Source organism: Carettochelys insculpta, chromosome 6, assembly GCF_033958435.1.
Source record: "Carettochelys insculpta isolate YL-2023 chromosome 6, ASM3395843v1, whole genome shotgun sequence".
Taxonomy (NCBI): domain Eukaryota; kingdom Metazoa; phylum Chordata; order Testudines; family Carettochelyidae; genus Carettochelys; species Carettochelys insculpta.
In genome coordinates this window covers 18575530-18719708 of record NC_134142.1, presented here as the reverse complement: position 1 = coordinate 18719708, position 144179 = coordinate 18575530, and the positions used below count along the sequence as shown (strand labels likewise).

The 144179-nt window shown below is 46.0% G+C and overlaps 2 protein-coding genes across 10 annotated transcripts; one reads left to right on the top strand and one right to left on the bottom strand.

The window, feature by feature from the left end:
- The first annotated feature begins 82846 nt into the window (after nucleotides 1-82846).
- Nucleotides 82847-98982, top strand: CLBA1 (clathrin binding box of aftiphilin containing 1). The gene is made up of 6 exons (XM_074996378.1): nucleotides 82847-82964; nucleotides 84677-85392; nucleotides 88305-88453; nucleotides 90509-90638; nucleotides 92173-92286; nucleotides 96718-98982. Exons 2-6 carry the CDS (start codon nucleotides 84913-84915, stop codon nucleotides 96883-96885), a joined length of 1041 nt encoding a protein of 346 aa, XP_074852479.1. The 5' UTR covers nucleotides 82847-82964; nucleotides 84677-84912; the 3' UTR covers nucleotides 96886-98982.
- Nucleotides 85431-142521, bottom strand: LOC142014202 (SERTA domain-containing protein 2-like). Of its 9 annotated transcripts, XR_012645883.1 has the most exons (5): nucleotides 142387-142520; nucleotides 110020-110140; nucleotides 95099-95201; nucleotides 89822-89956; nucleotides 85431-86106 (listed from the first exon to the last, which is right to left on the bottom strand). XR_012645883.1 is itself a non-coding variant. In XM_074996383.1 (4 exons), the coding sequence occupies exon 4, from the start codon at nucleotides 117799-117801 to the stop codon at nucleotides 116953-116955; it is 849 nt and encodes a 282-aa protein (XP_074852484.1). In that variant the 5' UTR covers nucleotides 117802-117805; nucleotides 125869-125898; nucleotides 135776-135907; nucleotides 142387-142507; the 3' UTR covers nucleotides 114073-116952. The 9 variants fall into 9 exon arrangements, 6 of the variants coding, with proteins under 6 accessions (XP_074852484.1, XP_074852481.1, XP_074852485.1 ...); XR_012645884.1 differs by lacking the exon at nucleotides 89822-89956; XR_012645882.1 differs by lacking the exon at nucleotides 85431-86106 and having other exon boundaries at nucleotides 88475-89956.
- Between the last annotated feature and the right edge of the window lie 1658 nt (nucleotides 142522-144179).

Here is a 144179-nt window from a genome sequence, read left to right as displayed (position 1 = left end):
GAATATTGTGTCCAGTTGTGGGCCCCCCAGTATAAAAAGGATGTGGATTTGCTGGAGCAGGTTCAGCGAAGGGCAACAAAAATGATTAAGGGTCTGGAGCAAAAGACCTATGAGGATAGGCTGAGGGATTTGGGCTTGTTTAGTTTCCAGAAGAGAAGACATAGAGGTGATTTAATAGCAGCCTTCAACTTCCTGAAGGGGAGCTCTAAAAAGGAGGGTGAGAAACTGCTCTCAGTGATGTCAGATGGCAGAACAAGGAGTAATGGTCTGAAGTTGAAGAGGGAGAGGCGTAGGTTAGATATTAGGAAAAACTACTTCACCAGGCGGGTGGTGAAGCATTGGAATGCGTTGCCTATAGAGGTGGTGGATTCTCCATCCCTTGAGGTTTTTAAGTCCCGGCTGGACAAGCCTGGCTGGGATGACTTAGTGGGGGTTGATCCTGCTTGAAGCAGGGGTTGGACTAGATGACCTCCTGAGGTCCCTTCCAGCCCTGTGATACTGTGATCTCAAAAGCCTTACTGAACATAGCCATGTACTGGCAGGCCATTCCAAGCTCGGAGCCTCATAACCTGAATACTATAAATATGAACCAAAATACAGTGAGGTGACTCACATGGATTTTCCAGTTGCCTCTGATGTGTATTCCCTATATTTGCAGAGCCAGCTGATCAGCGAATCTGAACATCAGACACGTGGCATCCAACAAATTGGTTACTGTTAGTGCAGAAGGGAAATAAAAATTCATTTGTTTAATTATTATTATTTTAATTAATTAATTAACTTTCACTGTGCAATGACCAGTACTAGATCAGGTCATTGCATGGTGCAATGCATTGTGCAAACACAGAACCATGGCAATCCCTGTTGACAATCATTCACAAAATTGGCTTTTGAGCTTAGCATGATAAACATATTTAGTTTAAGATAACAGCGGTTGCAGAACACACACACATACACACACAGAGGAAGGCAGCTCACTCATTCCAACGGTATGTTTCAGTCGCAAAGCTGAAATATTTGCTTGATGACAGTTCTCATTTATTTTTGCCTCCCGGTTTATATGTGCAGCATGAAAAGGTTGAGCTAGAACAGCATAATATAGCCAGTCAAACATCGCAGACATGAACACCAGCACTATGGACTTACGTAGGAGCAACGGAAGGGGTGAGGATATGCTTCCACTCATTTTGCACTCCTGATTATTCTTTTTCGTTTCCATTTAACTCGCTTCCTCATTTTTGTGCAGCTCCTCTCTCCGTCCAATACAGAACGCAAACGAGCCAAGGACGTCCGTGATTCTAAGACCAGGAGGAAGACATACCTGTCCTTTGTCAATATTTAAGTATTTCCAAATAAATGCAGCAAGAGCTCTGATGTTCTAATCCAGGGCCAAACTTCTTCAAAGCTTGCGGAGGGGTGCGCTGATTGTAACTGAACTTTCACAATGCGTGATGTGCTCACAGCATCAAGCTGGACAACAAGCTGATGAGGAGGGGGAACCTTTTTAGAGATGGGGAAGATGGAGAGGTGAAGTGATCTGCCCAAGGCCACGTGGTATTTTAGTGATAGAACTGAATGTTACGAAGCTACAGGATTGGTGCTAGTCCCAGCTTTGGAACAGTCTCTTGGAGGATCCTGTGCAGTGTCCAGAGGAGTCTCTCTCCCTCCAGGGTCACCACCTCCTTAGACTGAACCTTTGGACTCTCTCCACTCCTGCTTCATGACATGAGCTCTCTTCAGCAAGTCCCCCCGTGTTAGACTTCTGTTAGTGACTTGTGCACTCGTCCAGGACTAATGCACCTCACCAAGCATTTGCAGTGACACTCCCGCAGTGTTGTCAAAACAGTTGGGATTATTAGTCAGCTGAAATGTACCCTAGGAAGCCCTTAGGTTAGCATGAAGTACAGAAGGGTAAAGCATAGCACCAACCAGTAGGGAACCCCATTGTTCGAGCTCTGTGTGTCTCTCCCTGGCTGCCTGCATTGGTCAGTGTCGCCATGCCTCAGTGGCTCACAGCTGAGAATACCTGATTCAGGACAAATGGTTGATTAATGGCGCAGACTCGGACCACAGGGACAGCTAATCTTCCTTAGGATAAACCAGACCAGTAACAAATGTAAGATTCAGTATCACCACATTGGCTATCAAGGAATAAGAAAAGCAGTCTGCTTAGGTATCCCCATCCTTGTTGCAACACCCAGACACTCAACTGAATGATGGTCAGTTATTTAAAACCTGTTTCATCAGCACTCTGTCATTCCTACCTCTAGTCCTTCTTAAAGCTGCAGGGAACTCAGGAAACCCAGTGGCAGGAAGCTGACCATTGCAGCAATTGCATACTGCACAGCTGTCTCCAGCATGCTAGCAGCCAACCCAGGAGCACCATGGCAGAGTCACAGGCCCCCCCACCAAGACCTGCCTGGGCCTTCACAGAACCCTCCCTTGGGCTCAAAGAAGCAGCCCCCCTGCTCGGTCCAGCCCAGAGATCCAGGCACCACAACAGCAAAATCTATGGCCCTGGTGGAATGGGGTCGCCCTCGCCAAACCCTTGAGCAAGTGAGGACTAAAGTAAAAGAGCTGTGGAAGGGATAAGTCTGGGCCTGGGTCACCGGGGGTAAGTCGGGGGGGCAGAACCACCATCCTGCCCCTACTACTGGGAGCTCTACTGGATCCTGGGGTGCAGACACCTCACCTCCTGGCCCATGCCTCGAGTTAGGGCTCAAGGGCCTTCCATTGGTGCAGAAGCCCATGGAAGAGGAGGAGCAGCCAGCAGAGGTCTAACCCCTGCAGGAGCTGTACTCTGTGGTGAGCAGCCTCATCATCTCCCTGGACCCCGTACCTAGCAGCAAGGCCATCTTCTGGGCCTCCTATGAGCTCAGTGAGGGTCCCTCTGGTGAATGCCCTGTGTGCCACATACCTCAGGGCGTGGGAGGTGGGCACGGGAGGTGGGCACAGATGGGGGCGGGCTGCAAGTGTCACTGGGCTGGCTCAGGCATGAACTTGTGCTGCGATCCCAGCATGTGGAACCACGTGTAGCAGTAGTGTGTGCCACTTGGACCTAGCAGGCACCCCCAGGGCATGGGAGGCATCCTGCTGCCAGGCTCATGGAAGGCCAGATGAGTGTCAGGCCCCAGGGGGATTGCCTCTCCCAGACCCTGCCCCAGCTCGAAGCAGGATAGCCGCAAGGGTGCTGGCCTGTCCCCAGACACGCTGAGGAGTGAGGCACATGGCACAAAGGCATGCCCATAGGCACGAGGCAGCACCCACTGCTGCACACAGTGCTGTGAACTACAGCTGTGTGAGTGCATCCTGGGGAGAGTTAGGCTGCTCCCAGCTCACCCGCAACCCATGAGGGGACCCTTCTGTGGCCAGACACCCCCTTTGGCCACTAGCCCATTGAGCAATGGGTGGGAGACACAGCAGTCAGCATGGAGGCACCATGGAGTTCCTGTGTAGCAAGGCCCACTGTGCAGGCCACACATGGCTTTGCTCCTGGGGAGGGTTACTGGTGTCCTTGGGAGAAGCTCTACCTCAGATCCTCCCAGATAGGCAGCCACTCCCAATGGGCTTGGTGGATGGTGGCTATACTCAGTTGCTCGTTGGCATGCCCCTTGCAACTGGTGACCACTCCCCTCCCCAGGAGGAAGGCCTCACCTTTCCCACCGTGATTTGTGCAGGACACAGCAAGCCCCCACAACCTGGTAGATGTGGCACTCCCCAACATCAAGGTGGGTCAGCAGGCACCTGAACCATGTCTTGAGGCAGCCAAAGGTGCACTTGGCCTGCCTCCTGGCATGGTTCAGGCACTCACTGAATTTTTCCCTGCTGGGGTCCAGCTGACTGGTACATGGCTTTATCAGCCACAGCATGAGAGATAGGCTGCATCTCGCCCCCACCCCCCAAGCAGACTGGCACCTGCATGTGTCCAACTGCCAGCTCACGGTGGGGGACAAAGGTGCCCACCTCCAGCTTCCAGCATGGGCTGGAACTCACCTTGCCTGCCCACCTGACATAAAGGTCCAAGAACTGTCCACAGTGGTCAACCAGAGCCTGCAGCACCATGGAGATGTAGCCCTTCCGGTTGATGTACTTGGTCACACGATGCTTCAGTATGCAGGTTGAGATGTGGGTCCCATCGATAACTCCAAGGCATTTCAGGAACTTCAGGGCAGCAAATCTAGCCACAGCCTGGCCGGGGTCCTCCAAGCTGTGTCTACACGTGCACGCTACTTCGAAGTAGCGGCACTAACTTTGACATAGCGCCCGTCGCGGCTACACGCTTCGGGCGCTATTTCGAAGTTAACTTCGACGTTAGGCGGCGAGACGTCGAAGTCGCTAACCTCATGAGGGGATCGGAATAGCGCCCTACTTCGACGTTCAACGTCGAAGTAGGGACTGTGTAGACGATCCGCGTCCCGCAACGTCGAAATTGCCGGGTCCTCCATGGCGGCCATCAGCTGGGGGGTTGAGAGATGCTCTCTCTCCAGCCCCTGCGGGGCTCTATGGTCACCGTGGGCAGCAGCCCTTAGCCCAGGGTTTCTGGCTGCTGCTGCGGCAGCTGGGGATCCATGCTGCATGCACAGGGTCTGCAACCAGTTGTTGGCTCTGTGTATCTTGTGTTGTTTAGTGCAACTGTGTCTGGGAGGGGCCCTTTAAGGGAGCGGCTTGCTGTTGAGTCCGCCCTGTGACCCTGTCTGCAGCTGTGCCTGGCACCCTTATTTCGATGTGTGCTACTTTGGCGTGTAGACGTACCCTCGCAGCGCCTATTTCGATGTGGTGCCACGCAACGTCGAAGTTGAACATCGACGTTGCCAGCCCTGGAGGACGTGTAGACGTTATTCATCGAAATAGCCTATTTCGATGTTGCTACATCGAAATAAGCTATTTCGATGTTGGCTTCACGTGTAGACGTAGCCCCAGAGAGATAACCCTCACTGTAGGATCTAGTTGATGGTCGTCACAACCGGCAGAGGAAAGTGAAAAAGCAAACATGACAGGAACCAAAGGAGGGATTAGCTGGGCCTTTGGGGGTGCCTGTACCCCTCCCATATGTTCCCCCTGAGTTTTCTGGGAGCCCACCATGCAGCCACCCTCACCTGCAGCAGGGTGGTGTGAAGGAAGGACAGCACAATCCCTCACGGATGGAGCTTTCCCCCATCCCTCTCCACCCTTCACATTCCTATCCCCACTGCCTGTGGGTCCTCCTTTAGTGAGATGCCCCCATTTCCCAGACCACTGCCTGAGGGTGTGTTACCTCTAGGAGAAGGGACTTAAGATGGACTTCCCCCACCAAACTGGTTGCCCACTGTTAGCTGGCCAGGTTGGTGAGCTTCCATAGGGCGATTGCAGACTGCTTCTCCACCGGGACGGTGGGCTGTATCTGGGTGTCATGTCTCCAGAGGGTGGGGGTGAACTAGGCATAGACCTCCAAGAAAGTGGCTTTCCACATATGGAAGTTTTGGAGCTGCTACTGGTCATCCCACTGCTCCAGGACCAGCCGGTCCCCCCAGTCTGAAGTGGTGTGGTGCCTCCAGAGCCACCTGTACACTGGGGGAAGAAGGGTTGTAGGTGTGCAAGTCTTGCAGCCAGGTGCTGGCCCCAAAGGTGCTCTTGGGGTCGCTCTTGGTGAGGAACAAGAGGGCAGCAGACAGAAAGTTCAGCCCCAGCTACAGCATGTCCACATGGGGCCATCGCAAGCCCAAGGGCAGCTCTAGCAACATGGCACCCAGGGGTGGCTGTGTCTCCCCCAAAGACAGGACACGCACAGCAGGCACTTGGAAAGCTCTGCTTTCCTCGCAGGGGTAGGTGAGCCCACAGCAGGGCCAGAGAACTGCTGTCCGAAGGGGTCCCTTTAAGCACCTGTCTCCACAGGGCTCTGGCAATGGCTCCCAGGAAGAACCAGTGACCGGAACCCCTGGCTGATGTGATTCCAGGTGGCAGTTTTGTCAGGAGAGCAGATTGCTCTTTCGATGTGCCTTGCTGTCTGGAGATACTGTGTCAACAGAAGTTTTGTTTCAAGGTATCTTCTCACACAAACTTCTGCCACCAAAACCCTGCAATCTAGATATTGCCTGAGTGCAAAGCTGTTGAGATCTAGGGCTGTGGCTCAGACCCAGATCTAAGAGACATCACTAGCTGGAAGGACTCAATACCAACAACCACAATCAGCAGTTCAAAAGACGCTGGTTGCTCATTTCAGCTGGCTTAACAGGTGCATAAAATTTCAGACAGGCTCAGCACAGACAATGCTGAGCTCTTGAAAATGGGGCCATAAGCATTAATGGGCTGAGCCCTTTTAATAGTGTGGACCTTTTTAAAGTGTCAAATGGGTACCTGAGGTCTAATGAAAATCTGGCCTAATTTATCTGATTTACTGAGGTAGCACGTACCAAAAACTTCTTCTGAGGTCAGTTGGATCTGTGTATGCTTGGGCCATAACTGTCCCACTTGTTAAACAGTGTAGGAAGGAACAGAAGCGCAGTCACTGTGGAGATTTTTGAGTCAACGCTATGTGTACCTACTATGAAACTAATTTGGGCCAGAGTCCCTAAGTCATTAGTTCAATGAGGTTACCCTAAACGATCTACAAAATCTGCATGAGATGGGACACTGAGGTACATGCCTGCTACATTATTTGCAGTGAATGACCACCTAAAGCTAGTATAATGGATGCCGATCACATCCCTTTGCTAGGAGACCTAAAAGCAATACATATGGGTTTTAGGAAACCAGCCATCTTGTGCGCGTTACTGGACATTACAGCAGGATGATGGCAATTCCTGTTGACTTGCTGGTAGGGCCTTTTCAGACAGGCCTGTTTTTGCACATCTGTGAGAAATGGCTGTCCCTTTATGAGGAACCCAATGGAAAGTCAGCATTTCCCCTTCCCCTTTGAGCCAATAAACATTCTCACTGCAGCAGCAATGGTGGGCACATGTATTTGTCTGAGGTAATGGCAAAGGAGAACTAGTCTTGGAAATACTATTGCACACATACAGCTGCCCTTATGGGATACGTGGGAGTGTCATTTGTATTTGCCAGCCAGGTTCAGGAAGATTGTGGCCGGACACTATCCAATATCCACAGGTTCAAAATCTAAGCTACTATTTTCCAGTCCATTACCAGCTTTTCTACACTTCTGTGCAACCAGGGGATTGTTTTACCTGTAAATAAAGACACCATAATACTTTTTTTGTAATACATGTGCCCTCTGCTTGTGTGGCCATACCCTCTGGAACTATCATGTCAGGATCATACCTGTTAACCTCAGATAGGTGGTCAAAACCAAAGAATCCCTGGTTTACCAGTTTGATTTTACACATTTCAGGATATATACATCATGGAAAAACCAACAGGTAACAAAAGAACAGAGAAAGTAATCTCTGTGTGGCAAGGCTCCTATGGTAACTGAAAATAAGAATACACCAGAAAAATCAACGCTTCCTCATGATACTGTAAGCTGGAGAACTAAAAGGCTTAGAGGGATAGAATTCTCTGCTGCATGTAGGGGAAAATCCATACTGGGCCAAGTTTACAGAAATTATAGCATTACTCACTCAGAGTTCCACCCTGTTTGTATCGTTGATTTAGTGAGAATTTGTCTAAATTCTGATTATGTAAATGATAGTAGATTGTTCCCATGATTCTGTTCCCAAAAGGACATAGGACGTGTGCAAGTAATGCTTTGGAGTGAGTGGTTCACCCTGATCTTACAGGAGTGGACTTTGGTTGGAGAAGATTCAAGGGGCAGGTAGACAACTCTACCCGAAAGACAAGGAGCTCCATTTCAGGGACTTTGTCCAGGGACCATCTTTTGAGTTCATTACCAGGAGATTCTTCTTAACCTGGTGTGAAGCAATTCTAGAGTGGACCAGGCTGTATGAGCAGAGGTAGCAGAGCGCTGACATTGCAGTGCCTGAATGGACCTGTAGCAGATGTCATAGAACTGAACCATGTCGTGGCAAGCTGCTGCTCCCTATCTATCACTGCATCTAGGTGGATCTGTGAGGTGTTTAGTAGGGTGAGGGTCATTTGTGACTAAGAGTTCTGGCCACCTATAAGCCAGAGAGTTGATATATGTGATGTTCAAGGTTCCACACACTCATGATACACTGGCTCACTTTTGGTCATTTGCTTAAATGTAACTAGGTGTAAGGTTATTATGGTTCCTTTAGTTGCTTTTTCCCTTTCCCTCAAATAAAGGTACATGCAGTCCCATGTTCCCATAGACACTGAGTGACTGAATGGGGAAGACTGACCTGCAGAGAAGACCAGGGAGGTCATATGTCAATTTTGTAGAACCAGGAGTCCAGTGGTGGGTGGGGGCTCAAGCCATAGTTATACTCTATTTATTTCAGAAAGGAATATGAACGCTGCTAGACTCCAGCTTTGTTTCTGCCACTGAAACACCTTATAAAAGGGTTACAAGATCATGTGAATGTGAAACTACAATACAAGATCAACCTCTGTACTCGGATTCGTGAACGTTTGGATCCCGATCAAAGTCTCTCAGTGTCTACCTGCATATATACTGGAGATGTTTCATTTCCCTTTCACCTCTAGGTCACCCTGAAGTGTTTCTTTCCTCTGTAGTATACAGGGTCAGGTAACTTACCATTCATACTGATTCCTCTATCAGGCAGTGAGCTGCACTCTGCTAGTGGAAGGCTGACACTGTTGAGATGACCGACATCTTCAGGTGGAGTGGTGGTGACAAGTGAACACTGAGAAATGACCCCAACAAGCTACAGATCAGATTTGTTTTACTTTGGTGTACATTTGCTCAGCTCTTTATTGAATGGTGATAATTATTTGTACTTACTAGGTAGACTCCCTAGCTCCAAATCCATTTAGCCTTGGAGTCATCATTTCCCCTGCAAGGTGGGGCTCCTCCATTCTGATTTATAGTTTTGTCCCTGCACGCTGTGTTCCCTCTGTATTGTGTCCATGGAGCACCATATGCTGTAGCACAATGGCAAGGTGAGATCACATCAGAGAAGGGCAGATCAGTTATGAGCAGGTGTGAAACTATTGCACAGTAAACACAAAGCTTAACAGCAATACCAAACTCCGATTTAAAACACAACTACCAGCACAGAGCTGGCACTCAGCAATATAATTTCTGGACTTGTTATAAATGACCTCTCTCCATGGGTTGTGATTTTAGCTGGCTTAGTTTTCACTGTGTCCCAAGACCTGGATTGAGGACTGTGTTTGAATGTTATCTTTCCCGTGACATGGCATTTTTACCCATGTTATAGAGAGAAAGGATCACAGTGTTCCTCTTATCCATGTCACTTTCAGACTACTGCAAGATTCACAGAGCTAAATTCCTCCCAAATATAATCTCATTGCAGTCACTGGAATTACACTGGGAATGGGTTTAATTTAAACACAGCGGAATAAATTGCCAAGGGAGGTTGTGGAATCTCCATGGCTGGAGATATTTAAGAACAGGTTAGACAGATGTCTATCAGGGATGGTTTAGACAGTACTTGGTCCTGCCAGTGGGGACAGGCCTGGACTCAATGGCCTCTTGAGGTCCCTTCCAGTCCTAGTATTCTATGATTCTATGATTAAAGGTGGAGGTGATCTGACAGATGACTCTACTCTATCCCCAAAGGGCCTATGCCACTTTGGTCTTTACAGTATATTTTCCAGTGCTTTAGCTGTTCTAGATTTTATTTTTTTTAAGTGAAGGGGCTTCTCTTTCTACAAATTAATGCCTCTCCCGTTGACAAGTTTGTCCTGCGTCACTTTGCATTTTCTTTTCTTGTTTCCACCCCTTTCTCACAGTTACATTTTCAGAACCGAAATGATTCCTCTCCCCTCTTAGGCTATGTCTGTGTGAGCAAGTTATTTCAAAATAACATGAACACTGTCTCCATGACACATGCGCTATTCCGCAATAAATTCAGAATAGCGGGTGTGTTATTTCAATACTGGTAAACCTCAAGGTTTTAGGATTAACACTAATTTCAAAATAGATGTGTTGAAATAAGTGCCATTTAGACAGGGGCAAAGGGCTGTTTTGGAATAAATAGCCTCCAGCCCCTCGCCAGCATGGCTGACTGACCACTCTGGTCTGGACCAGGAAGACTCCATGGTCTCCCCCTCAGTCAGGGGCTCTTGAAGGGTACAGAGCACTTCCAGGCTGGCTGTGAGCTGTAGCAGCCTGCAGGCCTCCACAAGCACATGCTGCTGGCTACACACACCCATTGTCATGAGTCAGGGCGAGGGTGCAGAGCTGCCCTCTGTAGTTCCCCAGGAGGACACCCCAGCCTCCCAGGGGCCAACATCAGGCCAGAAGAGACCAAGCACAATTTTCCTGACTAGGTAACATTAGTCCTGTTGCATTCACCAGGTAGAAGCTGCTTAGAGAGCTGTTCTGAACTGCATATGTACAACTGCATATGTTAAAACAATTAACAGGTTAAACAGCAATGCTTAAGCAGTTAACTATTGACTTAGGTTCCACCAAGCAGCCATGCCACAACCCTGGGGTCCCACCACTGGTTCTGCCACAGTTGCAGCCACAGAGTTCCTCTGCTGGCCCCAAGGCAGCTGTGAGGTCCCACCATCCAGCCCACCAGCCCTGCTGCAGCTGGGTCTGCTCCAGCCCAGTGCAGCTGGCCACCCACAGAGTTACCTGGCAAGGGTCAGTAACCGTTTAACATCTCTAATATGCACCAACCCTATCTGGTATAACTCCCACTTGGAAATAAAAGTAACTTCGTCTGTTGGAGGTGTCGTTCATTTCAGTCATACCGTCGCTCTCACAGCTTCAAGCAATACTGCAAGAATGGAAGCCCAAACCCGCAAAGATATTTAGGCACTTGACAACCTTAGCAGATCTGACTGAGGACTAAGCAAAGACTGTAGACCTCCCCCCAACCTTTATTATTGCTGGTAAGTCTGCCAACAAAGTCACCGAGCCAGCTTCTGCTCCCTGTTACATCGATGCATGTCCAGAGTGTCTCCATTGTTTTTGCTACCTTTTTTTACTGGCATACCTTCCTGCAGAATTTGGCTATGATAGAACAGGCAGAACAAAACCGTCATTAGAGATAGTAATTCTGCATCACCCTGCCACTGGGAAGCGACTGGCAAATGCTAACATGCTCAGTCAATAGCATGGTACACTCGCTGTTCGCTGCTGTAAATGATTGGGCAGGGTACAAGGCAACAGAGAAACTGCCTCGTATGAGTTATCTGCAGTAAGTGTAAAAGGTAGTGGAACACTGGATTAAGGCTTCTCCCAGCCTTCAGAGACAGTGTTTCAGACAGTTACACACATAGGTAAAAGCCCTCCAGTTTGATTGCAGCTCCTCCGAACAGCTGACAAAAAACTGCACAGAGCAAAATACATTCAGATTCCTGGACGTCTACACCCTGGTGCATGAGCCTCAAAACAAAGAGAGCCCAGCAATTCCTCCATGACAGTGGTTTTCAGCCTTTCTTGGGCCAGGCCCTGTCTGTAACCACTGGAGGCCAGGCCCAACCCAATAACTAGCTGAAGTAGGAAACATAGGTGTTTTGGCCCCAAAATGCTTATTACCCACTATGCAGCACCATCAGCCCCTCCCACTTGCTGTCTTAGCACTGTCAGCCACCCCTCCATTTACGTCCTCACCCATTGCTTGGTGCTCCATGCAGCCTCCCCAAGAGCATGGTACCAGCCTGCAGCAGAACGCAATCCCGGAGCCTCTGCCATTGCTCCCCATTGTCCGTGGTGCTCTTCTGGGTGCTGCCCTCAGCTGCCTCAAAGCTACCCAACTGGGCTAACTTCTGGGGAAAGGCCAAGTGGAACATGCCAGGCCTTGGCTCCCAAGCGAGCACCATCCAGTCCCCTGGTGAGTGCCACAGCCCTGCCAATGAGGCCAGTGGGTCTGCAGAGTGCATGGGCAGCCCCAGCCTCTTTGACACAAACTTTGGTTGACATTCGTCATGTGCTAACCACACCATGTGCTTTCTCCTCCCCTCCCTCTCTTCCACCCTGCTCCACACCTGGCTGGCTGTCTTCGGCTACGTCTACACGTGCAGCCAACATCGAAATAGGCTATTTCGATGAATAACGTCTACACGTCCTCCAGGGCCAGCAACGTTGATGTTCAACTTCGACGTTGCTCAGCCCAACATCGAAATAGGCGCAGCGAGGGAACGTCTACACATCAAAGTAGCACACATCGAAATAGGGATGCCAGGCACAGCTGCAGACAGGGTCACAGGGCGGACTCAACAGCAAGCCGCTCCCTTAAAGGGCCCCTCCCAGACACAGTTGCACTAAACAACACAAGATACACAGAGCTGACAACTGGTTGCAGACCCTGTGCCTGCAGCATAGATCCCCAGCTGCCGCAGAAGCAGCCAGAAGCCCTGGGCTAAGGGCTGCTGCCCAAGGTGACCATAGAGCCCCGCAGGGGCTGGAGAGAGAGCATCTCTCAACCCCCCAGCTGATGGCCGCCATGGAGGACCCAGCAATTTCGACGTTGCGGGACGCGGATCGTCTACACGGTCCCTATTTCGACGTTGAACGTCGAAGTAGGGCGCTATTCCTATCTCCTCATGAGGTTAGCGACTTCGACGTCTCGCCGCCTAACGTCGAAGTTAACTTCGAAATAGCGCCCGACGCGTGTAGACGCGATGGGCGCTATTTCGAAGTTGCTGCTGCTACTTCGAAGTAGCGTGCACGTGTAGACGCAGCTTTCATCTGCCAAGGATGGCTTCATTACCAGCAGGCTTTATTTTTACCACTAGGGTGTGTATCCCCCCGAGGTTCTAAAGTCTCCTCCACCAGCTTTCCCAGTCAAACGGGAGATAATGAGCTATTGCATCTCTGCATGTTACCTGATCATTTCATCCCCGGGCTGGCTGGGTCTACATGTGCACAAAGCTCAGTGCTGTTCATTAATTTCTCAGCCATCAAACAGCTTCTTATGTCTTTGCTTCATTGACTCCTGCCCTCAGCCTCTGCACTGACTGGTGCTGTAGCTTAACCTACAAGGCTTAATACAACTCAATAAGCTAAAAGGCAAAGCACCAAGGTGGATGCAAATTTGTCAGCCTCTCAGGCAGCCCAAAAGGTTGGCTGTGACCCTTTTAAATAAAAAGAGCTTCTTGCAGAAAGCAAACACTTTTCCAAAGTCAGCAGTGAGATAAAAGGTGGAGTCAGTTACACATTGGGTTAAGCTGAAAAAAGGTCCTAAGAAATGTAAGATACCAGCAGTGTGCAATATCCTTAGCATATATAGAGGACAAGAACCTACTGTTGCTGGTGGTGAATGGAGTTATGCCTTTAACTCAAGTGATAGAAGCCTGGGCTTTGGGGACCTGGCGCAAAAGCCCACTGAAGTCTTTGGGAATATTTCCATTGATTTAAGTGGTCTTCAGGTTTGGGTTCAATCTCTATTGATGGCTCACGGTGGGGCTTACTACAGAGTTAACAGAGTGTAGCAGCATTGATGTTACTCTCAGGGGATGTAACTGACACAGGTATGGTATCATGTGGAGATCAAATTCACCCCAGATAGACTGGTGCATCTCCCACTACAGTCAATGATCCTATCTGGACCAGCTCTTCATCTAGTCTCTTGAGGAAGATGCAGGTGGGACAGAAATATCCTAGTGTCTTCTGAATTTGCCAGGAGACCTCTGCTCTTTCATATGGAAGCCACGCCCATTTTGCATAACTGCTGCATGGCCAGCGACTTCAGGAATAAGTTTGCTTCATTGTGATTGTCACCCCTCTGCACATCACACAATAACTTCCATATTGCTTGATCCTACTTGAAAGCCACTTTGTCTGAAAACCAAAATCATCGGTTTGGTTCTTTTATAAAATCCTGGACAAGTAAGTTTATATCTGACACATTCAGGGCAGATTGCCAGTGCATGAATCTATGCAGGAAATCTGTCCTGAAAAACATATTAATGCTGCCAAGAAATGCATCCATGATCTCCAAAGACACAGGCAGACACTGGTTTAATTAGCTATCTCCATGAGATCAATTTACACAAAGCATTTATCTCTGGCCAGAGCTTGGGAATGATCACATTGGACAGTAGCTGCCAAGTCTTTATTACTCTTTGGGGCTGAGAATGAGGGGAAAGCTGCTTATGGGTCTTATTACAGGTGGTTGCCTAAGGCTTTGTTGCCATTTCATTTTGCAAGGGCAGGTCCACACTACAGAAGAAGGTCAGATTAAGGTACACAATTCCAGCTATGCTAATTATATAGCTGGAGTGGATGTATCTTAATTCGGGCTTCCACGCCATTTCCGCTAAAGAAAGTTGATGGGACCGTGGACTCCGATTAACTTCCCTATTTCCTAAGTGGGATCAGGGATACCAGTGCCCACACAGGTGCCCTGTAAGTTCAATTGAGCACATCCCAACTAGGTGCGTTAAATTGAATGTCAGGAGATCGAATGTGGCAGGCCTGATCTTCCCCGTGGTGAAGATGTACCCTTAGATGTCATTTCCTTAGCACGGGACTGACATGGGGGGAGGGGTAGCAAGGACAGGCTATGTGCCCGTGTTTGGATTTTGTCAGGGGGATGAGCAAGGCTTTGGAGCCAGAGAGTTGCTTGTTCTCTGGGGGAAGCAAACTCCTCCTACTGAATGGGCGATCCTGGTGGAAACTCCATGAGAGCGACCTCACCAAGTTTGTTTTTCCCTAACAAGGTATGTTGCATGCCAGTGAGAACAGTCCAGTCCTTAGGAAGGACATGAGGATGTGGCCTTTGATGGTACTATTATCACTTTGGGAAAATAGCAGTGTCCTGATATACTCAATACCAATGGTAGCATGTGCATGTATTATGTAAACAGACATGGGGCGGGGAACCCTTAATTTTGCCAGAATCCATGTATGTATGGTGGGCTAAAGCTATCATTCATTGTCTACCATGAAAGTTTAGGTTGATTCCAGCTGTTCTGTCTGCTGAGACCTGCTCTATGTGCCCTGCCACAGGGGGGAGCTATGAAGAAAGAGGTAAGAGATACTGTCTTACCCTTTGGTTACTCCAATATTTCCAGGCTACTAGTGCTACTTTCCAGTCAAAGTGGACAAAATCAAGTTCATTCCCTTCGCAACAGAGACTAGCAAGGGAAACACTACACATGGCAGTGAGCTCAGGGCAACAGACTCTCCTGGAGATAAAAGCAGCCAGATGCTCACAATACCTAGCTGGCTTCAAGCTGGCTTGAAGAGACAAACATGGTTCTTGTGCACAGGGGATCCCTACGGAGCTTTATGCCTTCCTGAAAGATAATGGTTTATGAAGCTTCCATGGCACTGTGCATCTCTGGCCCACCTCCAGTGCAGGCCTGACTCTTTAAGAGATTATCACACCTTAAAGTAGACGGTCCCAAATTATGGTGCATGACCAGAACGTTTGCTGCAGATCTGTGAATAGCTGACTGGTCACATGGTCCTGGCTCACCTCCTGGTTTCCATTCACTAATTGCCGAGAAAAGGGAGCGAAAAATACATTGCTTTCCCAATATTACTTTTCCATTGCCATAGTTTCCACCGGGCTGTTATGTAAATAGGAGGAAAGGTGATTTGAGCAATTATGAATGTGAAAGAGGATAGGTCATAGGTCCATCTCCCTATTCAGATGGGCTTTACCCTTTAGTAAAATGTATTAAATGAACGATTTATTTTTGAAGAGCTGCAAAGCACAGAGTTGGTCCTTGGAGAATGTAGACAAACAAGACTTAACTATTGTGACTAATTTTGGAACCTCAGCAAACTTTGTTCACCTTACTGTTCACCACTTTTCCAGATCATTTATGAATATGTTCAACAGTACAGATCCCTGAGAGACACTTCTATTTACCATTCTGAAAACTGACCGTTTATATCTTATCCTTTTTAAACCAGCTACTGATCCATTAGACTTCCCTCTTATCGTCTTAAGCTTACTTTGCTTAAGAACCTTTGGTGAGGGAACTTGTCAAAGGCTTCCTGAAAATCCAAATACCTTGTCCACATGCTTGTTGACTTCCCACAAAAAATTCTGACAAATTGGTGAGGCACAATTTCCCTTTGGACTCTTCCCCAACAAATCTCACTCATCTGTGTGTTTGCTAATTCTGTTACTTAGTATAGTTGCGACCAGTTTGCCTTATACTGAAGTTAGACTTACCAGCCTGAAAGTGCTGGCATTGCTTCTGGAGCCTTTTTTAAAATTTGGTGTCACGTACATTCACTAGCCTAAAGTCCTCCGGTATATAACTTGATTTAAGTGATATGTTAAATACTACAGTTATCAGTTCTGCCACGCTGTAGATTAATTTATTCAGAACTCTCGGGCAGGGGTGCTGACAGTCATTGAAACAAACTGCAAACCACCTATATACTGGAAACCACTTCAAGCTCAGGGGAGTGGCAGTGCCTCCAGTACTTTGAGTTCCAACACCCAAGAGTGTTGAAGGAACATCCGCCAGTTCTGATGACATTATTGTTTAATTCTTTTATTCCAAAACCTCATCTACTGACACCTCAGTCTGCAACAGTTCCTCAGATTTGTGGAAGAATGGCTCACATGTGGGAATCTCTCTCGCTTCTTTTGTGTTGAAGCCCAGTACAAAGAATTCATTTAGCGTCTCTACAATGGCCTTGTCTTCCTTGAGTTCTTCTTAAGTGCCTCAGTCTGACTGTTTGGCAGGCTTCCTGTGTCTGATGTATTTTAAAAATTGCTGTTAGATTTTGATTCTTTAGCTAGCTGCTCGTCACATTCTTTTTCAGCCTTATTACACTTTCACACGTGACTCGCCAGACTTGGTTTCTTTCTACTTCCGTTAGTAGGATTTAATTTCCAGATTTTAAATGCTGCCTGTTTGCCTCAGACGACCTTTTTTACTCTGTTGTTTAGCAATGCTGGCATTTTTTTCTGGCTTTTTGCTGTTTTTTTTTGGGGGTATACATTTAATCTGTTCCAGTGGTTTTAAGAGAACTCCATGCAGCTTGGAGGCATTTCACTCTTCTGACTGTTCCTTGTCATTTTCATTTGTAACTTCCTCATGTTTGCCTCCTTCCCCTTTCTGAAGTTAAATATTATGTGCTGGGCTGCTTAGATATTCCCTCCCACCCCCAACCCCCATTATATTATTGTCACTATTAAGTAGGGCAACCATACCTCCCTGTCCCAACTATGGGACGGGGAGGTTGGAGGGGAGAGGCGGCTCCTCCCAGCTCCACCAGGCCCCAGGGATCCGAGAAGGAGGTGGCAGCTGCCAGCATGCCTCCTCACCAAGCCACGGGGAAGTGGCAGAGACAAGGCAGTTGCCCCCACTTCCCCGAGGTTCAGGGAAGGCTCTCCAGCCAGCAGCTGTGCCTGCATAGCATCTGGCAGAAAAGGTCAGCGGCGGGAGGGCCCAAATACAGGACAATTAGTCCCTTTTAAAAAATAAGTCGGGACACCTTTTTGACGTCCCAAATAGGGGACCGTCGATAGTCACCCTACTATTAAGCAGCTCAGCTAAAGAAAAGCGATCATGGCAGTTACTGTCCTGCAGTCTAATTTCTATCTTCACTTGGTAGAAACCAGATGCCAGCCTCGGGAGAGCAGAACTCATGAATCAGCTCTCAGAAAGTCATAAGACTGGCCCCACAAGTCACAAGATTTTAAAACATCAGCAAGCCACACTTCTCTGTCTGGTCTTCGACTTGTTACGTCCCCCTTACTCCTCTGCCAATGTGTGCGATCACTTCACATTACAGGCAGAAGTTTTAGAGCATACAAAATGCATGATTCTCCTTGGCACTCCAGCAGAGACTCCGATTACTCTTCCACCTCCATTAAACAGGGGAATGGCCATCCAGTTTCTATCACTGTCCTGACTCCCCATCCTCTTGACTTGCTGCCTATCAAGGCTTCCCGCCTTTCCCAGACCCACCAGCATTACCTCCTCGACATTCCTCCTCCCTACCTCTTGCTGCCTCTGGGGCTTCTTCCCTTCCCCAGATGCCGCAGCACCCTTCTTTCCACCCCGCAACAGCTTCTCCTGTGCCTGAATCCCACATCAAAAGTCTCAAGGCAGGGGGAGACAGACAAGTGTTACTGCTGGATCCAAGGCCTTGGACTAGCATTGTCCTTCGTGCTGAGGATCTTGCACACACCGTATTGCCCATCCCTGAAAAATCACATGGATGGACAAGGGTAAGAGAAGTGCCAAAACTCTGTGCCTCACCACCAGTTCGGGAAAAGTGGCAACACAGCCTTCCCCTGCTGCTCAGCGGTGATGCCCCTGAACTTCAGGCGGGGGGAGCTGCCATCTGCTGTCTTCTGACGCAAATCCCCACCAGTATTTCTGTACCCGCCTCAGCCTCTCTGCTCTCCCAGCCTGCATCTACACAGGCCCCTCCCTTCCAGAAGGGGCATGGTAATGAGCAAAGGGGAAATATTCAAATGAGGTGCAGATTTAAATATCTCGTGCCTCATTTGCATAATCCCACTAGCTTTCACTTTTGGAAGAGACCCTTCCGGAAGCTACAGAGCTGTGTATGTTTCCTCAAATGTTTCAGGAATAAGGGGGCTTTCAGATGGCAGGGTTCCTTCTGGAAGGGCCCTGTCTAAAGAGCTCTGTAGCTTGACGAAGGGGCTCTTCCAGGAGTGAAATCTCATGAGACTATGCAAATGAGGCACAAGATATTTAAATTCATGCCGCATTTGAATATTCCCCTTTGCTCATTACCAGGCCCCTTCTGGAAGGGAGGGGGCTTTGCAGACATGGCCCCAGTGTCCTTCAACACCCCTGCAATCCCTAAATCTGCCTCCTTCCTGCCCTCTTCTCACTCCTGGTGTCTGCTGTGTCCCTGCCTTAAACCACAATGGCAACCATTTTGCTGTAGGCATGGCTTCAGTGGCAATGAAAACATTATGAGGCATCAGCTACCTTTGTTAAGGGCTGCCCACTCTCATGGGCAGATCAACTGCAGGGAAATAGCAGCCATCTTGCTGGCTGCAGCCCCATGGACAGTAAAAGGAAATAGTGGCCATTTTGAATAAGGGATAATTCATGAGTTGGCCCCTTTTGTCAGGTTTTCATGGGATGGGTTAAAAAGCACACCCCCCCCCCCCCAAATCACTAGAATAGTGATAAACCCACAAGAGTTGGCAACCCTGGAGAAATGCCATGTTGTAACTGATAAGACTTCTGTAAAAAACAAACCCACCATTGCAGGCCTAGCTCCAACTGCCCACTAGTCATGCACCCACCAAGGCCCTGCAGAGGAGCTGAGGTGCCAAACCATGGACTTCACTATTTCAACAAGTATAGAAAAGCTTCCAAACCAGTACAAGTAGAACAAGTAGCCCTTGCAAAGCTGACAGATATCTACCTACCCTGGTCGGAACAGATAGACCTAAACCTTGGACAAGGCCTTCCCCCATGCTGTCACAGTTCTCCTGGAACTGGCTACAGGCTCCTCAGTCTGTGTTCACTACCTGACACAGGACTCCTGTGCATACAGATTCAACTTCTCCAGACCGGCACGCCTGGGACCTGACTGGTGCCGAACCAAAGAATGTGCTGGATCATGGGAGGTCAGTATTGTCTAGCAGATTTGCCAACACTTCCGCTGCTTACTGGGCTCTTAGAAGACATTGAGGGTAAATTGCAGCTAAATAACAGCAAAAAACACTGACAGCCAGGAGTGGTGCCTGGAAACAAACTTCCTGGATCACAGGAAACTTGGCCACGCCTGTGAGAAATGGGCATCCAGCTACCTAAGATCATGCTGGATTACCAATGTTGCCAGATGAGAGAATTCTGGATGAGAGACGTTCAGCTTGTACTAGGTCCCTGATGACACATAAAGGCATTTTCCCCAGGCTGCAGATTTCCACAAGAAAAAAAATCATCTGGGAAGAGCAAGTATCCCTAGTCTGGGGTGGAAGTAACTGCTAAACTCATGAATACGTGTGCAGCATCACTCCAGCTCCCACACACGCTCTCCTGCACCATTCCATTCCACAGGCAAGAGCAGCTGGGCTACACAGTGTGCACGGAGAGCTTCTGCGGGGGCTGCAATGTGGAATTAACTTTGCACAGTTGTGTTGCTCCGCTGCACTCAGAAGTAGTGAGCAAACAGGCTACTGCCAGACAAGCAATACAGAGACATTGTGTTTATTTATCCTGCTGAAGGCTCAGGACCTAAACCAATAAAATTAGCCTTAAAGTCTGTCACTTCATCCTCCAACTGATATAGTTAAATAGCAAAAGAGCTTATAGGCTCCATTCTTCTGTAGTGGATTTGGCATTGGCATTTGTTCCCTCCCCTGACACTGAGGAAAAAAAAAGTGCACTGTCTGTACCATCACTGTCAGAGATACCATCACATCTCCCAAGAAATAACAAATGGAAATATGCATCTGCCTGGGGTTATGTGAGCCCTAATACCAGCATGGCCAGTGGGACTCTCCTTCCTTTGACATACGCAGCAAGTGTGTGAGCCTGCGCTTGGCGAGCAAATACAGAAGCAGCCTTAGTAACTTCCCAGAACAGGCACAGTTGCACATGCTGGCAATAGACCCACTCTGATGCCAACGCGCAGAACTCCTGGGACTAAATTTTGCCAGGTGTCAGATCTACCAATGAAACATTTATAGAGTAGTCAGTTTATGAATGGAGAAAGGCAGATGTGGAGCTGGACAGACGGACAGCATCAGCCCATAGTTAATGTTACCTTTAATTCATGTTTCTGTATTTTAATTGAAAAAGAGAAAGCAGTGACAATGCTCAACAACTTACCATCAAGAGTGTAAGATGTTCTAAAGCTGATCTCTTCTCTCTGTCACATAGTATTTGATATTTCCATTGCATGCATGGAAAAAAAATCTTAGGTCCATGCTAGGTTTCAATAAGATCCACTTCAGTTTCTCTACCCTGACCGTTCTGAGATGGGGATTCAAATAGGAGTAAAAATAGCTGGCCGGGAAAAGGACTTTCTATTCTGCAGGTATTTCCCACATTTCAAAGTTTCCTCTCCCCCTGAGTTGGAATGGAAAGTCAAAATTTCCTGCCAAATAAAAAGTCATTTCCTTTTGATAAGGTTAAATAAAACACAAAAAAACAGCAGTCATGTAGCATTTTAAAGACTAACAAAATAAAAATCACTGTCAGTCCTGTGGGTACGATGGCCATCTTTTTGCATTTGGATAGAAAGATGATGTCTGTCTGGATCTGAGCAAGTTTTTTCATATAGTTGATGGATCTCTGTTCCAAATGGCTAAATGTAGTGCCTTGCATGTTGAATAGTAACAGAGAGGTTAAAATACATCATTTTAGCTTTACTGTTCTGACATGTTCTATTATAGGCCAAGTCAAAATAAAACACTCATTGCTCCATCTGTAAAACAGAGAAAGTATGTCCAGGCTTCCACCCCTCCGCAGCCCTGTTCATTGACACTGCAAACCATATCAAGCAGGGACTGTGATAGTAGAGGACTCTAGATTAGCAGACAAAGACATAGCAAGATCTAACAGTGTGGGTCTAAGGACTTAGGAAGGGCTTATCAAGTGCTGTGGCACATTCACCATCACCCAAAAGTCTTTACATCAAGACTTGATAACTTTTTAAGAGACCTACTTTGGCCCAACAGGAATTACTGAACGAAATGCTCTGGCCTGTATTATGCAGAACAGAATAAATAATAATAATAATGGTCTTTTTTGGCTTTAAAATGTCTGAACCTATGGCTGCTAACAAAGTAAAGTCCCAGACTTGATCGGGGCTTCAATTTGTGACTGATACAAAGCATTCACTACTAATTAGTAAGTAGCAGCAAACAACAAGTATCTAGAATGGACCATTTCTGATACCGGTTGTGGATAGAATAACTCTTCATAATGATACACCTTGTATCGCTCTCAGCAACTCCACAGGCAAACAGGCTTGAAAAAGAAAATGACAAATTTCCCTTTTGAGAGCTTGTGAACACTGCTCTGCCATCCATTCCTTGATTTCACAAGTTTCCTCAGTAATTCATTTTGCATGGTTAACTCGACACTCTGTAACCTCCATTCTTGTGACTCTGCGGACTCAGGCTCTAGGCATCAAATGACTTGCGAGTCATCTGATTTATAGAAGCTTCACTTATAAGTGCTTTCTACCATGCCAGCAAAATAACTCTGAGTTGGACAGAGGAGGCAAATCTAAGAGTCAGAAATATGCCTATGAAAGCAAAAATGCCTCCATTAAAACTTGTGAGAAGAACTGCTAATGTTTGATAAGCAAAATTGTTCTGTTTTGTTTTTTTCTTTTACATTTGACTATCCAACACTGAGCCAGGCTGTTCAGGAAATTGTGCTGCAGCAATTAAGGAACTGTACTGTATGGTTTAAAAATTAAGACGAGAGAAGAGAATTGGCTGCTAGTTAGGAATTAGGAGTAAAATTTTCCACAAGAACAGTGTAAGAATTGAGAAACATTCCATGGCTTATGGTTCTTTATACAATATCTCTTGTCCCTTTTTTGTTTGTTTGTTGGCTTACTTTGCTGGTAATCAAGCCAGTTCCATTTATTCTTCAGTTCCATTTATTCAAATAATTGGAGAACTCCAGCGGCTCATATCAAGTTTGTGCCATACTGTATACATTCAGGATCTAGTTCTGTGGTTTATTTTGTAACGAGAGGTGCCTTAGCATCTTCTGCTAACAACATAATGCATTTTAGAAACATATTTGGATTCATGCTAAGGATTCTGGGTACATCAATCCAGCAGGCATTTCCTGTAACTTACTGAGAAGGATTATAATTAGAACAACCATTGGGGATATTCGAAGCACTAAGTGCTCCTATTACTAGATTACAGAGCATCTATTTGCTAGCATCCATCCTTTGCTACTGGTGTCATAGAACATTTTAACTCTCACGGCGCTGGGCCCTTCAGAATCCATCCAGTACATGATTTAACTTTAAGTACATGAACAGTGGTGGCTGTGGTCCAAGAACCCGCAGAGAAGGGCAGAATCCCATTTATTTCAAGTTGAACATGTGCAGAAGTGCTTTGCTGGAGCAGGGCCACAGAACTTGCAGGATCAAGTCCACAAGATCTAGGCAACGTTGCACTAATGAAGTGGCGTTGGCTTTGCTGGTTTGGTTAAACTATAGTCATTCCAACTACATTCTGCTTGCTTGACATTCCCTGCTTCCTGTATGGAAGTTGCTGTGGCATGGCCATGTGAAGTTAAAGACTTGCCAGGTGTGGCCCAGAAGTGACGGAACACCAAGAAGTCCTTATAAACTAACAGCTTTATCCGAGCATAAGCTTTTGTGGGCAAATTTGTGTTTTTTCAGACACAGACTAACATGGCTACCGCCCCCACCCCCGGTACTTGTCATATGTGAAGCTATCAGAGGGGTAGCCTGGTTAATCTGTATCTGCAAAGCCAAGGAGAACAATCCTGAATACAGTTTCATGCCTGGTGGCAGTACATCTGTGATAGCTCTCCCATTTTTATTGCATACGCCATCAGCAGAGGGAAGAGTGGTGTGAAAATGGCTGGAGAACCTGCCGTGGGATAATATGACTTCCCGGGTGCATAGCAGGGTGTCTCACAGACAGTAGCTGGATCAAAGCAATTTGGCAACGAATTAAAATTCCTCCCTGGGGTGGTATCAAAAGCAACTCTTATGTAGCAAGACTATCTGACTAGAATCCCTCCAAACAGGAGCTTGTACACGTGTGAACCTGTTTCCTTATCACGTTCTCTATCTCTGCCTGTCCTGGAGTAATTGAGTTCTTTCCAAACACCTGTACAGAGCCAGCAACAGTTTGAAAGCCAAATGCTGTGGTCTAGGTCTTTCACCTGGAGCACATGAAATGCAATGACAACATATTTCAGAAGAGTTGTTAGCTAATTGGAAAGGTGGGCTGAAAATTGAAGACTCCATTTGCTTCAGCAATATGTCTGGCATAGTCCTTGCGCCGAGGAAAAAGGGGCTTTCACCCCCTCACACGCATAAATAAAGCCAGGTTTTTTTCAGTATGGTAGCCTAAATTTAGACGCACAAATCCCACGGGTTCAGATGAAGGCCAGCATTTACTGAGGGAGTCTGAAATGGATGACCTGAAAATCTGTAAGATGCAATAAAAAAAAAATTAAATAGTGTGTAATTTTTGTTAGTAGCCTGCACCATGGAAACTCCACTTAGTCGAATTATTGGGGCCATCCAACCCGCCCTGCTGCTGTATCCAGAGGGTTGCTTTTTTTCTGCAGCTCTCTTCTAACATTTGCCCATTTTCCTACTTGAATGATCTGTGTTAATTTCACGCTGGGCTAACCTACCTGGAGCCAGTTATGCTGGCTGTAGGGTCACTTTGCATTGGTGCAAGGTGGCTGCAGCGCAGGAGCAGGGCCACTATCTTCAAATATCAGAGAGGTAGCCGTGTTAGTCTGTAGCTTCGAGAACAACAAGAAGTCTTGTGGCACCTTGTAGACTAACAGATTTTTTGGAGCATAAGCTTTGGTGGGCAAAGACCCACTTCATCAGATATATGAGTGGGGGTGGTGGTTTCAGAAGGGTATTTAAAGAATGGGGTCCCAGTAAAATGGAGGGCCAGAGCTGACAAGGTATATTCAGCAAGGTAGAAATGGCCCATTTTCAATAGTAGGCACCAAAAGAGAAAAAACAAGTCAGATCTGACAGGGGAATATGAGCCATTGTCAGAGTCTAATGGGGAGATCTTAACACCCAGGGTAGAGAAGCTGCCTTTGTAAACTGTGAGCCACTCCCAGTCTCTGTTTAATCCTTGGTTAATGGAGTAAAATTTGCAAATACATTGCAAATCAGAGATTTCTCACTCCATTTGATTTCTGAAATTTCTTTGTTTCAGGACTGCCACCCTTAAATCTGCTACTGAGTGTCCAGGGAGATTGAAGTGTTCCCCCCAAAGGCTTCCGTACATTACCGTTCCTCCTGTCTGATTTATGTCCATTTATTCTTTTATGGAGCAACTGTCCAGTCTGGCCAATGTAAATTGCAGTGGGGCATTGCTGGCGCATGATGGCATATATTATATTAGTAGACGTGCAGGTAAAGGAGCCCCTGATGGCGTAGTTGGTGTTAGGTCCTGTGATGATGTCACTGGTGTAGATATGTGAGCAGAGTTGGTAGCGAGGACCATTGCAGGGGCTGGTTCCAGGCCTAGAGTCACTGGTTTGTGATTTGTAGTGGCTGGTGAGGATTTGTTTAAGGTTGGCAGGCTGTCTGTAGGCAGGGACAGGCCTGCTTCCCAAGGTCTGTGAGAGTGAAAGATCATTGTTCAGGATGGGTTGCAGATCACTGATGATGCGCTGGAGAGACTTTAGGTGGGGGCTGTATGTGATGGTCAGTGGTGTTCTCTTGTTTTCCTTGCGAGGCCTGTCTTGTAGCAGGTGGGTTCTGGGTACCCATCTGGCTCTGTCAATCTGTTTCCTCACTTCCTTAGGTGGGTATTGTAGTTCAAGGAAAGTTTGGTAATGGTCTTGTAGCTGTTTGTCTCTATCTGATGGATCAGAGCAAATATGGTTGTACCTCAGTGCCTGGCTGTAAACAATGGATCATGTAGTATGCTCTGGATGGAAGCTGGAGCCATGTAGATAAGCATAGTGGTCCATGGGTTTTTGGTATAGGGTGGTATTTATGTGACCACCACTCATCTGCACAGTAGTGTCCAGGAAATGAATCTCTTGTGTGGACTGGTCCAGGCTAAGGTTGATGGTGGGGTGGAAACTGTTGAAATCATGGTGGAACTCTTCAAGAGCCTCCTTCCCATGGGTCCAAATACGGAACACAGGCTGTAGGTATCAGAGCCCTTCTCACTGTTTTCTAGAGACTGGAAATCCTCTGTAGAGGAGACATGGCTCTGCTGGGTTCTATCTAAACCCAGGGAACATCTCTTCCTCTCATTACTAAGATATCAGCATCAACATCTACAGCTCATCTGCTAGAAAAGGGAGGCCCTTAAACCTTTGCCACTACACGAATGAATCAACAGGAAGGGAATTCCTGCCTTTTGAAATCTCCTGCAGAGAAGCTGCTCTTGAGAACTACCCTCCAAGCACAGGAAAATGCAACACAAAATACAACATAACATGGAGCCCAGGGGTGCACACTCATGGAAACAGTCTTCACCAGGTTGTTGCCATTGTGCTTTGAGGGAAGGTGGAGGTGTTTTTGTTTCAGACTGAGTGGAGTATCATATTGTGACTTTTCCCCTTCCTTGCCTGGAATTGTTCTCACAGCACATGCTGGTGGGGTGTTTTCCAATTCAGGCTGGTGTTCCCAGGCCATTCTCTGCTTAAAACCCAAACATCTTTTGGCTCTCCTCTGCCTTTTGAGCATAACCCTTGCTGGGCCACAACTTGCTGTGGTTTCACAGTTTCTCCTCTGCGCAGAGCCCAGAATACAGATGGGCTTTCTTTACGCAGTGAATCTTTTCATGGGCAAAGCTCTGTGAGCAGCCCAGAGAACCTGGAATCTCTGTTTCTGACCAATAAACTCCTAGTGCCGGAGTCAGCAAAGCTGATTCAGAGAGAGGTAAATGACACCTTCCTGCCCAACCCAGCCAGAAGGCCCGTTGTGCTTCCAGCAGGGGTTTCACACAGCCACTCTCCCTTGCATTTGCCACCAAGTTGGGGCAGCTGTAACAAGCTCCAGCACAGCACAGCACAGCACAGCACAGCTGGCAGGAGCCAGTGATTGGAAGGGCTGAATCAACAGACGCCTCGCCTGTTCCAGCCACATCCCTACCCTGCCTGCCAACTCTTTAGGCCGGTGCCGAGGACTAAGCTCGCATTGCTGCTAATTGTACCTCCTTCCTGCCGGGGGACTTTCTGCTGCCAGCAACCTGAAGCAGGGCCATAGCATGAGCCAGAGGTGTCCAATACATTAGCCGCATGTGGTAAACAGGACATTGCATTGTGTGGACACAGGGGGTGGCCAACCTGTGGCTCTCCAGCCGCAAGCAGCTCCTGGAGCTTTTAAATGTGGCCCCTCCTGAGAGCTGTACATGGGGAGTGCCATCTGCCACTCCATACTTGCACCCTGCTGCTTGGTGGGAGAAGCACATGGTGACCACGGGGGCAACGCCAGCGGCAGCTCCAGCAAGTCACCAGCATTGAATTTCAATGGGGAGGAGCTGGGGGAGGACTGGGGGGACCTGGCTCTTGGGGAGGGGAGGGCATTTATTTGCAAGGAAGCAGGGAGCTGAGCGTGCCTAGCTCTATAAAGTTTTGTATAACATAACGGCAATGTCTACACTAGCCCCAGAACTTTGAAAGGGGCATGATAATGAACCGAATCAAAAGATGCTAATGAGGCTCTCTCATGAATATGCAGTGCCTCATTAGCATTTTGCCGGCCACGGCGCTTCAAAAGTGCTGCTTTCAATCGTGCACAGCTCATCTACATGGGGTCCCTTTCGAAAGGACCCCGCACACTTCGAAATCTCTGTATTCCTATAGCCAAATAGGAATAAGGGGATTTCGACGTCTGCTGGGTGCTTTTGAAAAGGACCCCATGTAGATAAGCTGAGAGCGATTGAAAGCAGCGCTTTTGAAGCGCTGCGGCCGGTATTATGCTAATGAGGCGCTGCGTATTCAAGAGAGCACCTCATTAGCATCTTTCAGTTAGGTTCATTATCATGCCCTTTTCGAAGTTCTGGTGCTAGTGTAGACATAGCCAATGTGGCGAATATGGAAAGATGACCACCGTATGTGTGGCGATTTTTGACTTCCTAGTCACCACCACTGGCATAAGCTGTGCTTGAATCTAGCTGAGAAAGTGTGCAGCAGATGAAAACTCCTCTAACAAACTGATTTGGTACAATATGTGCTTGGGCCTGTGAGTGGTAGAAGCTGGTTTAGGGAGACTTTTCTGTTGACTTGCTTGAACAGCTGAACTGCAGAAACCCAGATTATTACACAGCTGGCTCAGACACCAGATCAAAGGAAGAGCTCTTCCATTGCTGCAGGATTCCAAGTCCTTCCCATACACTGGTGCTGGATCTAATCATTTTTACATATCTGAGGTGCTAAAACTTCAAACCTTGCCTTTTCAAAAGCACACACAGAACCGGTATCGGCCAAAGAGATTTTGCATGGTCTATGCAGCTGCTGCCCACCACTGGAAAAGGTGAGCATGTCTTAACTTGAAAATGTCAGGAATAATTGAGGTGAGGTTTATAAACCAGGCAAATGGTCCCACAAATGAAGGGGGAGGAGAAATTTCCAGCTATGCCCTTTCACCCTGCAAACTGTACTACTGCCGACCTTCGTTTTTCCCACAGGACGGTCAGGATACAGGAAAAATGTCCGAATACATAAACTTAAAACTAGCTTTTTGTATTTCAAACATAGGAGACACTGGGCCTCATCTGGAGCTTTGCCACTTGTACTCAGTGGGGCTGACATCCTCCACAGGCCCTGGGGCAAGGTGGGAGTGGGGATCAGGTCTACATCTCCAGAAGGGGCGGGGCCAAAGGCAAAAGGGGCAGGGCCTTGGGCAGCCAGCCCTTAATTCTGCTGCCATTTGGGTGGTGCTGGGCCCCCTTCCACACCCACAGCCACATACCGCAATGGAGCAGCAATGCAACAGCACTTTAAAGGGGCTTGGAACTCTGGCCACAACTGCTGCCAAAGTAGCAGGAACTGGAGCTCTGGGTCCTGTAGAAATGCCAGGCCCTGGGACAAGTCCCCTCTTTCCCTCCCCTCAGCTGGTTGGTGGGCCTGCTGATATCACAGGGAGCAGGACTGAATCCTAAGAAAGAAAGAAACGGGTAGGACAAGTTTATTATTTACCTGTTCTTCAGCAGATGTTAGAGGCACCATCTGAAACTGGGCCCATTGTGCTAGTGTCTGTCCAAGCACAGCTAAAGAGATGGTCCCTGCCCCCAGGAGTGTGCTCTCTAAATGAACAAGGCAGACAAGAGGTGGAAGGTAAAAGCGCAGAGGTGACCTGATTTATCCCAGAAGGTCAGAACCAGGAACAGAACCCAAGTTTTCAGGCTCCTGCTGCGGTTCCCCATCCCATGCTGTCTCCTGACTGTAATGTGCTGCATGCACCGCAGAAGTAAAACTTCTCAGCTCACAAGGATCTGAACTGGAGATCCAAAGGGCTGGCTGCATTTTCTCAGGGTGACACTGGGCTTAAGAACAAGCAGCTGGGAGAATTTATAGCCTTCACCTTAAGTAAACAGGGTATCGCATCCTGTCAGTGTTACCAAACATATGCAAATACAGCAATTAGGCAGGGCCAAGTGTTGTGCAGTAATGACACTGTTTGTAAATGCTTCTAGGAACCCAACCCATGAGTTTTTTGTGTACTCACAGTATATATTGCTCCTCATTCTCCCTTCACTTACCTATGTTTTTCAACACTGTAACTCCACAGTCTCCAGATGTTACCTCTGATTTACTCCCAGCAAAAAAACAAAACAACAAAAAAAAAAGAGGAGCATTAGAGCCCATTGTCTTAGGTTTTGATCAGTGTTAATTGACCTACCTGAATGGTCACGTACAGTCCACTGCCCGACTTCCTATTCATAAGCTGTTAAGTGTGTTTGTTTAAAAAAATCACACACTCACTAGGGAGAAAAAAGTTACATCCTGCGTTTTCCTGGGAGTCTATCACCTGGTTTGCTCCCCTTGGCAATTGTAAGGTGATAAGGGCTACCAACCAAAAGCTCTCTAGTAACATCCCTGAGTTCTTTGTTTGGCATTTCAACTCACAGCCTCATTTCATTTCCATAGTATCTTCCAGCCAAAGATCTTAAAGCACATTGTGTCTCAAGAAAGTAAAACCATTTCTTCACATCTGAATATTGGTGATGCTACAGCAGAATTTTCACAAGCCGCCATGATCCATTGCTAAATTCAAACAATCAACAACTGATCTTCCTGTGATCTGCTGCATACCCTTCACCCATCTCCTTGAAATTGTTCCCCTACTACGAGAGAGGTAGCTGTGTTAGTCTGTAGCTTCGAGAACAACAAGAAGTCTTTGATAAAGTGGGTCTTTGCCCACGAAAGCTTATGCTCCAAAATATCTGTTAGTCTATAAGATGCCACAAGACTTCTGGTTGTTCCCCTACTATGAAGACCTGCCAGCAATTATTTTCATAACAGCTTTCTCAAAGTACCTGCATTTTTCTCTGTTGCTTTCTGACATCTGGTTCTACTTCTCTCCAATAATATTTCTTATATAGTATCGGAGGGGTAGCCATGTTAGTCTGGATCTGTAACAGCAACAAAGGGTCCTGTGGCACCTTATAGACCAACAGAAAAGTTTTGAGCATGAGCTTTCGTGAGCACAGATGAAGTGAGTCTGTACTCACGAAAGCTCATGCTCAAAACTTTTCTGTTGGTCTATAAGGTGCCACAGGACCCTTCGTTGCTATTTCTTGTATAGGCGCTCATCTTTTTCCATCTAGAACTATGTCTACAATAGAGGGTTTTGTTGACAAAACTGGCATTTGTCAGCAAAACCAAGGGAGTGTCCAGATTCCCAAGGCATTCTGTCAACAGTTAATAGACAGAACACAGCACTTTTGTCAACAGTCTTACCCCACTCCCCATGAGGCATGACGCCTCTATCAACAGAGATCTGTCAATGGAGAGCTGGTGTGGACGTTCCAGGGGGGCCCTCTGTTACAGACAGGGCTGCCAGGACACCTCACAAGCCTGTCTGCTGTGCTTCCAGTTGGCCATTTTGTCAAGAGAGCAGCCAGGCAGTCCGGCCTCCCTCTGTTGTCAGAGTGGATCGGCCTTGCGATCCGCTTGGCAGTTTGGCCGCGAGCTGTCGACAGATGTTTTGTTAGAAGATATCTTCCAACAAAAACTTCTGTAGACAAATCCCTGCAATCTAGACATAGCCTAGGACATAGGCAAGAGTCTTCACTAGCAAACATTTCAATTAAAAAGTTATGGTTTACTGAATCTTATTAGCTTATTGTATGAAGGTGTCTTAAATGAATGCCTGTAAAGGGTTAAATCCAGAAAGAGGGACTCTGGGTGAATGGGGCAAGGGGGGCAGCCAGGTAAGCCAATGGGGGGAAAGAGGGATTTTTGTACTGAAGCAGTGGCCTTCAGAGAGAAAGAGTCTTTTGTACTGAGCTGAAGCAGAAAGACACAGAGAAGATGTTTAAGCAGGATCAATAAAGCCAGTAAAGATCCCGGCCATTTCATAATCAGTGCATAGATATGTAAGTAGAAAGGAAATGTTTAGTTAGATGTGATCGGGTTATTTTTATTTTGGATTTGGCGTGGGACTTCTAGGCTGGTTGATGTATTTTCCCCTGTACACTGTGACTCCTAAACTGAATCCCAGGGAAGTAATTCTGTGCGCTCTAATACTGATCACTTCAGTTGCTTTAATCACATCTAGCAACCAAGTGCGCTTATTTGTTTTCTTTTTTTTTCACCTTTTGTTTTTTGAATGAATTACCTTTTTGTAAGGCAAGGATTTGATTCCTGTGTCCTAGAGAAGTGTCTGTGTATATGCCTAGGCCAAAAAAGTCAGCTATCAGATTACAGCTCTTTGTTGCCAAGCTATCTCCTAGGGAACGGGTGAAGCTTGGGGTTACCCCACCGGGAGATATCCAAGTGTGTCCGCCTGGGCTTAGGAGGAGGGCTTTTCCATTTGATGATGGTGGCGATTTTCCCCCAGGCTCAGGGAATCTATGACATTGGGGAGCTTTTTAAATCAGAGCCTACAGAGGCAAGGTATTTTTAAGGTTTTTGCGGTTAACCTTCTGCACTCAGAGTGTCAGAGCAGGGACCAGTCCTGACAGAAGGCATCATTGACTATGTATCTGTATTTCAAAGGTGCTCGCACCTGGGTAACACCCACAGAGCCCTACACACAGTCCCACCAACACTTAAGGCCTATTCTGGTTCAATGGCCCATAAACAAAGGCAACCAATGGGCATGACTTATCCTCTCCTGGGGACGCTTCAGTCAGCAGCCTCTGGATAATGGCTGCCACGACTCATCAGCACATGCGAGGGCTTTTGATTCGCTCAGGTGACGCTGAATTCCATTCTGGAACCTGTATTTTTCCACAAACTGGGCTGGGAACTCGACTTGGAAGAAAGGGGTTCCCACCCTCAGAATAAGCTATAAAAGAGGGAAGTGATGGCACCACAATGCCTCACTCCCCATGGAAGAGAACGTCTGGAAACACCTAAGAAATAAAGACTGAACTGGGTGAGTGCTGGTTCCAGGCAGGAAAGAAGGAGGCCTGCCTGGGCATGGGAACGGGCTGAACTGTGTATAGTAACACGGTGAGACATAGCTTGATTCAAATCCTCTCTGGTTTAGAGAATTTAGATTGCATTTTTGTTTTATTGCTTAGAGTAATTCCCTTTGGTCTGTGCACTATTACTTATAACTACTCAAAGCTGATCTTTGTGTAACTAATAAAGCTGTTTTGTACTTTGTTCCTAAAAGAGCATGGTTTGCTTGCAGCATATGGAAAACCTCAGCTCAGTTAATGAAGGCTTGTGCATGGCCCTTTTCACATTGAGCTGTGGTAGGAGCAGACTGGCAAATAAATTTATACCAATCAGCCTTTGGACCAGGGCAGGATGGCACAGCTCTGGGCCCCTAGGCCAGGGTGGAGCCTCTCTATTGTTAGTTCACGAGCGGCTGAGTAGAAGCTTTCTTGTAACTGCAGCTGGCTGTTACCCTTCCTCCAGGAATGCTGGAGGGAACACAGGGCTGGCAGTGGTCTGCAGCCAATCACAGCAGCACAGTGTGAGGGGAAACGCAGGCTGATAAGACACAGAACTCAGTGGCATCCCAGTTCCAGGTTGCAGCTGGGCGGTGGCAGGCGGGGGGCGACTCATCAAACACTCATAGATTTTTTTACTTCATTTAATAAGACAGCATTTTAGCACTCACGAAAATCAGGATCCAGCCATCTTAAATCAATGTCCCCAAGGTCCCACTGGTACTGATTCAGGAACAGAACCTAGGATTCTTGCTTGTGTGTGAGTTAAATTATACAACCCTCTTTTCTCTCATTTTTAGTGGAAGTATTGCTCTGCCTCCTTTGGGGTTATTTCCTTTTTTCTACCACAGCCCTGGCACTACTTTCCTATGGCAGTAGTAGTAATAGCATCCTTCAGTCTATGTAGACTATGGATCGCGCTCTTCGTAGTTCCGTTTGGCATCCTCATTTGCAGCATCGGCTGTGACTGTGAAGACCCACACGAGAGTGACAGTCCTTGCTGCATCTGTTGCATATGTAATGGGTGTCTGGCAGGTCCTTGCTGTGCTTTCTGTGGGCTCGCTTCTCCTTTGCTAGCTGTATGATCCTCGACTCACCCTTCTGAAGGCCCTTGTATAGTTCCTGCCTCCATCTGCTGCGATCGTCTGCCAGCTCCTCCCAGCTGTCTGGCTTGATGTCTACTTCCCTGAGGTCCCTCTTGCAAACATCTTTGTAGCGCAGCTGGGGGTGTCCAGGAGGTCTTTTGCCAGAGGCTAGCTCACCATACAGGATGTCTTTTGGGATCCTTCCATCATTCATCCTGTGGATGTGGCCAAGCCAGCAGAGCCGCCGCTGCCTGAGGAGGGTGTGCATGGCTGGGATTCCAGCTTGCTCAAGGACGGTAGTGTTGGACACTCTGTCCTTCCATGATATTCCAAGGATGCGCCTGAGGCAGCGCAAGTGGAACCCTTTCCTATGGCAATGCAGGACAAATACAAGTTCCAAGCATGCTGCTCTGGCCCTTCTCCCATAAGCCCATGCAATGCTGGTGAACCGATACAATTTGAATACACATAGACTGGTGAGTGAGCACTTTAACCTGGCAGGACACTCCATAAATGACTTCAAGGTTTGTGTCTTACTACAGAGAGATTTTAGCACCACATTACAAAGGGAGACATCTGAACTGGAATTCATTTGCAAGTTTGATACCTTTCACCAGAGACTCAACAAGGATCTCAATTATCTTACGCATTACAAGGACACTTTCCCCACCTTTGATATTCACTTAATTTACTCTTCCCACAGGTTTCTGTCTTTTGTGCTGTTCCCCCACCCCACCCTGCTCTTTGTTAATTTTTATATTTAGCTGATTCCTCAGTTTTTTCTCAGTTCTGCTCCACAAGCTGAAGATGTGGTCTTTCTCACGAAACCTCATTACTTAAAACAAGAAATTGTTAGTCTTTAAGGTGCTACATGACTGCTTGCTTTGAAACAACCCCTGTTCTTTGTTTTCATTCATTTTTTTCTAACTCAGCTCAATAACATCTTTATCCCTGCAGTAAGATACAAAAGCTGCCTGCCACAACATAATGCTATTAGAGCAGAATCTCACAGTTACAAATGCTCCAGGAGCAGGGGTTGTTCATAACTCTGAAACATTCATAACCCTGAACAAAACATTATGAATGCTCTTTCAAAAGTTTGCAACCGAAAGTTGACTTAATACAGCTTTGAAACTTTACTATGCAGAAGAACACTGCTGCATTTAACCATCTTAATTTACATGAAACAGACATAGGAACAGCTTCGTTACCTTGTTAAATCCTTTTATTATTATTCATTATCATTATTTATTTAGTAGTTCAGGCTAAATGCAGTACTGTGCTTGCTTTTTGGTTTGTCCCTGCTGCTGCCTGAATGCATGCTTCCAGGTCCAAATAAGATGTATGGTTGACTGGTCAGTTCCTAACTCTGAGGTTCCACAGTATGTTGCCAGAAAAATGTGCATAGCTAATCAGTAAGAGCTCTGGAAGCTAAGGAGACCTTTAAAATTGAACTTGGCAAGCTGCATGCAACCAGTGTGTGATATGTAGAGACTTAAGAGTTGGTACTCAGTAATACCAAGTGTCTCTGCATTGAAAACTTAATTCCCTGCCCTTACGCTAGAGTAGGATGAGGCTGTGTGTAACACTCCATTGCCTTTGCTGTGACTCTTTCATCTATGCAACCCTAATAATTAACTGTATAGATATTGCATATTTTGTTCTTTCTTAAATAAAGTGGGTGGGGAACTACATTTGCCCAGTCTTATTGCAGACATAATTTAGAACATGACTGTTTTTTTTTTTTTTTAAATAAAGGCCTTCAAGTAGCCATGTCATAGGTAACACATGATCACAGTGAAAACCAACACCTTTCCTTTCACATATGGGACTCTGATTTTATGTTAATTTGTACATCAGGAGGATATTTGATCATATATCAGGGTGCTCATATGATTTATTACAGTACTTATTCTCTATGACTCAGGCAAATCATCCCACTTCTGTATGTCCCTGTCCCCTCACCCCTGCCCAAAGATAGTGACAGCCAGGTTTGTTTACATCACAGGGATGCTTAGCTAATGTACAGCCAGTGCTTTGAAGCTCTAAACAGTATATAATGTAAGTAAAACCAAAAAGCAGTCCTGTAGCACCTTAAGATGTGAAGCAGTCGGTTTGTCCCACGAAAGCTCATCACCTCATAAATAGAACTGTTAGCTTTAAGGTGCTACAGGACTGCTTTTTTTTGGTTTTGTAAACAAGCAGACTATCATGGTTACCTCTCTGATGCTATACTGTAAATGATTCATATTGTTATTGCTAAGCAGTGTTTCCCAGACTGTGATCCATGGATCACCAGTGGTCTATCCACTGCTTTTTGAGGAGTCATATAATGGAACATGTTGACAGTCTTAGAGTAAACAGGAGGCTGGGCAGCAGGATTCTTCATGGGGGCAGGAAAGGAAGAGTGAAATCTCTCAGTGTGGGAGATGCACTGTCTCACCTTTTAATAAGAGAAACAATAGCAATGATACAGTGTTAAAGCAAGACAGTGTTTTCAGCTTGACCACCCTCTATTTGTTCCACAAATTAAAGTCAATCTACAGTCGTAACTGCCTACTTGCTAAAGGAATTACATTGGTATGTTAATCTATTGGTTCAGCTTCAGTTATTTTTGGGGATTACTAATAGCTACTTATGATATTCAGATAAACAGCCCCAGTCATACAATCTCAGTGCTGATAGCTCTGTATAATTCATAGCTCAGAAGCAAGGCTCAACATTGTTCTAATGTATCCAGTAAAATATATGTTGAAAATAGAAGGGAAAAATCCTCCTAAAAACAGCTAGCGTGTGCAGCCATTTCTATAAAAACAAAAAACTATTTTTAAAAACCCAGACATGAATATTTTAATGTCTGACTCAAATCGTGCTTTTTTTCTAAGGCGATTTTTACATGGATGATTTTCACTTTCAGCATTCTCTAAAGAAATGCATTTTGGCCTTGGGATTGTATTACCAGGCCAAAGGCCATCAGGGCTGCCATTGAATAACAGCGCAGACCTTTGCCACAGGCATTTACTATGGAAACAGAGATTTAGAGTGGCGATGGCTGTTTTCAAACAGCATTCTACAGGGAAATAACAGACTGATGCATTTAAAAGCACCTATAAAAATAGATTCTATCAAAACAAATAGAGGCCAGGATGAACCACAGGTTGGTGACTCACTGCAGAATGCTGTAGAAGTTACAGGCTGAGAATCCCCGGGGCAGGAATGCAATGACAATGTGTATGCTTTTTTTCATTCTTTTGCATTGCAGAATAGCTGGGTCATGTGTTTTCAGTTCACATGAGTTATACTGGGAGCCCCTGGCTTTTTAGTATTCATCGGTATAATATGTATTAACTTTAATGATATCTAGGGCCTTGAAAAGGCTGCAGACACATTTGTCATAAGGAATTTGCATGCAGAGTTTGGACGATAGTGAAGACAATGGTTATTTATGCTGCAATAATGCCTAGCAACTCTGCTGAGTTTAAGGCACTATTGCGCAAGGTGCTATACACACACCGTGTAGACGAGATGCTCATAGTATAATAAAACATGAGAACTGGAAGGGACCTTGAGAGGTCATCTAGTCCAGTCCCCTGCCCTCACTGCAGGGCCAAGCACCATCCTGATAAACGTCGATCTAACCGGCTCCTAAATACCTCCAATGATGGAGAGTCCACAACCTCCCTAGGCAATTTATTTCAGTGTTTAATCAACCTGACAGTTATGACATTTTTCCTGATGTCCAACCTAAATCTCCCTTGGCCTATCCTCATAGGCCAAGGAGAACAATTTTTCTCCCTCCTCCTTGTAATACTCCTTTTGGGACTTGAAAATCACTATCACATCCCTTTTCAGTCTTCTCTTTTCTAAACTAAATAAGCCCAGTTCTTTCAGTCTTCCCTTATAACCGATGTGTTCCAAATCTTTAATCATTCTTGGTGCTCTTCTCTGGACCTTCTCCAATTTCTCCACATCTTTGTTGAAATGCGGTGCCCAGAACGGGACACAATACTTCAACTGAGGCCTAATCAGTGCAGAATAGAGTGGAAGAATAACTTCTCACCTCTTATTCACAGCACTCCTTCCATCTACCCTGCTAAGGCATGAAAGAAGCATTACTATCTGTATTTTACAGATAGGAAACTGAAGCAATGGAAGGTTCAGCGACTAGTCCAAGGTCACACGACACACATCTAGCAGATGCAGGAGCTGAAGCCAGATTTCTCAAGCTCCACTGCAATGGCGACTCACAAGGTCATCCTTCCACTCGGTAGGAGGCAAACTCATCTCATTTAGGGATAAGTCAAATTTAACCAGATGCAATCAACTAGCATTTGGTATTAGTCCTCTGATTCATTCATGCCACCCCTGAGATTTCTGCATGGCAGAGAGAGCTCTTCTGCTGGATCATTCCCTACTCCCAGGACCCTGGCAGATCGGTTCAAATGTTCTTTACTCTGTGCCGCAACAGTAAGTGTTCTGCAGATCATCAGTGACGCAGGCTGGAAACTACCAAGCAGAGCTCCAATAATGCAGCCATACCCAGGGCCTGACCCAAGTCCTGTAGGTGAGTGACATCTCTTGCTACAGCACACAAAAGGCCAACAACTGAGTGAACTGACCTTGAATGTTACTACTAAAACGAATGAGAGCATTCAACTGAAGACCATTAACAGTCCTACAGCTACCAAGTAGGTGTTATAAACAGCCAGAGTTCATGACTCTATCCTCAATGGAACACTTCCTCAGTGTCCATACCTCTTAGATAAAGCTAAAAAAAGGCAGAATAGTAGAACAGATGGTGTTCAATATTAAGTGTATATGATCTATTTAGAAGCTGCCCAGGCAGAGAGCCATTGCTTTAAGCCAGGGGTGGGAAATAAGGGGCCCCTGGGCTGGAGGCAGTTCACTGGGGTTAGCTCCTGACGGGCCACCAGAAGCTTTATTTACCTGAGCACCCACAAGTACAGCTGCTCACAGCTTCTGTTGGCTGCAATTCGCTGTTCCCAGAAAATGGGAACTATGGGCAGCAACGCGAGTTGGGCCACTGCTTCCCAAAGCTTCCATTGTCTGGGAACAGGGAACCATGGCCAATGGCAGCTGCAAGTAGCTGTTCCTGTGGATCTCTCTTAGCTCTCATTAGCTGGGAACAATGAACCCCGGCTAATGGGAGTTGAGAGAGGCGGTACCTGTGGATGCTCTGCTTACCATAGCTCCATTGGCTGGGAACAACAAACCACGGCCAATGGGAGCTGCAAACAACTGCACCTGTGAACACTCAGATAAATAAATCATGGCAGTGAGGGACCAAACCTAGTGAACCCCATCTGACTTGTAGGCTGCTTATTGCGCGCCCTGGCTGTCATTCTTTAACAGGGTTAGATGGGACTGTTGTGTTAAATTTTGCATTCCTGGATTGTCTTCAATATCTTTTCTCTATAATGTGCATGTAATCCATAAATACAGCAGCTTTCTGCTTTGTCTCAACTGTTAAATTCTCTTGAAGGTCCTTCAAAGTCAAGCTCCCTTTGAAGTCATATGCAGAGCACTTTTACTTCCGGTTTAGTCAATAGCAACACAATTATTTCCCTCCATTAGCCTAGGAGAACTATCAAAGGGGGAGTGAGAGCTGTTCAAAGAAACAACTGATGCCAGCTTCTGGGGAGGTGGTTAGTTGTGTGGGAGTGTCAGGTAGCTTTTGGTACTTTCCATTTCTATTGTGACTCATGTTTCTTACTGAGAAGTGGCTTAATTCGAGCAGTAAGAAAAAGCACCTCACGTAGCCAAACTCTACATTACTAATTAGAGGATATAGATAGGTGTGATGCAAGGCCAAGAAAGGGTTAAGCATCCTAGAGGATCAGTGATCCAAATTAACCCTTAGCGACATACTAGGAGACAATGTTTGTGTGTTTCATGTTTATATACAGTAAAAGATTTATTAGCCATCATCCCTGGGGAACCAGGGAAGACTGGATACTCAAACTACAACTAGCACCTGGCCCTGCTCTGCCACCCTGGCTGCGCTGCAGGCATCCAGCCCCACTTCGAGTGGCCCCAGCTAGGCAGCTGGCCTTCTCTGCCAGCCACAGCCAGGTAACTGGCCCCATGCAGCTGGTCCCAGTCCGACAGCCAGACTGTGGCATGTTGGTTATCTGAATGTGCCAGTTATTCGGGTGCCAGGTGACTGAGCTTTTACTGTATACTGTAAGTGGTTAACAATATGACCAAATGGTTCCAGTCTCTGCTGTGTTCATCTCTCTTTGAAGTGTGCAGCAAATCATCAGTGAGTGGTAGAAAGCAATTGCTATATGTTAATCCATATAATTAATTACCAGTGGTGCTTGGGAGATGGGCCTCTTTGGAAGTTTCCATGATTACTTCTAACTCCCTTAGACAAAGGGTCAATGGGCACAAAACAGACATCAAAACACTCCAGATCCACAAACCAGTTAGTCAACATTTTAATGGAATGGGGCATTCTGTCAATGACCTAAAGGTATGTGTGTTACTGAAGAAGAATTATCGCACCGTTCTGGAAAGGGAAACAGCCGAGCTGGCTTTTATATTCAAATTCGGCACATTAACACATGGTTTAAATCGTGATGGGAACTTTCTGAGTCACTATAGGGGCTCATCCGCATACTTGGCTCAGTCTAATTCTTGACCTTCCTCCCACCCCTCCACTCTCTGATTTGCTCACCTTGATTATCTTTTTCTGATTTGCCCTCCTTGCTTACTGTTTTTGGTTCTCTGTGCCTCAAATATTGAGTTTGTTCTAGTCTGGTTATGGTCTGAAGAAGTGGGTCTGTCCCACGAAAGCTCACCTAATAAACTATTTTGCTAGTCTTTAAAGTGCTACTTGACTGCTTTTTGTTTTGATAGTGTGTAGACTAGCACGGCTTCCTCTCTGTTACTATTCACTAGAAGACTGTCTTGAGAAGAGAAGCTTGAATTTGTAAAAAAGACGCTTGGGTCTGGACCCTTTTTATCTCAGCTCCACTAACGGTGTCATTCAGGGGAAGCCTAAGCTCTAAGAACTGACTGTGGCAAGGATGGAGAGCCTCTAGCCTGAAGTCTGGATCCAGACCCTGAGGCTTGGGGCTCCCCTCCATGGCATCCAGCTTGTGCTGGGGTTGCAGGTGGGGAGCCCCAAGCCTCACAGGCTGGATCAGGCAAGCAGGGGCTGGATCCAGACCATAGGCTCTGCTGGGGAGGCTCGGGGGAGCAGGAAGTAGTTCTGGGCACCACTGCTGGTTGCTGCTGTTCCCCCAGCGGGGGGAACGGAAAGGGGAAAGGGGAAGGGGAAGGAGAGCAGCAGCAGCCTTAGCAGAGCTGCCCAGAGGCTTCATACCACTGCTCTAATTGGCTGGAATTCCAGCCAAACAGAGCAGCAGAGAGCAGTGCCTGTTACAGGAGGGATGGGGTGCAAAGCACACTTCACAATGGCCTTTTGCAGGTGACATGGCCTCTCGCTCACCAAGCCTGCAAGTTCACCTTGGCTTGCAATGGCCCACACAGGTAGGCCCGTGCTATTCCTGGAAGTGCTAGAATATCCTGGGGGCATTCTGGGGACATGTCAGCGATCCCCCTACCCAGAGTCCTTCCTTTGACTTTAATAGGAGATAGGTTGTGACCTTAAGATTGGGGTGGACTTAGTCAGCAACAATGGTCTGAGACTGAGACCCGCTGACCTAAGGTATCATAACAGAAGGCAACACTTTAGTGCCCTTTGCCTTCCATGCGTATCCAGGATTTAGGACCAAATATATCACTGATCCTTTCATAGGGGCTGATGCAAAGCCCAGAGAAGTCTACAGAAAGGTTCCCTTGAGCTTTATTGGGCTTTGGACTGGCTCAGTGCCTCTGTGGGTCTCAATTTAAAATGAAGGACACTGAAAATCCTATAAGATTCTGAAGTGACATTTACCTTGCTTTGCAAAGAAATCAGTATCTCCACCTTATCACCAGGATGAGGCTTGCAGGGGGGGAATGAAACTCTTTTTCACAGCTCAACTCTGACCTTCAGAAGTGTGACACTCCTGCAGGGGTTTCCTTGCTGACTGCAGTTTTTCCACTGAGAAGTGAAGTTTCATTTCACTTCTCTTTGCGCTCCCCCCGCATCCCTAAATTTTCCATGGACCAGGTCTACTGATATGGTTTTCACTCCTTAACTGGAATAAATCAGCATAGCTCCACTCGCTAGAGTTCAGCTGCAATGATTTACACCTGCTGTGGCTCTGGCCCCAGGTTTTCACAGTAAAAAGAATTGAATATGTTAGTAACTCTATTTTCAATCTAAAGGTCCTGTGAATGGGTGTCTCTCTATACAGCAGAAAGTCAACCTTCCTTCGACTTTCTTTGTTTCTTGCCTCTCACGAGGAATGTCATGCGCAAAATGAAACCTCAGAAAATCGACTCTGAGCAGGTCGATCTTCCGCTGTAGTGTGGTTCTAATCTAGAACGGTATTGGGTAAGCCATTCCACCTGAAGTTATATGATATTCTACTTGTTATAGTATTGGATGGTTCACTTCTAGCTAGCAACTTTGGAGATCTCTCCATGCAGTTCTCTGCTAACAGTAAGCTTCTATCTCTCACTCAGATCAGTTCCAGCTGAATTTGCATATATTAATTTCCACGGCTGTTTTTTCTACTGTTCTCACATAAAAAATGACTCAATGTACCGAGAAAAAAAATCCATTAAGTGTCTATTTTCTGGAACAACTGTTGATATTATGTTTACCGTTTTAAAGTGATGATCCATCAGAGACTTTCTCCCCTGTAACCACTCAATATTTCACAGCTGGATCAAGAACTCATATTAAATTGAGATAACTGGCAGATAGTACCTCCACCAGATAGTATTCTCTGAAAAGTTAAATGCTGGGATCTGCTTTATACCTTCTCAAACAGCACCGGCTGTTTTTTGGTTCCTGTAGGGATGAAAATTGAAAGCACAATTCTACTATTCTTTTCTGCAGGCCCGTCTGTTCCCACTCTTCTGGGACCATGCCACTGACAAGAGTTCTTACCCCTACAGCTTATCCAAAAATAGTGAAAATTTCCTGTGAGCATTTTTGAAGGTTATTAAACCATTTTGCTCCATTCAATCTTTTTCATTCGAATTTTAGAATTTTCATCAAGATAAGAAATATTTGTTTTCAGTTTGTATTGGTTTGGGATTGTTCTCCTCCCTTGTCCCTCTTTTTTGCCACTGGAGTGAATAAGGAGGAAAGTGGATGGGGAGGAGATTAAAGAGAAAAAAAAATTGAGTCAAAAATGAACATTTTCCTTTCTTTCAAAAAAATCAGAAGTTTGTAAATTAAAAAGTTATTTATATTTTGAGACTGTGCAACAAAATTTCAACTTATTGAACTCTATATCTCCTTATCATTAGCACAGAAGTAGCACCAAGGGGCCAAATTACTGACCAGGATCCCATGCAAGACTGAGAGCCCCAAAGTCAGAGGCCTATGGAACCAGACTGTCTTTTCTATCTGTCTATCTGTCTGTTTACTTTGTTTGATCAAGAACTCTTCCTAAATGGTGAAAGCTAGGCCACCAAATTCAGTATACAGCTTCCTCTTAACATAACATAAAGCAACATAAGGGCTTGATTGTGCCTGAAAAACAGGAGGTGCCTGGAATAGGATTGTATCTCCTAAAACCAGACACAAAAGAGACAGAATCACCATATCCAGTACAGTCATCAGGACTGACAACTGAGTGAGTGTTGAAAGAGAATGTACTGAGATGAGCCAGACAAAGTAGGATGGACCTGCAATAGGATTGCTTCTCAATAAACCTTACTGAAAAGTGATGAAAATGGAGACATTTAAGTGGTGCTCTGTTTTGGCACAACTAACTCAATGCTTAAGGTTTGAAAAACTAGAAGAAAATGTTACTGGAAACCCAACTGACTGCAGCCCTCTTTTGTTGAAACATAGTCAATGATAAGAGTTTATAGGGAAAAAGAAGCAGAAATTCTCTAGATGGAATTCCCATTTAAAATACTTACTAAAAGAATTAAATGGACAGATTTTAACAATCCCTTTTTAAAGAAATCCAAAATAAAAATTAACTTCATAACAATAATGCTGTATTTTTGAGAAACACAATAATTTAAATAAAGCATGTACATTTTATTTAAAAAAATTACTTGAGGGCCTGAGCAATGCTGGGCAAATCTGCTAATGTTACTATATTTAAAAAAGTCAAATGCTCAGTTGTTCAGGATTCATGAAGGAAGAGGGAGGGGAGGTTCTGCCAAAATGAGTAACTCCTTGTCAGCATCCATACTTTACAGTTTACAGCATTCTGTGTGCAGTACTGTTTGTAGTTGTCAGTTTCAGGATATTAGAGAATCAAGGTAGATGTGGTAACATCTTGGTTTACCTTACTCACTGGGTGAGTCTGCAGCATGGCATATGTTGGAATACAATGCAAAGGGCCAATAAATCTTTTGACCCGTGTACACAGAAAATAAAACTGCACACTTGGAAAGCATGGCATCAGTGGGCAAGATAACTGCAAAACGTCAGAAAGCTCACAATGAAGCAGGCTGTATCAAGTCAATCTGAAGCAGGAGCATGAAACCCACAACAAAAAGCAGGACTTGTAGCTTTGTCAAACTTTGGATTTGTCTGGAACATTCTTTGTCCCCAGTTTAAATAGTAACAAGGCTGACTGCTGGGTCCTGTCTGTAAAAGCAAAGTTCTTCATCTTCTGACATCTGGAGAAGAAGAGTTTTTACAAAGTCACTTTTGAAAACAGTCAAGTATTCATACCCCTTAGGTTTTGCAAAATTGAGCAGAGCAACACCTGACTATTACAGCAGGTTGGGATTTTCACATTGGAATGATTTTCTTGTAGAAAGTGCCCATTTCTGAAAAATAAAAAAATTCCATGAAACTGTGTTTTCTATTTTGACAAGATGACAACTTCCTGCTTGGAAAGCGCATGTCAATTTCACTTTATCCCTGTAGGTGGAAAATGAAATTGACAAGATGATTCCAGGAGGATGATCAGAAGCTGAGCACTACCCCATCTCTCCTCACTGCTTGACTGCCTCTCCAGCTGCTAGGCGGCAGAAGGAAGCAGTGAGCTGAGGCACTCAGCCTCCAGCAGCCTGCCTGGAAGACTCTGAAAATTCATTTTACTCCTAACAGTAGACAGTGAAATTGACAAGAGTGCAGAGATCATGACATTAACAAAAACCCTCTTAAGCGCCATCCTGGAGGATGAAAAAAAAAATTCATTTGTGTTCTCCCCACACAAAATTTCTGGGGAAATCCCTTCCCAAGAAAAAAATTTGTATTTTTGAATTTTTTTTTCCCACAGTTGAGACTTCTTTCTTTCAAATGCATCAATTTTCTGAGGGAAGGCACATCCGTTTTATGGTCACCTTCATTAAATACTTTTAAGAATCAGTGCCTCTAAAAATGCATGTTTCAGGTCTCCATCTAGAAGTTGAGGCTAATAACACTTCCATATTTCAGAAGACTGCAGTGAGGATAAGTACGCTGAAAGATTGTGTGATGCTCCGGTATGACAGAGCAGGAGGCCATATGGCTTTTTTCAACAGAGCCAAACTCAGTTTGGATCTTGTCTTCCAGCTGAGCTGTTTTCAGCAGACACCTTTTGTCAACACAAGGTACATTCCATAGATTCATGTCTAACACTTACTATACACAATGGTTCTCAACATAATTTTGATCTAGCCAAACCAGCAGTTAAGATGTGTTCAGGATTGGTGTATCCTAACCCATATCACCAGCAAAAGGTCACTCTGTCGGGCCATGTCTACACTTGGCCAAAATTTCGAAAGGGCCATGCTAATTGCCAAATTGGAGAATAGTAATAAGGCACTGAAATGAATATTCAGTGCCTCATTAGCATGCTGCTGGCCGCTGCACTTTGAAAGTGCCCCGTTTTGACCACGCACGGGTTGTCTACATGGGGCCCTTTTCGAAAGGACCCCACAAATGTTGAAATTCCTTTGTTCCTGTCAGCTGGGAATTTCGATGGTTGCAAGGTCCTTTAGGAAAGGGCCCCGTGTAGATGAGCCGCACATGGTCAAAACACAGCACTTTTGAAGTGCCGCGGCCAGCAGCATGCAAGTGAGGTGCTGAATATTCATTTCAGTGCCTCATTAGTATTCTCTGATTTGGCCATTAGCATGGCCCTGTTGAAATTTTGGCCAAGTTTAGACATGGCCTAAGAGTATTGACAGAGCTCTATCTGAGCCAGGTTCATTACAATTTCAAACACTCCTCTGCACTTGCTATTTGCCAGCTGCTCTGTGCTACAGCATATCCAGCAGCAAAACGTGATCTTTGATCTCCCACATCTCATTTCCTTCCTGTTATCAAGCCATGAAATAAATGAAGAAGGAGGATCCCATGTGATGCTCTGACCAAAAATAAGATGGGGCCCAAGGGGTTTAAGAACCCATCTTCACCCTATGGGCATCCTCTCATTTCTGGTCAGAGCATTTCATGGTATCCCGTCTCTGGCACACCCTACTGACTTTTCCCTTGAACCTGCAATGGCCTTTTCAACAACCTCCATTTCCTCCTCACTCATCCTCTGGCTGTCCTGTGGCTTGGTCCTCCAGCCAAGCCATATGAAAATGTAACTTCTTTCTAGGGAAACACAAATAAGTCCTATGAAAGTCCAAAACAAATCACCAGACTTCTCCTGCAAGAGCCAAACTGATCCGAAAACTTTCTGTCTCCATTGTTCCCTGTCTATTAAACCCAAGCCCCACCAGAAAGATGTGTTTCTTCTACTGTCGCCTACAGTTGAGCTCCCTCACATAAGGCCTAACTCTCCCTCCTCTAGCCAAGAGCCAATGAGCTCTGTACCTAGGTGGTGAGTAATACCACTAAGTTGGGTTCTTTCTTTGCCTTACAGGGCCACGAAAGAGCCAGTCTGCTACCCAAAATGACTGTGCAAATCCAAAGGTGATATGAACCTACCTAGTGCTGGAAATAATAGCATCATAGAATCCTAAGTGTGGTAGTGAGAGGCTTGGTGTAAGGCTAAAGGCCACCGACAACAGACAAGTCTGTCCCAAAGTCTGCACATTCCCTTGTATGACTGGTGAACAGATCTTATTTGCCAATTTTGATTAGTCCCTTATGCTGGGCCTGGGAATGTTAGGCCCGGGACCATAACCACAAGGTAGGGTAAATGCGTTTGATAACATGAGATGGCTTTGTAGTTGGGTGTCTCTACTGGAACGGTGCTCGGACGTCTTATCTGCTCCCTTTGATGTTAATCACTTTGGCCGCATGCATATGCTCTCTTTGAATAACAGTGTAGACTCTGTGGTTAGCCAACACTGCAGACCTCAGAGAGTCCCCCAAAACCACAAATCAAGTGAGGTATGAAGTCACTGGAGCTGGGTTTATTGTCGTTGACATATGGTCTCCAACACCCTCCAATGTGACTCAACAGTTTACATTGGTATGTCCATATGCTGTGACAATGGATGCTACTCAGTTGACAGCAAGGGGACTCCGTCATCCCCTAGGTCACTCAACACGGCCCCTGTTACACACATTTTTATAAACAGGTGTAAACAAGTTACATATCCAGGTACAACCGCCTCATTGTAATACATTGACACCCCTTAATGTAACTAGATCTACCCATTAACTTGGAGGATAGTGGTGGTACCATCAAAACAACACCATCCATCATGATGTCATTACGAACTGTTCCTGAACGGTTCCTGAACTTGGGTCGGAATGCAACTGGTGCTAAGCTGTTATCTATGGGGAGGGTATGGGGAATTCATGGTACTAAGCAGGATGTGTTTATGTGTATCACTAAGTGCCTGGCTCTGGGCGCTCTTAGGTCCTGTGACTTATCAGCTCTGTCTCTTGCTGCATTCCTGTGGGTAGAATCTACCTAGCACAGTTTTTGCTTTAACCTACTGTTGTTCAGGCTTGAGGCCTTTAGCTTTGCTGTATGTTAAAAGGCATTGACTGTTGTCCTCAGCCTTTAGCCTCATACCAAGCCTCTCATTACAACATTCCCCCATTTTTTGTCTTTTTATGGGGAGGATGTTTACCCATCATCCCAGAAAAGCATAATGTACAGACTGAAAGGTGACCCAGTGGGCTGAACACTATGTGGACACCTTCTTCCATCCACGCACTCATGCCCCATCTGTCCTAAAGTCTGCACATTCCCTCGTCCAACTGATGGACAGATTTTATTTGCTGATTTTGATTAGTCTGTTATGATGGGCCTGGGAATGTTAGGCCCGGGACCATAACCAGGTGGGGAAAATGCATTTGATAACATGAGACGGCTTTGGCTCTTGTGGGTCTCTTTGAGGACAAACCTCTTTGTTGTGAAAATAAGTGCCCATAAATGCTTATAACTGGTTATATAAGGATATACACTGTTACAGGTGCTTAGGTAATATGCATAGGATATTGGTAGGTAACTAGTGATAGGAGGTGTGAGTAGGGCTATGAGATATTAGGCCCTCCTTTGTTGGGCTAGCAAATTCTGTGTGTCCAGATGTAACGTTTTATAAGTGTGAAGAGCATTTCAGTAGCCGTGTTAACACTGCTTGTTGGCCAAAAGGCATGAGAACCAACTTGAATTGTACTGGTAACAGGTACACAAAATTCAGTATTAGTGGCAGTAGACATAAAAAAAAAAGAGTCTGCAAGACACAGACTATATTTTGTATTTGGACTACCTCTTCTGCTAATTGCTCATGTACTGTGAGAACCCAGCCTTTTTTGGTATCATTCATCTCAACTGTAGCGTAGCATTCACACAGCCACCATCCTTTATGTTTCATACAACAGGCCTGATTGACTTCCAGGCCGGTATCAGTAATCAAACGCATGGAGGGGTAATGTTGTATGTATGTGTTGTTTACCACTGTCACCATGCTATTTGCATAATATACTTTGACCGGCTTCTACATCTATTTAGGGATGATGAGCTACACGTTTACCATCCTCGTAATGTAATTTAGGTATTTTCTAAAATTTAGCGAATAGTAAAACTTTGGAATTAATATTATTTATTTCTTGTTTCTGCACATGCTTTATGATGGCTGTATGGTACGATATTTGTGGCCAGTTTTATAGCTGCTTAATTTTGTTTGGTATGTATGCCTCTTTAGGAGGCATGTGAAATTTAGAGTTATTACTGGAACCTGTCTATAAAATCACAGTAAAAAACAAACAAACAAGCAAGCGAAAACAACAATTAAAAATACACCAATCACAATTAAGAACATCAGGTAACATCCAGCAACAAACATCTATTTCCTGTGTACTTTTAGTAAAGTCAGTTCTTTTACGATTTTTCCTCTGTTATTAAATTTTGTGCAGAAATTTTTATTATTTGCAACTGTCCAGTCTTAGGCACTCTTAAGATCAGGTGGCCTGGCTCTATGGATATGTTCTGCTTGTTGTCTTCTTTTTGCTTTTCACACCAACTGTAAAACAGTTCCAACTGGGTGGGTTTGGCTTGCTGGCTTTATCATAGCGGTAGATGGTAAGGGCTCAGTTTATAAATTCTGGACCACTGCGTAGGTTTGGTCAATCTGTGTGGTATCAGAGAGTCTCTCTGTATTGAATAACCCACACTGCATTGGACAGCATGCATTGCCAGGCTGGTAAGTACCTGTGAAAATGAAAAACAAACAAACGCTCTCTCTCTTATGAGATTGTGTAGCCAAATGCAATTATTATTTTTTAATTATAATACATAATGTGGTTTTGGGCTTTTTGTAGTGTTTAATAGGCAGCTAGTTGTTTACAGAGTCCCACTTCATTTTTAAGAGCCATTAAGGTTCTGCTATAGTATGCAGTAGGGTTTTTTTTTTTTAAGGGAGAAGGGTTAAATTTTACACCGTACTTTTGACAACAGTTTAGAAGTTTTATTTTGCTGTTTCACTGACCACTGAGATATTATTCACATACTGCTCTATTTTTCCTGTTTTCAACAATTCTTTCTTTTTCAGCATATTTTTTACAACATTGTGAAAGATTGTGAGTGCGTCACAGTACTTCATAGGCAAAATGTTCCATAAGTGTTGCACACCCTGAAATACAAAAGTTGTTTAATACCAAGACTCTGGATGTAGAGAGAGACTGCGAAATCCATTTGCCATATCAAGCACTGTGAACCACTTTATTTCAGGCAACGCTATTACAGCACCTCCCCGCTTCACGGTTTTGTTTTAACCCTTTATAATTAAGAGTTAATTGTCATGTTCCGTCCGGTTTTTTGACTAGCCAAATAGGTGCCGTGTTAGGTGCTGAACACTGTGGATTAGTTTTCATTTTTTTCCAATTTTTATTAGTTTTATTAGTTTTCATTCTAGGGAATTTACTGCTCAGACATTCCAATGGTGGGAGGGTTGTTTTAATTTATTGCTATTACAGTCTGAGTAGCAACTCCCATTGAGATCAAAGTTACATCATTAATTTCCTTTGTTACAAAAAGAATTTGTTTAATACATATATTTGACAAATTTAAAATTATCCCCCATAGTTTTATAATTTTTGCTTCAATCAATTGCTTTTCTCTCCCTGAAACAGCACACTTCTCCAGAATGGTATGTTGTACCAAGCTGAAGAGGTAGCTTACTGGATCACTTATAACAGGCTCATTCAATTCATGAGTTAACATATTTACTTTAGCAACCTTTGTTACAGCTTTTTCCTCTGACTTTCTAGATTTATTGCTAATTCATACATACCTGCAGCTGTGCTACTGCTTCTCATTCTCTCCTCTTTTAAAATCTCGGGCAGCACCCACTCATTCGTTTCACTCACGCTGGCCGTGTCTACACTAGCACAAATCTTGCAAATGGCCATTTCGAAGATTTCTAATGAGGCACTGAAATGCATCTTCAGCGCCTCATTAGCATGCTGCCGGAGGGGCTCTTCAAAATTGCTGTGTTTTGCTCCTGCGTGGCTCGTCCAGACAGGGTTCCTTTTTGAAAGGACCTTCAAAATCCCCTTATTCCTATCTGCTGATAGGACGTAGCCTCTGCCTCTTGCCATTCCACGATCTCTCCAACCCTGGCTGCAGGCATGGGGAGAGAGTATTGTAATCGCTCTGTTCTCTGCTGTGCTAAGTGAGTTTTTAAACTCATGCATAGGGGTTCCCTCCTGTTGCTCAAAAGCAATTTTCAGTTTTTCAATCCACTCATTCCAAGGCAGAGATTTACTCTCATTCTCACAACATACATTCGCTCATTCCATCTCTCGGGGGGTAGTCTTCCAGCACCTTGTATTTTAAATCCTCAGTATCAATTTTTTTTTTATCAATTTCTTCTTTGTCGTAATTTCCCCCATTGGTATCCTAAGGTACATTTGAATCCTTCCTGCCAGTTTGGCAGGAGGTTTTCCTGGCAGCCTTGCTATTCCTCTAAGGGTAGCGATGGCACTAGATAATTCTAAATGCTTTTGAGTTACACATTTAACAGTTTGAGCAGCATTGTTATCAAAACTTAGGGTTTGGCTACTTAATGTTTCCAGTAAAGTCTGCGTAACACAGACGCTCAACTACACTAAGTTTGGAAGAGACTTTAGGAGGTAATCAAGTCCAACCCCCTGCTCAAAGCAGCACCAATTCCAACTAAATTATCCCAATCGGGGCTTTGTCAAGCTGTGACTTAAAAAACTCTAGGGATGGAGATTCCACCACCTCTGCAAGTAACCTATTCCAGTGCTTCAATCCTCCTAGCGAAATAGTTTTTCCTGGTATCCAACCTAGACCTCTCCCAGTGTAACTTGAGCCTTGTAGGTCTGATCCTGCTACCCATGGACTCCATTTTCAAGTTTTGCCACTGATTTCCAGTGGTGCAAAATCAGCACATTCTCTGTATAATCAGTCCAATTACGCCAGCCTTTTCAATCAGCATCCAGCCCAACACTTTACTGCAAACCTCCCCTCCCTGAGCCTCTGACCATCTGACTTTAGCATAATGCAGTCCTCAGAACATAAGCAGACAGCGCATGGTTTACTGGAAAAAGTCAGTTGCACTGATTCATAATTTATAGTCTAATGTGTTGTGATTAAACTTGAAGTCGTTCGAATGGTAATGCCAGCAACTAGGACAATGTCAGACTGCTTAGAAACGTCCATGCATGGCTGGTGCTGAATAAACACATAGACGCTATATGTTCCATGCACAAAGGCAAAATAGAGGTTAGGCAAAAAGATCACAGTGCAAGACAACGAGCTCAATTCGGCTTGCTTTGTAAAATGAAAAAACAACTGGAAAGCAGGTTCCTCTCTGCCCCCTGGAAGGCAGCACAGTTTCTGTTTCAAGCTGCTTGATCTGTTGCAGCAGATCCAGCTGTAGGTGGGTTTTCTTTTTCCAGACTTCAGCCAGATTAGACTCGGCTGCTCTGTGGGTGCAGAAGGGAAGGGAGGAGCCAGGACCACACCTTTCTGCAGCTTCAAGGCTCAGCTGCAGTCCCTGCAGTCCCAACCGCCCCATCAGGCCAGGAAATACTCACAGACCCACGTGACACTGACATCCCCGGTGAGCCAGAAGCTGTGCAAAATCCCAATGATTTATCACTCTGTTGATGCAGCTGCTGGCAGAAAGTGCCTTACCTAATGCAATTCTGGGAAGTCCATGCCCTGCCTCACCCCCACACCGTGTGTGCTAGCAAGTACACGGCGCACACGTCTCTAAAGGAAGCGCTGTCCTGCAGTGCTGACTCCACCAGAGCACTAGCCAGTGCCCCAAGCTTGCTCCCAACAGGTTCATGTCTCATAGAACACTGTCCTGGCCAGCACCTGTGATGGAATCTGTCCACAACTCACCGGCCCACTGTTCCATTGCTGCACACTACAGCTTAGCAGAGGAGTTTGGGCTGACAGCAGAACTGGGGCTGATGGGGGGAACTGGGGCCAGAGAGGGGATGAGGGAAGAACTCGGCCGGGGAGGAGCCAGAGGCCGAACTGGGTAGAATTGAGCCTAGGACCTCTGGAGCTTAGTGCATGATCCTCTACAGCTTGAGCTAAAAGCCAGATGGTTATGAGGTGAGACTGTAAAGGAGACTGAATCTCTCTCTCTCTCTGTAAGTGGTCTAGGTGCCACTACATGGTCAGTGAACCACAGCCAGTAGGTGCGTGGGTCACACACGTAACGCTGCCTCCTGCTGATAATACAGTCTCTGTTACGCTCGGATCAGCCTCCCTTCAGTATCACCTCATCTCATAACCATGAAACATTCTGCAGGACCAGTCCCATGACTCCCACTCATTGGGAGCTGTTTTGGCAAACTGAGTCCTTGCACAGCAAACCAGTCATGAGATCTATGCAAACACAGCATGTATTTACTTGTTCTATTGTGAGGAAGTGCTCTCTTTGTGCCAGATAATTAACTAATCTTATTTAGCACTAAACAACTTCTGGCTCCACTGGAGCATTACTCTCATGGCAATATAAACAAGCAGCTGAAGGACACTTCTGTAATTTCCTGGGATAAACATGGCCACAACAACACAGCAAAGGCCCACTTGTCTCTGCTTCTGTTAGTAAACATATGGTGCCTGATCCCAATCAGACTTTGACCAGGCTTATACTGCTACAGCCTAAAAGACTGGGCCCTGGTTTACACGTGTTGTCAGCATCCTTTGACTTCTGGGATCTTTTGAATTCTGCTAAGCTGGCCATATCAACAGGGAACTTGTGCTTACTGTAAATTGTCTGGGGGTGGCAGCTATGTTCTGCGTCTGCACAGTACCTAACACAGTGAGGTCCTGACCCAGAAGCGGGGCGGGGCGCCTTGGTGTTATGGTAATACAATATATTAATTAAGCTTCAGAATACTGACCAATGAAGCAGCCAAGGAGGGCAGTTGCCCACAGGCCCAGCATTTCAGAGAGGCCCACAGCTCCACCTGCTGCACCAGCAGCAGCAGCAGCCGGAGCTCCAGGCCCTTTTGAAACCCCGGGCAGCACTGCGTCACCACTCCGAGCATCCGAGTGGGGGGCCCAGGGCAGACTTCCCGAAGCCCCACCCCTTCCACCCTGGGCCCCACCCTTCCCAGGGGCAGGGAGCCATGCCCCCTCCCACCTTGCCCCCAGGCCTGAAGCAGCTGTTGGCGCTACTGAGTGTGGGGTGGGGAGTTTTACTGTAAAACTGCCAGCAGGACATTCCCTCCGGTGTGAAATGTCTTGGCCCAGATGCCCAGCTACGTCAGGCCAGTGCTGCCTTGCTCCATTGGCATCAAGCTGCCATTCCAGGCCTGGAGGATCTCTGCACAGCGGGACCCTCAGCTGGCCTAGACCTGCCACATTGTGTCTACCCCAGGTCCTCCCTGCAGCAGGCTGAGCGGTTGTGACTAAGGGAAAAAAGGCATGGCTGAGGCAAGCTTGCACTCTGGGGGCACCCTGTGGCTGTACACAGCAGCTGCAAGGTGTGGCTCCCAGCTCAGGCAGACAAACACACTAGTTGCCTGAGCACAGGCCTGCCTATCGTCATGGGTAGACAGTTGGGCAGCCAGCCCAAGCCATGGCAGCCATTTTATTATTATTGGGTTCAGGCGCTAGCAGAGCAAAGGGCCCTTGACCTGCCTGGGCTAGGAAAAAAACCTCCCTGCTGCAATGCAGACCTACCCTGCCATAGAGCTCTGGCACACCGTAGCAAGCCTCACTGCCTTGCTTGTGGGGGGAACCCCCAGTGGGTAGAGACCCAGGATCTGGAGTGCCCAGAGGGGGTTTAAGGCCACCTTTGTCCCCCTCTATCTTGAGCTGCACTGAGTGCTTCTGGCCCCCCACTGCAGGATCTGGCCCCTCACTTCCAAACTCATCCTGAGGCAAAGAAGAGCCAGCGTCACACAACTGTGTGTAAAAGCACATCATCACAACCCCAGATACCGAATGCCTACCACAGACGCAATCATAACCCCCATCTCCAGCCTCCAACTTCTCTAGTCCCAGGAGAACAGGTACAGTGGTACATTTACACCAAGGAGTAGCTCAGAGCCAGGTCTCTAGGTTTGCTCCTCCAGTGCAAAGGCTCTGGAACTAGTTTCCTTGAGAACAGCTTGAATGAACGAGCTCTTCTGGCCGGTGACTGTTTGCTCCTGAGGCTGTAGCACCAGCCATATGGTTGAATCACACAAAACCTGCAAACACAAGCTTCTCTTTTCCCTTGCCCTGGGGAATACGCGTCTCTCCCAGATCTACTTCTGAGGCCGCGCTACAGTCCCCCAAGTGAACATCTCAGCTCTCTTCCCAAATGGGCAGGAGCCCAAGATGGACTTCATAAAGCTGACTGAGGTAAGACTAAGTGCAGCTGTGAGCTCTAGCATGCAGTAGCCACCAGTAGAACCCATGCTGCATGCTTCCCATGAACATGAGGCATCGCTGAGGTAGTCACCTCCCAAAATACACAGGACTGGATTTTCCAACACCCACAGCTCTCGCTGATGTCAGCTGGAGTTTTGTGTGCTTGGTCCATCTGAAAATCAGACCTTTAATACTTTAGAGCAGGCGTGTCCAACCCACAGCCCGCGGGCCGCATGCGGCCCTGGACAGCTAGTAATGCGGCCCCACAGGATCGTAAACTTTTAACATTGTTATGTGATTTATATACATTAACTATATTATATATTTTATATGCGGCCCAAGACAATTCCTCTTCACTCATTGCGGCCCAGGCAAGCCAAAAGGTTGGACACCCATGTTTTAGAGGTTTAATGCCACTCTTTAAACTCTAGTCAGAAATTTAACATGCTGCCAGTGCAGGTTAGAGTCAATCAAACCTTGCCGGGTTTTGTAGAAAAAATGGGTGTGGCCTTCTAAATTGGAAGCACGGCCAGAACCAATAAATCCCTTATTCAATCTGCACCCAACCCCCGTTATTAAAAGGGAGAGAGATTGAATTTGTACCTCTTGCGCTAGTTATGTAACCTAGCTACCCATACAGCAGCACCTGAGTTTGTAAGTACTGATGCAAGACCACACAGTCTAAAAGAGATGGCAAAAAATATCGATGTCAAGGTGAGGTCATTAGCCTTTGTTAAACCTGGCCAAGGACTTGCATAGGTTTACATTCCCAGGCCCTGCATCTGTCGTCAGGTGTTTTTGATCCCCAAAAGAGGACTGTAGTGAGCCGCTGTAGCCTGCCGCTGACTCAGAGGCAGAGGAGGCTGTGCAGAGGCCCTGGTGGGCGGGCCCGGAGCCAGAACACCAGTGGCCTGCCCCTCAGAGGGTGGGGCCTAGAGCCAGAAGGGCCAAGGGCAGAGCTCAGGACCCATTAAAGCCTGGGCCTCCAGGTGGGGAGGGAGCGCTTTTGCGGGCTCCCAGACGCCAGGGGCAGAGAGCCCGCCGCCGCCCGGCCAGTCAGGAGGAGCAAGCCCCCAGCGGCCCAGACCAGCCAGGACAGCTACGGATCTGGATGCCCCAGGGGACCTACCCCAACTTCCCAGACCTGCCAGGACCCTCACACCAGTGGAGGATCCCCTCCTTGGGGGAAACCCCAGGCCCAGCCAGACAGGCAGGGGCTAGCAACCATGAGGCCCCAGGAGCGGCCTGCCCCAGAGCTCCAGCAGACCCCTGCAGCACCCAGGCCCAGGATCGCCTTGGACCCACTGTGCTACCGCTACCAAAATACCCCAACAATGTGGGCATGACTGACTGGCCGGAGCCCCCAAAGGTAGACGATTTGGAGGGGGCCAATCCCTCGGGACCCCCTGACCAGGTGGACTGGGACCCTGCCCCGATGGAGGTGGGGGTAGGAAGTGGCCTGGGGAACGCTGCACTAGAACCATGGCGCTGTGGAGCGACCTGGATCCCCACTGCTGGGGTCACGTGTAAGCGACCTGTAGGGCCCTGGGCCGGGTGGCAGTGGTGTGGGAGGGCCTGAAACCCCCTCCCCGCCTCCCCTCCTCGACGGGCTGCTGCCCTGCCCTGAACTGAGGGCTGGACTTGTGCTACAAACTGTGAGCTGCTGCCCCACCCTAAACTGAGGGCTGGGCTTGTGCTACAAACCTTGGGCTGCTGCCCCGCCCTGAACTGAGGGCTGGGCCTGTGCTGTAACCCTTGTGCTGCCACCCTGCCCTGAACTAAGGGCTGGGCTTCCCAGGACAGCCGGTGTGGCTGCGGTCCCATCCGGAGCTACGGGCACTGCCATAGCCCCGAGTGCCTACAAGGACCCAACAAAACTTAAGGTGCAAAACAGATAAAATGTGTTAACAAAAGTGAAAATAAACAAGGTAAAACTCAGGACTCCCAGCTAGAACAAGTAAACACAAAATAACATGTCTGCTGTTAACTCCCCAAACAGGGCTTGAAAGGCCAGGTCCAAGAATATTTACACTAGCTAGGGTTAAGAGGCCCCAAGCTGACACTATACCATCTCTTGACAGGAAGGACACGTCTCACTGACAGCACAGGAGCGCTGGCCACGTGCACGGAGAACGAGATCCTTGGAATTGGGAGTACAGGAATCTCTTCAGGCAAGTTGCCCTTCTTGTTCTTCTTCCCAGTAGCATTCTGGGTACAAGAGTGAGCTGATGGGCTGCTATCCTGAGTGGAGGTCAGCCACACCCTCCAATCTCATACAGATATTACATGGATAATACAGGTGCCATCTGTGCCTCAAGGTATCAGCCTACCTGTATGGCTGGCTACCCCTGCCCAGGCTCTGACTGGTAAAGAGTGAGGTTGCATGGCCCAGGGGAGCTGAATCTTTGCCACCTGGAAATTATCATGGGGAAAGAGACAAAACACAGGACATAATCAATGGGTCCACCCAGGAAAGGATTTTAAGGCCTTCCTGCTAGAGCACAGAATTCTCTTACCAGGATGAAATTATTTAAATAGGCAGTGAGCTAAACCGTCTTACTCGCTTTGCTTCTAAAGCGAGTTGGTTCAGCAAGCACAATTTGGCCCAGTGTTTTCAAATTGCTTTGAGCTCCTCAGCTATTAAATGCTATAGAAGTTTGTGGTATTATTCCATATTATTACTGATCTTGGAAATCCTTACCCTGTTTGGAATGCTACCACCTGACCCATTCAAAGACACAGTATTGTGGCATGGCCACCTCACTCTAAGCAGTGATCCCGGCAGGGTGTCTGTATGTCAGACAGCACACACAAGCCTTGCCAGTGAGCTGGGGCATGTCACACAGCTATATGACTAGGACACCCCAGGGTTGTGTATGTTGGCTGAAGACCACTAAAGCAGTGGTGTGTTATGTGCTAACGGGAAGATTGTGATGGCCAGTTTAGATATTCTATCCCTGGAGCAAGCTACCACTCCATGGTCCAAAATGGTTGAAAGTTTGATTATTTTCTCAATAAACCTATTAAGAAGTCAGCTTAATAATTCCAGGGCATCTGAGAAACTGCCTGATTGCAGTGTTTGCTACATCAACAATAAAGATCCTTAGCACTTATAAAACATTTTACAAGCAATGAACTATGGATTGAACCTGTCTAGTCCAGCACTCTCTGGTCCAGTAACATCTGTGGTTTTGCATGATTGTAGTTAGCTGGGTGTCCATTTATCATGGGTGTGGTCAAATCTCCCATAGTCCCATAAAGTTTGAGGACAGGCCACCCGTCCTGGCTCTCCATGTTCTGTGCTGTTATTTACCCCTAAATGTCTTCTAAGAGCCCAGTAAGCAGTGGACGTGTTGGTAATGCTGCTAGAAAATATTGACCTCCTGTGGTTCAGCAAATTCTCTGTTTCGGCACCAGTCAGGTGCCGAGGATGCCGACTACAGACGTTCAGCCTGTCACCACAAATGCTACAGGGTTGCCAAACTTTGCTGTAGTTTTTATTGTCGGCAGCATCCAATTTTTGCACCTTAACTGTAGAGTTAGTGGGTAAGCGAAATCTCCTCCACCCCCCACAGCATGACCACATGGCATATTTCTGTACCCCATTAAGCTCCCAACCTGCTCGTGCTCTGAATCCTCTTTCTGTCTTTCCCTCTCCTCAGCAGCACGGGCACATGGGCCTTCGAATGGGAACCCACTGCTGCTCCACTCATGAGTCCAACAGCAGCACCACTTCAAAGACTAAGCATGAGGAGCAGGCAGCCCTTTGACAGCCCCGCTGGGGCAGGAAGGCACAGTAAGTGGAGCTATTCAGTATGTCCAAGTTACACGCATGCTTATGCACCTTCCTGCAGGAGAGCAGAAAGGAGGACTGGAAAGGGACTGAAATTGAGGATAACCTCTGAGGGTCTCACAGCCTTGAGTGGTGGGTGAAGCTGCTGCAGCTCCCCAGCCTGTGGCTCCACCCATAGTCCACCTCTGCTCAGCCCAGGGCCTTCCCCTACTCTATCCAGTCCCACACCCTCCCCACTGCTTCCCTTTTCTCTACCCTCCTCCGCCCTGCTCTCCCCCTCCAGCCAAATCCCTGAACCCAAATGTAGCAAGTGACATTTGGGAAAAAAATTGTGCTTCAGAAATTTCTTTCTAAAGAAGATGGAGCATTTTTTCCACTGATTGTGAAGGCTGGACATGCAAAAGGTACCTAATTAAAAGCACTACATTTGGGAATGAAAATATCAATCACAGATTTTTTGATATGCCCTGATGTTTATTAGAGAATTATTTGTGAAAACTTTGTCATAAGAGCAAGCAGCTGTCCTGCCAACTATAACATTATGGAAAATATTATGCAGCTCTTCTCTGTTTTACATTTTCTTAATCAGTATTTCTAAGATGATTTTTATGTTTTAAATATTCTCTTAAGATTTTATATAGCAAGCAATCCAGATGACTACTACATAGTTAACACACTGAAACAAAGACACTATTTTAAATTAATCAGGCAGAGGAATTTAGTGTGTTCATAACAAAGTTATTGCCTTTAGAAAAAGGAAACACTAATTTATTTTGTGTAATCTACATAAGAATAGACGTGTTTATGAAATTTCACCATATATTTATGTTAAAAAATGTTTCCAAAGATTTTAGGCATAAGACAGGATTTTGTGTCTTGCTGCGGTGGTGATTTTGCTGGAGGGTTCTCTTAAAATTACTTCATCAAATAATCGGAAGTAAAAAAAGGGAAACTCATTTGTCCAGTATCAGAGGGGTAGCCGTGTTAGTCTGGATCTGTAACAGCAACGAAGGGTCCTGTGGCACCTTATAGGCTAACAGAAAAGTTTTGAGCATGAGCTTTTGTGAGCACAGACTCACTTCATCAGATGCTGGTCTTGGAAATCTGCAAGGCCAGGTATAAATAAGCCAGAGCAAGGGTGGGGATAACAAGGTTAGCTCAGTCAGCAAGGGTGAGGCTTACTACCAGCAGTTGATCTGGAGGTGTGAACACCAAGGGAGGAGAAGCTGCTTCTGTATTTAGCCAGCCATTCGCAGTCTTTGTTTAAGCCTGAGCTGAGGGCGTCAAATTTACAGATGAATTGTAGCTCAGAAATTTCTCTTTGGAGTCTGGTCCTGAAATTTCTTTGCTGTAGGATAGTTCACACCTCCAGATCAACTGCTGGTAGTAAGCCTCACCCTTGCTGACTGAGCTAACCTTGTCATCCCCACCCTTGCTCTGGCTTATTTATACCTGGCCCTGCAGATTTCCAAGACCAGCATCTGATGAAGTGAGTCTGTGCTCACGAAAGCTCATGCTCAAAACTTTTCTGTTAGTCTATAAGGTGCCACAGGACCCTTCGTTGCTGTCATTTGTCCAGTTATCTGTTGTCTCTTTAAGGGCTCTCCAACAAGTAGGGGGTGGAGGAGGCAGAAAGATTACAGAAAGCACAGAAAGACTTTGGAAGCAAGTTTTTTGTTCTATGGCAATTACAATTAAAATGTGCATTTTGATAAGGTGCTCTTTTGGAGAATGTATTCAAACGCTGCATGATAGGAGCATTTAAGGCTAACACTGACCTCTCAGATTGTGCATAGGGATGTAAAATCCCATTTAATGAGTTACTTGGTTAAATACTAGGTTTATCTAGTTAACCATTAAATGGGTGAGCGGGGGAATGGGGAGGCTGCTCCAACCCAGCTGGGCTGGAGTGCCCCACTGCTGAGCACGGGGCTTGCTCCAGCCTGGGCTGGCTGGAGCACTCCTGCCTGCCACGCAGCCGTAACCCGGGGGTGCTCCAGAGGCCCAGTCCACAGTGGTCCAGCTGAGAAATGCTTCAGGTAGAAGCATGCCAGCCAGGCCAGAGTAGCCCCTGTTGTGGGGTGGGGGGTGCAGCTCCAGGCTGGCTGGGCTGGAGCAGCCTTCCTAGTGGGCCCCTTTGCGCCAGGCTGCTACAGGTGGGGGCTACTCTGGTTAACTGGTTAATCATTAACAACCCTAACTGTGAATCTTAAAATCTACGTATGGATTTTTTAGAGATGTGATTTTTATAATCTTCAACAACAAACTAGTGAAATAGTTCAAGCAAATTTCTGTAGTCCTGTACACCTGTTCAGTAGTGTGCAATTGGGTTTTGTCACTCAGTTCAGAAAATGACAGAATATACCTCTGGGTTGGCACATGCCAGTTAAATGGCTTCATTACCAGGCCAGACAGTGAAATGCCTGAGCTAGCTATGGGTATTAAGGTCTGGCAAGCTGCAAGACTTTTCTCTTTTAAGTTACTTGGATTCCCCCAGAGGAAGACTTACCCGGCTTCAACAACCTGCTGTGGGAGCCTGCTGAAAAGGTCAGTCTAAGGATCGGAAAAGGAGAGAGGTTGAGAACGAAGACCCAGGGAAGGCAATGCCTCCCCTTGCCTCTTATACCTGCTGCCCATGCTTGCCAGCCCACATCTCTACGAAGGAATGGCGGTAAGAGGGAGGTGACAGAAAGGGATAGGAACAAATTGGCAGGGGCTTGAGGAAGTAATCCAGCAATCTGGCCTTCTCCCCACTAGGGATGTATGCCCAATGCAGGCACCAAGGATGTAGCTGCACCTAGTAGTAGCAGGCATCCTTCAGTCTGCACAGACTATGGATCGCGCCCTTTAAAGTTTCAGTTTAAGACTTCATTCACAGCGTCTATTGTGACTATAAAGACCCACACGAGAGTGACAGTCCTTGCTGCATCTCTTGCAGATGTAGTGGGTGTCTGGCAAGTCCTTATCGTGCTTTCTGTGCTCTCGCTTCTCTTCTGCTAGCTGTCTGATCTTCAACTCGCCCTTCTGAAGGCCCTTGTGTAACCCCTGCCTCCATCTGCCATGGTTGTCTGCTAGTTCTTCCCAGTTGTTCAGCTCGATGTCTACCTCTCTGAGGTCTCTCTTGCAGACATCTTTGTAACGCAACTGGGGGCGTCCGGGGGGTCTTTTGCCAGAGGCTAGCTCACCATACATGATGTCTTTTGGAATCCTTCCATCGTTCATCCTGTGGACGTGGCCAAGCCAGCGGAGCCGATGCTGCCTGAGGAGGGTGTGCATGGTTGGGATTCCAGCTTGCTCGAGGACGGCTGTGTTGGTAACTCTGTCCTTCCATGATATTCCAAGGATGCGCCTGAGGCAGCGCAAGTGGAAGACGTTCAGCCTCTTTTCCTGGCGGGCATACAGGGTCCAAGTCTCGCTGTCATAAAGGAGGGTGCTGAGGATGCAGGCTCTGTAGACTTGCATTTTGGTGTGAGTGTACAGCTTGTTGTTATTCCACACTCTCTTGCTGAGTCTGGACAGAGTTGTGGCCGCTTTTCCGATCCTCCTATTTAGCTCAGTGTCCAACGACAGGGTGTCAGTGATGGTGGACCCGAGGTAAACGAACTCGTGGACAACTTCTAACGTATAGTTGTCAATGCTGATTGATGGGGATTCAGCAACATCTTGACCAAGTACATTTGTCTTCTTTAGGCTGATGGTAAGCCCAAAGTCCTTGCACACTTTGGAGAACCGATCCAGCAGTTTTTGAAGCTGGTCTTCTATGTGAGACACTACAGTAGCATCGTCTGCGAACAGCATGTCTCTGATGAGGACTTCTCGCACCTTAGTCTTAGCTCTCAGCCTTGCAAGGTTAAACAGTTTCCCATCAGATCTTGTGTGCAGCAAGATGCCCTCTCTTGAAGATCCAAAGGCATGCTTCAGGAGGAGTGCGAAGAAGATCCCGAACAATGTCGGAGCAAGCACGCATCCTTGTTTGACACCGCTCCTGATTCTGAAAGCATCCGATAATGCGCCGTCATATTGGATGGTTCCTCTCATGTTTTCGTGGAATGACTGGATCCTATAGCAACCAATGAGAAGTGTCTCCCTGCACAGAGACAGGGAGCCTGGATGAGGCAGTTTGGTCTGCAGAATGATCTGGTACAGGATCGGCTGCTCTCTCCCAACAGAGATTTACCTCAGCAACTTCAGGGTCATGCACATTAGTAGCCAGCCACGGAATCAACTGCCTGATTCAACGCTGCAACCAGCTGTCTTGCCCTCTTCTCTGTTCAGGTTCTTATACTGTGCAGTAAGTATTGCTGTTGTATTGTAGGCCAGGTCCCCAAAGGCATTTCGGAGCCTACTTCCCCTGGGCCTCAGGCACCTAAATAAGTATCTGCGCCGTAATGCCTTTCAGTGGTATGTTAACCAACGAGATTAGTGGAACCCATTGTCCTGTGCGTACCTCATGTCTCCCTCAGCACCTGATCCACAGAGGACGTGGCTCTGTAACAGCTCTTTAGTTCAAGCTGTACCAACACATGCTTTTAAGGCTGGAGATCCCCCCCTATGACGTTCCATCTCCCTTCCTCTCCCTCTGGGGAAGTCAACATGCAGGTTGTCTAATTTTGAATGTTTGCACCTGCAATTAATTGCAGGTATAAAAATGCAGGTGCCATCATTTAAGAGCACAAAACGCCACTCCCAGAAATAAAGGCTAGGTGTATAGCAGGCTAAGAAGGTCTTTTAATACGTCTCAGGGGTGTAGCTATGTTAGGCTGTAACTTCACAAATAACAAGCAGTCCTGTGGCACCTTAGAGATTCACAAATGTATGTGGGCATGAGCTTTTGTGGGTGAGACCCACTTCATCGGACGGATTTGTGTCACTGATCCGTCATCAAATAGTTTCGGGGTACAATAGAATCCTATATTCAGGCCACCAGACTGAGCCATCTCCAGCCAGGTGCAATGTATTTTATCTCATGCGCCATCGTTTATATTAAGCATTGCTTAGGAATTCGTTTGTACTTTTTTCAGTCTGGATTCTGCTTGTGTTGCCAAAATGTAGGTGGTTTCCACAAATCTGACTTGTTTGAAATCCTGCTGGAACACGTCAGGCAAAAATAAAGCAGAGCGAGCCCATACTTATTGTCGCAGCTGCCAGTAAGGGCAGTCAGTCCCAATTCTTCCCTTGACCTTAGGGGTAGGAAATACACCTGTGAAACCCCTCTGTGTCAGTCAGGGGACGAGCGTCTCCGTGAAGGACCTGAGCTTAATACCCAGAGCTCGCTCGAGTCTTTCAGTCTGTTCTGGAAGAGTGCATGTCAGCAGTCTGCATCTAAGCTTCTCATTTGTGAAATGAATTGTATTACAGGTTGCACCTCCCTTGTCCGGCATGCTTGGGACTTGCCAGGTCCCCAACAAAAGAATTGCTGGAGGAGTGGAAGTCTAGGGTTTCTGTACCCTGACACCCTGCACTCCATGCCTGCTGCCACCCCACCTACAGCCTCCCTCCCCGAGGGCTCTGGCCACAGCTTGGGCTTGCAGGAACTGCCTGGAGGCTCTGGCCATCCCCATGCTGCCCAGAGGCAGGTGGGAGCTCTGGCTCCCAGCCCCAGACTGCTGTGGGGCAGGCAGGCACTCTGGCTTTCGGGCCCCATGCTGCTGTGGGGCAGGTGAGGAGTCCAGCTCCTAGCCCCATGCTGCTGTGGGACAGAGGAGAAGCTGGCTCCAGGCCCCAGACTGCTGCAGGGCAGATGAGGGCTCCAGCTCCCAGCCCCACACTGCTGTGGAGCAGGGGCGACACTGGCTCTGGGCCCCATGCTGCTATGGGGCAGATGGGAACTCCAGCAGCAGGCAGGGACTCCAGCTCCTGGCCCCATGCTGCCTTGGGATGGGGGGGCCTCCAATTCCTGGCCCCCACACTGCTGCAGGGCACGCAGGGGCTCCGCTCCCAGCCCCACTGGGGCTCCTGCACCGGTCAGGTATTCTCTCATCCTGGAACATCCGTGGTCCTGCTGAACCACAGATGTTGCCAGATGAGAGAGCACCAGATTTGAGAGGTGCAAACTGTCTTTCCACTCCCAGCGGCATATTCTGAGAACCAACAGTTTGCCTCTTTACCCTGTTCTTCTCCACCCGCACCATGTCGTTCACGCAAAGTTTGGACATTGGGAATATGGGCTTTGATTCTGCAGTGGGTAGGTGGGGCCGGGGGAGTGTGTGGGGCGGAAACCTTGTGACTCTCCGGAGCCCTAAATGGGTGCCACATGCACGCAAGAGTGTGCCCATGCATTGCTCACTGCCAGCTCCCCCCACCCCGCAGACATCTGTGGATGGGGACTTTGTGAAAAGTCTGTTGAAGGGAGCTGTCCAGCAGGGAGATGATTTACTGTGGATGTATTCCAGTTAAATTCCATGGTAATTTTCCTGAGGGAAGAGGGATCATGGTGGGAGGACATAAAGTAAAGTGTGGGTAGCATTATGTGAATATAATCAGAGCTCTATCTTAGAGGGTGCAAAGCAGCTTGAAGAGACTCAGAAGCTCTTGTGACCTTCTAGGAATCAGCCCTAAGTTGGTCTATGCACACTGTCAGCTGGGCTCGGGACGTGGTCCCTCTTGTTTTGATTTGGGAGTGGCTGCCTATGGTTTTGTTCTGTGCTTTGTTGTAAAAAACAAGGAGCCAGTACAGGCCCTTGCCTCCCTCTCACCCCCCACCCCAGGTGCCTGTGGCTGCTGGAGGGATGCTGGGGCCTCCAGCTCCTGGCCTCTGCTTCTGCGGGGGCTCTGGCTCTCAGCCCCACGGCAGCCTCACAGCCCCACGCTGCTGTGGGGTAGTGGGGGCTCAGGCTCCTGGCCCCATGCTGCTGTGGGGCTGGGGAGCTCTGGCAGCCCCATGGTTGGGAGCCAGTTGGGGCACTGAGCCCCACCAGCAGCCCCAGCCGCGGGAACCCTGGCAAGAAGGTGCTGGCACACAGTACTGGCACATACAGCCAGAAAAAGAGCCCTGGTTTTGTTAAAGTTTGTTTAAGGTACAAGTTTAAACTAACTCACCCCAAGCCACTTCAACTGCAGATCTTGGCGAAAACATAGACGTAGATACCACGTTCACACATCTGGGCAGGGCTTTTCCTCTGGCGGTATATGCCAGTACGGCACACCAGTGCTGCCTCACCAGGGTTCCTGTGGCTGGGGCTGCCAGTGGTGCTCAGTGCTCCAGCCAGCTCCCAGCTGTGGGGCTGCCAGACCACCCCAGCTCCATGGAGCCAGAGTGCCCAGCGGCCCCGCAGCAGCACGGGGACCAGGAGGCTGCTGTGGGGCAGAGAGCCAGAGCCCCTGCACCCCATAGCAGAGTGATGGTGGGAGCCAGAGCCCCTGCTTGTCCCGCAGGGCAGAGGCTGGTTGCTGGAGCCATCACCGCCCCGCTGGCAGCCCCAGCTGCAGGACCCCAGCGAGACGGGGAGCAAAGGAGCCACACTGGCTTCTCTTTGATATTTTTACAGAAAACGCACTGCGCCTCCAACCTCACTGAGAGCTGGCCATCAGCATTTCACCCATTCACCTGACGGTATCCCCATTAGCAAACACCACCAGCAGAGTGCCAACCGGTGCCAAAACTCACGTCTGCGAGCACCCATCTCTTCAGGGGGAGCTGTTGGGTACTGAGCACTTTTGAAAACTCAGGTCAACTCTCAGCAGCCGTTTCGGTTGAAATAGTTGTCGGTGTGCTGAGCTACCTCCCCTCTGTGTGCGTGTAACAATTCAGAGGGCACGAAACAGCACCCAGCGCCGTCGTTTACCCACTGTTCTGACTCAGAATGGCCGCGCCGGGCAGGGACTGGCTGGCGGAGGCAGTGCCGGCTATCCTGGCCTTCCAGCAAATGCGTTCTCAAGCCAGCTGCTGGTCCTAATGCACAGTTCCAAACAACTAGCTCAAGCTGCATGGACTTCTGAACACTAGAGATAGAGAGCTACAGAGACGGGGTATGCGACACAGGTCGGACCTCAGAGAGAGAGACAATGTGGATTGGATGCCTGAGGAGCGGTTAGTTGTGGGGTGGTAAATATGGGGACCCTGGTTCTTATCCATGTGAGCGCACCCAGCCCACTCCGCTGGACACAGGTTCTGATGTGGTTCCCCTGCGGTGTGGATGGGGCTGTCTCTATCTGCATAAATGGACGAGGCTTGGTCCTACCTGCAGGCTTTTGTGCATGGAGATATCTCACAGTGCATCACCCTGTGCACATAAATTCTGTCCCAAGCACCAGCCAGAGACACGATGGGACAAAGCACCTGATGGAAACACACTGAGATTGGTTGACACACCAGAAGAATACACCACGCTGGGGACGCACTACAGCATTAGCTGTACCCATTTCCAGTAAGTGCACCAGCAGCTACTTACTGACACCGACCCTTGTCTCTTTGCAGTGGGCCTAGGGTTGCATTTCTCAAATGTGGCCACGGTGGTGGCATATGGCCACCTGGGGCTTTTCCTGGGCTGCGACAGGCAGGAGAGGGATGCAAAGCAGCGGCCTCTCCCCCAAATCCCTGATGCTCCTGGGTGCACTCTCTTGATGTTGATTGCAGGGCAGGAAGAGTTGAGTCCTGCCCCCTTCAGGAGCCACCTGGGGCTAATTGGAGGCTCAGGCAGCCGGTGAGTTCCTCACCTTCCTGGGGAAGTGGGCTTTAGGCTCTGGGTGTCAGCCCTGGAGTGGTGGGGCAGCAAACTCTGGCCACTGGGCTCCAGCAGTGGACTCCTGATGCTTGTCTTCAGGGCCTGATGCCAGACATGGAACTTCAGACTCCAGCCTCCTGTTGCTTTCCCTTACCACCCATCCAGGGCTTAATTTGTCCGCAGACTTGCCGGGGCTGAGTAAAAGTGATTCTTGTATTTTTGTTAATATCACTTTTCTCAACTGACTTAGTAGCTAACAGTATATACCTATGGTGTAGATGTGTATACAGCATGTTTATTTGTTTTTCCTAAAGCTAATTTAATTTGTCCTGAGAACCCCTGGCCTATGGCAACACATAAGCTACCTACCCAGCCACAATAAATCCTGCCTGGAAAAGTCAAATGTAATAATCTGCTGTGAGTTTGTTAACTAAACAGAAATGTGTGTTTGTACCACTCCTTTTACATAGATGTTTGTTCCAGTACAAGGCACTATTTTACACAGAGTCATGTTCCCAGAGATCAGGTGGTTGGTTTAATAAACCGGCAGTTTTGGAATCCAGAAACAACTTGATGTCTACAATAGGGCAGTGATTGCACAGTCATTGGATCCCAAGCCCTGCTTGTTACTAAGAGAGGCTGTTAAGTGACTGGGAGCTACACAGAAAAGGAGATATTACTTTGATGTCAATCTGCTCTTCTGCACACAAATCAGCGCTGCTAACCATAAGGCGCATTGATTCCTGCTTTCATCCAGGCTAAGGATCTGTCTGTTAAAATTAGCCAGCCAGTCTGGACGACAAGGTCATTAACTGGCTCTGGGCAGCTATAGGAGGAGTGGGGCAATGGAGAACTGGAACAAGCTTTCTTAGGTTAAGCCGAAATTCTGGAGCAGCTTGCGTGGCTGCCCTGTGTTTCAGACCAAACCCCACCTTCCGCCTGGTTAGAAGAGACAAAAGCCAGGTGTGTGCAGACTTAGAAGCGCCTTAGCTAGGTGCATGGGGGGACAAGGAACATTTCCACACAGGGGCTTGGGAGTGGCAGACGAGTTCTCCCACAATACACCTCAGGCGCTGGAACTAGGGGGGATAAGCGGGGGAGGCTCCGTCTCCCCTCAACTTGAAGTGTTCTCCATTATGTACAGGATTTAGTTTGGTTCAGTGGCTCCCAGCATCTCCATGATAAAAACTGCTCCTGCTCCCCTGCAATGCCCTGCAAGCGAACCGCTAGAGCAGCTTCCGCTCGTGCGAGGTTGAGAACCCTGGGATAAGACCCCAGGAGTCCAAGCAGTAACCACCTTGGTGCAGCAGTAGCATGAGGAGTGCATATGACTCAGCCATGCGGCCTTGCCTTACTCTGGGATTTCTTTTTTGAATTGCGTCCATCTGCTGTTATCATGCCAGAAACTTGGGTTTGCTCAGTAGCATTAGAAGCTTAGTCCAGCTGTTAGCGAAGTTGTGCTGACCCCTTTCTGGTTTTTACCATAAATAGACATGAGCCAAAAGGAACACGCAGCATCCCAATGCCCGGGCTGTTTCGGGAAAGTTGGTATCAAAAGCCAAACACTGAGCCTGCGGGGCAGCGTCAGTTGTAACTATGGGTTCACCGATTTTTATGGCGGATTTGTTTTTCATCGCAGAAGTATAATCTCAGGATTGACTAAGCACTTTATAAGGTACATGCTGCCATCTCCTGGCTGTAGACGTGGGATTTCTTAGCCCCTGAGTACTCTTCCATCCCATACTGCCCTGTTCTGATCTCCATGCTCAGGGACGCTGCATAACCCTGCAAGTGAAGATGCTGTGTATTGTGAAGCAGGAGATGAGTACATTGAAATTTCCTTTCCACCTGGCTACTACCCTAAGGTGACCATCCATCCTGTTTTTGGCAGGACAGTCCTGTATTTGGGATGTCAAAAAGGCATCGTGGCTTATTTTATAACAGGGACTAACTGTCCTGTATTTGCGGCGCAGGTGCAGCTGCCTGCCGGAGATCACGTGCTGTGTGTCAGTATCTGCTCGCCACAACAGAAGGAGGCAGCAGGTTAGCTAGTTTCCCCTTCCCCGAGGCTTGGAGGACCGGGGAGCGGGAGTGTTCTGGCTGCTCTGTCCCTGCTGCTTCCTCGAGGCGCAGGGAAGGCAGAGGCAGAGGCAGAGGGGGAGTGGCCCCCTGTCCCATATGTGGCCATAGGAGATATGGTCACCTTGCACTAACCAGGATGATTAAGCTGGACTTAGTCCTGCTTTGTGCAGGGGCTTCGCTCTGATGACCTCTGGAGACCACGTCCAACCCTAATATTCTATGAACCCATGTCTTGCTGCCATTAGCTTTAAAAAAGTAATACTAAACACAGTGCTGAGTTAATTATACTCTCCAAGGAGCTGAATTTCTGCTCCACCTCAGAATCCAACACCATATTAATGTGGAGACCTGGAAGCAGAAGAGCTCTGTGTCAGAAGCTTGTCTCTTTCACCAAGAGGAGTTGATCCAATAAAAGCTAGTACTTCACCCACCTTGGCTGTCTAACAGCCTGGCACCAACACAGCTACAGCAACACTGCAAATGCCGCTATTAACTCTTACGTTGCAGAGCATTTATGTAAATACTGACTGAGGAGACAGCTGAACTACTATGTTTGCTGTAGGAGAGAGTCGTACACATCTCTAGTGCGCACGGTTCTGGGGAAAGTTCTCCCTTTCTCCTTTCTGACGGCAGGATGTACTGGATCTCGGTCTTCACGGGAAAGGGGAAGCAGAGAGCTCCTCCCTGGCGTGGCCTACAACACAGGTCCAATATAGAGCTTGGTAGGGAATGACCTAGTCATGCAAACACTCCAGGCTTGATTTTGAACTGCAGCTCTCGTCTACACGAGAAAGTTTTATGGCTTTACCTGCACACGTGTAGTTCAAGCACTACAATACCTCTACAAGGATGCAGTTACAACTGTATGTAAAGGCTCTTTATGCCTGTGAGGAAAAGGGAAACAAGCTAAGCACTGTGCTGTAAGACATCTTTATACCAGTATAACTGCAGCCACACTAGAGCTTGTACCCATACAAACATGTCACTTAACGAAATCACACCCCTACCAAAACAGTTCTACGGGTGCAGCTTTCAAGTGTCCATCAGGCCTCAGAGGTGGAATAAAATACCACCACCCAGGTGGAGAGGGGAACTAAATTTAAGCCACCTTTGTGTCCTTCCAGTTGAGTGACTGTGGGGGCCAGAGTGGTCGGTGACCTAAGGGTACGTCTAACTATGCAGAAGATCGACACAGTCTGGGTCAATCTTCCAGAGGTCGATTTCCTGTGCCTGGTACAGATGTGCCAAATCAAACTATCTGGGATCAGCAGTTGACCCCTGTACTCCTCAATATTGCGAGGAGTAAGGGAGGTTGATGGGAAAGCTTCTCCCATCGACCTCCCTCTGTGAAGACAGCCAGCTAAGTCAACTGCAGATAAGTCGATTCTAGCTACTCGATTGCCATAGCTAGAACTGTGTATCTACAATTGACTTACCTGCCTGGTGTAGACCAAGCCTCGGTTAGATGTAACTGGCAGCTTGTGTAAATTGCAGCATCTTCCCTGAGCTGTCCTATAGGCCAAAGCATTGCCTGGAATCTGTCCAATGCTGTGTCCTATGGCCCTGCCCTGGCACTCCTCCTAGCCCAGGATTTACAAAGGGATGCTGGGAAGGCAGCCTTATGTCTGGCTGTACAGTGCCTGGGAGAGGGGAATCCTCCCCCAGTGAAAGCTAAGACACTGAGAGACCCTTTGTGCCACTGTGGCCTTTTGCTTTGGCATATAGGGACTGGCGCAGGAGTGAGTATATCAGCCTGCAGGCACAGGATGCCCATGACCATAGCAAAAATTCTGCATGCTGGGGGCTTGCAGGATCAGTCCCAAATAGTGCAAGAGGCCATGTGTGGAAGCCCTTTTTGTTTTGGCCCTCTGTTTTGTACCCACTAGGTCTGACTGTGGCTGCATGACTAGCTGAAACTTTAATTATGCTGGGGTCCATTTGCCAACTAATTCCACACCACTTTTTAAAAGCTAGCAAATACTTTTTATTCATGCCAAGCTATGATGGGGTAAATAATCTGATCATTTTTACTGCTGAACAAAGGCCTGGGAGGCATGAGTCATGGGTCCTGATTATCTTCCTCTGGGCAAGTAATTTAGCCACCTGTTAAAGGGAGATACTGATCATTACTTTCCCTGTCTCAGAGGCATTGTGAAATTTAATTAACATTTTAAATCTTAGGAAGGCAGGAGCTACAAAAAAGTGCTAGTATTTCTGATGGACATTTCTGATGAATATTTCTGATGATTATCCCCTTGTAATGTGGACAGGGGATAGCTTGTAGGGTAGTAATTACCATGTGCCTTTCTTTATACAGAGTTACTATTTCAATACATCAGGATTTTCCAGAGCTGAAAGAGTGGGTCTGTCCCATGAAAGCTCATCACCCAATAAATTGGTGGGAGGGATAGCTCAGTGGCCTGCGCATTGGCCTGCTAAACCTAGGGTTGGGAGTCCTAATCCTCGCGGAGGCTATCTAGGGACTGGGGCAAATAGATGTCAGGGACAGTGCTTGGCACTGCCAAGAGGGCAGGGGACTGGACTAGATGGCCTCCCAAGATCCCTTCCAGCTCTAGGAGATGTGTATCTCCAATTTAAAAAAAATTATTGTTAGTCTTTAAAGTGCTACAAGAGTGCTTTATTCACTTCAATACAGACATTTACTGAGTTTTGTCAGTGTCAAGTGCCAAGGCATAACATGGCAGTGCACAAACACTACTAATCAAGACGCAGAAGTGCTGGTCAAATTTCAGGACAACCTATTTAATACTCTGTGTATTACACCAGGCTCAGCACAGGTCAGGAAGCTTAGCACTGAGCCCTTGTGAACAAATCTCTTCCTCCACCCCCTTCCCCATTAGTCTCATTAGCAATAATGGATTTCAGACCGAATCAAGCAGTAAAAAGAGGCTTAGCAAACAGCAGGTACCTCAGCTCATTTCACTGTGCATGCCTGGAATTCCTTAAAGCTCCAAGGTTAAATGGTTTAACAGGTAAAATGCCTACGCATGAGAAAAATCCATGTGGTAGCTAGTTGCACTGGACTCCCAGACCACTACATGCAGTCTACAGAAGTGACAAATACTGAAGGGGAAAGAATACAGGCCTGTTTCAATGCACTCTAGCAGGCTAATAATAATAAATGGAGATATGCATCTCATAGAGCTGGAAGGGACCTTGTCAAGTCCAGTCCCCTGCCCTCTTGGCAGCGCCAAGCACTGTCGCTCATGGATATTTTTGTTAATCTATTTGCCCCAGACCCCTAAATGGCCTTCTCAAGGATTGAGCTCATAACTCTGGGCTTAGCAAGCCAATACTCATACTACTGAGCTGGCCCTCCCGCCTAAACACATGTGAGGATGGGTGCTGCAGTTCTTCTGGACAGTGAGGATGTCGATCCAACTTCTACAACATAAGGTTCAAAAAAGAGCGAGATACATTCATGGAGAATAGGTCCATCAATGGCTGTTGGCCAGGACGGGCATGAACGGTGGCCCTAGCCTCTGTCAGAAGCTGGAGAAGGGTGACAGTCAAGGGATCACTTGATGATCACCTTTTCTTTTCATTCTTCTGGGGCACCTGGCATTGGCCGCTGTGGGAAGACAGGACACTGGGCTAGAGGGACCTTTGGTTTGACCCAGGATGACCGTTCTTTTGCTCTTACTAGCAGATGTACCCAGTGTTGCTTGGGTCCCTTTTCTGCTCCCAGCCCCACCCTGCCGTTCTTTGGTGGGGGTGGGGGCAGATGCCAGGTGCAGCCGCAACTCCCAGTCCCCCAGCCTGTCTCCTGGCTGCGGGGCTGGGTCAGATCACAGCTCCCGGCCCCTCAGCCTGTCTTCACGTGAGCAGGCCGGGTGAAGCTGCGGCTCCTGGCTCTTGCCTGTTTCCAGCTTCGGGGGTCCAGGTCAGGTTGTGGCTCCCAGGCCTCCCACACCTTTCTGGAGGGAAGTGGGGAGGACAAACGGCTGGGTCAGGCCACAGTTCCCTGTCCCCCACCTGTCCCTGGGTTGGAGGGTTGTGGAGGGTGGCGCAGGCCTTGGCTCTCCCTCCCCACTCCCTGTTCCTAGGTTTGGGGGGCCAGTTTGGACTATGGCTCCCAGCCCTCCCCGACTTGTCCCTGGGTGGGTGGCTGGGTCAGGTTCAGGAGGAAGCCAGGTCTGACAGTGGCTCTCTGTCCCCAGGGGTGGGGGCCGAGTAGGACCAGGCCTGAACTGGGTAGGTTTGGCCAGAACTCGGGGAGCAGGGAGAGCTGGGGAAGTTAGGGCTGAGCCATGGCACTGGGCCCATCCCTGGACTCAGCTCTGAGGGCGCAAGGGGGCTGGGGCGGTAGGAGCTAGGCCACAGTGTGAGGCCCGGCCACAGGGTAAACCAGGAGGCCTAGGGCCAGGGCTGGTCAGGCTGTTAGGGGGACAGGGATGGGGTTCCTGACCCCAGCATGGGGGGCAATAGTCCGTGAGGCATGGGCCAGGCTGGGGGTCCTGGCCCCAGTGTCGCAAGGGAGGGGCTGGTCCCATGAGAGGGGCGATATGGGGTGGGGGATGGGGCTGAGGGCTGGGGGGCACTTACCTGTCCAGAGGCTGGCAATGTCTCCATGTGGCCACTATGTTCCTGCTGCCACTGCCCCCAGGGGACACTCTGCAGAATGGCTGTTCCCGGCAGTCGCTGCCCCCAGTGGTGAGTCTGAGGTACATCACCCCTCTGCTCAGTGCCCCTCTCTATGTTCTGGAAAACCGTGGAATACAGATTCCATCCCATTTTCCGGGCACAACCAAACCCTGACCTTGGTTTAAGTTAGGGTCAGAGGAAGTTACATACCACATGTAGATTATGACACCTTGGCTAAAGTTTTAGCACAGATCCTAGAAACTAGCGTGAAAGACAGTTACCTGTTCTGTAACTGGTGTTCTTCCAGATGTGTTGCTCATGTCCATTCCAATTTGGGTGTGCGCTGGGCATGTGCCCAGTTGCCAGAAGCCTTTTTCTCTAGCCGGTAGCTCTAGGGTCGGTGCGGTGCCCCCTGGACTGGCGCCCGTGTGGCCACCCTTATATGCAATGCCTGACCCGCCCCCGGCGCAGTTCCTTCTTGCCAGCTACTCCGACGGAGGGGAAGGCGGGAGGGTTTTGGAATGGACGTGAGCAACACACCTCGAAGAACACCAGTTACAGAACAGGAAACTGTCTTTTCTTCTTCGAGTGATTGCTCATGTGCATTCCGATTCGGGTGAATGCCAGCCAGTGCCTAGGAGGCGGGGTCGGAGCCCCGAAACGAGTGCAGGACAGCCCTGCCCACCGCGGCGTCTTCCCGTGCGTGCTGTGTAACTGCGTAATGTGCTGCGAACATGTGAATGGAGGACCAAGTGGCCGCTCTGCAGATGTTCTGGATAGGGACCTTGGCCAAGAACGCTGCAGAAGACGCCTGTGCCCTCGTGGAGTGAGCCCTGATCGGGGGAGGGGGAACCCCCACCAGCTTGTAGCGCTCTCTGATACAGGCCACTGTCCAGGAGGAGATCCGAGGAGAGGAGACTGGGTGCCGCTTCGTCCTATCTGCCACTGCAACAAACAACTGCTGCGACTTCCAGAAGGGTTTGGTCCTGTCCATGGAGAAGGCCAGTGCCCTCCGGACATCCAAAGTGTGTGAGCTCTGCTCCCTAGGGAGGCGTTGGATAGAACACCGGTAAGGTGATGTCTTGGATAATGTGGAAGGGGGAACCCACCTTAGGCAGAAACGCTGGGTGGGGTCTCAGCCTGACCTTGTCTTTGTGCAACACTGTATAACATGGGTCTACCAGCAGGGCCCTGAGCTCTGACACCCTTCTGGCTCAGGTAATGGCCACCAGGAATGCCACCTTGTACGTGAGGAACAACACAGAACCAGAGACGAGAGGTTCAAATGGGGGAGCCATAAGCTTGGACAAAATCAAATTAAGGTCCCAGGTTGGCAGGGGGGCCCCGAACCTGTGGTTTGACTCTTTCCATTCCCTTCATGAACCTTTTCACCACCGGCTCTGAGAAGACTCATGACCTCCCAGCCCCTGGGTGAAACGCCGAAATGGCTGCCAAGTGCAGTTTCAGGGAGGATAGTGACAACAGCCCTGTCTGGCTTAGGGCCAGCAAGTAGTCTAGGATACATGGTATTGGGGCCTCTTCTAGGGACAACCCCCTTTTGACTGGCCCATATGGTAAACCTTTTCCATTTGGCTACGTTACCCTCGCAGAGGGTTTCCTGCTGTTCAACAATACTTCCCTGACAGGTTCGGAGCAGGCCAGCTCGACCGGTCTCAGCCGTGGAGCCTCCACGCTGTGAGATGCAGCGCCTGGAGACTGGGGTGCCGCAGTCTCCCCTCCTCCTGTGTCAGCAGGTCCGGGCGCAGCGGAAGCAGCTTCGGGGTGCGAGTGGACATCTCCAAGAAGGTCGAGTACCAGTGCTGTAGAGCCCAGGCTGGGGCCACCAGGATAACCGATGCTTGGCCCGATCAAATTTTCCACAGTGTTTGGTGGATGAGCGGTATCGGTGGGAAAGCATACAGCAATGGACCCAACCAACGAATGCTGACGGCATCTGCCCAAGAGCCTGGACTGCAGTTCTGGTAAGAGCAGAACGTCCTGCACTTTGCATTGAGATGAGTGGCGAAGAGGTCTACCTGGGGACATCCCCACCTCTGGAAAATTGAACTCAGTACTTCCGCATGTAGTGACCACTCATGGTCCATGAAGGACCTGCTGAGCTGGTCTGCTAGTGAGTTGTGAGCCCCAGGCAAGTAGAACGCCCTCAGGAGAATTTGGTGCTGGATGCAGAAGTCCCAGAATGCGAGGGCCTCGAGACACAGGGACGATGAGCGTGCACTCCCTTGTTCGTTTATATAGTACATTGCTGCAGTGTTGTCGGTGCTGACTGCGACACACTGCCCCTTCAGTTCGCTCTGAAACACTTTGCACACCAGCCAAACCGCTCTGAGCTCCCGCACGTTTATGTGGAGCTGAGCGTCAGTCTTGATCCACAGAGCTTGAGTCTGTCAGTCCCCCAAGTGTGCTCCCCAGCTGAGGTCCGAGGCATCTGTGTCCCGGGAGAGGGAGGATTGCGGGGGATTGAAAGGCATTCCCACGCAGACAAACCCAACCTCTAGCCACCAGTGTAATGCCGTTAACACTCTTGTGGGGACTGTAACTAACTTGTCTATGTTGTCCCTGAGAGGTCTGTATACGGAGGCGAGCCGTAGCTGGAAGGGCCGCATTCGTAACCTGGCGTGCTGGACTACGAATGTGCAGGCCGCCATGTGTCCCAAGAGTCTGAGGCATCCCCTGGCCGTTATGGCTGGGGACCTGGTCAGGCCTTGGATGCAGGACGCCATGGCTTGGACCCTGCTCTGGGGCAGAAAGGCCCTGGCTTGCTCTGCATCTAGTCGGGCACCCACAAACTCCATGACCTGAGTTGGGGCTAGCACAGAGTTTGCCTCATTAACTAGGAGGCCTAACGTGTCAAACGTTTCTTGTATCAGCTGTACATGTCTGTACATGTACATGTCCCCTATGTAGGGGAACAGGTGCACTCCCTTCCTGTGTAAGAAGGCTGCCACTACTGACATACATTTGGTAAAGATTCTCGGGGCTGAGGAGAGGCCGAACGGAAGGACTGTGAACTGGTAATGGTCCTTCCCTGGCACAAACCGGAGGAACCTCCTTTGAGGTGGATAAATTGCTATATGCAAATATGCGTCTTGTAAGTCGAGAGCGGCAAACCAGTCCCCTCGTTCCAGCATTGGGATAATTATGCCCAGGGATATCATACAGAACTTTATCTTTTTCACAAATTTGTTCAGGTTTCGCAGGTCCAAGACTGGCCATAGCCCCCCTTTCGCTTTCGGGATTAGGAAATAATGGGAATAAAATCCCTGCCCCTGGAATTCCTGGGGAACTTCCTCTATAGGCCCCTTTTGTAGGAGGGCCCCTACCTCCTGTCTGAGAACCGTCTTGTGAGGGGGTCCCAGAAGAGGGACAGGGAATGGGGGTGGGAAGCGGGGTAGGAGGCAAATTGGATGGCATATCCCTTTTCTACCGTGCGGAGGAACAACTGGTCCGACATTATGCTGCACCATGCATGGTAGAATGGGGATAGGTGGGATGAAAATAAATACTGAGCTGGAACTGTGGGGGTGGCTGGTGTGTCGCTCCCAATCACCCCATCAAAACTGGTGTTTAGACCCTGGTGGTGGTTTCTGGTGGCTCTGGTCCTGTGTCTGGCGACCCTGACGCCTCCTGTTGTGGCGGCCCCTTCTCCTGTTGGGCATCTCAAGTTCCACATTTGGGTCCTTAAATACATGGCCTGGTTTTCAAAGGCGCTGAGCACTCACGGCACCCATGGAAATGAATGACCACCTGGCGCTCTGCAGGCTATTTACTTAGCGCTCTAAATCTGGCTTTATGAGTCTGTATTTAGGGACCCGGGTTTGAAACTTTTGGCGAGCAAGTTGGTCAATGAAGACTAGTTGCTTTGCAGACAGATATGGTACGGCTCAAAACAGGTCACGGCCTTTGGGGTGACCATATTTCTCAAAGGGAAAATGGGGACACCCCTATTGCTCCCCAAGCTCCCAGGCACAAGGCTGTTGCGGGCTGCTGGAACCCGGCCAGTTCCCTGCGTGGGGGATCACTGTCTCACACCCCACCCCAACATGTCTCCCGTCCCTGCTGTGGGCTGGCATTGCGTATCCTCCCAATCCGTGGCATGTTCCTCTGCACTACGCCCTCCTTTTTTTTTTTTGACAGAAGTGGGCATTTGTCCTGTTGCATAGACTCATGGAATCCTGGGGCTGGAGGAGACCTCAGGAGTTTGTACTCGCCAACTGATGAAGTTGGGACAACCAGGACAGGGCTTCAAAAAGGGAGCCTGGCCAAAACAGGACGTAAGGTCACCTTGTGGTGCAGGACCTATGTGGGGAGGGTCTATAGCCTGGGTTATGCAGGAGCCAGAGGAGATATGGGTTTGCCTTCACTGTAGCGTTACAACTCAAAGACTCTCTAACTTGAGTCCTGGATACATATAAAACCCTTCAATCAAGTGTGATTTTAATTTGTTTTGGTAAGTCTGAGAGGGGTTACAAGGTAAAGCCCAAGTGCACAATTCATCAAACGCTGACCCCCTGCACTACACTGTGTCCTTTGCAGCAGCTTGCGTGTTGTTCACAGTAGCTGCTTTTACCTGAACTAGGCTAACTCTGAAGGAGTGAACAGGAACACAGACAACTCTCCAGTGAAGACACAAACTAGGACAGCAACATTTTGCAGAAGCAGCCATTATTTTTTTCAGTGACTTGTTCAGGCCTTTGATCCCCTTGTTTCATTAGTTACTGCCACTAGATGGCACAGCTTTGCTAGGCCTCTTTCCTTCTGCGGGTCACACTAGGGGGAGCCCAGCTCCTTGTGTGAATCTGCTGCCTCACTTGTGACTCAGGAGCTCAGAGCCAGCAGCAGCTGTTCCCACAGTGAGCTATTACGTGCTGGGGAGAGATAAATAAAGAACATTGTTACCTCACCCCTCTGGAGTCTTCTTAGCGAGACTGCTAATGTTACAGCCAAGAGGACACACTGGTGTCTCCTCCCCACCCCTTACACCAAGAGCTTGAGCCAAATTCTGGAACTCCTCAGTTCTACCCCCTCCAGTCTTAATTGTGCCCCAGATTCTAGCTGACTACAGCCAGGCCTTTGGGGCCCCTGGCTATGAGGAGGCTCTGACTTGGAGAGCGTGGAAGGTAAAGGAGTCCCTCAGTCTTTGATTAGGAAGTTCCTTGCCTTTTCCGTTGGGAAGGCAGCCTTGGAAATGTAAATAGACTTCCCCCCTCCCCTTTGATATTCGCAGTGATCACAGGCACCCCACTTAACTTAACAGAGACTTGCAGAGGCTTTCTTCTCCTTCCCAAACCCAACCTTCCTCCCCATCTAGCTGATTCGTCAGTTTATTTTCTGTAATTTTTTCTCTCTTTTTTTCATTCTTTTCCTCACTGTTATCAGTTGGTCTCCAGATCTGAAGAAGTGGGTCTGGCCCACGAAAGCTCATCATCTAATCAATAATACGGTTAGTCGTTCCGGTGCTACAGGACTGCTTGCTTTGGAAATGCAAAGAATTGCAAACCAATCTCAGTGACCAAAGGAGCAAACAGCTCAGCTCCGCTGTTACAGGACCAAAGTGGGAAGGGGGTTGGAAACGTGCACATCTCCAGCATTCGTACACACATGTGCATGACGGCTAATGTGCCACACTTGAGTCAGCTCCATAGAGGATGTATTGCAAAGAATAAGCTGACTGGCCTTCCTCGGACCCTCAGCATGGGGCCAGTGGGATGATGGTGAAAGCCAGGAAATGGTTGCAGTGAGGGGAAAGGGAAATGGCTCTTATAAAACGATACACAGGCTGTGCCACTAGGCATTTCCCCATCCTCAGCCTCTCACCCCAAGGACAGCAGCCATGCCTGAACAGGACTAGGAAGTGTGGGCGACATACTTGTGAAATGCTCGGCCAGTATCCTCTAGTGTCACTGCTGTGGAAAACCTCTGTCCTCGCATTTACAACTGTCCCAGCTTGGCCTGTCAGGGATTTTTAAACCCAGCCCAGAAGGACGTGCATTGGACCCAGAGGCCGATGGGAAAACTGAGCAGAGGGTTCTTTGTGTGCTTGTTTCAAACCTGCGTTCCTGCCAATAGAGTGTGTAAGAGAGAGCCAGCCAGCAGCAGCCTTGTGCTGAGTGCCTCTGTCCTGCTCTCTGCTTCAGCTCCCGAGCACTCCTGTGCCAGAGAGAAAACAAATGAGTGGGATTCACAGTCCTGGCAGGCTCTGCACAGCAGCAGGATCAACAGCTCCCAGCCCAGGCTAGTACAATGGGAGACTCAGCACCCTAGCCCCAGGGCTGCAATAAAAAATGGAGGCAAAGAGACTAAGGCATGGGGGAGGGATGGCTTGATGGTTTGAGCTGTAGCCTGATTAAACCCAGGGCTTGTGAACTCAGTCCCTGAGGGGGCCATTTAGGGATCTGGGGCAAATAAATTACAAAAATCTGTCAGGCATGGTGATAGGTCCTGCTGTGAGGGCAGGAGACTGGATTCCATGACCTCTCAAGGTCCCTTCCAGCTCTATGAGGTAGGTATATCGCCAAAGCTGGGGGCCTAATAGGAATCCCTGCAGTGAGAGACAAACATGACCAGCGCACAGGATTTTATCCCAGTTCTCACAATGCTGGTGTTTATATTGAAGCTCCAGCTCTTGGAATTTTGCAATTATGTGTGCACGTCTGCCGCCTCAAAGCAAAATCAAAAGGTATCTCTAGCCCTCCTGATTGTGCAGAAAAGCTGGAAAACATGAAGACAAAGATCCCAGCTTTTATTACTTATGTGTGAAATTCCATTATTTGAAAGATCAGCCCCAAGTTTTGTGAGCTGACTCACGACGGGGATTGACAAGAGTGAGCCAGAAAGATAATGGCATATAAAGGCCAGAGTAAAAAGTGAGAGGACCCAGAAAGGGGGGAGAGAGAATAATTTTTGTTAAGAGAGAAACTGGAGAAGAATGGGTGCTTGTTGGAGAAACACCACATCTTCTCATGTGAAAGGCCACTGGACAGATGCAAAGATCCATGCTCCTCTCCACAAAGGTGAAGATGTTGGGGGAGAAGAAACAAACCTGATACTGTTCCTTTAAGAGGGAGGGGGAAAGTGGGGATTAAATTCAGCTGAGGCTGTCTGGAGAGAAGTTCCGATAAATATCTTCAAACTTGGACTCCAGCCCTTGCAGTTCTCAACTGGAAACTTGCCACCATTTGGGGGACCATGAGCTGGTTTTAGGGGTCTCTGGGGCAGAAGCCTCAAGCCTTGGTACGGCTCATGGAGAATGGGGTGGGGCTGTGGTAAATTTTGGGAAATACTCTGAGAATTTAAACCTTGGAGACAAGCTTTTGGGGGCAGTAGATGGCTGTTGAGGCCTTCACAGGGTTGGCTGCGGGTGCCTTAGCTACCTTCATACCTGCCCAATTAGGATTTTCATATAAAAGATACCCTAAAATTCCCCAACACATCCACAGTCTTCTAGCAACTTAGCATCTCCCAGGCCTCCAGCTTGTTAGTATTGTCTCTGACTTTGCTGGTACTGATGACTACACCTGTTACATCTCCACATTTGAGATGGTTAGTGCAGGCGGGAGAAGCAACTTCTGTCCACTTTGTGGTGAGGAGTCAGAATAAGGGCAGGTGACACTGATATGGCAACATCTGCTGCAGCTAAATCAGAGGCGGGCAAAATAAAGACCTGGGCCGAATCCAATCTGCCAAAGCTTCAGACTAGGCTGCCAAAGTTCCACTGCCCCGGGGGCCTCTGTGGCAGGCTTTCTGCCTTCCGCACCATTCATGCTGCTCAAAGCAGCCAACCAACAGGGTCAACCTGCCAATCACTGCGCTGCATGCTCCTCATGGGTGGGGAGCCTCTGCATGCTGCCCGCACCTCCTGCACAATGCTCACAGCTCCCACTGGGCAGCAGTTTGCAAACCCAACCCCCACAGCACACCACAGAGAGACACACGCAGCCTCAGCTGCTTTGACCTGCGTTCAGAGCACAGCAGGCAGAAGCCTGCCCCAAGGTCCCACTGGGCTGCTGGCTGGGAGCCGCTTAGGGTAAACACTTCCCAGCCAGAGCCTGCGTTTGGCACCCTACCCGATTCACTCCAACTCCCTGCCCCAAGTCGCAACCCAAACCTGCACCCTGCCCTTGGTCACAGCTCCCTCTTCGACTCTGCAGACACTCCTTTGGCCCTGCCCCAAGTCAGAATTGTCTCAACCAAACCCTCTCCTGGACCCTGCACCACAGTGCCCTACCCACGTCACAACCCCCTCCTTCACCCAGACCCCACACCACCATGTCATCCCCCCTGATCCCAAGCTCCTTTCTGCATCCTAATTCCCTCCTAGACCCCACACCCTCTCCACAGAAAACTGCCCTCCTTGTTCACTTACCAAAAGTTTGGAGTGACCCTATATCAAAAAATATCACCCACCCCGGGCTCAATGGACCTGATGGCACGTTAAGACACATAGAGGACTTTCAGATGGCTTCAGTCTAGGAATGATACAGGTTTACACCAAATCTCTGCCTGAACACCAGCAGTGACTTCTCCCAGTTTGACCCCACCCAGGCACCAGGAGACCCCAGCTAGAGGAGCAGGGAGGCTGGTGATGGCATGGGGGATTGGCCAGGAGTCTCCAGGAATTAAACACTTAATAGTCAATTGCACATTATGATGCCATGTGATTATATCTGCAGGAACGCATCCAACCCAACCTGGCAACCCTAGCGGCAGACTCCTGCCCCAGTAAAGGGGCAGGCAGCCCAGGCTGGGGAGAAGGGGCTGCGCCTTGCGCCCCACGAGCCTTTCCCCTCTTTGTTAGGCGCAGGATGGGGCTGCGGTGCTGGTAAACCTCCCGCCCTGCCGGGACCCTGCAGACCCGCAGGACCTAGGCCCATATGCACAGCCTGGAGGACTCACATGCAGCTTCCCCTGCCCCACTCGCTTCCCAAGAGAGCCAGAGCTCACAGGCCTACAGCCAGCCAGGCAGGCTCCGCCCCCGCCCTGAAGCCACGCCCCTAGCGACAGTAAGTGCCGCCCCCTGCCGGTGACCTCACTCCCGGGGTGTGCTCCTCCAGCCCCGCCCCCGCGCCCTGCGGCCCCGCCCCCAGGCCGGCAGCTGCTGGCTCGCGCCGGGTTTTCGCTCTCTGTCAGCGGTGGCGGTCGTTGGCCTGGCCCGGCTCGGCCCGGCCCGGCCGTGCGCGGCGCTGCGGGTAAGGCTGCCCCTTCCCTCGCGGCGGTGGCAGGCGGGGCCCGGGCCGCTCCCCTCAGCCCTGCGCTCCCTGCGGGGCGGGGCGGGGCGAGGCCAGCCCTGGGCGCTCGCGGGTTGGGCGGCGCCGGTGGGGAGAGGGACCTCCGGCCCGTGAGGGGCTCCGGCCGTGGCCGGGGGAGCTCCGGGCTGCCCCCATCCGGCCTCTGCGGCGCTAAGTGCGGCTGCCTGGCGCCGAGCTCCGCACCTCGTCCCGGCGCATCACAGGGAGCCGGGCGCGGGCCCACCCCGCCTCGCCGCCATCGCCCCTGCCGGACAGCTGGGGAAACTGAGGCACGGAGCGGCCTGGGGCCGGAGCCAGTGACACGGCTCTCGTTTCCTGCCCGGTGCGCCTGCCCACACGGGAGTAAAGGAGGGCGGTGGCCTGAGCGAGCGGACCCTCCCGGGGCACTTGTGCCGGAGATGGAGAGGCGGGGTTGTTTGGGGGGGTTATTCCTGGGCAGCGTCCTAATTACCTAGTGCCATGCACAAAACCACGGGCAGGCACCGGGAGCAAAGCCCTAGCCGCACTGCAGAGCTGAGTATCACCGGATCCCTTATTTCCCTGCATTTTGATTATCACTCGAAATACACCTGACTTGTTGCCACAGTACCAGGGAGGAGGCAAGACAGCTTACCTTTTGTGTGACTCACCACTACTTGTTCTCCCTGTCAAGTTTCAGGGGAAGCTCTACTATCGAGACTAGCAGGGACAGAGCATCAAGAAAGTCTTTCCTCTGAACTAACCTTCCAATTACTATTTCACTTTGGAGTTCTCTATTATACGAATTTTTGTGTTTTAAGCATTTTAAGATTAAATCACAGCTTTCAAGTATGAATGTCCAAGATGGGAAAGTCAGTTGTACCCACGAGTGCACTTTCAAAGCGAAAGTGGCCTTTAACCAATTTTTTAGAAAAGTAAAGGTACTATTTCTCCCATGGGCTATGGTTACACTTGCGAGTTTTGCAGACAAAACCGGTGGGACGTCCACACATCAAATACGTTTTGTTGACAGTGTCAACAAAACTCAGCACTTTTGCTGGCAGTGTTCTGTCTCTCAGCCACAAGGCATAATGCTGCTGTCAACAGGTTCTGTGGACAAAAAGGCTGTGTGGATGCTTTGGGGGGCCTTCTCTCTACAGACAGGGCATCCAGAACAATGGACAGCCCTGTCTGCTGTGCTCCCAGGTGCCCATTTTGTTGAGAGAGTGGTTGGGCAGTCCAGCCGCTCTGTCAACAGAGCGGAGCACTTTTCTGATTGGCTTTTGTGTGTAGCCAAACTCTGTGGACAGAAGTTTTGTCAGGAAATCTCTTCCGACAGTGACTTCTGTTGACAGGTCCCTGCAGTGTAAGCATAGCATGGAGTCCTACAGCCAAGTTTTATGATTTTACAGTTCTGGCTCTCTCAAACACACCTTTTTAAAAATATTCTCATTTAAACTGTTGGCACATGAAGGCCAGATACAAAAGGCAAAACAAACTCTAGGGGACATGGTGAAACTGACGAGAAAACAAACCTCAGCTGGATTGTTTAAAGCTGTCCTTTTAAGTTGCTATTTTCAACAGTATAATTTTGGAATGTATGTGTTTAAACACGAACATTTTATCAGTTTGATTTTCTTAGCTTCACGCAGCCATTATCACAGACGTCTTTATTTACAATCCTTCCTTTGCAGACTGAACTCCTGAATGGAAGGAAAGGCAAACTGAATAACCTACACAATGTTGATGACTGGGGGAGAGAGTGAAGGACTGACTGCTCTTTAGCATCATTATTACAGATCATTTAGGACAAAATGAAGATCTTTATTCTTCTTTGGAAACATTAGGTTTTAAGCACCTAACCCACATTTTTCTATTTTCTACATTGTAAATTTTACAACTCATCCCATATTATTGCAGTAAGACGGAAATGCAAGATCAGCGATTGGTGGAAAGTCACATCAACACAGAAGCATTAAGCTGGAAGTCTTTGAAAAATCTTACAGCCAAAATGAGTGGTATGTCTTTAAGTCAAATTAATGAGGGATCTGATGAACATAACATACATGAAAGCAGAAATAAGGAAGATACATTGGAACTTGAAATGATGCAGCAGAGCCTCCCCTGGGGTTGTGGTAGAGGAAGAAGTTTTGATGGGTTTTCTGAGAGCATTCATTGTACATCAGAACCCAACAGTTCCTGGGGTGATTTTGAAAGTTTCAGTGAATCCGTAGTCAAATCTGAAAGCCTCAGTCACACTCCTGAAATTCTGATGAATTCAGCAGAAACAAAGACTTCTAAAACTGACCTGGAGTTAAATGGAGAGCAATGCAACACTTCTCATGGGTGTCACTGTTCCAAACCACCTATGCACAATGGGGAGGAAACTATTGCTAGTTCTCTATATAAGGTATGTATTGCTTATAAGTCAGAGACTGCTAAAAGTTTAATTGTTGTGCTACAGTTCCTCTGGGATACTAGAAAGCACTTTCAGTGAATTGTACTTTGAGAGGATACACTTCTAGGAGGATAATGTAATTAAATGCAAAGTTGAAGATGTGAAATGTGATTCTTTTTCATGAAATACTGTAGATTAATATTTAATGCTGGAGGCCACAACCAGATTTTGTACTATCAGCATAAAGTAAACTACTATAGGTGCTCTGAGGGAGGGACATAGCTAAAAGACAATAGTTGGAGTACATGGGAGAGGAGGATAGGGTTACAAGCATTTTATTTACTTAAAAGCAGAGATTAGTAATATTCATAATTCTTAGCCAATCATAACAGTCATTACAATTCATCACCGCCCATGTGTTACCAGGTGGTAGAAGCTGACCTTCTCTAATCTGGAATTTACTCGTCCATCAAACACTGTAATCCAGCATGATTTTAGTTAGCTGGACAACCACTTCCCATGGGTGTGTTGAAGTTTCCCGTGGTCCCATAAAATTTGTTTGCAGCCACCAGTTCTGGCATTCAGTGTTCTGTGCCATTATTTAGCTGTAATTTACCCCTCAACGTCTTCTAAGAGCCCAGTAAGCAGTGGAAGTGTTGGTAATGTGCTAGAAAATACTGATCTCCTGTCATCCGGCAAATTCTCTCATCCAGCACTGGTCAGGACCTGAGGGTGTCAGATGAGAGAGGTTAAACCTGTAGTTTTCTAAATGTGCTATGCTGGAAGTGAGTTTTGAAAAGGGATTGAGTGGGGTGATGAGTTTGTGTTTTCACTAGGAACTTTACCCATGAACAAACAGTATCTTGGGAGAGGGTACAAAAGTGCTTGTGGGAGAAGTGGTGATTGCGGCTGGAATCACTGACAGAGAAAGGTAGGCATTACCTAGTGATGTGACACTGGATGTCTATCTAGAATGCGAGGCTCTACATTGTGGAGGGTTTTGAAAATTAGGACAAGAAGTCTGGGTGTGGTAGGACAGAAGAGAGAGGAGCATATGGATCGATAAATACACGATATCAGTTATTCTTGGCCAAAACAGACCATACCAAGTCATTTGATTTTTCTCTAAAAGCACAATTTAAATCTTGTCTGCTATCAACATCCTACTTCAATCTGTGTGGCTAACCAAGGCAAAGAGATATCTGATACATCATAGTTGAGTGCACACCCCATTTTGAGTTGTGCGTTCAGTTTCAGGGTAGAGAGACAGTAGCGGACTAGTGGAAATATATATGAGTACAAAGTTATTAATCCTTCTCTCTCTCTCTCTCAAACACACTGCTTACTTTCAGCTGCTCTTCGAGGAAGTGTTTGTACCTTGTATGTGGAGCATACTTAGCACATTGTCACTGCTAGCAATAACGAATAGTAATAGTTTGAGACCGAACCCTTAGGCCTAAGGATATGTCAACGTCAACCAGCAGCTTCCTGGCCCTCGGAAGAGACTTCCTGCCTGCCTTCTCCCATATGATTACTCAGTTGTCAGCTATGGTATATTTTATTTCTTCTTCTGAAACATCCCCTATGGGTTACCGTCAGACAGGATACTGGACTAGAATGATCATTGCGTTAGCCTGTCTGGCAGTTCCTCTGTATCTAGCCTCCACTGAGAGGAATAAGGGGGTTTTGAAAGGTGTGGGGCCCTTTCGAAAAGGACCCCCGTGTAGCCGCGCCGAGCCGCACACTTTCAAAAGCAGTGCTATTGAAGTGCCGCACCGGAAGCGTCCTAATGCTAATGAGATGCCCAATTAGTAATCTTCGAAATGGCCATTTGCATGGCCATTTCAAAGTTTTGGCCACAGCCTGAGTGTCCTACAGCACATGGGTAAGATGCTGGCTCCTTCACACTCATCACAGGATGCAGTAAAGAATATACAAGATGCTCCCCTGCCCTACCGTTTCCACACAGGGAGGTATTCTAAGAAGACCTAAATAGTTTAATCCCAAAATTAGACCAGCATGGAGGTAGCTATAATTTGGTAGCCAACCAGCTGTAGATTTAAGATATTTGAATAAAAAATACATAACATTTGAAGTGGATAGTGAGTAAGAAGAGTTCATGGTTGGAAAAGTCCTGGGATGAACATTTAACACTTACAACTGCCTTTTTTTGCATTTTACTCATCTTAGACAATGAAAACAGACTAAGGAATTTTAATTCCAGTTTCTCATGCAACTACAGGGTTTGGGTTGCAAACATACTAAAGGAACATTGCAGTCCAAACAATCATTATTTCTAAAGGTCATTAACATAATCTATCATTCTGGACAAAAACAGAATTAAAAGGTCAAAATCAAATCTTTGGAGCAGGTGGACTTAGCATTTCTAGACCAGAGTTTGATTCTTCACATTGTTACTCACATGAGCAGTCAAACTCCTACAAGTAATCCTATAAAAGTCACTGGACCTGCTTGCATCAGAAAGAGTCATTCAGGAGAACAAGGACCTGCACCTTAAAATCCGCAGTCGTCATTGTCACGGGAGAAACATGTAAATTCTCCTATCTGGCTCTTTACCAGTAATTAAAGAAAAGCATCATTTTGTGATGCACACATGTGGAAGTGAATCAAAGACATTGATTTCAACTTTATTGGACAGTCTGTGAACTGCGTGGCTAGAGTTAACTTCTGAATACTTATATAATGTGAATATACCTTGTTTAGTTGATTACTCTGGGCCTAATCCTTCATTCAAGCAAAATATTGATAGATAGCTGCATTTGTTGGACTACTACTGGGGGCTTTGCATCAGGTCTAAAGTTGACAAGAAAAACTCCCAGTGACTTCAGTAAGCTTTGGATCAGGCTGAGTGAATTGCAGGATTGGCTTTATGAAGTGTGTAATAAAACTCTGCTTTTTTTCAGGCCAGCCTCAGCTTTGAAGATACTTTTAAGTTGAGTTTTCCAGAAGTCACTGTACCACATTCCACAGAGAATATAAGAAGCTTAGATCAAGTTCTTGACACAGATAACGAAGACACGGGAATTCCTGAATGTATGAAGAGACAGTTTTGGTAATGAGTTTAAGTAAACATTCAAACACCTGGCAATAATACCATTAATTTTTCTGAAAGGAGAAATTGTGTGGTGGTCGTGAATTTCTTGTTTCAAATTAAAATGAGCTATTTCAGATCTTTGGTTGCTTAATCAGTGCATGAATTTTACAAGGTTATGATTGACTTCAGAAGGGAAATGGGATTGCTTCTAGTCCCTGAAAAAGATAACAGTCCACGTGCCAAAGGTACTAATTCCTTCTGGAGAGCTCTTCCTACAGCAGTAACATTGATTACCAAATTGCTGGACTGTTGGACACTAACGGACAGTGTGTTCTTTTAGTTGTCAACTTTCCTTCTCTTTCCCGCATATTGGTGTTGTTTCTCTTTCATCAACAGCAGCAGCACAGGTTCTCCTTTCTCAGTCGTGGGTACTTTTCTGACCGCAGCACACCAATTCCGAATACAAGGGTATTCCAAAATAGCAACTCTGGTTAAACACTGCACTCAAAATAGCATTGCTATTTCCAGTGCAATATTCTGGTTCCAGTATCCCTCATCATACGAGGGGTAGCACAAACTTTGAAATAGCCATTTATTTCAAACATGGGCACCGTGTGGACAGCACCAAGTTTGAAATAAATTAACGTGAAATAAATTACGCAATTTCAAGTTACAGCTACCGTGTAGCCATAGACCCAGTAATTTATGCTCCTCCTGTTAGGTTATCTCCACTCCCTAATCAGTGGTGCAGCTGGTTTCCTTCCTGGAGATTATAAAGGGAGCAGTAGTTGCAGTGGGTAACCTGGCTGTTTGTTAAGTGTGCTGGAATGCTGATCAACTTGTTGCCTGTTTTTGAAGGATAAAAGCTTGTGCACTAGTAGCTGTGTTTGTTACATGGTAAATAAAAAGTAGGCTTGGTTATTAGTGAAGGACCATGGATTGTGCAGATCACCCCCCTCCCCCCAATAACCTTGCAGTCCTCACACAATCCCTTTTTGGTTCAGGAGTCAGTACCCCTGCAATTAAAACAGTGACATTTCAAATTTAAGTATCTGAAACAATGAAATTTACTATTTTTAAAATGCTGTACCCATGAAATGATCCAAATGGACCCTGCATTAACATGCAATAAAATAAAAGTTTTTATTTAGTTTACCCTCAACATGCTGCTGATATGAATAGCAATTTGATCAGGTAATTTACTCTTGGGCAAAAAGAGAGACTAATTTTTAACTCTTAGAAAGCACACCAGTTTTATGGTGCTGGGTAACATACAGGAAACCTACATACTCTATGTGACAAACCACCCATGACAGATGTTAGCCACATCAGTTCATGCACTACAGCAAAAGACACGTACAGTGGTGATGAACATGGCATAAGAACCTGAATAGAATAAGTAGTTGGGCTTCTGCAATTCAACATCCTGATTTAGATGCATAAACCTTTTCCTTTGAATTTCCTTGGAGTCGGTCCTTTGCTTGAAATGCTGTTTGAGCATCACAGAGCAGGAAATCACACCTACACAGATGACAACAAATTCGAAAGGTAACCCCCATGAATATCAGGCTGGTTTAATGCAGCCTGAAAGCTGAGAGAATAAAGAGGATTGCGACACAGAGTGACCAAACTGTAGGTTAACTGCTTTTGAAGAGAAATAGAGCTCTGCTTCGTACCTGCTTGCTGTCCAGAACAGGAATTGGATATCACAACCTCTGGATCAGGAGTTTTCTAATACCTGTTTTCTATCTACTTCTACTCATTCTGGAGATATGGGGCATATACATAAGGCTCAGATATGTTCTTACTATGTGGCGTTTATTTCCTGAGAAAAAGTGTGCACAATTTTTTTGCCATTGCTAATATTCACGAATATCCTGCTTATTTGTTAGCACATTGCGTTGATGGATTCAAGAAATAATTCTAAGATTTCACAGTAGGTGGTATACCTGGGAGGTTGCATTTGAACTGAAAATTAAATAATGGCTTTATATAAAGTAGGGATTCAAGGTCATTGGAGTTTGTTTGGAGACTTTCTATGAACTACAATTTCAAGTTGCATTTCTTTTCTAGCATTGACTCTGGAAACCTCTGGAGAACTCTTAGAGATTCCAGTAGCACCACAGGTTTAAGTTGTCCCTGGAATAAATCCCATTGCCAGGAAAACTTCTTATCTGCTCTTGGAATAGATTTAAATCAAAAGGTAATTTAAAGATATATTTGGCTGAAACACTGGTGTATGTGTTTGATTTAAACTTGTATTCATTTAAGTAGTTTAGGTAGAAAAGAAATCATGTCTCAGTCACAAAGCTGCACTAGGAATTGTGTGTCAGTGAGTCGCAAATGCAAATGTTTTCAACTGGGGCCTTTTGGATGATGCAAGGTCTTGTCTACATAGAAATTTATTCCTGATTAATTTCTTGTGTGGACACACTTATTCCAGAATCATGTAATAAATCAGGAATAGTTCCACTTTCTGTTCGCACTCTACTTTATTCCAGATGAATTGTCACATGTAGACAAACCCTTAGTTTACAGAGCCTGCCAAGATATTATAACTTTTAGAATGGAGCCAAACCAAATTCAGGCTGTCTTTGCCCATGTATTGTGGAGAATCTGTTGAAGCCTCCATTGCAATCACAGCGTGTCACTTTGGATTATGAAGTCAATTTCAGATTTAGTTGGCCAAGCTTCACAAATGCAGGGATTTTTTGCCTACGTTGAGGTAGAGGAGTTAACAGAATTTATACAAGACGTGGTGCATAGAGTCCAGTGCCCTGCAAAGTCAGTCGACTTACGTGGACATTGGACTGCTTCTTATGAAAACCCAAATCACTTGGTTTGATTAAACATCAAAATCAATATGCAGTTTGCCTTTACTCAAATCATTTCACACATTTCAGGGGGAAAAATAAAGAAAATGTGTTTTAAATAAATTCAGAGTAAAACGAAACAACAAAATTTTGAACTCTCAAAGTGGAATTCAGTCTGTTCAGTGGCAAGCAACTGTTCGGTCATTTTATGTTGGAAGGATTATTCACGGGTAGCTTTTTATTGCAATTGCTTGTTTAGTTAGCATGAATTTAACCTTGCTCTGCTTACAGAGGTGACAATGTCTTCATTGTTAGCTTTCTTGGTGGTTGCCTATGGGCACACCTATGGGTTGCCATCTGTGGCGCACTGGGGCTGCTCTGGCCTGGCTGGAGTGTCCCGGTCCATGACACCACCATGGGTGGAGGACACTCCAGCACAGGTGGAGCAGGCCCTGGTCGTAGCAGCCTGGTTCCCTGGTGGGACTACTGTGGACAAGAGCAGTTCCACTCCCCAGGGTGCCACAGGTGGGATGTTGCTCCAGCCCAGCCGGAGCAACCCCTCTCTGCAGCAAGGGGGTGCCACTTTAGTCCAGCTGGGCTGGAGCAACTTCCATAGCGGCCCCCCCTCAGCTGCCACAGACCTGGGCTGCTCCAGCTGCATTGGAGTGCCCCCACCTGCAGCGGTCCCACAGCGCTGGAGCAACAATATAGAGGCAGGGAATACACTTTACAGATATGATTCTGGGACAGGGGTTTATATGGCACCTCCCAAAAATAAAACTTAAATGTCTGTTTGCATATTACTTCTAGGAGGGGGGCCTTTTTCAGAGGGGAACAAAAGCCCATTCCTGAGTAAAGCATTTTGACATTGACAGACATTCAATATGATAAAAAATGTTTTAAATTATGCTCCTTGTTTATTAGGACTTTTCAGGAGACAACAAAGATGGTTTGGAAGGGACAGACATTAAAGGAAATGAAGACTTGGAGGAGGATGGATTCAATATTAGCAACTGTAAAACACTAATTCAAACTAAGGTGAGTTTTTCTGAGGCAAGTACATTTGAGGCATACACTTCTCCTACTTTACATGTCAGGATTTCCCCTCCCCAGCTGGTGTTTTAATATACTTTCTAGGGGATCTGACAGTTCTTCAGACAAATTTTCCTTTTTCAAATGTTCTTGGAAATTGCGCAAAAAGTACAGTACATGTAGTGAGTGCAAAATGATGTAAGGTTGGGCGAGTTAGAACTTTGGGCAGTGGGTTATTTATGGAACTTGAGTTGCACGATTAATATGGGCTCTGTGCTAAGATAGCCACAAACATGTCAGGTTGAGTGATGACACTTTGATGACCAAAGAGGTCTAGTCACCATATAACAGGATTAATGTGATGAAGGTAGGGATAAAAAGGTAGCAACACTGACAGGACTCTTATGAAACAGCGAGGAAGGAAGGGAAGAAAGATGGAGGAGGCAGTTGTGTCCAACTGGTATTTCAGGTATTCAGAGTGAATCACAGATTAGGCTTCTACAGTTGAGGGCAAGAATAGAGAAGGTGAGAATAAATAAACTACTTTCAAGTATCAGAGAGGTAGCTGTGTTAGTCTGTAGCTTTGAGAACAAGAAGTCTTGTGGCACCTTATAAACTAACATATTTTGGAGCATAAACTTCCGTGGGCAACAACCCACTTCATCAGATGCATGAGTGGGGAGCGGGGGTTTCAGAGGGGTATTTAAAGAGTGGGGTCCGAGTAAGAGGGAGGGCCAAAGCTGACAAGGTCTATTCAGCAAGGTGGCAATGGCCCAGTATCAACAGCACGTATCAAAAGAGGAAAAAACAAATCAGATCAGATGAGGGGATGTGAGCCTTTGTCAGAGTCTAATGGGGAGATATTAGCACCCAGAGCCTTTGTAAGCTGCGAGCTGCTCCCAGTCTCTGTTCAATCCATGGTTAATGGAGTCAAATTTGCAATAAATTGCAGCTCAGAGATTTCTCTCTCCATTTGATTTTTGAAATTTTTTTGTTTCAGGACTGTCACCCTTAAATCTGCCACTGAATGCCCAGGGAGGTTGAAGTGTTCCCTCACAGGCTTCTGTACATTATCCTTCCTGATGTCTGATTTATGTCCATTTATTCTTTTACGGAGAGACTGTCCAGTTTGGCCAATGTAAATTGCAGTGGGGCATTGCTGGCACATGATGACAAATATCATATTAATAGATGTGCAGGTAAAGGAGCCCTTGATGGTATAGTTGGTGTTAGGTCCTGTGATGATGTCACTGGTGTAGATATGAGAGCAGAGTTGGCAGCGAGGACAGTTGCAGGGGCTGGTTCCAGGCCTAGAGTCACTGGTTTGTGATTTGTAGTGATTTGTAGTGGCTGGTGAGGATTTGTTTAAGGTTGGCAGGCTGTCTGTAGGTGAGGACCTGATGATGTGCTGGAGAGGCCTTAGGTGGGGGCTGTATGTGATGGTCAGTGGTGTTCTCTTGTTTTCCTTGCGAGGCCTGTCTTGTAGCAGGTGGCTTCTGGGTACCCGTCTGGCTCTGTCAGTCTGTTTCCTCACTTCCTTAGGTGGGTATTGTAGTTTGAAGAAAGCTTGGTAAAGGTCTTGTAGATGTTTGTCTCTGTCTGATGGATCAGAGCAAATACGGTTGTATCTTAGTGCCTGGCTGTAAACAATGGATCATGTAGTATGCCCTGGATGGAAGCTGGAGGTGTGTAGATAAGCGTAGCGGTTCGTGGGTTTTCGGTATAGGGTGGTATTTATGTGACTGTTACTTATCTGCACAGTAGTGTCTAGGAAGTGAATTTCTTGTGTGGACTGGTCCAGGCTAAGGTTGATGGTGGGGTGGAAACTGTTGAAATCACGGTGGAACTCTTCAAGAGCCTCCTTCCCATGGGTCCAGATGATGAAGATGTTATCAATGTAGCGCAGGTAGAGGAGGGGTGCTAGGGGACGAGAACTGAGAAAGCGTTGTTCCAGGTCAGCCATAAAAATGTTGGCATACTATGGGGCCATGTGGGTGCCCATAGCAGTGCCACTGATTTGAAGGTATAATTTGTCCCCACATCTGAAATAGTTGTGTGTGAGGACAAAGTCACAAAGCTCCGCCACCATTTGTGCCTCGGTCTCATCAGGAATAATGTTCCTAACAGTGTGGAGTCTATCTTCATGTGGGATATTGGTGTAAAGGGCCTCTACATCCATGGTGGCCAGGATGGTGTTTTCAGGAAGGTCACCAATGGATTGTAGTTTCCTAAGGAAATCAGTGGTATCTCAAAGAAAGCTGAGGGTGCTGGGAGCATAGGGTCTAAGTAGAGAGTCCACATATTCAGACAATCCTGTGGTGAGGGTGCCAATGCCTGAAATGATGGGGCGTCCGGGATTTCCAGGGTTATGGATCTTGGGTAGCAGGTAGAATAAACCTGGTTGGGGTTCAAGGGGTGGGTCTGTGTAAAGCTGTTCCTGTGTTTTATAGGGATGGTCTTGAGCAGATGCTGTAGTTTCTTTGTGTATTCCTCAGTGGGATCCTCGGACAGAGGCCTGTAGAATGTGGTATTGGAGAGTTGTCTGGCAGCCTCCTTTTGGTAGTCTGTCCTATTCATGATGACGACAGCACCTCCCTTGTCAGCCTCTTGGTCTGTTAGTCTATAAGGTGTCACAAGACTTCTTGTTGTTCTCAAAACTACTTTCAGTGAAACAGTCATAAGAGTTTGGGGTTTCAGGAGCAAAGGATCGGGATATTACTGGGATTTAGCCCATTTGTTAAGTATGCTGAGAGAGAGAGAGAAAGGGAAATACTTAAACTAGTATTAACACGTCAACTGGAATCAGATAATTACTTACCCACTGAAAATAACATTTTCTAGTGTCTGTATACTTTGTCCTTCAGTTTCGTCTGTGTTTCAAGTCTCCATTTCCACATGCTGCAGGCAATTGTTAGCAAGCCCTGCAAATTCGATCAGTTTTCTGTTAAAAGGATTTAGTTCATTTGGAAGGAAATCTTAACATTTAAAATAAACATTGCAAAACTGCATTCTTGTTCATTGCTTTAAAAAAAAAAAGAACACATTTGATTTTGTTTTAAAAAACATGGTAATGTTAGATGAGTCTCTCCAACAAGTTTCGTTTCTCTTAAGCAGAACATAAATGGTCTTTTTTGCTGTGGTAATGCAAAATGCACACGCATGCCAGCATGCAAGTCTTTAGACCATTATAAGCTGAATATTGAACTGTGTTCATGCACCTGATGAAAGCTTCTGCTTATGCCCATAAACAACAAGAAATCCTATGGCACCTTATAGACTAACATATTTTGGAGCATAAGCTTTGGTGGGCAAAGACCTGCTTCGTCTTTGCCCATGAAAGCTGATGCTCCAAAATTACTGTTAGTCTATAAGGTGCCACAGGACTTCTTGTTGTTTTTGAAGATACAGACGAACTCGGCTAGCCCTCTGATACTTGTATTCTGTTTTGGACACCTCAGTTCCTGAAAGATATAAACAGGTGGGAGTTCAGAGAAAAGAAAAAGTTGGGACAGCCGCTGGTAGGATTGAGTTATGAATGAATAAGCTGCACGTGTTTTGTTATTTGGTAAAGGTGGGGAGATCTTTGCTGGCTACACTGAACATTTTTAAGAAACAGGGTATTTTTGTGGGAGGGATGAATCAAAAATTAAAAGTCAACATGATGGGATAAAATTGAGAAGGAAAATGTAGACTGAACAGGAAAATATTATTGAATAAGATCTAATGGACTTTAGAATAGCTTCTCAGGAGACAGAGGAAGTCCCATAGTTAAATGCTGCAAACTAAAATGCATGTTGGCTGTGTCTACACTAAACCCCTTTTTTTAAGGGGGGCATGGTAATCAGCCTGAGTGGTGAATACTAATGACGTGCTGCGACGAATATGCAGCACTTTATTAGGCTAATTCTCCCGCGGCAACTTCAAAGTTGCAAACTTCGAAGCACCAGCGTGCCATGTAGCTGTGGGCACTCTGAAGTACCCATGTAACTTCGAAGTGCCCTTCCTCACATCAAGCGCCCTCATCCCATCAAGTGCCCGCAGCCACACAGCATACCGGCGCTTTGAAGTTCGCAACTTCAAAGTTGCTGCAGGGAGAATTAGCCTAATGAGGCGCTGCATATTCATCGCAGCACTTCATTAGTATTCTCCACTTAGGCTGATTCCCATGCCCCCTTCAAAGAAGGGAGCTAGTGTAGACACAGCCGTTAGGTAGTATTTTTTGTCAACAATCTGCTATTCACTTAGGGCTAGACCAAATGCACAAAGAGGCTCTTTTCCATTTATGTTTCTGACTGTAAACATTTCAATCTGATAACCCTGTTTTTCCTCAGTAAGACCAGTAGTTTCACAATCTGTGTACAAAATTTAAACTTGTTTTAATTGCTTAAAACTATTTTATTTGTAGAAAAATTACGATTTTTTTCTTGTTTGACTCAGCTGTCTGTTTCACCGGATTCCAGACGTGGGCATTTCTTTACTTATAACCTGTTTTTGAGGAAGACACCGTCAAATGGAAATATGCAATTTAAAACAGTACCAGGAAAGAAGAGGATTTTCAATACACACAATCTTAAAATGAAAATCTTCCATAGTGACATTTGCTAAAGTTAAAGTACCTATCTTTCCTTTATTTAAAGTGCAGTTTACCTTCTTTTTGTTAGTGGGTTGGTACTGAAGTCTAGAGATGTTTTTGTGGAAAAAAAATCCTGCAGCTATTATAAATGTCTCACCTAAAGCAGTACTCTTCCTAAAAGGTACTTAGTCTATTGAGTTTTAGATTCTAATTTTTTCCTAGTAAATTTTGGTGGCAGTCATGGTAAATTATGAAGTCCTCTCATTTATGGTAACCCAGCTAGAACCAAGTGTTATCTTTAAAGGCCTGTGGTTGTCACTCTGTCACCTTTTAACTACTGTTCCCTTTTGGGTCTAAATGGATCTTTTTAATTCCAGCTCCATCCTTTCCCTGCCCTAACACATCCTAGTTACATTGTAAGGTGTGCGTTGGTGTTAGCTGTTTTCCTTCACTTGGGTTTTGGCCCATTCTGGGGTCTGGTACTTTGTATTGCTGCTGATTCCCTACTCTGAAGAGCCCTTCTCCATCTCTGTCATACACACTATGACTTTCTCATCATTTTTTGTTTCTAAACCATGTACAGTTTTACCTCTGTCGCTGAATGGCATTTTTACTTAGTACTGTCCTAACACAATTTAACCAGCTAGCCTGGATGGAGTCACTATTATAATCAGGTTCAGAAGCTGTTCTTGCTTCAGTCGCCGCTTGTAATAAAATCATATTTTTTCAATGAGATTGTAACATGACTTTAGAAACATTCAGCCCCCAACCATTTAAAACTACGTGGCCATCATGACTGTAAAACTGTTAGAAGTCAATTTGCAGTCAAGGCCTTATACTTTGCAGTGCTGTAGGCTGCTAATTGAAGACTTTAAATTTCATAGTAATGACTAACTAGTTTGCCCAGTGTCCTGTGTGTACAAAGTACTAAAGCACCAGGTCAGGTACACTTCCTATTCAGTATCAGCCATGGACTTTCTGGCTTGCTCAAGACAAACATTCATCTCCACTAGGTCTATGTTTATACCACGGCAGAAGATTCATCCATTCAGGGTCGATCTTCCAGGGTTTTGTTTCGCACATGCACAAAATGGCACTTTCCAGGGTCAAAGTTGACCTCAGAACACCTTGCGAGCATTCAGGAAAGTCAATGGGAGAAACACTCCAGTCAACCTTCTTCTGTATAGGCAGATCTTGAAGTCAACCGCTGATAAGTCCATTTTAGCTATGCAATTGGTGTAGCTAAAATTGCATATCGGTGATCGACTTCTATGTCTAGTATAGACATAGCCTAGGAGTATATTTCATTACTCCTCAGCAAGAACTTTATATGCAAGTTATATCGATATTTTTGTTACTTCGTCCCTTATGAATGTGAAAACTTTGTATGATTGTTTTTATTCTAACACGCCCAATGAGCCTCTACATGACTTTATGAATACAACTTTTCAGCATTATAACGAGGTTTTGTACATGTTAAAGTACATTGTATATAGTTGAATTGTAAAAGCCTGTGACAGAGAAACTGGATAATCTGAAATTAAATGTTTTAAATTAAATGTTTTAAACGTTAATTTAAATATTGAAATAATTCATTGTGTGTGTTAGGGTCTGTGTTTAAATGAGAGTCTCACTAAGGCATTGCCAACCCTTGTGCATATGCTTAACTTTAAGGACCGCATAGTCCATGCTTAAAATGAAACTTGTGCATAAGTATTGGCAGAATTGAGGCCTAAATCTGTGTAAAAAGCTATTCAGCAGTAAAATCAGAGCTGAGTTAAAACATTTACTAGCAGTGGGAATGTTTAGGATACATCTGTACTGTTAATTTAGGAAAAAGTGCATAATGCCTACTCAGTTAATGGCAGCAATGTATCCTAACCATTAGTCTTGTATTTGAATTGGTGCCATTTAAAGTGGCCCAGAAGTCTAGAGCTCTGATCCTGGAATAACCTCTGCATGGCTGGGTTCAAAGTTGCACCCAGAATAGGTGTAGGATCAGGGCTGAAGGGTTTATAACTAACATTAACTTTTCCTATGTCAGAAACTGTCTTATAAGTAAAGTTGGCAAGAGCTCACAAGTCTGCACTGATTTTTGTAATACTGTATTTAATAAAATGTTCCAGGTACAGATTTCTGGTGTATGTATTTTTTTAACCTACTTTGAAATGGAACTGCAATCGTTACATTACAATGCTGATTCAGTGAGATGCTTAAATACCCATGTGCAACTTTAACTATTGGCTTTAGTTTCCTCAAGAACTTTGCCAAACTGGGGTCCAAATAGGTTTATTTTGCTAGTCTAACCAGTTTTGATCAAACGTATTAGTTACCATTTCAAGATTAGCTTGTAAAAATCTTGGCCCAAGGAAATGAGGCTTTGTAGTTCCACTGACAACTAGATTGGAATTTTTACCTGCAAATGCATCTTCGATGTACAATTGGAACAGTACATTTATGTTGTGAGAGGCAGAAGCATCGGGGCTGTTTAAAAATTTCACTTGCTGTGTGATGCAATTGAGTATCTAATCCTTAGTGTAAACACCACTATAAGTTGATGGAAGAATTTAGGTTCTTCTATCAACCTAATTAGCTCCTCTCCTAGAGGTGGATTTACTACAGTGACAAAAGAACCATTTCCATCATTGTAGTAAATGTCTAAACTACAGCTGTGGCACTGTTTCTAATGTAAACATTCCCAAACACCTAACTCAGGGTCAGAGGACTTGTAGTGCAACTACTTATTAAAATTCCCAACTGGATCTCCCAGTCTTCAGGAGCAAGAGCAATGCTTAAAATGCACTACTAGTAGCATCCTTCAGTCTACATAGACTATGGAACGCGCCCTTCGTAGTTCCGTTTGGCATCCTCATTTGCAGCGTCGGCTGTGACTGTGAAGACCCACACGAGAGTGACAGTCCTTGTTGCATCTGTTGCATATGTAATGGGTGTCTGGCAGGTCCTTGCTGTGCTTTCTGTGGGCTCGCTTCTCCTTTGCTAGCTGTCTGATCCTCAACTCACTCTTCTGAAGGCCCTTGTATAGTTCCTGCCTCCATCTGCTGCGATCGTCTGCCAGCTCCTCCCAGCTGTCTGGCTTGATGTTTACTTCCCTGAGGTCTCTCTTGCAAACATCTTTCTAGCGCAGCTGGGGGCATCCGGGAGGTCTTTTGCCAGAGGCTAGCTCGCCATACAGGATGTCTTTTGGGATCCTTCCATCATTCATCCTGTGGACGTGGCCAAGCCAGCAGAGCCGCTGCTGCCTGAGGAGGGTGTGCATAGTTGGGATTCCAGCTTGCTCAAGGATGGCAGTGTTGGACACACTGTCCTTCCACGATATTCCAAGGATGCGCCTGAGGCAGCGCAAGTGGAAGACGTTCAGCTTCTTTTCCTGGCGGGCGTACAGGGTACAAGTCTTGCTGCCGTAAAGGAGGGTGCTGAGGATGCAGGCTCTGTAGACTTGCATTTTGGTGTGAGTGTACAGCTTGTTGGTATTCCATACTCTCTCGCTGAGTCTGGACAGAGTTGTGGCTGCTTTACCGATCCTCCTATTTAGCTCAGTCTCCAAGGACAGGGTGTCAGTGATGGTGGACCCGAGGTAAACGAACTCGTGGACGACCTCTAACGTATAGTTGTCAATGCTGATTGATGGAGAATCAGCAATGTCCCGAGCAAGTACATTTGTCTTCTTTAGGCTGATGGAGAGCCCAAAGTCCTTGCATGCTTTGGAGAACCGATCCAGCAGCTTCTGAAGCTGGTCTTCTGTGTGTGACACGACAGCAGCGTCATCTGCGAACAGCATATCTCTGATGCGGATATGCTTAAATGCAAGGCCTTAAGTAATACACACAAAATTAAAACAAAAAAAAAAAGTCATGTATCCCTTTAAAAACTAACAATCATTCATTAGGAGATGAGCTTTCATGGGACAGGCACGCTTCTTCAGATCATAGCCTTACCAGAACAGACTCAATATATAAAGCACAGAAGTCCAAAAATTGTTACCAAGGTTGGCAAATCAGAAGAGCAGAGGGATAGCGGGTAGGGCAGGGGGAGAGTTTGTGGGGTGGGGAAGTAAGAGTTAGATAAAACATCAATGTATGTAAAAGAGTCCTTATAATGGGTCAGACAATTGCTGTACCTGTTCAAACCACATGTTAATATGTTGAATTTGAATATGAATGTTAGCTCTGAGCATTCCCTCTGTAGAAAGTTGTTAAAGTCCCTTTTCAGTAGAACACAAACTTTCAGATCTTTATCAGAAAGGCCCACACCATTAAAGTGCTGGCTGATAGGTTTGTGTATTTGGACGTTGCTGATGTCTGTTCTACGTTCATTCGTCTTTGTCAAGGTCTGTCCTGGTATGTGTGCGTTGTTGGCACATTATGGCATATATGATGTTAGTTAAGGAACAGAAGAACGTGCGTGTGATTCTGTAATTAATGTGGTTAGGTCCAGTGACGGTGTCTCCAGAATAGATATGTGGACAAAGTTGGCAACCAGGCTTGTTGCAAGGAAAAGTTCCAGGATCAGTATTATTTTGGGATAGCCTGTGGTTGCTAGTGAGAATCCTCATAAGGTTGGGACATTGTCTATAAGAAAGAACAGGCCTGTCACCTAGGGCCTTCTGGAGTGTGGCATCATGACTTAGGATATATTGTAGGTCTTTAACGATGTGTTGCAGTGGTTTGAGTTGGGGGCTGTAAGTAATGACAAGTGGTGTTCTGTTGTTGGCTTTTTGGGGCCTATCTTGGAATAGTTGGTTTCTGGGTATTTGTCTGGCCCTGTCGATTTGTTTTTCTACTTCTCCCAGTGGATAATTCAGGTTTATGAAAGTTTGGTAGAGATCTTGTAGTTTACAGTCTCTGCCAGTAGGATCAGAGCAGATGCGATTGCATCTCAGGGCTTGGCTGCAAACGATCGATCATGTCATGTTTGCAGGATGGAAGCTAGAAGCCTGTAGGTAAGTGTAGCGGTCAGTGGGTTTCCAATAGAGTGTGGTACTGATCAGGCCATTGGTGATTTGTACCGTAGAGTCCAGGAGATGTATCTCTCATGTGCAGCGATCAAGGCATAAGTTGATGGTGGGGTGCAGACTGTTGAAGTCTCTGTGGAATTCTTCGAGTCTCTTTATCATGGGTCCAAAAGGTAAAGATGTCATTGGTGAAAGGATCCCGTTTTTTGTTATAGAACAGGGTAGTTGCAGCTGAAAGTTTAAACAATGTCAAAAAGGGGTCAGGCTGGGATTCCACAGGTTGGACCTCTCTAATCCGGAACACTCTCGTCCAGCAAACTCCATAATCTGGCATGATTTTAGTTAGCCGGATGACCACTTATCATGGGTGTATCAAGTTTCCCGTGGTCCCATAAAATTTGTTTGCAGCCACCAGTCCTGGCTCTCTGTGTTCTGTACCATTATTTAGCTGTAATTTACCCCTAAATGTCTTCTAAGAGCCCAGTAAGCAGTGGAAGTGTTGGTAATGTGCTAGATAATATTGACCTCCTGTTGTCCGGAAAATTCTTTTGTCCGGCATGAGTCAGGTCCTGAGGGTGCCGGATGAGATAGGTTCAACCTATATTAGTGACTTCAGCGGAGAAATAGCAGCCAGGGAAGGGTAAATTCTAGGGTTGTGGTTTTGATGTATTACCACACTACACAATGTCTAAAACCTCTTAACAGCAGGTATCAGTGAGTGCATACCTGTTCTGAACACATCATGAGGAGTATTTGAAAGAAAAATACAGGGGAAAGTTTGACAGAGAGTAGCTGTGTCTACACGTGCACGCTACTTCGAAGTAGTGGCACTAACATCGAAATAGTGCCCATCGCGGCTATACGCGTCGGGCGCTATTTCGAAGTTAACTTCAACGTTAGGCGGTGAGACGTCGAAGTCGCTAACCTCATGAGGGGATCGGAATAACGCCCTACTTCGACGTTCAACGTCGAAGTAGGGACCGTATAGACGATCCGCGTCCCACAACGTCGAAATTGTGGAGTCCTCCATGGCAGCCATCAGCTGGGGGGTTGAGAGACGCTGTCTCTCCAGCCCGTGCGGGGCTCTATGGTCACCGTGTGCAGCAGCCCTTAGCCCAGGGCTTCTGGCTGCTGCTGCTGCAGCGGGGGATTCATGCTGCATGCACAGGGTCTGCAACTCGTTGTCGGCTCTGTGTATCTTGTGCTGTTTAGTGCAAGTGTGTCTGGGAGGGGCCCTTTAAGGGAGCAGCTGGCTGTTGAGTCCGCCCTGTGACCCTGTCTGCAGCTGTGCCTGGCACCCTTATTTCGATGTGTGCTACTGTGGCGTGTAGACGTTCCCTCGCTGCGCCTATTTCGATGTGGTGCTGCGCAACGTCGATGTTGAACATCGACGTTGCCAGCCCTGGAGGATGTGTAGACGTTATTCATCGTCGCCACATCGAAATAGGCTACTTCGATGTAGGCTTCACGTGTAGACGTAGCCAGTGTGGGGAGGGGAGGAGAAACTCCTAATTCCAGACTGCGATCCTAGGGCTAGGAAGAGATGTGGAGGGTCTATTTTCATCCTGAACATCAGGAGTTGAGGAGTGGAGTGGACTGCAGAATATCTGATTTTGACATTAGAAGGATTATCCAATGGTTAAGGGAACTGGTCTGGGACCCTTGAGACCTGTGCCCACTTCCCTGTTCTGTCCCAGACTTCCAGTACGGTCCTGGGCAAGTCACAGCCTCTCTGGCCTCAGTTCCCTCTCAGTACAATGGGGTTAAGAGCACTTCCCTGCCTCATATGGCTGTTGTGAGGATAAATATATTAAAGACTGTTAAGTGCTCAAATACTCCAGTTATGGGAATCAGTCTTCCCTGTATGCGGTGTACTCGTGTGGCTTCTCAGGAGAGTTTCAAATGCAGTTCAGCTGATTAGCAGTGTACCCACTGCTAGGATTTTGTTTCTACTGGTGACAAGTATCAGAGAGGTAGCGGAGTTAGTCTGTATCTTCAAAACCAACAAGAAGTCCTGTGACGCCTTATAGACTAACATATTTTGGAACGTAAGCTTTTGTGGGCAAAGACCCGCTTTGTCAGATGGGGGTCTGTGCCCACGCAAGCTTGTGCTCCAAAATTTCTACCGGTGGTGCACATTTGCGCATGCCTCAGTGCACATAAAATTTACTCTGCATGTGGGTGGAAAAGATTAGTAGGAACACTGATGGGACACAGTCAAAATGCATCTGCTCATATACACCTATTTTCACAGTAAGGCTGAGTGGGAGCAAGGTGGAAAGATCATGCCACAGATTTGCATGAAACTTCAGTGCGGAGACTTCTTTTGGCTCAGTAGGTGGCTACAGGCCAAGTACTGAGCCCTGATATTCAGAGGGCGTGTCCTTTCTGCCCAATGTGACTCCTCAATGCAAGTGTAAAAGCTGTGAGCTAAGGTAACCTTACAACTGTTGGCTCCCTCCCTGGGCCCCTCTCATTGAGAATCATTTGCAGTAGTAAAATTCCTAAGCAGCGTTTCAAGGCTTTTCTAACTGCAAGAGGCACTGGTAGACACAAAGGACAAAAGCCAGCTTAAAAAAAGTCTTGGCTAAATAAGAGGGCAGGAACGGTTAAAGACATGTTTGGCACTAGTGGGAGAAGGGAGTAGCTGGACAGGGAATTTGGCTCTTTACCCTGTCCTTGCAGAAACTACGGCAGCAAAAAAGAGGCCCTTGTCTGTGGCTCAGAACCCTGGAGTTTGGAAGACTTAGAAAGGGGTCCAAGAACCAGCTGTCTTGCCAGCTTCCCCACTTGCTTCAGCCACGTGCCTTGTCTTAAACTAAGATTTTTCTATAGTCTCTCTGCCACACCTAGCACTGAGCTGGGGCTCAACCTGGCTTGGACCTCTGTATTACAAATCACTACAGTTTACAAAACACACAAATAATAAAGGCCTCACAGGACCCTGAGAAGGGATGCAGCAGCAGCAGTGCACTGGCTAGATCTTTATCAACAGCAACATGAGACCAGAAGAAGGGAGACAGTGGCTCTAGTTCCATTGATATAACACCACCACTGGAAACAATTTAGCTGCCTAGGATTATTAATGAAACTTCTGCAGGCCATGGCAAAGAGCCATACTACCGCCTGAAAGTCAGTCCTGGACTGCCTCGTAGTAAAGGCTTGTCTACACACAGTCTTCTGTGGCTTTAAACCAGGAGGGGGCAAATGCTTTGACCCGAGGACCTCATCAGGGAATGGAAAGTGTACAGGGGGCCAATGAAGGCTCACAAAACCTGGGGTTGGGGTGTGAGAGGGGGTGGGGCCTCCAGCTGGGACTAGAGGCTTGGAGTGGGGCAGGGAATGAGGGGTTTGGGATGCTGAAGGGATCCAGGCTGGAACTGAGAGGTTTAGAAGGTGCAAGGGGCATCCAGGCAGGGGCAGAGGGCTGGAGTGCAGGCTTTGGGCAGCGCTTACCTCAAAGTAGCTTCCAGAAGCAGCAGCACATCTTCCACAGCTCCTCGGCAAAGGCACAGGCAGGCAGCAGTCTGTGCTACCCCATCCACAGGCAGTGGCCCTGCAGCTCCCACTGGCTGCAGTTCCCAGCCAGTAGCAGCTGGGGGGGCAGTACTTGGGGCGGGGGAGTGTGCAGAGCCCCCTGGCTGCCCATACACATAGGATCCAGAGGGGGGCATGCCGCTGCTAGCAAGAGTTGCACAGCAGCATAAGCTCCCCACTCTGCTCCCCAGTGGGAGGTCAAGGGCTGCATTACAATGGCTGATGGCCTAGATATAGCCTACAGGCCACAGTCTGCCAATCCCAGCTTTCAACTATACCTCTATAATTAAAATGGTACAACCCCCAACTGTGGCCCAGATATACCAGTAAAAAAAGTGTTTATACCAGTATAACTCATTCCCCTTTCCTGTACGGGAATGAGATACACGGTAATAAGGGACCTTAATCCAGTAGAGCTGCATCCCACTTTAGGGGCCATTCCAATCTAAATATTTCATTAAAAAACAAACAAACAAAAAAAAAAAATCTCACGAACTGAAATACTTAGACTGGTCCCAAAGGATATGAGCCAGGCCACGGTGGGAGAGAGAAAGCCTAGAGGGAAAATTGCAAGGCAGATCTCCTGGGAGAAGCTAAGCCCTCTCTGTTGAAGGCAGAAATACAGTTATCCCTCAGTGTGCATGATTCCAAGTGCTTAACTTGCATTAACGTGAGTTAAGTGCAAATAGAAAGCGCTCCAGCCCAAAGCCAGGCTGCCGCTTGGTTCCCAGGTCCCTTCACCCACTCCTGCAGGACACTGGAAACTGACCAGCTCATGGTTCCTGCTGCCTGGTTCCTGGCTCCCCTGCACTGGTGGGACCCGGGAAACTGACCAGGTATGTGCTGGTCCATTTTCTGTGTTCTGCAAGCCATGGGAAGACAGGAATCAGGCTGACACCTGGGTCCCATCTCCCCCAACTTACGTGGGGTTGTGTTCCTTGCATAAGTCAAATTTCCCACAAGTTGGGGGTCTACTGTAGCCAAGAGGAAAGTGGAAAAGCTTAGCAGGAATGGGAAAAGATGCATTAAGCCTCCCATGCACTCGCTTTTCAGGAGGCAGTGTGGACAGCAGACACTTCTATGGGAAAACACACTTAACAGCAATAGAAAGAAGCTACATTCATACAAAGGAACCGTAGTCTGGCTGTGTCAGCAGTACATAGTTTAGCCAAAGCAGCAGGAGAAGACTGAATGAGAGGCGATGGAGGCAGGTAACAGTGACTTCTTTGCTGAGGTATGAATGAGCACAGGTGCTACAAGCAGGGCCCTTGGGGGCGGGGGTGGCTGCGACGCCGCCGGTTTGAAGTGGTTTCCATCATTTGCAGGGGTTACAGCTGGGTTCAATCGCTCACAGCACCCCAGCGTATAAGGGGCAGAGAAAGGCAGCAGGACTTCCACGCCACCCCTCCTTGCTGAGGCTCTTAAAGTAGCAATTCCAGCAGTTTCTTCACTCTTACTGTGATGGCCATGATTATGCCTTTCTTCCTGCAAAGAACAGGAATCTTGCACAATGTAAAGGCTGTTCTATGGGTTTAGTTCTGCTGTGCCCAGTGACATTTTTATTAGTTATAAAATTCAGTCCTCATAGTAATTTTGAGGGGAGGCAGGCCTCTCTTATCAGTTTGTCCTTCAGCTACCAGGCTAAGCAGAGAGAAAATAGCCTGTGAGGAAGGCCTGGCTATTGTGTGTCTCCAAGGACGGGATGAAACAACAGATCTGAGAGCAAGTTTTCAGCTGTAAATTGCAGCTATAGGTTTAACTGGGGGAAGAGAAACAAAAGGTGTTGCTCTCGGTGTATTGTCAGGGAAGCGGGAGGCCACTTTGGAAATGCACATCTTTGTAAGCTTGAGGGAACTTCTGGAACTGCTACTTTAAAACCCTCAGCAAGGAAGGTGCAGTGTGGAAGTCTTGCTGTTAGAGCCTCATTGCCCTGCCCTGACAGTTGTACTCCTTTATGCCATTGTACTCCTAACATGCACCCAGCAAGTCTTTTCATGGGGGGTCTCTCCACTGAAGTAACTACGGTAGTTCCTTGAACTATGTGAGGGTTGTATTCCCATGCACCATCCCATAACTTGAAATTCGTGTAAGTCAGGGCAACATTTTTGCCTGTGGAACGCTCATTCTGCAGCCGAGGAAGCAGCAGGAAATCCTGGAGCTTCTTTTGAAAGAGGAAAGAGAAGTCCTGGGGTTGGAGGGGAAAGCTGGGAAGGGTTAAACCTGGCGGTGGGTTGGGGCCATGGGAGGGGTGAGGGATGGAGTTGAGCCAGGGCTGTGCGGCCCTGTGGGGTGTTGAACTAGAGCTGCATGGGGGCGTAATGTCTGAACTGGGACTGGTGGGGGGTTGAGCAAGGGCCAGGGGGACCAGAATTTTAAGTTGCCCTTAACTGGCATTAATATGAGTTAACACAACTCAAATTTGCTCATTTCGAGGGTTTACTGCATCCTTTTTTCAATCTTTCTGAAGGTCTGGGTGGACCAGTTGCCATGGTCAAGTTATACTACCACTTGGGTTGTCAGTTTTGGTTGGATGTAGTCCTGTTAAAGTTTAATCTTACACAGTGCTTTTTTTCTAGAAAGAAAGGTGCTTTAACTCAAGTCCTGCTGGCAGCCTCAACTGCATGATCCCTGGCCAGGGGGTGGGGTGGGGAGACCCCGCAGCTGGAAGCCTCAGCCGTGGGATTCCGGGTTGGGTGGTGTGGGAAGCCACAGCTCTGCAGCTGGGAGCCGACTGGCGTGCAGAGCCCTTTTGACAGCCTCAACCACCGGATCCCCAGCCAGGGGGCAAAAGTGCCGGAACTCCCTTCCAGTGTATTCCACCAGAAAAAAAGCTCTGATTTTAAATTCCTGGATACTCCACGGCAATCCTGGAAGAACGGCAACTATCATTTGCTAACTACTCTAGAGCACCACTTCTCAAACAGGAATCCACAAGGGAACCCCCGGAGGCGGGGAGGGTGGTCCACTGATCAACTCCTCCCACTTCGAGGGTGTTAAGAAAACTCCATACCTGCCCTGGTGGTGCATGGCTCCCAGAAGTAGCAACCGCCCCCTTCAGCCCCCGAGGCACATGGGCAGCTAGGGAGGCTTTACCTGATGTCCCCACCCACGTGCCAACTCTGCAGCTTCCATTGGCCAGGAACTGCAACCATTGAAAGTTGTAGGGGTGGCACCTGTAGGCACTAGGGCACCACAAAGAGCCTCATGGCTGCCCATGTATCTGGCCCTAGGGGCTGCGGCGATCTGGTGGCTGCTTCGACCCCACACCTCAAACTAGAGTCCCCTCCCCCACACCCAAACTCCCTCCTGGAGCCCACACTCTCCCCAGCACCCCAGATTTCTGCCCCATCCCAGAGACCACTCCTGCATTCCAAACTCCTCAACTCCTGGCCCCACCCCAGAGCCCGCACCTGCAGCTGGAGCCCTCACTTCCGTCCTGCATCTGAACCCCCTGCCCAGCCCAATGAAAGTGAATGTGGGGAAGAGCGAGTGACAGTGGAAGGGGGTGAGGAAAGGAGCGGGGGATGCCGCCTCAGTGAATGGGCAGGGGCTTCCCCACCATTTTAACTCAAAGTGGGGGGCTCCCAGTTTCTAAAATTTGAGACTGGCTGCTCTGGAGTGATAGGCAGCATTGTTGTACTGTAGTGTACTGGGCAAAGGCAAGCCCAATAGCGAGGGTGGGGGGCTGTGCACCATTTACAGCAATGTTGCGTGACCACAAGTTGGGTTAGAAGCACTCTAGGTGGCTGCAACTACTATCTGGACAATTTGTTCTCTCTTTGAAAGCTCATCTGAAGAACCACATCCTTTGTCTAACCGGTCAAGAATCCAACTCAAGACAAGCTGAGTTAGGAGGCAGAAGCTGAAGTATCCCTACAACAGAGGCCTCAACCAGTCACATTAAAACCAAACTTCTCTGTCACAGGAGCCATGCACAGTTATTGCCCAAGGCCAAATGCAACTGTCTTTAGTAAACCATTGTTGGCGTAAGTCAACCAACCAATCATCACCTTCAGTTTCCACCTAAGTTTCATACCTGCAGCATTTTAACTGTAGACAAACCCTCAGCGGAAAGCCCTCACCTTAGCTAACAGTAGGCAACCTGCTAATATCCGGGGTGGGGGGGGCGGGGGCTGATTTCTGCTTTCTAGTTCTCAGGGGCCATCTGAACTCCCCAAATTTAGCTGAGTACAAGATCCAAAAGACATCCGCACTTGAGGGGACTTTGAGCCAAGGCAGGTCGGAGCCAGCTGGAAGGGAAAAAAAGCTGCCTTTTTAAATAAAATAACAATAATGTCAGGGGTTGTTTTCAGTTTAGAGTTTCCAAAACCTTTGGCAGAAAAATTGGATTCCTTTAGGCAACATATACGCATCCAGGCATATCCCAAATCCAAACAGGACTTGGGCAGGGAGCTGGGCTGACTAGAAGTTAAGCAGCCACATGCTAATTCACTGAAATGAAGTCTCGGAGAGGCTGGGGGAGGGGAGAGCCTCCGATAAGCTTCCTGTGAGTACTTGCTGTTCATTTCTTATTGTCTTTTGCTTGTTACTCCCATTCCTCCGCACTGAGTCATTTGCTTCAGCCTCGCTGAATCAGTGACTTCCCACAACCATTCCGTGAAGGAGAGGGGGAGAGATAAGAAACTGAGTTACATACCTATGGCTTTAGATGGTGGATTTCAGGAGATACAAACAGATTCTTCACACCATTCCCAGGCCTTTCATTTTGATTATGATTTTACATGGCTGCAGCGTACAGGAACTCCCAAACAAAAAAACTCAATTGAAAGGAAAAAGGCATTTCATTCAAACAAAGTCAAAACATTTCCACACAGTTGAAATCCCTCCCCCACCTCGGCCCTCTTCCCCGCCAAAACAAGATTTGGTAAGAGACAACTATGTAAAGTGTTAAAATTTAGCTGGAATTGCATGCTGATGGAAAACCACTTCTAATTATTATATAATATCTACTATATACTTGAGAGATTTTGTGCATGTCTGTCCCTCTGTGAGTCTCAAGAACTCCTAACCAGTAAAAACTAGGACCACAAAATTTGGTATGCAGTGTCCTCTCACCATAACTGAAAGCAAGGTCAGGGGTTGGATGTGCCAGGACAATTGGGCATGCACAGAATGCAATTATTTCTCATCAGATGAAAAGGGAGGTGTCTGGGAACAGGGAGTTATAATTCAGAATGAGCACGGGGAGGCAGCAAGCAAGAATGGCCTTAACAGCCCTGAAGAGACAAGCCAGTCACCACCCAGCAGAGCCCCCCTGCGCTCCCCTTTTTGTACCCCCCCTTGTATAGCTCCTCTGCTCGGTCCAGTACAATGAAGACGTAAGTCCTCTAACTTTCTGCAAGCTTTGTTTGTAGCAGTTGCTATGTGCATATTGAGTATCATAAGTTAGCAAGCAATTGTTTATCGATAGCGTAAGCCTGTAAGAAATCCTGGCTGTTAGAAACATACATGTGCCTGCAATTTCATTCAGAAGTATCAATGTGCACGCACAATGGAATCAGTCCCTGAAGCCAGCCTGTCTGGACAACCAGCTGCCAGCAGCACCTTGATGGACAGAGAATAATAGGACCTGAGCCCTGCAAAACACCCACCCAAGAAAGAGGCCCCATCAAGGTCAAAATCCCATCTGGTGTTAGCTGATGACTCATGGTCAGAGTCCTGGGACAGTGGCAGTGACTCATGATCATAGGTTGTCTAGGGGCAGTAGGACAGGACAAGAGCTATGGACTGACACATGCAAAAAGATGGGTGCAAAGCTATAGGCGTACTTCTTGCCACCACCACTCTGCAGGAGTTAGTCTCAGCTGGCTAGGGAGGCAGGAGAGGGCCCCTTCCTGCCAGGATGGATGGAGCTGACTGCTCTGGTGTACTATGCTGACATCCATGCCTCATTAGCATTTTCCAGGCTGTTGATTAGTATGCTGCTTTCGGAGCAAGTGGCATGTGTAGAAACGACATTGTAGATTTGGTACCTACCAATCACATGCTTTGTTCCTGTGAGAGGCTGCCTTGCTCATGGGAATGAGTTAATTTTTTTACCTCCAGGCCCTCTTCAAATGGTCACCATGTGAAAAGCTTGTTTATGTAGGCTGTATGCGGTAGCATGTAAATTTCACGTCCCCCACCCCCGCAACCCATTAAAGTTTGCTCAACTGTTTCAAATTTGAGGGAACATTTTATTGGTCAATTCCACTGCTAGAAGAGACCACTATATCATCTGATTTGACCTGTATAACACAGGCCATAGAACTGAAACATGGAGCTATGTATGTATATCTCATAGAACTGGAAGGGGCCTTGAGGGGTCATTGAGTCCAGTCCCCTGCACTCATACCAGAACCTACCACCACCCGACATTTTTTTTTAAATCTAACCTGCCCCAGACCATTGAAAGGCCCCTCAAGGATTTACAAGGCCAGTGCTCTAAACACTGAGCTATTCCCTCCCCCCACAAATGGATCAGAGAGCAGATCTTAAAAGAAAAAAAACAAACCAACTAATCTTGATATAAAAATTGTCAGTGATGGAGAATTTGCCCACAATGACTCTCTGTAAATTCTCCAAATCTGAACTGGGTCTGTCCCACGAAAGCTCATCACCTAATAAATTATTTTGTTAGTCTTTCAAGTGCTACAGGACTGCTTTTTGTTTTGTTTGCCTCGTAAATACAATAGTTCATGACTAATTATGCTCACCATTCAAAATTTTCATTATATTTCCAGTCTGAATTTGTCACACTTCACCTTCTAGCTATTAGATTGTTGTACATCTTTCTGTCCTAGCTTGAAAAGCTCAATATTAAATAGTTATTCCCCACATGGGTACTTCTAAGACTGCAATCAAGTCACTGCACTGAAAGTGTTAGGGTCCTTAAGAAAACAAAACAAAAATACTTTTAAAGGTCAGCTTTATGTATCCAGATCCAAAAAAAAGTCAATGAATGTAAAAAGCTACATGCACATGATGTATCACTAAAATCTTTGTTTACCTATGTTGTCATTCTACAAAACCAAACAAAAACAGCAACTGACTGTTTCCCCAAGTTTTTAATAAAACTACTGCAAGAAATGAGCTCCTTTTAAGACTGAGTGAACACTAAGTACTCCCTGGACTTTTACTGCATCAGTTACCACTACAGAGGCCACAACTAAGAGTGAGTTGGATTCAATATGCTGTTTCTTGAATCCTGATCACCTGCACCTGTGTATTCATCACTGAGCACCCAATTTGGTCTGCAGAATTCATTATTGGTAGTAGTTCATAAAAACAACCCAGGCTCAGCACTTAGAACTTGATCCAATGCCCACTGAAAACAGCAACGAAGGGTCCTGTGGCACCTTATAAACTAACAGAAAAAAGTTAGTCTGTTAGTCTATAAGGTGCCACAGGACCCTTTGTTGCTGTTACAGATCCAGACTAACACAGCTACCCCTCCAATACTTGACACTGAAAACAGTGTAAGCTATCCATTGACTTCAGTGAGAGAGGGACCAGGCTCTTAAAGTCTAGGGTGTGTTTGTGGCTATGGCAGTCAAAACCCTGTAATTATTCAATTTATTCTGGGGGAGAACAAGGACACGAATATCACACCTGACAGTGCCATTTAATTTAGTCCCGTCTCAAAAGACAACTGCACTTTTTAAGCAAACGGGTGTTTTAAAAATCTGTTTGGTAAACTCAATTCCATAACATGTGTAAAGGCAGCCATTTCTTTTGTGGTAAGAACACAAAATTAGGTTCCTGTGCTTCATATGAAAGAACTTTTATACATATTTCTTATCTTGATATTAAATGTCCTGTGTCAGACAAGTTACCTACTCCCTATTTCTAAGATACAGCCTACTCCCAACATAGCCCAACTCACAGGTAAGAGAAGTTCATCTGAAGATGATATTTTTAAACTAACAAATTCATTCAAAAATATATTCTTTATCAAGAGGGTCCATTTTCCCACTGGATGACAGCGATTTTGCAGTAATGCTGAGTTTAGATCACTACTAGTTCCCATACTCAGATGGGAACCTCACTTCTCCATTGTATTTTCACCACGAAAACAGTATTTCTGATCTTGTTTCTGAAAACTAAGTTGAAAACTATTGTTCATTTGTGGAGCTGTACAGACATAGATTCTGGGTATGAAGAGGTAAGTGAACTTTATATTAACTAATTCCCAAAAGCAAACTATGAGGGAAACATTTATTTTGCATCTTCATTAGTTCAATGAAGAAAATACTAGCAAGGTAAGTAAATCTGTTACACTCATATTAGAAACTTCATTGAAATTATGGCTAAATTGAAAGTTATTGCATTTTACCTAAACATTTGAATAGACAGCCTTCGCTAGTTTAATCCTGTATAAACTAAATTTGTGCATAATTAAAAAAAATTATATAAAATACCATATTATCACCCAAGCTGCATTACTTACAAATTTATTATTTTGGCCAATTTATGGTTTTGGCACCAGGATATTAAGCAACCAATGAAGAATTACAGTTTAGTGGCAAGCGCTCTGCGACCAAAAAGTCGTGTGTCACCCACTGTATTCAACAATTGGTATCAATTACCAAAGTATATTAAAAATTAGTTTACTGCACTGCATGAAAAGTTAATTCGCCCAATATCTTATGCTTATGCAAAGCTGGGTAGTAAATATGGTGCAAACATACTGACGTTAAACACAAGGCGCTACATTGTATGAATTTAATGATAAACAAAAGGGTGATATTTACTGCATTGTCAAATTCCACATTTGCAAATACAAGAAATTAGATACAGTATTTTTTATTCCTGTGACCAAAATTATCTTTAACCACAATTCTGCTTTATCACAGTGCGGAAGGACAGTAATATTTCAAGGATTTATTCAGGCATATCTTTACATACAAAAGGAGAGAGAGTGAGGAAAGGCCAGAGTAGTCTATACACAATCAGTCTGCATACATTCTGAAGCTGTACCTTCTCAGTAACTATGTATACATTTTTCATATTAATCCCTTATCTAATGATTTACAACACTTTTATACTATCAGAAGTTCTCAAATAATTATTAGAATCATTAACATTTCACACGTGTATACACACACCCTTCAATTGCCAAACAATCCAGATATCTGAGAGAACATTACCTAAACTGGGTTTGCGCAGTTTTGGGAACTATAGACAAGAACCTCTGAAATGGAGACCTTAGCACTGGGTAACTGATGCTGCAGCATATTTAAGACACAAGATCCCAGGTGAAATCCTGGCCCAGCTAAAGTTAATGGCAAAACTGCAACTGATTTCTACAAGACCAGGACTTCATCCCTTGTTTTTGAGGTGAAACATTTAGGGCACGGTTTCTTGCTCTTCAGCTTCTTTTCACACACTGAATTCACAAAAAAATTACAGGACAAATGGAACTAAAGCAAACACTTTAGGAAGAAACACTGTGGGGATCTGTGAATGGCTGGGGTAAATCTGAGCACTGCTTTGAGTAAAATATACTTAATGTGTGCAAGTTCATACTAAGAAATGAGCAAAAATTATATTTACTCAAAAGAATCATTATTGCTGCTAAACTTCTGGTTCCGGCTGGAAAAGGAATGATATGGGAAATGGTAATCTGCCATGAACTAGGGAAGCTTTTGAAGCTGACTAGAAACTTTTTGGTCCTAACTATACTGCAGCTTTAATGGATATATTTAAACAGTTTTACAGTTTCAAGGGAAAGCTAGTGTCTCTTAGTTTAGAAAGTACTCCAGAGGTTAATAAAGACCTCAGTCAAAGCTGAAAAAATACTTCCCACTATAAGCCTCATCTTCAATAGAAGAAAAACCAACCAAACTCTTCTGTACCATATCTGAAGCACCAATTGTCTTAGCACACTAAGGCTAGAGTCACTCTTCAGTAGAAGATCAACCCCGCTGAGAGTCCATCTACCAGGGTTTCATTTCATGCATGCGTGGTATGGGGCTCTCAGGGGTTGACGCTGATCCCTGAACTCCTTATTTTGTGCATGCGTGAAATGAGGCTCTCAAGGGTTGATACCTACCCCATACTCCACGCAAGAGATGAGGAACAAGGTCAATGAGAGAAACGCTCCCATCAACCATTTGCTGTGTGGACAGACATGGAAGTTGACAGCAGATAAATCGATTTTAGCTACGCAATTGGCGTAGCTAAAATGTGTATCGGAAGTTGACTTCTATGTCTAGTATAGACGTAGCCTTAGGCCTCAGTCCTGCAACTGCATGTGTGTGAACTAACCTCCTCCCCACCTTCCCTGATGCCCCAGCACTCACAAGAGGGCACTCACTCATCAGCAATGACCCACCGCATTTAAAAGGGCATTTCAGGAGTATTCAAAACAATAAATGATAGTACTGTAAGAAATGCTCAGCTCACTTCCTAAGAGGATAGAGAGACACTGGCTCTTCAGCTACCACTCCCAAGGTGCTACTTCAGAAGTTTAAAGAATTTTTTTGTACAGTGTTACCTGTGCAAATGGTAAGTAATATTGCACATTTTAAGGAAAAAAAAAAAAAAAGATTGTAATGAAGAGGACTGAGAAGACCTACAGCATTCTCCAAACAGAACAAAAAGCTATCTGTACAGTAAAAGCTAATTGAAAGAATGCTGAGATTATTTAAAATCAAAGCACATAATACTGACAGAAAATGTTAAATTGGACAATATACATATAAATTACATTTGAAAATACTTGTAGAAATTTAAGCATTTAATACCCTTAATTTCACAAATCAGCTAGGTCACTGTCAAACAAATGATCTAAAATTAACAAATTAAAAGCATTTTTCCCCCACCAGAAGAATACCAAGGATGAAACAAAAAGGAAAAAAACCTGCAGTCTTAGACAAAGCACTGGAAAGAGTTAAAGCATTTCAGCTTGTAGAGGTAGTGCTAGCCACATCCAGCTAGAAATACAATATATTTCAACTATGATGAAATAACGTAGTAAAATGTAGAAAGACTATAAAATTTACAAAAATAAATAGTTCTGAATGCTTTAGAAAACGTAAGATACTTCACTGACAAGTGTCTTGAGGCTGATTTTCCGACCAAAGGGAAGTGAAATTTATTTTTAATATTTTTAAAATATACCTCTCTCTCTAGTAATGCTGATGGATTTGCACAATCCAAATATGCAACTCCAATATATGCCACCTTGGCATGTATTTTAATATTAAAAATAAAATTTAGATTTCATAAGAGACTCCCATATGAAATTCACTTTTTATGTAAAAGCTTCTGACAAATTAAAAATTGCACATATTTATTCAGATGGGGTGAGGGGTGGCAGGTAAGAATACGTGCATATGTTTGTGTGTCCATACATACATGCACGCCCCTGAAAGGAAAAACGTGATTGCACAATTTGTTAAATAAATAATTTCATTTAAAAAAAAAACCTGCCACTTTCTTGATTTATAACTGAGCCATTTTAAAAACTACTCATGGACAATTGTGTTTTACTTTAAAAGAAATTCCTTGCAGCTTTCTCAGTGGCTTTATCCTCAAACCAATATTAAGTGGCAGTACACAAAGTATCTTTGGTTAAAAATAAATATCAAGATCCAACAAGAATTTCCATGATATGGTCCAACTCACTCAGATCTGTTCTACATATCTGACTATTGTTTGCTGAGGAAGAACTGCAAAATGGGAAGGTTTTCAATGTTTCTTCTGTGGCAGGAGAAGGTGTTCTAGGTGGTATTAGTGGGGGAGAGCAGAAGTCTGAATCATACATTGAAGTGTCAATATCTTCAAAGATGTCATCTATAGCCAAATCTTTTAAATAACTAGTAGAGTTCGAAATTTCAAAGGAACCAAATACACATTCAGCACCTTTCAAATCTTGTTTATCACCTTCTGGTTTTAGACATGTGTTTTCAGGAGACTTTGGCTCATCTACCGCAGAAACCAAACAAGTAGGTGGGCTTATATCTTCCATGAAGTCCAAATCCTTCAGAATAGATGAAATGGCAGATGACATGTCATCATCTGAAACCATCAGCAGGCTGTTTTCAATTGGGCCTTCTGCAGACCACGAGCTGCAAGAGTTAGAATCTTGCTGGTTACTACCTGAAGGCAAATGTAAAGGAATTCCAGATGAATCGATTCCTGGGTAGCTGAGAGGATGGGGGGCAATGCCACTGCATACATTAGTTGGCTGCTGGCTACTCTCTTGTCTCATTTCCTCCTGAATCTGCCTTACTGTGTTGGCTATGAGCACAGAGCGGTGTAAGTTTGGTTCCACCAGCATCTTGTAGGTTTGTAACTTGGTGAGGCACATATTCAGCACTAACTGCCTCCTAAGTGGATATGGCAGATTTCGACTGGAATCAAAGGCACTTGAGAGACCAGCCATGTTCTCCTCATAGTCACTCAGCTTGCGTTTTAGACCTCTCCCCAACATGAACCTGCAAAAGAAAGTTTTTAGTTAATCTTTTATACTCTTTATTAAGCATCACTGAAAAACACCAACAGAAGCTACTACCTCACTCACTTTGTCTCTAATGGTTCCTGGGACTCACATGGCTACACCACTTCAGTCAGTGATCACATGTATGTACACTGACATGTACTTACGCGGCCTTACAACATTACATCAACGATTTTAAGCCATTTATTGACTTATACTACTAAATATTTAGACAGTTTGAAAGCACAGGCAGTGAAAGAACCAGACATGCCAGACCTTGGCACTTGGCTGCAAGACAGTCCCTTTCTATTGCTGATCAAGATTCCCACCAGTCATTGCACCAAACAAGGAAGGATTTTGATTTATGGATAATTAACTTTTCTGGCCACTCCCAACTACTACAATAGAGGCGCTGAGAGTCTTGTTTAGTGAGCTAAGTGCAGAGGAGAATGCATCAGGAGGTTTCTTTCCCAAAGGGAAAAAGTGCAGGTAGAAGCCTACTGAAGACACCAACGGGAAAAGAACAAGTCTACTACTTCTCAGTGACGTGACTGGTGGAAGTGAATAGAATTGCAATCACCAGAAATTACAACTGGTGGCTCCTGTAGGGCCAGGGGCCCGAGACCCAGATCCAGCCCCTGATTGTTGATGCTCTCCTCCCCAACATCTGGCCCACTGTGGGGTGGGAGGTATGGAGCCCCAAGCCTCGCAGACCAGAGTCAAGCAAACGGGGCCAGATCTGGCCCATGGGCTCTGACAGGTGGCGACAGGAAGCAGCTCCAGGCGCCACAGCCACTCCTCCTCCCCCAGCTAGAGGAACAGCAGCACAGAGCTGCCTGGAGAGGCTTTTTCCTGTCACACAGATTGGCTGCAATTCTGGTCCAACAGAGGAATGGGGGACAGTGCCTGAGAGCAGCAGGGGAGCTGCATGAGTAAGCATGCCTCTGTCTCCTCCCCCAGACCGATCCTGCGCCCCACTCCCACCCAGACCATCCACCCCCAGACTGCTCTTGAACCCTGCCATACCCAGGTCATTCATCCCCAACCTGCTGCACCCTACCACCCTTCCAACTCCCTCAACCTGCTCCTGTACCCTCCCCTCCCAGCACCCCACTTCAAGCCCCCTCCCACACTGAACTAGTCATTTTTGGGCCCACTCCAGAGCCTAGGGGGTCCACAAAAAAAATCTATAAGCCCTAACCTCTGGACCTGGTGTGCAAAGGGAATGTCTGTTGGTTTTTCAGTCAAGGACCACGTCAGTGACTTGTGTGTGTTTTTGGGGCCCCAGACTGATTTTTCTGTGGGTCAGTGACACCCAACCCAAAAGGTTCCCTATTCCTTACCGTAGGTTCTTGCTGTTAGATGACCCCACAAGTTAAGGCCTTGGAAACGGAGCTATTCATCTAAGACTCCCCAGCATCAGTATGCTGCTCTCCTCAGCCCAGCCTCAAAACAGCAAATCTAATGCAGCACTCAGAATTAAGTGTTCCTCTCAAAACTGCTCCATAATTGCCAACATTTATATTCACATGAAACCAATTTCTGGGGCTGTTCTCTCTCATCAAAACTGATTTTTCACAGATTTATAGATTCCCATGCCAAAAGGGGCCACTGTAATAATCTATCCCGATCTCCTGAATAACACGGAACAGAACTTCCCTGAAGTTATGCCTAGAGCATATCTCAGAAAAAACATCCAATCTTGGTTTAAAAATTGCTAGTGGTGTAGTATCACCACACCCTTGCTAAACTTTTCCACTGTCACTGTTATATTTGTATTACTTTCCCCTGCAAGTAAAAAAGTAAACTTTGTATGCTGGACTATTCCCAACCAACAGCTCTAAACATACAAGAATTTTTGTACAGCATGTGTAGAAGTGATTTTTCAGTATTTTATGGGGAGGAGGGGGGTGCTGTAGTCCTTTGTAAGAAATGTCACGTTTCAGCTTGAGAAATTCAACAGCAAGTAACATATCATCTATAAAGCTTAAGCATTTTGCTATAAACAGACAACTGCTCACATGGAGGAGTCAAACTATAGCAGACAACACCACAGAAATGTCAACGGATAAATCAGAGATAAGGTCGATGAGGCAGTACCTTTTATTGGATCAACTTCCCTTAGAGAGACAAGCTTTACAGCCACAAAGAACTGAGTGTCACAGCTAAATACACGATCAAACATGTAGTTTAGCACATATTGGGATCACTGAAGGTGAGGCAGCCCATTCAAAAACAAACAGGGGGTTAGTGAGTTACAGATTGTAAAGAAAACAAATTTGGTGTTTTTATTCAGTCCATGATTTTTAGTGCAACAAAGTCTGACTTTAAGCTCCAAGACATCTTTTGAAAACGTGATGCAGGTCTCCTTTGAGGATGAAGTTAGATAGCTCAAGTGTAGAGCAACTGCTTTTTGAGATGGTATTTTTGTCTTTGTCTTTTATTTTCCTATGATACTTCATTTAAGAATACAGTGATTGTCTAATTTCACCAGATAGTTGTTTATGGGGGCTTTTAATGCACCACATGTTGTGATAAGTATGTGTAGGTCCCAACAATCTTGGAAAGTGTGTTGTGGGCTGGAGAACGGGGAGAAGAGATTGTTGAGCACTGTAGAAGTACAGATCTGCTTTGCAGGTTTTGCATCTACTGTTTATTGGGGTCTGATGCTGCTTTGAATTGGTGCGTCTGGTCTGCAGGGTACCCCCTTCTGCGCCTGGAGAGGTTGCAGGGTTGTGTGAAGACCAGAAGAGGGGTTCAGGAAAGATTTCTTTCAATGGTGGTTCTCGGTTGAGTATCGGTGATAGCTGTTTGATGATATCACAGATGGAGTCCAGCATGCCATGGGAGGCAACAACTCGGGTGTGTGGTCAGAGGGAGTTTTATTTTTGTACAGAAGCATGTTCTCTTTTAACAGCTGAGTGGCCTGTTCCACGTGAGCTACTTCTCTGGTGGAGTGTCCTTGTTTGGTGAAGCTGGATTTGAATGGGTTAATGTGTATCTCAGACTCTCTCTTCAGAGCATATTATTTGGTATCTGATTGCCTCTGTTTGTAGGTAACATTTCTTGTAGTTCCTGTATCTATGAAAGTAAGTGTACTGATGTGTGTGTTTCTTGCATATAGTTATCTGTTGAATTCCACTGCTGAAGTTTGGTGTGGGAGTGTACCAGAGAGTTTCATGAATGGGTGGTGGTTTTTGAAGCTGTGGTGGAAAGCTATGAAGACGTGAAAGTAATCTGTCCAGAGGACAAAAGTATCATCAAAGTATCATTGCTGCATCTCACATATATCATTTATGTAGTACATTTATTAGAAATTCTTCTTCAAAATCCCACAAAGAGGAGGCATAGTGGAGAGCCATGCTAGGAACTATGCCTAAACCCTGGGAATGGTCAAAGTGTGTGTTAAATGTAAAACACTTATGGGTGATGAGGAAATGAATGAATTTGCCACTATGTATAAGGTGGATATGAGAGTTGCCCATTGTTTATGCAGTTATTGTGGGGTGTTGACATATAAGGAAGTAAAATCCACGTTGGCAAGAATGATGTTCTGAAGGAGGTTGTTCATGTCGCAGAATCTGTACACTTCACCTGGAATGGCCCCTCACAATGTGTTACCTACTTACACTAAACTATGTATTTAATCTGGCCTTTAGCTGTGATACCTTGTGTACCTTTCCACTGGCCTAGGAAGAGCTGGAATGCTTATGTCTATTTTGCCAACAGAAGATGGCTCAATAAAAGATATTACCTTACCTATCTTTTGGCTCTAATATCCTGGAACCAACACAGCTAGAAATCTGCATATTACAAATAAGTCAGTCAGGTGTGACTTGCTCATCCTTTTAGACCTTTTTTTGGATGAAAATCTGTAGACGCTACTCCCTAGCAATAGATGAGAATCGTCAATTATTTCTAAGTCAAAAATCAATCTTGTATGAGTACATCAACAGGGACTGGGGTTGAAATGGCTCTGGAACATTATCAGCACATGTTCAAGGAAGCTTTTTTAAGGCTGAATATTAGTTATGTTTACACTTTTGTCACTGATGGTACATCAACCTAAACCACAGGTCAGCAAACAAAATTGCAAGAGCAGCCATTTTCTCAAATTTGGTAAAAAACTCAGTAATTCAAGAGCTGCAATGCATGTGAATACGAGACAGTCCTTAATAAAGAATGTCAAACCATATTTTCTGTAACCCCTATTTTAAGAACAGTGCACACAAAATGATTTGTAATGTGACACATATTTACTGCAGGACATTCACAAACTTTTTACATATTCTATTTCCTCACACTTTACATGTGTGTTTGTACCACTCTTCCTGACTTTTATTCCTGAACCCACATTAATTATTCCAATTTTACTTCACGTTCAATTTGTTTTTTCAAAATGTACGTTGCCCTTTGCAGCAGGAATACTGCCACCTTCCTTTCCTTTTCAGAATCAAGACTTTATTAGAAACATGATTAAAATATAGATACAGTATCATATCCCACAGTGCACTGCACACATTAAAGGGTGAGTTATCCAATGTTTTGAGATCACATATAATTTGCTATTTAGATGAGTGGTTCACTGTTGGGGACTTTAGATGTTCACCATTTATCAAAAATAATCAGGGTTGTTTTTTTTTTGGCTTGTTTGTTTGTTTTTTAAACTTTGTGATTATAGTTTTGGGGCCACAAATAAGTCCTTAAAGAGCCACATGTGGCTCCAGAGCCACAGATTGCAGACTACTGGACTAAACCACAGATAGTCAACAGGCAGATGGTGGGACAAATCCAGACAGCCAGAGCTTTTGAAATGACCCTAAAATCATTTTATTTACTCGTTATTATTGGGGTTTGTTGTAATTTTCTTTGGAGTCTGGACCTTGACAGCAATTAATTGACCACCCCTGCCCTAAGCCTTGCCAGAGGAAAAGAAAAAAAAATTAAGAGCATGGGTCAGTTATCCTCCTAAACACTTTTCTGAATGGCTTTCTTTGACGTGGTAACTAACCTTGCGGATGGGGGAAGTCACAGATATGGTAGATCTTGATTGTAGTAAGGCTTCTGATACAGTCTGACATCAACTTCTGATAATTTAGATACAGCTTAGATATAACTATTTTATGGTGTGTGCATAACTAGAAAACAATTTCCAAAGAAAGCTCATGTCCTAATAACTGTTAGTCTCTACGGTGCCACAAGACTGCTTGTTATTTGTGACACAACAGAATAACATGGCTACCCCTCTGAGGCTATTCCCAAAAGAGTAATCATCACAATCAACCTGGAAGGGCATACTGAGTATGGTCACACCAGGATTGGGCCTGGGCTTGGTTCTGTTCAATATATTCATAAGTAATAGCATAGAGAGTACACTTATAAAGATTATGGATGATACCAAATTTAGAGGGGTTGCAGGTCCTATGAAGGGTAGGATTAAAATTCAAGATCTGGACAAACTAGAGAAATGATCTAAAACGAAGAGGATGAAATTTAATGAGGACAAATGCAAAGCACTCAAGAAAGACCAACTACATACGTACAAAAATGGGAAATGACACCTATGAAGGAGTACTATGGATAGGGATCCAGGATTATAGTGAATCACAAGCTAAACATGAGTCAACGGCATAACAGTTACAAAAACAAAACCAACATCACTCTGGAACGTATTAGCAGGAACACTGTAAGCAAGACACCGGCAGCAATTCTTCCATTCTATTTCATGCTGATAACACCTCAGTAGGAACAAACAGCATGTTCAGTTCTGGGTCCCACATTTCAGGACAGATGTCTGACAAAATGAAGAAGATCCAGAGAAGAGTAATAAAAATGATTAAGGTCTAGAAAACATGACCTATGGCAGCCACGGGCAATTAAGAACAGCAAGTGGGCCACATGAGTGACTCTTCCTCTCAGTGGGCCACAGCAGCCTGCAGCCCACTGGGGTTCCATCTGAGGCCCAGGGACCCCTTATCTTCCTCCTCCCCCACATGCCTCTTGCACACTGGAGCCCCACACTTCCTACTCCTTCCTGTCCCTCACAGCAGTTTCAGAGCACCACAAATCACCTGATTTGTGTTCAGTCCCTGTTCTTTCCACTCCCTCCCAGAGCTGGAACAGTTGCAAACAGCTGATTCGTGGCATTCCAGCTCTGGGAGGGAGCATGAATCAGGTGATTCATGGCACTCCAAAACTGCTGTGAGACAGATGGAGGAGTAGGAAGTGCTGGGCTTCAGTGCCCCAGGGAGGGATATCTGACAGTGGTCTGTAGGTTGCCCACCACTGACCGGTGAGGAAAGATTGAAAGTATTGGTTTTGTTTAGTCTGGAGAAGACACAGGGACGTAGCAGGTTTCAAGTAAGAACACACTGCGACAGGGAAGAGGGAGAAAAATTCTTCCCCTTTACTTCTGTGGGTAGGTCAAGAAACAATGGGCTTAAATTGCAGAAAGGAGATGAGGTTGGACAGTAGGATTCTGCCAGGATTGCTGGGCTTTAAAACAAACCGAACCAGCAGTTCACGGCTTCCCATGCATCCAGCTGCCTGGATTATCACTGCAGAGTGTTGTCTCCAGGGTTCCCTCTAATTTTCTTCCATCCATGGGTGGAATACATTTTGTTATGTGCGCTAAGGCATACACAGATGCTCACCACCACTAGAAACATATGCTGCCATTTGTGAGTGTAGGGGCACTCTGCTAATCAGTGGAACCTGAATCTCTCCTGGGTGGCTGCCCATATGTTCAGCTTACAAGGAACACTGGCTGTCTTCTCTAAGGTAACAAGGGACAGCACTCACAACAGGCGGGGAGGGAGTGGGGGAGAGGGGAGGGAAGGAGGAAGGAATGTAGGTGGGAAAGGAATGAAAAAGGAGAGAGACTCCAATCTCAAAATACACAGAAATTGTAAGGACATTCCTGTACTAGGAAATAAAATTTGCCATTAGAATAAAATTTTAACTTACATGTGGGACTAGTAGTTCTGCCTATTGTTATATTGCCTAATACTTTCCATTATAAAGCTGTTGTTTTCAGCTGGTTTTAAAACTCTGCCAAACTTCCATCACCTGGGCTGAAATCTTCCAGAAGAGAAATTGTTTTAAATAGCTGATAAAGGCTAGAGATTAAACTAAGCAAATCATCTAAATCAAACTGTTAAAAAGTGGTTTATAAAACCATGACAGGTATGGAGAAAGTGACTAAGGAAGTTATTCACTTGTTCCCATAACTTAAGAACAAGTGGTCACCAGGTGAAATTAATAGGTGCCAGGTTTAAAAAAAACCAAAAAAACAGAAGGAGATCTTTGTTCACAAAGCCGACCTGTAGAACTCCTTGCCAGATGATGTTGTGAAGTCCATGTCTTTAATAGGGGTCAAACAGAATTAGATACATTCATGGAGGATAGGTCTATCAATACTTATTAGCCAGAATGGGTAGGAGTGGTGTCCCTAGCCTCTGTTTGTCAGAGGCTGGAAATGGGTGGCAAAGAAGGGATCACTTGATGATCACCTGTCCTATTCATTCCTCTGGGGGCATCTGGTATTGGCCACTGTCAGATGACAGGATACTGGGCTAAATGGACCTTTGGTCTGACCCAGAATGGCCATTAAGTGTGTCTTGTTCTGGGTGCTCAACTTAAGACGCCTACAGCCTGGTCTGCAAAAATGCTGAGTACTCAACTGCAGATGAAGTTAACAGAAAATGTACTTTGAACATATAAAATGCAAAAATAATTTGAAACACTAAAGAGGAAAAAACATGATCCTACACAATCTCATACTGGGCACCCAACATTAGAATACCCCTGGCAATTTGAGGCTCAATTTTTTTTTCTTTCTTTCAAATCTATTTCAGAAATTACACTACCCCTACCTCATCGGAGTGTCACGAATTTAATTAGTGTTTGCAAAGCAAGCTATTTCCTATGGTGGTAAGTGTCACAGAAAAGCCATGAGAAAATACCTAATTGTGCAATCAGTGCAGGGTTTAGATAGTGTGCAGCAAATATGGCCTGAAACCACATGCTGAATTAGGATAAAAAAAATATTGAATAGCTTACCCACTCAGGGAGCATCATCCATCCTGCACACTAAATGAAAAAAACAAGTATGTGATCACACAATTAAAGACTATAAATATGGACAAGCAGGCCAGGATAAGGTTATACAAACAACTGAAATCTAAATTTTGAGTGTTTGACTTTGCAGTCTCCAATATAGTTTAATGTAGTTTTTCTGCAATACGTATTTAGGCCTGTCAACCGGGATCCTTCATAATTCTAATCAATTTGACTAATATCCATAAATGCTGCCCCTACATTTTCTCTCAAAAAAGGCATGCAGTGTTTTAGATACTGACCAACTATCATTTTAATTGGACACACTCATCTAAATTCCAGTTTACCATGCTGAAACTTTCAGGGACATGGGCATTAAAAATCCTTAAAATTATGTGAAACAGTTTTATATAGCTTGTTTTAACTTTCATTTCACATAGTGTATCCATCTCACTAAAAACTCCACTCACATGTATTAATGCGCTCCCTTGCCTCCCCCATACAGTTAAACAAAATAAGTTCCATCTCTAATACTCGCGGTTCTAGAAACATTTAATAGTACATTTAGAGAGATTTTAGCTTTCTAAAAATTACACTTAAAACTCTAAGTATGTGAAGAGGCCTGAGTGCAAAGCAAATTGGTTTTTAAACTATATCTATTTCTAAATCCATACAGGCAGTGAGACTTTTTAGAATACCTGCTCATTTACAGCAGTCTTCATTATTCCTGTTTAACATGGCTGTCTGCCTAACTGAAAGCATGATGCAAATCTGTTTTTAGAAGCTAGATAATTTTAGGATGGAAATTTTAAAGATAATAAAACTGAAGTAATAATGCTGTAACTCTGTAGCTAACATTTCCACCAGTAATCATACTACTGTAATTTTACATTTTAATTCTATGTCAAATACACTCACTGGTTACCATATAAAAGACATGAAACTTCTGTTGTCAAATAAACTAATGTTAACTGGCCTCACACTTCACTTTCTAGTATAAAGTAATTTGTCAGAAGAGTATGCCTTTAATAAGTTGCTACAGGTTTCTGAGTAACTTACCTTTTAATATCGCTCTAATTTTTTTTTTCAAGGTACACTTAATTGTTGTTAGTACTGCTCCATTACACCAGCCTGGAATTATGACTAAGTAGTTTAATTTTGTCTTACATTTCCCCACTATAATTTTTGGTGCAGACAAAGAACCAAGCTCTATTAATTCCATCCCCCGACAATTCTGTGTTACTGAGTGACTGCTGTCCAGTTGTCGATTCTTTCGAACAGCTGACAGAACTATACAGTCCAGTCAACAGAGAAGCACAAACTGGACATGCTAGAATTGTAGGAGGAGCTTCTGGAAACTGCTGTGAAGTGTATCCTTTTTTGGTCTAGCCTAATTCCAGGAAGCTACTCAACATTCAAAAATAGGGCCCCAGCAAAATGATCATACATGTGATTTCAAAATTCCACTGTAAATATACAAAGTGGGCCTGGGCTAAAGCCTATGTCAGTATCAATCTGAGATTGTATTTATCCAGCGAGAAATGAAAGGATGACAGGTTACATATTATACTTATGCTTAGATGAAAACTGAAGCGTATTTCAGGGTCTCTAATGTAGGGGTACACAAAGTGGGTGGCACGTTCTCTCGAGGGTATGTTTGAAATTTCATAAGCGGGGCAACAGCACAACTGGCTGCTGGGTGTCAGGCTGTTCCAGCTCATTCAAAATGTTGAAGTATATTCTTGTTTATGCGTATTCCCATTTACATTCAACAAACTTATTTCTTAAACATGCTAAAAGGGTTCTCCCCCCCACACACAAAGGTAACTGAAATTTCTGTCAGTTTGGATTATATTGGACAGGTGGTGGGGGGAGGGCTGCTAATTGGGGCCCAACATAAAAAGTTTGCTCACCCCTGCTCTAATGGAGAGCTTTTCCATGACACACACAGCAAACAATTAAAGAAAGGGAATTTAACACAAATTATTTTGGGTACTGTCCTCTCATCTACTTAATCAAGTTAGTGTATACTATGAACCAGCATACAAGTAAGTCATTTATGATGGGAAGCTCACATTAAGAATTTTGAAAGCTTTATTTCTTCATGCACATTAAAAATTAAAAAAAACAAAAAAGGTCAAAGAGTTTTTTCTGTGTTAAGAGGGCCAAACACTGGCATCCAATTTAGCAGTCAGTGAGAAGCTTGCATCTATAGATCCATTCGTGAACAGGTGGTGGCTGGGCAGCTCATTTCCCATTTAATGCCCACACTAGCACCACAGAAATATTGAGCCTCTGGGTTGGGGAGAAGCAATTCACAGCCCTCAAATATGAAGGAAATGGGAGGAGACAGGGAGGCATACCACTTATCAACAGCCATCAGCACAGCATGCCAAGTGGGCAGCCTGGCTAGAGCTGGCAGCTATGCAAAAGAAACACTCCAGGCCCCAAAAATATTAACCTTGAGAAGCATATGGCACATTATACAAGTGCTACCATTTTAGAGAAAGACACCAGCTCCATCTGTCACAGGGACTGATGCTGCAGCACAGCTGTTGCTGACATGTGGTGAAGAAACTGGAAACAGTCACAGGGAAGAAAACAGTGAATGACTGAGTTAGAATCTCTCATTACGTCTGCTTGGGCAAGTCGATTTCCTTATTTTCTCTTTCTCTACCTTTCCTGAAACTCCCTACTAGAAGTATGCAACATTATTAAACTGCAGAATTGCACATGGCTCAAGTCGCAAGAGGAGAAAGAATTCACAAGTGTGAATGAATAGACTTTATAACTATATGTAGTCTGCACACTTTTCCTTCTCTTGAACAATACCTAGCACTGGAGGTAACTGGAATCCACTAGCTACCATCAGAGCCATAGGACAGTTTTTGGTAACTGCCTTGGACCCTTCACTTTAGGAGGTCTGTAGGGTCCAGAGCAGCCCAAGGGACTCTCAGCAGGAGTTGGGCCTGCCCCTGCACTCTGTCAGTGGTAGGAAGCAGAGAGACCTGGCCTCTGCCTGCTGTGCTCCCACAGATCTCAGCTGCACTGCTCAAAGGAAGGAGGCATGTGGAAGGGTGGAATCACTCCCCACACTTACCAGGGATGGTGGAAAACAGAACCACATGACTGGGAATCAGTGGAACACAGCAAGCTGGGGCTAGGTCACACTGCTTCCCCTCCCCGTCCCCACTGCTGGTGAACGTGGGGATGGGCCTGACCCCTACAGACAATGCCAGGAGCCACACAGCTGGAAACCAGTGGAGCACAGCGGGCTGGTGTCAGGTCACTCTGCTTCCCTCTGCTGCTGATGAGTGTGGGGATGGGCCTGACGCCTACAGGCAATAGCAGGCCCCCTCACCTGTATCGCTCACAGCAGAGTGCTTGAGGGAAGGGGTGGCCTGGGGGGCAAGGTGGTGTCTGGCATGTTGGTTGGGGGTTGTCCTGGGCCTTGCACCCTCCTAGGTACAGTACAGCCCTGGCTATTACAGTATATGTTGATGTATTTTTTAGAGCTCACGTCCATCTGAATTCCTGCATAATGTGGACCAGACTGGCTGATCACAAATGGTATCTTCTGATCTTAGAATCTGTGACTTGGCCATGTTGCATCTCCTGGGGCTTTTCTTTCTAGACAGGTGAAAAGTCGCTTTTACAACAACGTTTACTGTCAGGAAGTTATGCTTGTTTAAAGGCACGTCCATGGTACAAAATTAAAAGCCAACTTATGTCAGCCGACAGCTATCACAGTAATTAAATCATCTCTTCATGTCCATACTACACTCCTTCTGTTGGCAGTGCATGTGCTTGCCGGAAGCACTTGCACTGACTTTCTTATAGCCTTGTGGGGCATTGACAATCAGAGCTTGACTGCCCCAAGCTGACAGCGAAAGCCCCAGGGGTGAGGGAGCTCCAGCTAAAACGGCATAAGCAACATGTCTACATGGATGCCGTGGCTGACTTAACTACATCAACCTAAGAAATATCCTCTTCCAGAGGTGGAGTTATTGGTGTAGTGGGAGGTTGAATCTGCAGGAGGAACACAGCAATACAGACTCTTACACAGTCAGTGTGCCGAAAGGCAGCTTACATCAGCTTAACTCTTTAAAGTAGATCAGGCCTAAATCAGGTATACTGCTTTGTGGGACTAGCCACAACAGCATCATATTTGGTCTTCTTGCTTGCAAAATATGAGTAGTAAGATTTTAACCTTCTTGGTATAGCTAATCATAGAAATGTGGAGCTGAAATGGACCATGAGAAGTCAACACACCCAGCCCCCTGCACTGAGGCAGGGCTCCTTCCTTCAGTAGTGTTTATCCAACCTGTTCGTAAAAAACTTCCAGTGATGGGGATTCCACACGCTCTCTTGGAAGCCAATTCCAGAGTTTCACTACTCTTGTAACTGGAAAATTTTGTCTTATATCTCTGACCTAAGACTCCCTTACTGCAGATTAAGCCCCTCGCTACTTGGCTTATCTTCAGCAGACAGAAAACACCTTATCGCAGTCTCCTTTATTACAACGCCTAATGTATTTGAATACTTAGCAGGTCTTCTTTTCTCACGACAAACATGAGAATTATGAAAACCTTTTCTCGTAGGTAAGCCGCCTTTGATCATTTTTGTTGATGTGCTCTGGACTCTCTCCAATCTGTACACATCTATCTTAGTGTGTGGTGTTCAGAATTGCACATAGTATACCAACTGAGGCCTCACCAGTGCTGAGTACAGCAGAACAATTATCTCCAGGTCTGCATACAAACTCCTGCTAATACACCCCACAATGATGACAGCCTTATTTTCAACTGCATCACATTGTCAACTCATTCCAATATGGGACAGAGTATAGGTTGACTGACAGTCTTTTCAAATTTCAGATTTTAGGAGTGCTCATGATTGTATGAAGAGCTTAAGATAAAACCGAAAAGTTAAGTCTCTCTGACCCAAAATTACAGTATAAGTGATGGACTTGATAGATGAGAAGATGAGGTAAGAAAGAGAACAAGTTACAGAGATCTTGCATGACTGCCCAGTTTAAGTTCTCAGACATCTTGGTGGCACCTCTCCTTTTATGAGCATTCATTCAACAGAGGCAGTACTAGGGAAGTGAGATTTTAACAAAAAAATTAATTAGATGAAGGTAGGGTTGGGGGCTTGCATAGATTCTGAAAGGATGGTATTCCAAGCACTAGGAACAACACAGGAGGAGGTATAGAGACCTCAGATATTGGATGCTTATAGTAAGTCAACAAATTATTAGTGGACATCTAGAAAGGACCTTAACTGTGACAATTAGAAATAGTTATAATTCAGAATCATCAAGTAGTGGACACAGCTAATATATGTAACTGTGTGAATTTGTTAGCCTCATTTTCCTTTCCTCCTTCCCCACTATTATGTGCCACTTGCCTATCAATCTGTGGTACTTATCTGACTCCCATCACTACAGTATCTCAGCATGACAATCTCTCATGTATTAAATAATGTACTTCTTAATGTACATCCAGTTTTAGACTGCAAACACCTGAGGGTAAGGAAACAGGTCTTAAAGGGGACCTAGTGTTAAAGGAAGTAGATAGAGCCCAAGGAACATAACATAAATGACCAGGCTGAACATTAGGAATGGATTTACCTCAGGGACAGGCAACCAGGAATAGCTGGTGGGCCACGAGTGGCCCTCTACTTCACTGGCCCACAAGAGGCTGCAACCCAATGGGCTTCCCCTTCTGGCCTCTCAGTCCCCATGTGTGTCGCCTGCTCCTATGCCTCTTGTGCACTGGGGCACCACACTTACCTGCTCTCCCCTCCCCTGCCCTCAGCACTTTCAGAGCACGCAAGTCACAACCACCACAGCCCCAATCCCAACACCCCTGCCCGCACCCCACTCAAGATGGAATGCTGTAACCAGCTGATTCCCAGCATTCCAGTTCTCAGAGGGAGGGGGAAGGAACACAAATCAGGTGATTTGCACCACTCTGAAAGTGGCTGATTCACAGCATTTCAACTCTAGGAAGGCGGGGGAGGCTTAAGAAATATGGGGCTCTGATGCCCCAGTGCATGGGGGGAAGAGAGACAGCTGGGGGGCCACAGATAGAGCCCTAGTGGGCCGCATGAGGCCCGTGGGCTTCAGGTTGCATACCACTGATTTACACGGAGACGCAAAATACTTTACATAACAAAGCAAGGTATGACTGGCTAATCAAAACTGGTAACCTGCTAGCTAGGATACCTGAGGATTTCACAGTTCAACTCTGTTTTCTATTAACAACAGGACTGGGACTTTTTATAAAGTCAGACAAGAAAGCTATGTCTAGATTGTTAAGAACTGTCAGCAAAAGATATGCAAATTGTGCAATTCTGTCAGGAGAGGTTCTCCCGACATTCGGCCAGTCCACACAGGGCTAAATGGTGGAAAACTCCCCTTGTCGAGACATCCCTTCTTCCTCATGGAACGAGGTGTTCAGCGATTCTGAGAGAATGCTCCCTACCCGCAGATCTTGGCTGAACGCTCCCAACCTGCAGATAGCGGCTGCAGTGTGGACACGCACTCTGTCGACAAAACTTCTATTTGAAATTAAAAAGGAGGCATGCATGTCTGAAATAGTCTGAAAAGGGATATTGCCATAAACTGTACTGACTCTTTCTTACTTCCAAAACCTCTTAAGTTCTTGTGACGTGAAGTTATTTACTGGTGTTATAATTCAATAGGAAATAGCGCCTCAAAAGGCAAACTGATAATGTTAAACGATTTTAGAGCACGAAAGATTTTTTGGTCAGATGCTTCACAAAACTTACTAGCAATAGAAGGACTTATCTGAATATGGTGACAGCTATATTACTGTTAAGATTTTCATAAGACTACAAATGAGGCCAATCCACCTGCCAGTGTTTTAATATAGATTCAGTAATCTCAAGAACACTAAACAAAGAAACAATAGCTTTGGGTTTAAGCACATGACTAGGAACTTGGAATCATAAATTTATTTCAGAACTTTTGTATTAGAAGCCACAAGATAATTCAGATCTTTTAAAAAAAGGAGTGTTACAAAGCTAGTGTTTGTAAAACACTAATATCCTTGAAAACAATGGGCTACTGAAGTTTTACCTTCACTTAAAAATAAGAGGTAAAGAGACGAAAAGTGAACAAAAATAGATTTTTTTTAAATTTACATCTGATTTTTGATCTTTAAAAATCAATAAAACACTAAGTTTATCATTTAAAAGTAACAAACAATTTAATCTAACAACATGCTACACATATATTAAAGCCTTTAATTCATTTTTATGAGACTTTATCTAGTCTGTCCAGCCTACCTACTAGCTCTTGCTTCTTGATAGTTCTAGACTTTCAACTTCTGTTCCTCGACAGACTCAAAAGTAACATGTAAAGAAAGACACAAGCTGGATGGATTGTTTTTGTTCTGTGCTTATGTGGTGGCGGACCTTGGCCAAGCACAGCACAGGAGTGAGTTAAAATACAGAATAGCACAGAGGCAGCACAGAAAGGAACAGGGGAGTAGAATGGAAAGGAAAAGGGAAACCATTATTTAGCACATACACAGCTTCCTATATTCCACCACGCTTTTGCCACAGAGAAAAACGTCATTGCTTCTGGGGCGTAAAAAAGAACCCATCAGGAAACAGAGGCTGAACTTCTCTAGTCCAGATCCCTCAGGACATGACCACCACCCTCCTGACCACAGGAGGCCAATATTGTCTAACAGCATTACCAGCATTTCCACTGCTTCCAGGGCTCTTAAAAACATTTAGGGGTAAATTATAGCTAAATAACACACTGAGAGCTAGGACTGTTGCCTCTAAACAAACTTTATGGGACCACAGGAAACTTAGCCACACTGCCATGGTAAGCGGTCATCTGGCTAACTAAAATCATGCTAGATCACAAATGCTGCCGGACAAGAGAGTGTTGTACTAGAGAGGTTCAACCAGTTTCTTAAGAAATTCATTCCCTGGGTAAAAAAGGAAAATGTGTCAAGTGTAAGCAATGCAAGGAGGAGATGCAGGGCGCAGCTGCAAGAATGAAACATCCTAGGGCAAACTGCTTATTGGGAGAAAATGATGTGGATATGGCAGACAGTATCTATCAACTGGCTAGCAACTTAAATAATTCACTTTGCAATGCATCATTCTTCAAGATCCTCTCTATTGGTCAAACTACACTTATAGTAAAAGGCATAAATTTCCAAGCTGTTTCCTGTGTTGGATGTTCCTAGGAAAAAAGTTTAGTTTAGTGAACCCTTACGGCTTGTTTAAAAGTTATCACCCAAGTGTACAATACAAAAAGCAGCAGCAAAAGAAATGTAGAGTTGCCAGTTGCCTCCAAGGATCATTTTCTTATTTTATATTATACTATACATGCCTCTTATTTTGGAACATAAGAGGTTGTTGATGCATTAAGTCTATTCCCTACTTTACTTCAGCACAACTCAACTTTTCCAAGGGAACCCCATTCCACATGTTTTCTCATAAAACAAAAGCGCCAGTGAGTTCAGTGAGGCTTACTCCAAAATTAAGTGCACTCTAAACACAGTTGTAGCCTTTTTTGGTGACTTGATATGAACAAATGATTTTTTTTTTGGCAATTTAAACCAATTCACGCTGACACCACTATTTTTACTTCTCTAGGGTAATGGCTGGGGTTACACCAAGGTTTTCCAGGAGGTAGAACAACTCACCCACATATTTGCCTAGTTTTCCAAGAGGGTACAAAAAAACATCAGGAAAGTCAATACACATTAACATTTCATGTAATGATTTGCTTATATATACCCACGCACACACTATACACTCAAAACAAAAAAGCAGTAAAGTAGCACTTTAAAGACTAACAAAATAATCTAATAAATTATTTTGTTAGTCTTTAAAGTGCTACTTTACTGCTTTTTGTTTTGATAGTATATAGACTAGCACGGCTTTCTCTCTGATATTATACACTGAAATGTAAATGCAATATTGGTATTCCAATTAATTTATTTATGCAATTTTTCACTGACAGCGTGCTGTGATACTTTTGTATTTTTACATCTGGTTTTGTAAGACTGTGCTTTTTAAGTGAAATGAAACCAGGGGGTACACAAGACAAATCAAACCCCTGAATGTGGTGCAGTAGGTCTGCAAAGATTGAGACCTATTGCTCTAGTGTGAGCCAGAATCTTTAGTCCCAGGTAGCTTATTTTTAATGTTTTCTAGTATATGCATACCCATATAAGGCCCCCAGCTGAAGGGACTGCCAATGAGCATGCAGCACAGAGGTCACTGCAGGGCCCCTAGTTATTAAAACCAAGGATAATGGGGTATTATGCAAAAACTGTATTATATTACTGTAATGTTTAAGTGAAAAGAAACTCACATAAAACATGCAACTCGAAGCAAACAATCTGAAGATTTTATCTTATGTGCTAAGCATAAAGAAACCCATTGTCATTTTCCACTGTTCATTTTACCGCAAAAATTATTCAGAAGCTGGATATTAAGGCTGTGGCCACACTTGGCCAAAACTTCAAAATGGCCATGCAAATTATGGCTACACAGGGGGTCTTTTTCGAAAAGACCCTGCACCTTCGAAATCCCCTTATTCCCCTCCACTGACAGGAATAAGGGGATTTCAAAAGGGAGTCGACAAGGACCCCCATATAGCCATGCCGAGCCGCAAGCGTTTGAAAGCAGTGCTTTCGAAGCATCGCGGCCGGAAGCATCCTAATGCTAATGAGGCACTGAATATTCAATTCAGTGCCTCATTAGTAATCTTCGAAATGGCCATTTGCATGGCTATTTCGAAGTTTTGGCCAAGTCTGGCCACAGCCCTGCAGCTTAACTATGAGAACTGAGAAATCATAACAAACTGTGAAGGTAAAAATTATGATTTCACAGGGGGGAAAAAAAAAGTTACCTTTACAAGTTAGAAAGGAGTTCCAGGTGGGAAGATTCCAGATTTTGTATAAAGCGCATTCATCTGAAATGGTGTTGAACTAAACAATAGTGACAAATGGTCAGAGTCATCCGCTTCAATAGAATGATGCAACTTTAGGACAGAATTAGAAAAAATGTTCTATTATCATCACACCAATTTAACAGAAAAAGGTCTGAAAATATTAAGGAGACAAATCTTTAGCATGAAATTTAAGACAACTTTCTTAAACTGACATTTTAGATGTTCAGTTAAAAATAAGGAGACTACTAAATAACTGAAAAGCCTGAACTCATGAGTCAAAATTAAGTTAATCTGATATCTTGGGATCATACTTCTAAATTCTAATTGATATTTTGTCAGCCCATCATGTGAAATGAAAGTTACCTTCCACAATTAAACAGGATGAAGAAAACTGACCACAATGCATCCGTTTCAGAGATTCTAATTTTGTATCACCTTATCCAAGGTATGCTGCAATTACAAACTGTTCTCTTTTAGAGGATTTCTAAACCATAAAATAACAGGCAGACCAAGCTACAAGTAAATCTTTCTTAACAACATACACATTTCAAAACTGTTATCTACTGAGTAATGGCATTAAGCATCCAGATTTGGATTTTATTAGATTTTAGTTGATAAAATATTTTTCACAGTAAATTACTCAAGTTTCCTCATCTCCAGTATATAAGGCCATCAGGGAATATGATGAAATTACCCGATTCATAAATTTACAGATAACACACAACATAGCATCACATTCATCATATCCAGAGTGTGTGTGTTTGGTTTGTTACTGCACAGCAGAAACTGCAGCCTGGATTTTAACATGGTGTATGAAGTTCAAGCAAAGCAAAAAGACTCAAGTGATGCTAGCAGACTAGACAAAGACTTCAGGGTATAGTAAAAAGAGATTGTTCAGCCCCTACTGAGGTTCACAAACTGGGGTGCTCTCAAAGTCTCCTTTATCCTTGTGAGCAGATCCTAAGCCGGTATAAACTGTCATAATTCCACTGACTTCAATGGAGCTCATGTAAATTGTTGTAGCTATCTGGCCCCTAGAATTTCATGTGCTATTAGTAGCACATGCTGTTAATAGCAGAATGTTTTTTTCCAGTCTGTACACAGGCCCTCTCTCCAAACATGGGTTTAGCCACAGCAGTTTATCTATTTAGAAAATTCAGTACTAGTATAAATATCAATATATTTCTTTGTACCCAGAAGCTAGTTTTTTTTTTAGTCCAAAAAGCTGCAGTTCAATGGGACTCAAGTATTCATAAATCAGTATTTTGTTATCTGCAAGTACACTTAACACAGCAATTAGTTCCAATACTCTATAAGGCTGTGTCTACACTAAGACAAAACCTCAAAATGGCCATATCAAAGAATACTAATGAGGTGCTAAATTGAATATTCAGCACCTCATTAGCATTAGGACACTTCCGGCTGCAGCACTTTGAAGCGCTGCTTTCAAGCACGCGCAGCTTGGCACAGCTACACGGGGGTCCTTTTCAGCTGAGAGGAATAAGGGGATTTCAAAATGTGCGGGGTCCTGTAGAACAGGACCCCTCGTGTAGCCACGCTGAGCCCAGCCACGTGCGTTTGAAAGCAGCACTTTCAAAGCGCCACGGCCAGAAGTGTCCTAATGCTAATGAGATGCTGAATGTTCAATTCAGTGCCTCATTAGTATTCTTTGATATAACCATTAGCATGGCCTTTTCGAAGATTTGTCTTAGTGTACACACAGCCTAAATGAACGCCATTGTACTTTATTAGCATATAGCTACAGTGTGAGCTCTGTAAAATGCATGGGTTCATTTACTTTTCCACCTCAAAATTTCACCACACAGGACCAGCTGGTTAAAAAGAGAAGTAATAATACAATAGTGGAGTATACAATTGTTTGAGACTGCCTGTTCGACCCAACAATAAAACAGCTACTCAGATATAACTCCTAATTCCTTACAAAAATTAGCTTCTTGAAGGTCTGTGCTATTTTTGATAAGATATTAAAAATAGGTTGCATAAAAAACAACTCAGAGGAGAAGTTTAACATTAAAAAGGCATGACTATTTTTTATTTTGTTCTTTAAAAAACTAACATGGTTGATAGATTATAAAAAGTAGAGCAACTTTCAGACCATTCGTGAAGCATGTGGGGAGTACAATCTTTAAAACAGCTTTAAAGATATTTCACATTTTAAATGGTGAATTCTTGAAAGCCATGTCAGTGTTCACACTCAGGTAAGAAAGAATCTTAGTTTCAAATATGAAATTAATGAAGTTTTGATAACGCAAAAATGACGTTAACAAAAGTAAAAATTGTAACATCTTTTAAAATTTGTTCTCTGGTTGGAAATAATTTTGGAATTTAAACTATTTTGGTCTTAATTTCTTCACATATACACCTTAAAAACTATGGCTACATCTACACCACGAGATAAATTTGCAGTTAGCTCAATACTACCATGTGACTGTCTTCAAGTAAATACCATTAGCTTGATTTAGGGAGCACTAATATCAATATCATAATATCAGTTGGAACCTGCTGGGTGTAGCATCAAGGTCCAATAAAGGCCAGGGTGGAAGTGCCACATCTTAAAATTGAATTTATTAGCCTCTAAAGGTGTCCCATATGTAACCCACAATGCCCCACAGTGCTCTGCTCTGGCCACTGCTCTTCACGTGTGTAGGAATTTGGTAACAGGAAGACCATGAATTTCAAATTGGGACCATCAAAACGAAAAAGCAGTCCAGTAGCACTTTAAAGACTAACAAAATAATTTATTAGGTGATAAGCTTTCGTGGGAGACCCATTTCTTCAGACCATAGCCATACAAGAACAGACTCAATATTTAAGGCACAGAGAACCAAAAATAGTAATCAAGGTGGACAAATGAGAAAAAGACTGTCAAGGTGAGCAAATCAGAGTAGAGGGGTGGGGGGGGAAAGAGAGTCAAGAATTAGATTAAGCCAAGTATGCAAAAGAGCCCCTATAATGACCTAGAAAATTCACATCCTGCTTCAAACCATGTCTTAATGTGTTGAATTTGAATATAAAAGAGAGTTCAGCGGCCTCTCTTTCCAATCTGTTGTGAAAACTCCTCTTCAATAAGACACAAACCCTCAGGTCATTAACAGAATGGCCCACTCCATTAAAGTGCTGACTGACCGGTTTGTGGATCAGCAGTAAGCCTGTGGCTGTGGGGTCGTGTTTGTATGAGAGGCTGAGAAACATCTTTCTTTCTTTGCTATTAGTGCTATGAGCACATCTATCCATGACAAACAGTCCCAACACGGAGTTCATGGGTCTGCCTCTACACTTGGTATCTTTTTCTGTGCCACATGGCGGCAAGGCTGTTGTGGGGGTCGTGCTTGCATAAGAGGCCAAGCAACTTCTTAGTGATTTACACCTGTGGGCACTCTCCCCTCCCTCCCTCCCATGCAGTCAGGGTCTTTCACATGCTCAACCACACCATGTGGCTAGCTCTTGAACCAATAGTGCTGACCATGCTGCCAGGCTGCACCATGTCCTGGTTTGCACACGACTAGGGCTCCAAGGGCAGGAAAGATTTTTGGGGGCTTGCAGCCATGTGAGGGGACTGGTTCAACTTTTTGATCATTTCAGGGCCTTTCTGCCACTGGCGGGAAGTCACCCCCCCAGTGGCTAAGATCTTCAGGGCACTGCTGACAACAGGGAGAAGTCTCAATTGGCAGCTAAGATTTTCGGGGCTTGCTGCTGCCTGGGGAACTGCTTCAACTGGCCCCACACCAAAAATATTTTGGGCCTTTTTGCTGCCAAGAAGTAGTCTCTCCTGATGGCTATGAATTGTTGGGCTTGCAGCTGCCTCACAGGACTGCTTCAACTGCCCCCGCCCCACTGAAACCCCTCAACATCCCCCACCCCAACAAGGACCCAGGAGGCTAGCTGCTGCTGGGGAGAAGTCTCCCCTGGTGGCTATGAATTGTGGGGGACCGCAGCTGCCTTGGTGGGGGCTACTTCAACTGGACCCCCACTGAATTCCCCCCACAGGCGGCTAAGATTTTCAGGGCGTGTCTGCTGTCGGAGTGTGGGGGGAACGTTTTCAGTGGCCCTCGAGCCATGGACCCCCGCACCCAACAGCCAAAAAAGATTTTCAGGGACCATGTCAACTGGTCATTCAATGTCCCAAATATCACCTATCCCACAATGGCAATGAAATTTGGCAAGTTCCATCCCCCATCCGTTGTGTTGGCAACGCCTTTGTAGGGAAGACAAAAATCTTTTTTCCTAGCCTTTTCTATCCTTTCTTCTAACTTTGGAACCCTTCATGCAGGGAAGGGTGGATAAAGGGCCAGTTGAGAATAAAGACTGAGCACAGAAGCTGTATAATGGACTAGGAAGCCATATACCCTCCCCTCAGCAACTCTCTTTATTCCAAATATTTACTATCAACTCTTTCTTCATGCTTCTTATTGTCCCTGTATTATTTTCAGAGATCAGATGCAATCAAGGGTGAGGGACAGTCAGTGGATGGCCAGTTGAGAAGACACACACCTGGTGATTTTTATAAAATCTTTCATAATTCAGTTACAGCTACAGTTTAAAAAAGCAATTCAGTTACATTTGTTGATCTACTAGTTTTCCTTCCTTTCACCTGGAAAAATGGACACTTGCTTACCACGGGAGGGGAATGAGGGCAATATAATGTGGGAAGATGATGTCAAATACTAGCAAAAATACCCAAAATGCTAAAAGAATAGGTTCCCACAATGCACTGCTGCAACAGTCAATGTTTGCCGATTGAACGTGGCGGCAATAAGTTGACTTCCTGAGGAACACGTGGAGAGGCGAGGACAGTCAAAGTTGAATTTGTAAAATCCAGTGTTATAAATTAGTGTAAACATAGCCTATGAAAAGGTTTAGCTAATTGAAGGGAGGAAAAAAGAATCTTTTCTCTAATTACAACCAATTTTCATGCTCCAAGCAATCAGTTTATCATTCTTAGTTAATTTCACACTGGTATGCAATGAAAGACAATACAAAATAGGAAAGACTGTAAGTGACCAATATAGCAGAAAGTGTTCGTTGCTAGCACAGGCTGGGAACATAACTATTTATTCTGTAAACAACAATCAGGTTTATATACTAGAAAAAAATTCTTCCTTCTGTCTGCCTCCAATTCTATGTTCATCCTTTAAGTACCATTTTTTGTGGATCACTTTTAACTTAAAAACTTTGTACCTTCTATTTTTATATTATTTCAACTCAAACTCAATTTAATACCCATAGAACTGAGAGATTTAACACATGTGGCCAAGCTAGAGATATTAAACGAGAAAGCTGCCATGCAAGCTTTTCATATAGTTTGCGAAGGCACCTAATTCTAAATTGATGCAACTCATCTCAAGAAATTCCAGCCCTATCTTGAACTAAAATTATTCTCTGTGTGTAAGTGCAGCAAATATGTAATATGCATTTAAGAGACTAAGTAGAGAGGTAAGTATGAACCATTTGCTGGAAATTCAGGCAAACTTGGGTGCTCATAAAAATAGATAGGAAAGGACATGACATAGGATGAATATACAAAGCAGTTATGTGTTGGCTGCAATTAGGTTTTTCAAAAGGCAGTATGATTGAAAGCTACATAATTTCAAGTGATCGAGCATGCACAGATAGGGACCAAGAAAGAGTCTCTTCTCTGCCGCCATGCCTACAGCTACTATTGCAAATGCACCATTTACAATAAAGCCCAGGGGAGCCTGCCACCATCTGGCCTTCCCGAAAAGACACCAGACTAGTTGGGTACTTCCTGAAAACAGCTGCCTGTGCCGCCCCCAGCAGCAATGAGCAGCAGTAAAATCACAGATAACCTTGGGCTTCCTGAACTGTGAAAAGTTACACTCCTCCCCTTCCTTCTGCCCAGTTTTCCAGAGCTCCCAGAACGGCTAATTATAACTGATCGGATAGCTCCATCCCAGCCCCCACTGAATGCTGCCAGCCCGGTGCCTCCTACCTGCCCCCGCCGCACGCCCCGTAATCAGCCTGTCCCCCCAGCAGCTAGGCAACTAGGTTCCTCCCTCCACCAAGTCCTGCAAGCAGCTAGCAAGCAATCCATATCTTCCTAACCCCACAGGTCCCCTTCCACCCCGGCCAACCAGCTCGTCCTAGCCCCACAGATCCCGTCTCTCCCGCCCCCAACCAGTCAGCCAGCCAGGTCCTCCAGCCCCACAGCTCCCATCTCTCCCCACCGCCTCGGTCAGCCAGCCAGGTCCTGTTCCCCCCTCCCCCCGCAGTCAGTCGGTCGGTCGGTCAGGTCCTCCCTCCCCCCCGTCAGCCACCCACCCACCCAGGTTCTTCCCCGCTCAGTTAGGTCCCCCCGTCCCCACAGATCCGCCCTCCCCCGTCAATCAGCCACCCAGATCCCCCCCACGTCACCCAGGAATTCCCACCCTGAACCCTGCCAGCCAGCCAGGACCTCCCTCCTCCACTCCGGTCCCGTCCCCTCAGCAGGTCCGTCTACCCTTCCCCCGCCTCACTCCCCCGGCACGAGCCGCTAGGCACCGTCCCCCGCACCCCCTCTGCTCGGGCGCCCCGCTCCAGCCGGGCCTCACCTGGAAGAGGAGCGAACCACCCGCTCCTTCGCCGGCCGCGCGGCTCTGCCCTCCCGCCAGCCGGGCTCCCTCCGCGGGGCTGGGACTCAGGCTCGCACGGCTTCCAGTGGGAGGAGGCGAGCGCCACCTCCGCCGGGCTCCGGCCACCTCAGCTCCTCCCCTCCTCACGCAACCCCGGGGGCGGGGGGGAAGGGGGGGAATGGAGAAGGGGTAGCTGCGCGCGCCGCGCCCGCCAGCAGCTGGCCTTCCTCCCATTGGTCAGTAGCTCTTCAAACCAGCCCAGCAACTATTTTCTGATTGGCTGCTTGGTTCGGAGGGCTGGGCTCCGACAGAGCAGCGGCAACGACCAATCACGAAAGCCTTCGCCACCGGAGGGGCGGGGTGGCGGCTCCTTTTAGCCCAATTGGAATGGAGGCAGCCTCAGTTCGGCCGGAGCGCGTGCCCCTCCCGCAGTGGGCGGGAGAGTTCTCTCCACTCTGCTGCTGGGAGGTGGCACCGCCCACGCAGGGCGGTGCAGGCAGCCGTGTCTCGGCGCAGCGATGCTGCCGCTGTAGTGCGTGGCTGAGGCCCGCTGCCAGGCTCGGGGCGCCGCGGTGGGGTGCCGTGGGCATAGCAGCCACCAGTGACAGGGTGGCACCGGTATTGCTGCCGTGCAGCTGCTGCTCAGTGCTGTCCCCCGCTGCAGTGCACTGATTTAAGCCGGGCTCTAAGTGATTCCCCTTCTTTGGTGGTGCCCCGTGCGGTTTTTCTCCTGGGGAATCGGCCCGTAATGTAAGCGAAAGGATCCCCCCCCACACTCCTCTTCTTACTAACTCACCTTACAGGCAGCCCCTTAATTGTATCCTCTCGATCCCTGCTGGTAAAGGAAATGCGAAGGGCTCTCCTTTCATAGCTGCCTTGTTCAGTTTCAGGCCTTTAGACCTACAACTCCCTGGCGATTTTTACCACCACCAAGCACCTCTTTGATGCTTACGAAAGACACGTTAATACTGCTGTGTAAGATCTGCTTAAAAGAACGATCCTTCCATTTTTTTGATAGGGCACTGGTGTCCCAATAAAAAGCGTTTTGCCTTTAAAAAAGGGCTGCAGAATTTTATGAATGCTCTTTCTGGTTAAGAGCAAACTGAGAACACTTAAAAATGATAAGATGAAAAAACACTACTACTACAAACCTGGGTAGACCGTGACAAGCACAGGACTTGCAAGAATATATATTTGAAAAGTTATTATTCATAGTGTAAATAGTAGCCAGTTAGGGCTTTCTTCCTGTTGGCTAATGGGCAGAAGTACTGTACAAAGACTGCAGTGATAGTTTGCCTGAACATGGCACACAGCTCCTCAACTGCTGCACCAAAATCTGTTTACTGTTGTTACAATTACTGCACCACAGCTGTCAGTTTCAGACCTTACCTAAAGCACAGCCTTTGATTTATACTATCTCCCTAACAATCCCCTTCCCAAATCAGAAGAGAAAAGAATGGGGGGGAGCAAGCTGTGACTAAGCATGATCACTGACTCAATGAATGGCAAGTCAGTAAACAGCCATTAGCTGCCTTCCTTTTTCTGCTACTGCAGCAGAGTAAGACGCCTACGTATTTCTGTGATGAAGCTTGAGTTGGACAAATATTGCAAAAGTTGTCCACATTCACCTGATTTTTTTCTAAACATATTCTCTTTGGACATACTCACACTTCTTTTGTTTGGTTTTCGTGAACATTTGCGCAATCAAGGTATATTGGCACATATGTTTGTGCAAGGCAAATAGAAATACTTGCACGTGCAGTTTTGAAAGA

Bases quoted from the DNA above. Each gene is read 5' to 3' on its own strand.
- CLBA1 (XM_074996378.1), top strand. From the start codon at position 84,913: ATGCAAGATCAGCGATTGGTGGAAAGTCACATCAACACAGAAGCATTA. The intron at 85,393-88,304 runs GTATGTATTGCT...GCTTTTTTTCAG, and splicing joins TTGCTAGTTCTCTATATAAG to GCCAGCCTCAGCTTTGAAGA. The intron at 88,454-90,508 runs GTAATGAGTTTA...TTTCTTTTCTAG, and splicing joins TGTATGAAGAGACAGTTTTG to CATTGACTCTGGAAACCTCT.